This window comes from Micrasema longulum, unplaced genomic scaffold (genome assembly GCF_059751315.1).
Source record: "Micrasema longulum isolate JH-2025_06_02 unplaced genomic scaffold, ASM5975131v1 h1tg000307l, whole genome shotgun sequence".
Taxonomy (NCBI): Eukaryota; Metazoa; Arthropoda; class Insecta; order Trichoptera; family Brachycentridae; genus Micrasema; species Micrasema longulum.
Window position 1 is genome coordinate 300,471 of NW_028277511.1, and position 144,179 is coordinate 444,649.

Below are 144,179 nucleotides of genomic sequence, written 5' to 3' on the forward strand. Positions count from 1 at the left end.
ATATTATTTTTTTAAAACATATCCTATATACTATGAACCAAGTCCTTATATACATAAATATTGCAAACTTATTAAGTTTTAAATACATTGCAAAAATAACAATCTATGTAACCATATTAAAACCAGATACTATTTTCATTCTTATGACAAGTGAATTCCATTAGAATATATTTTTAACAATCAACATTTATTACATGATCAGTACACTTTAGGCCAATTCAGGGTGATGTGAAATAATACTATGAAAAAATGACATAAAAATTAATATTTCATTTTTCACATTGTTAGGAATCGAACCTAAGACATCATACATGGTAGTCTAATATGCCCAACACTATGTAATCGACCCTCCAATACACTTTATTTGTACTTTATCTAGATAGTATATACTTCATTTAGACAATTAAATCCTCTTAGTCCAACTGTCCTGAACTCTAGCTGCTACTTTGAAGCATACAGCAGTTTAAATATATATATATATATATAAGTACATACATCAAAACTGTTCAGACTTAAACATTATTGTAGAAGGCACAATTCAGCTAGCTTAAATAAGAAGTCCAAATCAATTTAAAAATCGGAAAACACCATAACATATCAAATCAAAAATATGTTATACTAGTGAACATAACATTTAGAAAAATCTGCAAATTGTAGCACAATGTACAGCAAAGAACGCTGGAAAATTCCTTTTTAATATTATGAATAATACAGGCAGAACGCCTGAATATTTTAGGCTTAGAAGTCAATATGATGGAGAAAGTGAAAGGACTTTCACAAAAATCTATTTCTAAAATACAAAGTTCATAGAACAAATAATTACATATTGTGTACACACATAAAAAATAATCATCAATGTACAAGGTTTTATGTAGACAAAATTTAATTAATACGATATATACATTGGACAGGACTTTATTTTAACTTGATCACATTAATACGAATACAGACACTTGCTGCAATACATACAAAGTTTTTTTAAAGTCTATGTTGATTATACACAAAAAAATATATATCAACTTCAGTCTAATAGAAATAAGTTAGATTGTAAAAAAAAAAACTTATTATAAAATTTTTAATGTGTGAGGATGTTAATTAGCATTATAAAAAACTGGAAACAGTAGTAAAATAGATTTGGTGTCAGGAAGTTTTTTCCAACAATTCAACATGGAGCGCATGGTAATAAAAATTGAGATCAGAAGGCGAAATTTAAATACATACAAGGTTTAAGATAAAACTAGTTCATTTTAAAACCATAATTGATGAATGTATTAATTGCATAGAGTCGGAGATGTATTTGATTGTTTTTATTCCATACCATCTTTAATTTATATAACCAGAGGGTCGTAAAAATTATGTACAGGGTAAGCCATATTTTATTTCGGTGTGTGAATATTAAGTAATTTATAAAAAAAACCAACCGATTTGTGTATATGAGGTATTTTGATTTAATTTGGACCTTTTTCAATTTACTTGAACTAGTTTTTGAATACAACATCAATCAAGTGGCCGCCTTTATTGGCTAAAGCAAAATGTGCCCTTTTTGCTGCGTTTTCCATTACTTTTTGAGCATCTCGGGCGTTAAAGCGATGATTTCTACACAAATGTTTGCCTTGAGCTCATCAATGGTCTGAAATTTGCTGGCGTACACTTTGTTTTCAAATAACCCGACAAAAAGAAGTCCGGAGGGGTCAAATCTGGAGATCTGGGTGACCAATCAATGTCGCCTTTTTTTGACATCACACGTTCAGGGAATTTTTGTTGTAGAAACTGCATTGTTTAATTTGCAGTGTGGCATGGCGCACCGTCTTGTTGAAACCAGTAACCGTCTAGACCTTTTTCACACATTTGTGGGCAGGCATAATGAGCCAACATCCACCGATATCGATTGCCATCGACCGTTTTGCCTTCTCTGAAGAAAAACGGCCCAATGATGGTTTTGGCGCGAACGCCGGCCCAGTCACTTTTTGGCCATGCAATGGTGTTTCATGGATTTCGTGTGGATTCTTCCTTCCCCAAATGCAGCAATTTTTACTTTTTAACGGTGCCAGAGAATGCAAATCATCCTTCAAAATGCGCCACAAAGTGGTTCTACTGACGCCAAAATGCTGAGCGCGGTGATGATATGACACATGTGCGTTCTCGCAACACCTCTCTCTTACCACTCCAACCAGTTCATTGGACAGTTCCGAGCTTTAATTAACGGCATGTGGATGATCTCTCAATGTCCCGTGCTTAAGAAAACTCGACACCAAACGACGAATAGTGTTGTCAGACAGTGCTTGTTGGCCACGATATTTTTGACGATATGCATATTGAATCAACACAACTGAACGACTATTTTCAATGTACAGCGTCACTATTTTGGCGCGTTGTTTTGGTGTGAAGCGATTCATGGTTAAAGTTGTACTGAATTGACGTTTCAAAAACATGTTTTTACAACAAAGTTATTCAATGTTTACATACCGACATAAAAGATGGCGCACATATATATACTTAAATTTAGCCTCTTATTAATGTGAACATTATTTATTTACATGAAATATATATTAACACAGAACCACTGCTTTAAATATTACATAAATTGATTTATTTAACAACATCCGCTAAATCTAAAGGAAAAATAATATGCACTCGGTTTTCAATGTTACATAACCGTCTGCGAGCTGGATAGTATACAATATAGTTTATGTTTTAATTATCGTAATCTGTTCGAGTACCTTTATTTAAAACACAAAAATACATCACATAATTATAATGAAAATTGTTTCACTCAGCAACTGTATAATTTAAAATCTTGATTATATTATGATGACTGACATTATGTATTACTTTGGCGGAAAGTTTTTGAAGGTGTGGATGAGAAATTACAGTTAAATGAAACCATATCTTCGGCAAATATTTCAGAAATAGACATTGAATCATGAATGCGTTGCCCTGAATCAGCACCCTTGTGGTAATTGTGTAAATAAATATTTTCTTTGTTTTCTTCACTCTCAAAGATTGGGCTGTATTTCTTCGGTGGTTTAAAGTACTCATTACAGCTCAAGTGATTAGAGAAATCGGAAGAAGTTTCTTCATTGAAACCGCTATCAAATCGTTTCCAACTGACGCTAGAAGTCTCCGTATTACAGCTGAAGGACTTGGTAATATCCACTTGTCGTGTAGAGTTGCACACAGTTACTTCGCAAGATGGTAGTATGCTACTATTTCCTAGGTACAAGTCGTTAAACCCACTGTCTATTCGATTGAAGGGAGTTCCCTTATTTGTCAGATTTGTTAAGCAGAAAGGTTGTGCGTTTATTAGATTTGTATTTTCATAGGATATATAATTGCTATTACCAATTTGTGATTCAGAATCTCTATTTTGGTGGATTTTACCCACTTCTATGTTAAAACTACTATCGAGAGACATACGAGAAGGACTAGATTTAGAAACATTTATATAATTTCTTCCTGTACTCTCCATATTTTGATTGGAACACAGTTTGTTTTTAGTAGGAGTAAGATATTGAAAAACATCTTTCAGTCTGTCAGTTTTCTCGTCAATTGCACTTTCACAATCACAGAAATTTGGTTTAGGAAATAACTTAAAATTAGAGTTTAGTTTTGTTACATTAACATCACATTTCTCACAACTCGCTAAACTAGATGGTTGTGTGTTCAATATGAAATGATGCATTTCTTTATTCCAGTGACAGTCTTGTAATAATTTGGGGGAATTAGATTTGGAATCACCTGAAATTATTAACAATTGATGTAAAAACATTGCTAATAAATTACATTGAAATAAAAATAAAAATATGACTTACCTATAACAGAATGACAGCGTAGTGATTGATCACCAGAGTTCATGGAAATATCAGAATTCGCTTCCATACTGAAATCTAATTTCATAGCTGATTTTCTGCTGCCGAGACTAGCTACTGATCCCTCAGACTTTGACTTTCTAACCACAAAATCTTCCTCTCTTTGTTGAAAGGATTCAAATTTTAGAGTTGCAAATTCTTTACTGGAATCGATATTCATTTCAATGTCAGACCCATCAGTAAAAGATAAGCTAGATTTCACTGATGATTTAGAGGTACACTTCTCCGGAGTCGATTGGGAGAATGGGGACGCATTACAACTATGGTGAGAACTAAGATTTTCTTGTTTGTCGGGTGAAGTGGTTAGCGAATTCCTCGTGACTTTTTTCTAAAAAATATTCATTCAGATCTAAGTAATATGATTAAAAACAATTGTAAAATAATTTATTTTTGGTATAATAACCGAAAGGCTTGAATTACAACATTTTCATGGTAAAATTGTCACTTTAGCCAATAGTAAAACAGTGAAATGTTGTAAAACATATTTTCTAAAAGTATGAGCAGACAAAAACCATTTTTTTATTTCATCTAAAGAAATGTAGCGGTTCTAATATTTTTTCTTGTAACAATGGATTATCACAATGAAGAAGTTATACATAATTAGTGTGTTGAACAAACCTGGGGAGATTTCCCAATGGGAGACAGAGAAGGTGATCTCAAGGCATTATTTTCACCGCTGTATCTCTGTTTTAATTTACAGCTGGCCTCCATAATGGGGCTAAACTCCCCCAGCTTCGCATGCAGACCCTCGGCAGACAGGGTACCGAGTCCATTCTTATCCTGCTCACACCACTGTACATAATCCTGACGCAAAGGGGTATCGAATGTTCGTTTCAGTCCGTGCATAAAAGCATTCTAAAAGCAATTTCTTATTTTTTATATTTGATGTCAACAACAAACAAGCAATTTATAAATATGTATTATTTCAATTATTCTTAGAGGTGGGGGTCAGTGCTATGCAAGCTCCTGACATCACTGCGACCTGTGAAGATCTATTGTGTAGATTTCAATTATACACTAATTATTATTTAACATTGATAACAGATTTCCCTTTAAGAACAAAACATTTCGGGGGGACATATTGATAAGGTATTTAAGTAAAACATTTGGAATTAGACAGAAACAAAAAAAAAATTCTACTGACTACTATTATCGAAGGAATATGAAAATAACAGTGTGAAAGCACAATTTAATACCATCATATTGTATTAACAAAATATTATTACCACTCCAGGACTATTGAAAGTAGGACATGATGTATTGTGAAAAGTAGGAGGAAGACATTCCTCTTCTGCATCGGAAAACACTTCTTCAAAGCATAATTTGCGTCGGAGTGAAGCATTTGCAGATATATCAGCGTCTCCAATGCCCATTTGATCCTGTACGACAAATTAAGTGCTTATGCGAGTATGAACATAAAAAAATTATCATATCGTGGGGTTACTGCCAAAAGTCCACATTTTAGGTATATGGAGCTAGCGATGAATTGTGTGCATTTACGTGAATATCTATGTCTGGAAAAAGTTTCTAGCTCCTTCGATCTCCGTAAAGCAGTTTTATAGCTTATATTTTTTTAAAGAAAATATCGTAACCCTAGTTTTTTCTATTATCAAACAGGAAGAAGTTTGTAAAAATACTAACAATATTAACTTAGGCAATGAACAAGCCAAAATTAGCATGTATCTTTACTGCCAAAACATTGTAATATCACTAACCATTTTTTTCTGTCAGAATGTCAAACTTTAAAATTGCGATAACTCCATAACATGTTTTATGGACCTACCAACTTTTGGCAGTAACCCAACGATATTACGTAAGGAAAATATGAAATCAAACTAAATATAACACATAATTATAATTATATTATCATTGATCATGCAAATATCTAATAGTGAGAATTTGAGAATTAGAAAAGACTGTTGGTTTTTGTAAAAAATAACGAAGAGAGCATTATTTTTAGTGTCTTATTGTTATTGGCATCACAATAAAATGTACTATCAATTTATTTCGATAGATTTTTTTAGAGCAATAAATATAAATATGTATATTCTACGCGTACTCACCTTATTGAATGTATAAAACTGTTGGAGAGTGTTTTGTATTTCTGGAGGCAGTTCAGCAGGAAATGTTAACATAGTCTGGGTCCAAACTGAAAAGTTCATCATTTTATTGAAACGTTTTATATACATCTAGTTAAAAATGAAAAACCCTGGGGTGAAAATGTCATTTACCTTTCTTTGACCATCATTCCATATCCGTTACCTAGTTGGAGCATATCGAGCCATAATCGGCAGAACAACGTAAGCGACAAATAGTGAATTGTGCAGAAGGTTTTTTTTAAATTATGCTCCATATATATATGTATTAATAATAATTCTGTATAACTGCCCCAATACTGAAATGACAGCCAAATTGTTTAAATACCTTCCGCTTTTAAGATAGTGGCGGTAACGCTGTTTTGCCTATAATTCTGACAGTGGTGCGAGCTAGCGGAACAAACCACATTGTCGTCGGTTACGATGTTTTGCTTAGCTAAAAAATAATATGTCAACATATTTTTTTTATTTTTAAGAGTGGAATGATGGGGAGTAATACATAGAAAACTATAATTGGCCTATAATTTTGGATTATTTGTAAATATTGTATTTTTTTGTTTGGCATAATGGCTGTTGTTTTCTTTTAATAAATAAAAATAAAGATCCTTAAATGTGGCAGGTGAATTCTATAGAACTATGATGTTTTTAACACTTGTGGAGGGGGCGATAAGGAACACTTTTCCTTAAAAAAACACAATTTGACAATATCGCTTACGTTGTTCTGCTAATTATGGCATTTTTGTGGGCAGCCAGCTCCTGCACATCCTTCCATGTCATGTTCGCATTCCATAGTTCTGACATAAACTACCAACAAACAGTCAGCAGCGGACGTCCAGGACTTCAAGAACCTGAAGGCTCTCAGGAAGCATCTGCAGTATATGGCCCAGCCAACCGAATCGCTCTTTTTGAAAGCTGCAATTTTCCGTAACATACTCCCAGGTACTCAAAACTCTCGACCCTTTTGATGACTTGGTTTGACATGAGTCAGGGAATTTTGAGCATCAAGGCACGAAGTGTTACATAGTACATGGGTTTTTTCAATATTGATTTTTAAACCCATGCATTCTCCTTCTCTGTCGTTCCTCAGTTCTGAGGGCCGTGCTCGTTGCTACTTTCCCCCGCCATTCCATTGACAATGCGTCTCCACCCTTCACGGCTCTGCGCCTCATCCTCAGCTCCATGTAGGGATGTCTGTGACATTGTTTTCACCTGGTCGATCCATCAAGCTGCAGCTCTGCCTCTGCTTCTTTGTCCTGGCACACTGCCAGTGATTATTTTCTCCAGACTTCCTGGGTCACATCTGGCTATGTGTCTAAAGATCTACAGAATAATTTGGGAGCATATGGCCGATTGGCAAACCTTTACGTTGAGTTTCTCCAATATGGAGACGCATGTTCTTCTGGCTGTACATGGATTCTCAGCATTTAACGCCAACACCACATCTCGAAGGCATCTATTCTCTCCTACTCACGTGCTTAACTGTCCATGTTTCTGCGCCATATGAGAATATTGGAAATACAAGCATACGCACTATGTACATTTTAGTTTTCTTCGAAATGCCCCGATGTTGCCGACTTTTGGTCAGTAATTAAGTCAAATAAATAAAACCTTGCACTTTTTCAAGGCCTCGGAGTATATTTGATGGTTGTAGCATATTGGCTCTGTCAACAATCATGAGCTTCGATTTAGCTCTGTTTATTTTCAACCTAAATTTGCGACTTTCTTCTGCTAACCGAGCTAATACATCTGCAATTTCCTGCTCGTTTTGAAAATAGTGTAGTATCATCTGCAAATCTGAGGTTGGAAATAACCCATGCATGTGTAGTACCTATTTAGCATATCAACGGTGACGTGAAGACCCCTGACTGAATCTTCAATTATAACTGCATCATCGGCATACTCTAGGTTGCAAGATTTTTGGGAGGTGGGAATACTAACGAAATTAATATCCAAAGATATGAAACTAAAAAAATTATGACTTTAAACTGTGCAGAATCATAGCTAACTAATGCATTCTTAAGTTTTTGAAGATAGACTTTTTTAAGTATGGGAACTTGATTTTTTTAGATATTATAATGAAAGTAATTAGAATTAAAAAGTACCAGTTTAAACAGCCGTGACCCTTTGAAATACATAAAAAGTTAAAAATAAGTCACCTTCTCTCGATGAAGACTTTATTCCTTCAGGAGTGGCGTGCTCTACCGGAGGATCCATGGGGAGAATGTTGGTTTGTTTTGGCACTTCGTTTAAAGGACTTGGCACTATCATTTCTTGAGAAAAAAACCTAAAAAATGTGTAAATAGTATATAGTTTTAGCAAAGAACGAAATATCTCTAAAATTATGTTTAAATATATAAGTTTTTAAAATTCTCATACAAATTTATGTTGGTTTTCATTAAACAATAGTACTACTTAAACCTTCGTATAAATGAATTTTTTTTAGTTCTGCATAGTAACAATCTCTCTTTTCCAATGACTATGGCATAATTTTTCTCTAAACATTTCAGACAAGCGAACAAAACAATATGAAAATTATACTATAAAGGGTGCCTTAGAATTAGAAAATTAATATTTTTGAAACTTACTTTTCAATGGCTTCTTTTGCTTTCCTTTCTAAGATTGGATCCGGGGTAGGGTCAAACTGACTACAGCAGGGGACAATATCTGCCGGCTTCAGAATAGAGACATGCTCGATATCCCACTTAAATGAGCCGGAGGATTCACGAATTTTAAACATCCCAGGACTGAAATCAAATAGAAAAAAGCAATTAGCACATTTAAATAATACTAAGATTTTACGAACACCAAATAAAATATACCTCTATTTACTCAACTTACCTGCATATCGGAGTATGAAGATTATCAATAAGCGCTTTTTCAAACGGATTTCTTATTTTTAAAAATGGTTGAGGAGGAGTGCAATGATTAGACGTAAATCGCATCGAATTTTCTGATTTAAAATGACTAGAATTAGTGACAGAAGACATTTGAATATTTGCTAGAGGACTCCTGAAGCGAAGATGATTTAATTTTGTTAAAGGCGAATGACACGTATCGGCCGATTCTTTTTGAGGAGATTTAAAAATAGTGTGTTTGTTTGAATTTGAAGCCATGTTTATTTATTAGTAATACATTCTTCGATTCACAATGTTTACACTAAAATTAATAACAACATCTAAGCAAAACAATCAACGTCATCGCCCAGTTCAACTCAAATCACAGCTTCAAACTTCAAACTTCAAAATGATTCAAATTTAACGTATTTTGTAGTTTCTGACGTTTCAGATATGCAAAGATGGCGCTAGTATCGCAATGCGAATCAGCAGTTATTCAAGACCGGATGTCCATTGTGATGAAAAATCTTTGGTAGGTAGGTGCCTAAATATTATTTTTTTTAGGTAATTCAATGCATATTATTTATAATTTGAGAAATAGTTTACATCTTGCTGGTCGCAAATATTTTTCATTAATAATAGTTTGCGTTTAACCCAAATAAATAATACTATTTTTTTCTTGTTATTCATAAGAATATAATTAGAAAACATAAATTTACTCGATTATTAAAATTTTGTAAATTAAATTACCAAAAACTATCATCATCTTATGTTAATATTATCGAATATTATATAGTAATAATTAAAACAATATGAGCGCTTATAAAAATTGTTTCCTTACAATATTTCTGTACTATTTAAACAATAATTACGCATTTATTATTGTTTTTGTACTTTATACAAAGTAAAAATGAATAAAAAATCCTATCTATCCTTTTTATCCATAGCAGTAACGCACCCATTAATTTAAAGGACAATACACTTTTACGACAATAATTGTAACGTATCTCTATTTATACGCTTAAAATATAAATGCTACAGTTACACGTTTTAGACGTTAGTGACGTATAAGATTTATGTACTATACCTATACGCATAATTATTTTACGAAGTTCTATATTAAATCTTACGCACAGGGTATCTAACATTGTTTATTTTATTGGCGTCGACATTTGGAGCCTTTTTATAATATTAGGTATACTCAATGTAAAAATTATTACGTTTCAACATTGCTAAAATAGACTTGGCTTACTCCTTAGAGTTGTTTTTTTCTGTCAACTCGCTAGGTACTTGATTTGTTCTTGCCATATTAAATAAAGAAATAATTATTGGGTACACTTTAGCTTAGTACACCGCCTGCCCGATAGAGTGCTGCTGAAGCGGATTTAAATTTCTTGGCGGCCTTTTCATATGACATTTTATTTTGCTTTGCACTCTCGGGCGCTTTGTAAACGCACACGAGTAAACAATAAATTACTGCTTCATAAAACTCAAGTGTCACGGACGTATTATTGTATTCGGGCGTTAATTCATAATCATTAATAATTAGTCGAGTGAATTTATTAATAAAAAGCATTGTGGGTGAAAGATAAGATTTAATTTTTACAGCGATATCCGTGGTAAGTTTTTAAATATTTTTTTCGTGATTTAAATATATTATATAATGACAACTATTGACAAGACGTCCTGTAGTTTTTTAAAATTAGAATATTTAAAAAATATATATCCATATAATTTGATATAATTATCTTTAAGTGAGTTTACTCGTAATTATAATACATAATGTATGTGTTTAGAAATACTAAATTATGTATGTACGTAAATTGATATTATTTCGATTCTGATTTATTTGTTTTTGCATATTTCAATTAGTTAGAAAAAGTGGTAATATTCCTACAGCTAGCAATATTCCACTTTATCAAATTCTACAATATTACAAAAACTTTGATTTTCTTTTAAATAATATTACATGTATTATTTTAATATAATTTTATTTGATTATTTGTTTGCATTTTAAGATAACTAAATAACACGATTAAAATAACTTTAATGCATGCATGTACATAAAAGTGTCTGAAAGTTTTTAAGGGGTGCATTTAGTATGGCTTGCTGATCTAAACATTGTTGTAAAAGCTTTGGGCTATTTCAGGGGTCAGATAAGATATAAAAAGGTTAAGTTAAAATAAAAATGAAGTTCTTTGCCATTATTATTCTTGAACCGAATTCATTTTTTTGTAATTTCAATTGCCAGCAATTATTTAACGTATTTTTGCTCTACTTTATGCCAGCCTTTAAAGTATTAAGGTGTACACATGTAATAAAATATTTAACAACGTATATTGATGTAATTTAAAGTAGGTAAAACATTAGTACAGACCTCAGAGTGATGGCGCGCTACGCATTATTATTCTGAGGTTCAGAAAATAATAGTGTGTGCAATACAAGAGGAAGAAAACCGAATGATTTTATACGTTAGTGTATAATATACATTTTTACAAACTTCCTCATAGTTGAACATTGAACAATTTAAAAACAATTCACACTTTCCATTTCAGCACAATCACACATCAATAAATATTAAAATCGGGATTGTTTCATTTTTAGACAATTTCTTAATAGTTTCTTATTATTTTTATTACACATTTTATGTAGTTATTTACGTACATTTATCCGAAGTCCGTTGGGGTTCGAAACCGTCCAAAGTGCAATATTAACAAATAAAGTGAATTCGATTAAAATGTGTCACATTCCAAATCGTTTATTTTATACTTATACTCGTACTATTGATTTATTTATACGATCCTCAGCCCCTTTTAGCAAATTTCAAACAGGATAATTCAAACAAATAATCAATTTTTTAAATTTTATAAAAATATATCTTCACTTTCTCAACTAGTTTCAAATCTACCGATTCATCTTTCGAATGTAATAAACCATCACGATTTTCAAAAGGTGTAAATAACATTGTAATCGTTCGTTTTTTTACGGAAATACATAACATAATTAATTGTGTATGTTTAAATCAATAAAAAAATGTTCTGTAATTTTCAAATAAAACTGTTTTTAAATACCACACAAAAACCAAAAAATATAGCGCTGGGGTCGGGATTTTTTAGGTTGATAACGAATTCTTAAATTACAAAAATATTCCATCGTCTTATTTTGAAAAAAATATGGTATTTTCTACGGAAGAAGATGCTTATTCTTATATTTTCTCTTTCGTTTTTCGGCAGTAATTGCGCACTTAAATCTGCTCTACTTGAGAATATGTTGTTTTGTTGTTGTCCTCGACTCCTGCAAACAACTTCATCTTTAATTGTATACAAAAACTCATGCTCTGTTGTAAAACGAGTAGGCGTAATACTAAATGCATATTCTTGACTTATTTATTATTAATTATCCCCATTTTTAATAACGCCGAAGGGATTTCTGTAAAGGACGAATCTCAAGTTTGTCAAGAAAGGCGGCCTCCGCGGTGTAATGGCTAAGACACTTGACTCACACACAGAAGATTCCGGGTTAAATTCCCAGCAAGAACATACAATTTTGATGTGGTTTTTCTTAAGAATGGGTGTTGTAATTCACCACTGTAATTGGGCCTCAAAAAAACTAAATAAACCTTTCGAAATACGTGACAAAAGCTTTAGTATATTTAAAAAAAATCGGAATGTTAAAAATACTTATTCCCACGATTATTACAGTATCCTATATCTAATCAGAGTATTAAAAAAAGCCTAATGGGTGTAGGAATAAATACATGGGTAAATAAATCTGGGTAAATAAATCAATCAAACACTTGTTATGTTTATGTTCACGAATTGCTCCCACTTGTTTCTTTTATTGAACTTACCTAATAGATAAATAATAAGTAATTCCCTTTTATTGCTACATTTTTTCCTACTCCAGAATTAAAATCTTCAACTAAAAAATAATTAAGTAACAAGCTGAAAAAATGTACGTATTCGATGACATATTTTACGTTCTAAAAACTTTTTTTGTTATTGTTGAATGTGTTCTGTAAAGTAAGAGTGTTTTTTCGTTTGCTGGGATAGGGTGGGGTGTAGGTGCTTCCCCTTTTTCAAAAAAATACTGTTTTGCTGTATTTAATCAAAGATTTAACAGATTTAACATGGAAATAAAATATATGTTTGTTTATATCGCCATCGTCATCGTCATGCCGTTTCCGCGCCTAATGGTGCATAGAGCACTGCATGGGTACACAAATAGCAACGTATCATGATCATTTTTGTTACATTAAGGTAATGAAGGTATTTCAGGTGCCAGTCCAGGGACTATGAAGTATTCTAACGTAAAAACACCTTTTCAAATAAATATTTCATGTCAACCATGTCAGGAATCGAACCCGAGACCTCTTGCAAGGTAGGCAAACGCGCTGACCACTACGTTGATTGGAAATAAAGTTTTGAAGAGAATTCTAATTTCTAATTTGATTTTAAAACATCTCATCTATCGATCATATCATAAATGATTTTTCAATATTTTCTTAATTGTCTGTTAGTAGGAATACATACGTATTTACTCGCAAATATGATTACGATCGTCTTGTAACGTAAAGGCCGCCATCGACCTTCACTTATTAAAAAAATACGAATATATTATATACCATGCATAGACATGGTTTTAGCTTAATGTAGTTGATTTATTAATCATTTGTTTGTTTTTATAATTTTATTAAAACGGTGTGATAAATTAATTTTAAATGATTTTTTTACCTATCGTTATGTCCGAATTATTATTTTGATTACACTGAATGTTTAAATTGTTTATTCAGGCATTCCGTTTGTGAATTGTAAATGTTTCAAATCAATGCAGAAAAATAACTCGTTGAATTTATTAAAACAGTATTTTAAAAATCAAATTGTAAAATGACTTGTGCCAAACCGTCACTTGGGTGTAGAGTAGATTGAAATAAATTAGGTATGAGTACCTCAGCAAATTTCACTTGGTCTCCTTGATAAATGTGTGGCGATTTATCAACATTTATTTGACGGGTTTTAGTGTTTGTTTTTTATCAGTTTCTTGAACAAAAAGGGATTTGATTAAATTATATGCACAATGCACACGTATTTATAAAAAAAATCTGTAGTAGAATTGAATCGACTTTTGATATTTTTATACCTGTCCCATAAGAAAAACATTTTCATATTCTGCGGTTTTTTTATTACCTCTCAAACCATTCGCTTCTAAATAATACAACTAAAATCCAACAGACCGTATTATTTACAAGTGGAAATCAAATCAGAAAATCTTGTCCAAACTTTGAATAAATATGTAGGTATATATGTACACGAAAAGACTTTGCTCGGGATTTATTTTTAAATGGCCAACAAAACTTGTCGTCGTGTTTTAGTATGTGCAAAGAGTGATTATTTATATGTCTAAATCCGTCTGCGGTATGAATAAATATTGCCCAAAACAAGTAAATGCGTGTGTTGGTCAGTCAAATTATTCGAAGAAAAAGTACGGTCGAAAAAATCATTTAGGTTTATATATATGGTATTTTCTGTGTGTGAATTAGAACCGTTCGTTAATTGTCATTAATATGCTGATGATGCCGTACTTCTTGCTAGCAACAAAGAGGACCTGCAATTATTGGTAATAAAAGTTCACGATGTATGCAAAGGAAGCAATTTGCTGTTAAACGTCGATAAATCGAATGTGGTGGGTTTTGAAAGAAATGAACGCAGGACTAAATATGAAATCACTGTGAATTTGTTATACTGAATCAGGTAGAGGAATGTGTATATCTGGGAAGTAATAATAATAATAATAATATTTATATATATATGCTTATAATACAGGCATCGTGGCGCAGTTGGTTAGACGGCTAACCGTGAGACTGGCGTCGCGGGTTCGATTCCCGCCAGTTGCAAGAAAGAAATACAAGAAATATTTTTTTCTCAGTTGGTCTGGGTGTCGTGGTGTATTTTTTATAACCTCCTTTCATACTCCCTCTTTTCCACCTGCTGAAAAGCCTCTAAATAGAGGCTTAGCGGGTTAATTCTTCAAAATAAAAAAATATTGGGTATTAAGAAAAAAATCACGTTTACATGTTAAAAATAATATTAATACAATTTTCAATTATGTGAACTTTTAAATATTTAAAATTGTCAACTTTCTCAATCCACAATCCACTGTCCATTATTATAGAGAGGCTGTGAGATGAAAAGGCAGTTAATGTAAATTCAAAATTTATTTTATTTATTTATACTAAAATATTGAGTAAAAAATAACACGTTACTAGAAATAATAAAAACAGTAATAAAACAGAATATTATTAAGTTATTTAATTCGAATTCCCGTACACGAATGATACTTTTTTTCGTGTATAGATTGGTAATGGCATTTAAACTTGTATTCTTCTCACTCGTTGTATTTTTTTATCTTTCTCACATAGCTGTAGTTTGTAAACATTCTAAATACTGTGTCTTACCGTTGAGAAGAATAAATAAATAGTCAATCTCCCACCGTTCTCTAAATTTTTTTATTTTTTTAATTCAACATTTATTTTATTAGTAGAACTCATATTGAGGGAATGTTTTAATTAACGAATAAATATTAAATTTAATTAGACAAGACTTTTGGTGAACGTTCGGTCCACTTTTGATCTATCGGGCCGTCAAGGGACAACGTTCGGCAAAATGAATAAAACTGATTAGTCATATTTATTTATTTGTAACGCAAGATTTTAATTCTCATCAACAAATTTTTGTTTTTTTCAAGCTGGAATAATTACATGCCTTGGTGGGTCGGCTCTTGGGACCTTGGTTAATTAGGATTTCGGTTGCGCTATATTAATTATCCATAATACAAAATAAAATCAACATCCACTCATTTTTGCGCTATTTAAGTTATCCATAATAATGACAATAATAAAGACATGTTATGTTTATTAGTATACAATTTATTTATTTTCGTAACGTAAAAAATTGTTAATAATGTATTCTCGCAGTCATTTAAATTTTGACAGCAAATAAAATTATTCCTGATTGTAATCGAAAGTCTTATCAGAAATTAAAGTAAATAAAATGTATTCTCATAACTCATTAAAAAAATGATAGGTAAATATTGTGCCAATATGGGGAGAATTATTTTGATATTTATTGTAATTTATCTCTCTGCCGCATTGCATGTGCAATATAGGGGCAATAAGTAAAAAAGGTCAACACATCTTTCGAAATATTTCATTCAAGTTTTAAACTGTTTGATTCGAACGATTATTTAACCATCCGTTCTTACATTTTTCGTTTACAATAATTAAATGACTGGGATAGCAGTTCGCCCCGTATAAGCAGATAAAATTTGTACCGGAAGAAATCATACAAATAATGGACCTTTTGTTTTATAAATAATACAACACCAGGGCCTGTATTACAATGGGAAGTTAAAATTTATCTTCAAATTTATCCATAAAGTAAAATTATGTTTTCCGTATAAAAAAAATCTAAACATGATCGATTATAGGTTACTGACGAAGATTCCTTGAGTTTTCATGGAAATATATACATTTTCGTACAAAAATATCGATTTTACTTTATGCCATCTCGATATGTTTAAAGTAGGTTTGAGATCTTGGGTTAGCATGGAAGGAACTGGTAGACACATTCTTTAAAAAAATATAAAAAATAATTCAAATAAAAAATAAATGCATACTGCAAATAAATCATGTTTTCGTAATATCAGCATATGTTAATTTGGTTTTTCTTTTCTTTTTCTTTTCTTTTCTTTTCATGGTCATGCCATACTATATTAATATGCTACCAACTTCTTGATAATTAGAAAATAAGATACCAAATACCAACGGCACCATAAAGGCTCAACTGAAAATTCTTAGGACCCGCTTCGAAATGGCCCACGCTCAGAAGCTGAGGTCTTTGTGGGCATTTTTTCCAATTTACCTTATAGCTTAATTTTAAGATGTATTTTTCTAAAGTTCTATTTTAAAATTAGATTTCTATGTTTTTTTTTTTTTTTAATGTGCCGATGAAGACAGCGTTTGTAATCGAGGCCCCGGGCCTCTGAGCGTTATTAGCGTATTATTTGTTACTCTATTATTATTGTTGTTCGTTGTATAATCGGTTTTAATTGGATATTATCCTTAAATTTGTTAAATAAATAAACAAGTTACACGAGGTAAGTAATTAGTCATTCGAACCTCTCGGGGGTACTATGAGACTTTAAACAAAAACAATATTCGATAGTTCGATAAATTTAATTTAAAACACTATTTTACCTTAAGATTACTTTTTATGCAGTGCAAAGATCTATGCGTTTTATAACATATCATGTTTTAATTCTGCGAACTTTGTTCATATTATTTTGAAAATCTGCAAAGAAATGGTTCTTGGAAGAAACATTTAATTGAGCGTTACAGTTTTACGTTTAGTTGACTTGGTTACATAGTCGTCAGCAGTTCCATTTATTAACAAAGTGCTAATTAATCAGTTTCTTTTATCAAGTACATGATAAAAAGAGACAAATGTAAGCCACAAACGTCATAATTCAATGGGAAATTTTTTGCGAGATCATACAGTTTATATTATATGTACTCGTATTTATTTATTTATACTTTTACAATGTTTGCATTATTTTTTTAGACAGAATTCCCTCACTGGGGTGTCCCGTGCCGAGGGAAACATTTTACAATAAGTCAAACATGCCTTAAATTAGTTATTTAACATAGTTAAGATAATAACAAAAATAAAAACGTTATTAATCCAACTAACCGAATTATCATCTTAAACATACTAAGCAATATAAACTAAAATAATCATAAAAAACATAACAAATTCATGTAGGCTTGTAGACCAAATTTCACAAACAAAACACTAATTTTTACCTATTTGGCTTGATCCACTCATTGATCCGTGTATATTCTATAATAATATCATGGATACATAACTTATTTATTAATCAATGTTTGTATCTATTACATAGCCTCTTTTCAAATAACATCACCATCATCATTCCGTTTCCGCACCTAATGGTGCATAGGACACTGCATTGGTACACCAATCGCAGCGTATCTTGATCATTTTTTGATGAGGTACCAGTCTAGGGACTATGAAATATTCTAGAGTGCGAACACCGTTTTAAATAAATATTTCATACCAATCATGTCGGGAATCGATCCCGAGACCTCTTGCTTGGTAGACAAACGAGCTGACCATTACACCACGAGACCGGATCTTTTATTTCAAATATAAATAAATGAATATAATATTGAATATTTTTTTAAGTATGTCCAAATCTTTATAGACAATATTTTTTCCCTGTCGGAATTGAAACAATATTGAGATATTATCAACATAAATTAACCAGTTAAGCATATGAAGCTCTGAACATTTACAGAGCTTACGATTTGTCATCGGCTGAGTTGACTTTTATTGACCAACCGATTTTTCAGTTTCTGCCAAAAATTGGCCGAAACTTCGGTTCAGCCGGAACCTGCGGTTGGGATGTGTCAGATAACGTGTGGCTGTACTCGGGTGCATCTTATGGCTCGTGACTCGGCCCGTAACTTTTCATATTTGTATTTTTGTAATTCCTTTATAGTAAGTAATTGATTATTGTTATTTTGCTCACTTTATATAAATATGTTTTTAGTTAATGTTTACATGAAATTTATGAAAAATAAGTAGTGTCTATTTTTTTTTATTGTTTCAATATTTATGTGTATTATGTATTATTTTTTCATTGTTTGTAAACCAAAAAAAAAAACCTTAATTTTTTAATAGCGTACATTGAAAAACTTTATAACTTTCACCATTCTGGCTTTATGTAGTTGACTTCCACATTCGCTTAAGGCATTTAAATTTTTTGTGTAATGTGATTACACAGGCGGAACGAAGAATACAGTTCTATGTGTAAAATAACTAGAATACTGGCCGACTGTTGTCAACTCAATGGCTGCGCTCAGGTAAAAATTCTGAAAAGGGAAACCGAGTGAAGATTAGTCCACCTCGTACTAATGTGTATAACATTTCAGAGCCCCATGAACCACTAGGTACGAACAGTGGAAGCATTATGACGGTGGGTAATTATTATGATCAGTCTTGCGGTCCATATAGTCCATCAAACCTAGAGATAGAAAAAACTTTTTAAAGTTAAAACCACCCATGGTAGCCGAATATGCTATCCACTGTGCCACAAGGTGAACTATTGGAGTATTTTGACTATACTGTAACTTAAAGGAAAATGGCAACAAGTGATGTTATTTTTTCAATATTTTTAAAATTCACTGTTTTAGAATTTGATCATAGAATGTGCTAGTCTGCTAGCAAATGATAGCACAATCGAGCTTTTAAAAATCCTGCATAACGTACGAAACTGGCATACCTAAGGCAATAATGCCGTCATCCTTGAACCATTCCCGCGAGTATGGTACTCTTTTCGTTTATTGAAACATCATTAAATTGTGTGTTTACATCTTTGTATCCACAATGTATTTTGATTTTTCGTTGGGTCGGTGCTAATAACCTGATAAAGAAAATGCAGAGTTACATCATTCGTAATAATATATTTAATGCACACTACATCTCGGGTATTTTTCTGTACATGCAATACGAGTAGTTGAATACATGATTTTTCCTATTTATATCACAAGCCCTGCTGAATAACAACTGTTCAATTATTCAACAGGTTCTTATATTAATTTTCCTAATAAATAAATAACGGTACAAAATGTTAATCAGTATTAACATAAATAAATAAACACGTAAAATATAGAAATGTAGGATTGTGTGTTCATATATTTACATACATACACATAAGTTTTAGTACAAATGAAAAAAAAACCCAACGTTAAATCAAATCTTCTATGTTATCGCAGGCAGAATATAAAAGTTGGTAACCGTGTTTTGAAACGTGTTCGTGTAAAGTTTTTAATTTGATTTTTTAAAAGACTGTTCAATTAAATTTCATTTCAACTATTTTTTTTCCATCCAATTAATTTATTTTAGATAACATATACATTACAAACTAAAATTCAAGACGTTCATATCATGAAACGAAAAACATACATAAAGAGACTCTTGTCAAAATAGTAGGAGAATCCTGCTCCGAAAAACTCCTTCGGATACATGGAACAAATCAACATCCAGATCGATGTTGTTCAGCATGCTCCCATGCCCTATCCTGTATTTGTTATTTATCTCTCAACTGCCCCATAAAAGTAATATATTGGATTCAAACTTAAACACAAATTAATAATAATAATAACATACTATATATTAATTATAAGTTCACTGTAACTTCAGGGTAAAATTTCGTGACCCGCGAATTATTAAGGGCCGTTCACAAGTAAACAATGCAGTATTGTTTTGTCCCAGGACTTTGTCCACGTGTAAACAGCAATTTGTGGAACAAAACATTGATACGAGACATCGCCACCGAAATGGACGAGCAGGCTATCTCCGCGGAACAATGATTACCCCCACAAACGCGCGCGCATCGGCCGTATTGTCCTCGTGTGAATACGCACGGACAGGACAGCATTTTTTCTGCCGTTCGTTCATTAACAAATACATCTTAGAATAAAATAAATAGTATTTTTCAAGAACTCGCTCGTAGTAAACGCCACTGTGTATTCATTTCGCAGCGCTCATGTATGAACTGCGACTAAGGTTACCATTTCAAAATAAAGGAATGCATGTACGAGGTGCGAAAATGCCTGAAAAATCTGTTTAGACCTTAAAATGCCTGTCAAGTGGTAGCCCTAAAGCTAGGGTTTCCTAGGACAGCGGTGCCCGTATTTTAACGGCCGCAGTGAACGGTGATGCAGTAGACAGCCGTCGTAACGTCGACTAGAGAGTGGTTTCCTAGGAAAACGGTGTTAAATGGTGTTGATAACACCGTTTTCCTAGAAAACCACACTCTAGTCACCGTTACGACGGCTGTCCACTGCATCACCGTTCACTACGGCCGTTAAAATACGGGCACTGCTGTCCTAGGAAACCCTAGCTTAACTGCCACAAAATTTTCGTATCGTCCGAGATTTCTGTCCCGCGCGGTCGAGACTGTTAACGGACCTGGGACAAGACAACATTGTCATATCTATTGTATTGTCCACATGTGAACAGCCCTTTCTTCTGAGGCTGTAACAAATTGCCATTCCAGCCAGTTTTACAAAAAATACACATTTTGTCTGACTTTTTTAAACATTATAATTTGTTGTCCTTGAATTTCCGCTTCACCGTATCTTTATTAATTTTATGTCAAATCAAAAATTCGTAAATACAAAGATTTATTTATTTAAACAGTTTATATACATTTACAGTTAATATTTAACATACCTATACACAAGGGCGGGCATATCGCCTTAAGGGAATTTCTTCCTATCTACCCAAAACATTCAATTTGTTAAAATCAGTGGTATATGAACATATTGTAGGTTTATTATAATATTTTCATTACAAAAAAAACATTGAATATGTATTTTTAGAAATGAAAATTGACAAAATATCTACACTATACTATGAAGAGAGGAGAGGGTAAAGAGGGACGGAAAAAGAGAGGAGAAAGAAAAATCTCAAATATCATTCAGGTAGTGATATTTCATACGTGATTTGAATGTGAATAATGAAGGGGCCTGACATTTGGGGGTAGATTATTTAAAAATCAAGCAAGATTTACACATTTATGCGTTTCCTTAAAATTATTTTCACCATCCTTGGACTGGCACCTGAAATGTATGACTGATCACCTTGTCTTCGTCAAGCAGATGGTGATCTGAAAACTTTGTATTTAGTGTATCAATGCCTGTGCACCATCAGGCGCGGATAACGGTAGATAATATAATGATGTTTATTTTTTTAGTTTAACTCCAATAAAGTTCAACTAAGCAATCTTCGTTGGTAGAATTGAATCTAAGTTATGAACACAAGTATCAGAGTGTTCATTCCTTTGTAGTGGAAAAGAGATCGAAATATGATTTTCATAGTGAAATACGTGTAAGGGGTACGAACGAATTCACTAAACGAAGGTATTACATGCTAAGGGGTCTGGGCCCCGATTACAATAAGATGTCTTCAATTTTCTATAAAATAACATTGAATTATCTGTAATTAAACGTTTATATTTGTATGAAAAATTAAAGTACCTTCGTCAGTAACTTGTAATTGAATATGTTTATCTTTTTTAATATAAATTTTTCATGCATAACATTTGTTATAATAATAAAAATTCGTAAATAGTTTTATTACACTTTTATTTATACATTTTTACCAGTGACCGGATTTCGTCGTGACTGGCATCTCCAGACTGGTGGAAGACTAAACAAATTTCTGTGTTATATCCAAGTGAAAGCAGGGGTTGTAAATCATGATATTATATAATTATGAAAATAAAAGAGTTTCAATTAAAATAATTAAAGAATGTAAAATTTATAATTTACACCAGTTTTTATTATATGCAATCAAACGAAACTTAAATTCGTGCAATTGTCATTACCTTATAATAAAATTATTTTAATTCAAACTCTTTTGTTGCCATAATTATATAAAGTCATGATTTACGACCCCTGCTTGCACTTGTATATAACATAGAAATTTGTTTAGTCTACCACCAGTCTGACGATGTCGGTCACGACGAAACTTGGTCACTGGTAAAAATTTATAAATAAAAGTGGAATAAAACTATATACGTATTTTTATTATTACATTTAAAATACAGTTCCACCAAGAAATGTTAGTAGGAAAATTCAATCCATAACGTTTGTGCCTAAGGTCCGTATTACTATCGAAGGTAACTAGAGTTATCTTCAATTATCTATACAGGAAAATAGATTTTTCTCTATGTAAAATTTAATATATTTTTTTGAAACAGGCTAGTTCAATTATAGATTGCCCACAGATAGTTCACGTAAAACATATGATTGAATGGTATTAATGGATTTAACGGATTTAATGCATTTAACCTCAAGGAATAAATAAATAAGATAATTTAAGTTACTTACAATTTTTGGTTTATTACACACGAAAATACAGAGATTACACAAATAATATTTATGAGTAAATTTGAATACTGGTGAAGACAGAAAAGGGCAAGTGGCGTGTTACGCGCCCTTATATAGGTCCATTGGGCACTGCGGCCATAGACAACAACACATCCTCGTATCTCACTCTCTGATCCCCACATTAAAATTTTCATACAAATTTGTATATTTTTGTACAAAAACTCATTTTACTTTATGAATAATCGAAGATAATTGTGTTAACGTCCCATTGTCTAAAATCTCATTTAAAATGAAATATGCTGTAACACATAGGTGTGTTAGCCTTCCTTACGCATGTAGATGTTCATAGGATCACCAACATGGTATGGATTGCTAGCCGGCAAATATCAACCAAATAAAAAAATAAAAAATAAATACCAATTTAGTCCCAGACAATAGGAAAGTTGTCTTCTAGTGGACGATACAAAAATATAACTTCAAGAAATCCTAGGAAAGGGGAACTATAAGTAAATTTATAAATAAATACCAAGCTGGTAAGGCTGGAAGATTTTCAAAGGATTTTAAAATCCAATTTCATCCATAAACTATGATAAGTAAGTTGATAAGGTAAAAATATCATTCGATAAAGAAGTTCATAATCATAGGATTAAATAGTAAATTGGCTCCAAACAAAGGAAACATATTAGTAAATAGCACCATATAAATACATTAATTTTCATGAAATAAACTACCTTATTGAGAATGTCACAATTGATTTCTATTTTAGGTATAACAAAAAAAAAACAATGTTACGAGTATAAAAATAATGATTTGGCTATTATTAGTATTCGAACATTTAGATCGAAATTAGGTAAGACATAAAATTTATTCAAGTCATATTGTTGTTTGGTTGCAAAAAGGTAAAAAAGATCGCCGCATCAAGAATTTTGTTCAGATTTGTCCATCCAATAATTACATCTTGATTATATTGTATCCTGAGCGAATTAAAGTCTGATAATCTTTGTCAGAATCCCTGGATCCTCGTATGAGTAATTTTTCTGGCCAGCGTAACCACGCGGACAAACATAAAGATTTCTAACCTTCAGACGGCATCATTTCAGTCTTACAAATTTAGTCACACATGACAATTTTTAATGATAAATATATACATTATGCGGGCAGTCTTCCATAAATAAGATATATTCTTATTTTCAGAGGTGGGGGTCAGTGCTATGCTTTAAGCTCCTGACTTTACTGCGATCTGAGAAGATCTATTGGTGTGGGTCCCCGTGAATAGTTCTAGCCCTCCAAGTCCGGGACTCTTAAGAGCCTGGCTACTGTGTGGAAGGCAAGAATTCTTATTTTGCTAAATCTTTCCCTCCAAGCCTAGATCCGTGAAGTATCGGGCTATTAGGTAGGGGGCGAGCTCTTTAACATCCTCAGGTTTAACCAGTGGTTTCCCGAGGATGAAGCTTTTTTTATGATGTAAAGCATCACATTCACATATACTATGTATAAGTGTTTCTTCATCTAAAGAACCTACATCGAGAAGTTTCGGAAAGGTTCATTCTAGCAAGTTGTTTGTTCAATCTGCAGTTCCCTGGGCGGGCTCTAGCGATAACCCTCACTTGATTTCGGCTGAGCTTTATTAGGTCGAAGGCAAACCTTTGCGAGTAAATAATATATACTATGGTAAAATGATACTAAGAGATTATATGGAAGTTGGTCCTAAGACTATGGACCAGGCGCTGAAAATATTGTTTTCTTACATTAGAAGATTCTACTCTTGGAACTAACAATTTATTGTGCAAATAGATGTTTTGAAAACTTACGCGTAAAGCCACGTTGTCAAATATTCGAATTATGTTTTTAGCTCCGTTTACAACGAATTTTTTGAAAAGAAAAAAATTGGCACATTACTTTGTTTAACCTTAGCTCAGAACTAGTAGGTTTGGAAATATTGCAAGTGCACGAGGCAAAATAAAGGGGCTAATTGACGTACAGTACCTACCCGTATGAATTCATTCATTACAATTCGTCAATCTTGATAACTCCCTAGGGGTTGGAGTCCAGTCCTCGTCTACGAACATTTGGACATAATCAACATAGCATGCCTGACGATGCCAGACACAGCGAGTTGTAAATCGGGAACCAATGATCTCGCGACATAAATTTTAACATAATATTTTTAATCCGACAGGCGACAGCAGCATAAACAGCCGTGCATTGAACGATTTTGTCACCAATGTGTAGGTAATGTAATGATTGTACACACATAGATTCCAATTGACTTGAAAGGCCGTGGTTTTTATTCCCTTTCAATAAAATGCCGTTTAACCGCCCAACCATCTACTCCTAATTGGAGTGGAAACGAGTATTTCCCAACGAATCATAAGATTCCATTAAGTACCTTATTCATACACCAGAAATAATGAACATTCTGGTTTAAAGTAGATACCTAGGTATAAATTAAATCACCTGCTATTATCCTTTTGACTACATACATACGAGGGCCCAGCCAGGCTTTTCTTCAGGGGGGCATAACGATTTTTGGTAAGAGATGGTTTTATTTGAACATTTGAAAACTTTAAACGTAATTATTTGCAATGCCATTCAAACTTATATGAATCTTACTTGAACACTATCCTACGAAAGCTCTGGCTCAATCTTGACAAAACTTCTAATTTCTCTTCTTCAAAACCCCAATTTTCAGTCATTGTTGAACCTAACCAAGTTTTTACCCTACATAAGATCTTTCGATAGCGCACGTTGTGCAGGGCTGTGCAATTAAAATAAGTAGCAACAATATATTTAGCATGTCCAAATGTTTGTAGACAATGCTGGATTACACTCCAAACATTTCTGAAAAGATAATGTGAAAAAGTCTAGTCGTTTACCGGGCATTGACCTCTCATTGGCTTATTTAAGAAGTCGCTGTACTCATTGTGTACAATTCACCATTCTGTTATTTAGCCAGAATATTAAAAAATATGTTTTTATTACTGAATCTCCTTTATTTTTCGTTTGACTAAATGAGCCAGGGAGGGAGGCAAAGCCCACTCTGCCTCACCGTGGCTACGTCTATGCATACATACATACATATATATTTTTTACTATATATGTATGTACCATAGAAACGATTTAACAGCCATTTTACCAACTCCTTAAAACAGTTCTACCGTTCTTGATTTTTATTTTCTCACGCAATTTTTATTACTAGTTGGCGAATCGTAAAAACTTACTGTTTTTTTTCGATTAAAATACAAATAATTAAATTTGCGTCTAAAGGCATTGAAGCAAAATTATTTTAAAAAACGTATTTACATAAATTTGCTAATAATCAATTTTTGCATTGTGAACACTTCATAAGCCTCGCAAATGAGGCTTCCATATCGTCGGCGGAAATTTGAAATACTGTCAGGGACAAGGTGTAAATTATTAAATGGAATAAAAATAAACATGAAATCAAATCGTGTTTCATGTTTTTGTTAGTATTCTTATAAGTTAGAATATACGAGTACATAATAATGAATTTAACGATTTACATAAAAAAAAATTTTTGAACAATTTACACCTCGTCCCTTACAGCATTTCAGATTTTCTCCGACGCGACGATATAACCATCTCATTTTTAGTATAATCTCAAGTACGCAAGTAAGGCTTTCTCGCCACCGAATGAAACAAAGAATATAGGTTTATGTGTTTGAAATGGAACCAAAGTTTTCGACTCGATTACTACTCTCTGAAAGGGGAAATCGGGTTGGCGCGTTCTAATGCTCAAATATTAAAGATATTGTTTAATTCCTTAGGTTGACGTTGCGATATTCCTAAGGCGAGGAAGCTACAGAAATTGTTGTAAATGCTAGAGAAGAAAGCAAATCTAAGAAGAGAGACAATAATTTGAGTGTTAACTTCTCTTAGATGACTAGTAGTTGCATATGTAATTCGGATATCTAAAATTATAGAAATCGATTTATTTATATTGGTTGCTGATATCTTTTTACATAATCGGTTCTTAATATACCTACCGCAAGTAGACCAACCTGCCAAAAGTTATACTATAAAGCGGTGTCAGTTGGACTTCGTTGCTCAACGTTGGTTATAAGAGATCTATAATTTTATGACATTCAAAAGGTTATGTTATCATTTTGGCCAATTTGTCATGTCCAATCAACTAAAAGCATAATTTCTTCAAAATGAGCATACTTGATTTATTTCTGGATTAGCTTTTGTCTCAGAAAATATGCCAAGGCTACTAGATTACAGGGAGCTCCGTTGGGTAGTTTTTTTCTCATTTGGCAACGATAATTTTTTTCTCGTATCTAGACACTGCCGAAGAGAAGATGCGGTGTGCGGCATGTGGTGTGCCAGCTGTAATGTGTATATTTTAATATGCTTATTTCAATAAAATTCATCTGAGCTACAGAATAAAAAGTTCACACATCGATCCCTGCACCAAGTCATCAAATGTTAGTTTTATCCGAAAAAAAAAAACAATTATATCTATCAGCGTGTTATATCAAATTATGGATAGGTATAAATCAGAAGTATTGAATAAACAATCGATTTTCCTCATAAACATATTATATTTTTTACCTTCATAAAATCGGAATATTAATTTTGGTATTTTTTGCCAGAATCAAATATAACTCTCCATTTTCAGAAATATAATAAGTGTTTTTAAAAAAAAATAATCCAAGAGCAAAGAAGTTTTTCAATATTCAATTTATTAATTATTTCATGTTTTTTAAGCCGTCTAACTTTTGCCAGACTTTGTGATGAGTTTCAAAATTTGATCATCAATCAGATAACCATATTCGTCGTTTTATCAGCTCAGTTTATTTATTTAACAAAATTAACCAAGGTAAAATAAATTTCATTGTGATACCGTTCCACCACAATTTGGTTCCCATTTTCTAATAGTGAGTTATTTACAACTCGTTGAAAATGGCTTGAAATCTTCGAAATGGCCGATTTCCTGGGCCTGTTTACGAGGAGCCTTGGTTTACAAAATCTTAACTAACATGTTTTATACGTTTACGACTATTAAGCCTGACTATTGATAGATACCAGCAGGCCTTCCGTTTCACTCGAAGAGATCACGGCATTTTCTGCCCTGTTATCATTTATTGTCCTTATTACCTGTACTATCTTAATCGTGAAAGATAATACCTCTTGAGATAAGTCATTGTGACTTACTCCAGATTATGTCTTTCGACCCGGAAAAGGCTGCAATGCAGCAACAAGTGGGAAACATCTTCTAGGGTTTCATCATCGCATAGACAGCAGTTGATCTCGGATTGTTTAAAACGATGCAGGAAGCTCATAATCCCACCACGACCCGTGAGGATTTGTGTGAGTTCGAAGCTCATACCTTGCTTTTTCCTGTAATCGAAGGCATCAAAAATAGAAAGAAATAACATTTAAGTTATCTGTCCTGTGATTTCGTTCAAAAAGAGTTGCCAAGTTCTGCTTCTAATTTTTCTTTTAGCAAAATTAAGAGGAAACTCGGCTAAATCGGGAGCTGTCCTTTTAAGCGTAGATTCCGGAGCTTTATAACTGCTCTTTCGTTACCTAGAATTCCGTTATGTCCTCTTACCCATCTAATATATTCATTTTGAGATCTAATTCGTAATTTGTAGACTTCGGAATGGATGTCCATTACAGTAGTGTTAACCGAATTCCGATCAGTTACAACGTACAATATGTGAGGATAGTTATTTGTTTTCAACGATTAGATGGCTCCTTCGTGACATATATAAGTGCACTGACAGGGTATACAATGAAAGCATCCACCCCTTTCCCGAAACTGTTCATAAAGACTTGAGTCTTTCTTCAGTTTCGCATATCAATATCAATTTTTTTTTTTTTTTAAACTAATTAAGCGAAAATTTAATATTTCTTTACAATCAAACCGCGAAAATAACAAAACAAATAAACTTTAAAAACTTTCATTGTACCCCTCACTGCAGTTTTGTCAGTTTGTGATCAATGAAATACACATGGTCAGCACAATCACCCCTTTCTAATTTCCCAGTATTACAGTGGAGGAATACAGTGTTAGTTCCAAATTGAGACCGCGGCCGCACGCTCCAGATCCCGCATCGGAAAGGAAGAAGAACGTAGTAATACAAACAAATCAATCAAACGACACGAAACCCAAATACATATAGGAAACATTAGAATAATTTGCCCTATACAACATGCACTCAATCAACAGATCTATAACAAATCACAGTGGAACATCAAATCATCAAGACACTACCGGCAAAATCCTAACACAGATCCTAACACGATCCCTATCGAACTCAGGCGAAATTACTTTTCTTCATAGTACTGAATTCCTCGCAAAAACCATTTTCCTAATACCAACAGTAGAAACAATCCTATGCAAAGACCTTAATCGTCCTAACAATCTCACAGACCTTAAAGCAGACGAAACGGGTCCTAGAGCATGGTCGGCGCGTGGTTCTCTTGAGTTAGTTTACTATTTAGATTTGTAATTTACCATTTCCCTTCTATGGGACAAAAACAACACAGACGGACAAGAGTTCAGTTCAGACAACCAATGCTAGTACCCAAGTATGCATCCCTTTATCTTAAACTGATTTAGTACTCATGGTAGGCCTTTACCCAGTTTCTCCCATTTTTCTACCCATTCGCTCACAAAATGAAAAAATGCTTTGACGTTAGTTGGATTAGCCAATAAGCTTGGATTCCACATCGGCCTCGTCACCTCTGTCAAGCCGTTTAGCATGTTTTCCCTTTCAGTATCTAAAATCGGGCAATGCCATAGGATATGTTCAGCCGTCTGACGGGGCTCCCCGCAAGTACATTCAGGATCTCTTACTAGTGCGAGGTCATATAGTTTTGACCTAAACTCACCATGTCCAGACAACATCTGGACAACACAGTGATCCAAGTTAATTTTTTTAAGGCTTAGTCTTTTTCGTATGTCCGGAAAAAATGTATGCGTCCAGCGCCCCGTCAGAGATGCATCCCACCTAATTTGCCACTCGTCAATAGTTTTTTCTGTTATTCTTTTTGTCAATGGTTTTAATCTACTACCCTCTCGGTGTTGAACACTGATGTCAAAATATGTAACCAACTCACCTTTTTTTAGTAGTTTCACCGCAACAGATTCCATTACCTCTAAGTCTGCCGGAAGTTCTCCGGCCAGGACAGGTAAAGCGGCTGTGGACACAGTTCTATAAGCACCCGTGAGTGCAATAAGAGGGGCTCTTTGGCCACTCAGGAGGGTCCTGTAGACGCCACCAGAGGATGCACGATGAGCCCAAACTTTAGCAGCATATGTTAATTGTGCGACATAAGTTCCTCGGTATATTAGTCGGACCCCATTACTTTTTAATGGCAGGGTATAGTCTAAGCTTATAACCGAGTTGTGCAGTTCAAACCCGCGCTGCGAGACATCAGACCCTCCCAGTCGATTAGAAATTTGTCAACGGCCGTCGAAACATATTTAACTAGAATGTAACTGAAAATATTTTATTTTTTCCCCAAAAATTATATGATAAATACACACTACCTAGAAGTTGTTTAAAAATAGATGAATAATACTTAATCGATAAAAAGCTTTCACTCTTCATGAACTTATTGAATACTTTCAATTGTATTTTGTTGTTGTATTGATTGGTTTCGTTATTAATTGTTTTGTTTGAAATAATTACAATTTTTTAAATAACTCTATTTTCATTGATTTTAAAACAATATTGTCTTGTTATTTTAATTTTGTCCACATTAAAATAGTGTTTTTTTTTTATTAAACGTCGCCACAATTTCCCGTTAGTATGTGCTTAAAAACTATGTGGTTGATTGAAAATGATAAAAAATTCATTACTCGTATATGTTTCACTAACGTCAGAAACTTTTTTTTTCCAAAAAGTTATGTTTAACACCAAAAAGCCCGAAAAAAAAAATGGCTAGAAAACAGCGTTCTAGCAATGTCACCTTAAAAGTTGATTCTAAAGTTTTCTTAGCAACGACTTACCTCTGAAAATTTTGGTTTTATACCCAAGAATTTGTAATTTTTTCGCTAAAAAATTGCCTGGTTTAACGAAAAGTTGTAATTTACATGTTGATTTAAAATTTTCCTTTGCGTCGCTACGACTTACTGTTGAAAACATTGATTTTAAACAATGGAAGTCCTAGAAAAAGTTTGCCTAAAAACAACACGTTTGATTTAATAGAGTAATTTTATGTGTTTATTGTAAAGTTCACATCGTTGAAAAGTTCGATTTTATACCAGAAGCCAGAGAAAAATAGACCGGTTGATCCTGGGCCCCGATTACAATGGAATTTTAACAGAGTTATCTTTCAGACACATTTATATATATATAATACAGAGTTAAGTATTTTCGTTGGTACTCTATAATTGAACATGTTAAAAAGAAAAAGTTGTATGTATATTCTGCGTTTCATACAGAAAACTTAATTTTACTTTGTACATAAAATTTACGATAAATGTTAACTTTCCATTGTAATCGGGGCCCAGATATTGCATTTAACATTTTGATACTAAATTTCACATCGCTACAACTTGTAAGTCGTCAAAAATATTTGACATGTAAATGTTATACTCTTAAAGCAAATTCAAAATGTTTTGCTTGTAAACAGCAATGTTGATCTAGCAAAGGCATTTTAAATGTTGATTCTAAAAATAACTTTGCTACAACTTATCGAGGGAAATTTCGGTTTTAGTCGAAGAAGTTTGCAGAAATTGCAATTTACATGATGATTCTAAACTTCCTGTCGACTTACCGTTTAAAAAAAAAATTCAAGCCAAGAAAGTCCGTTGAAAAGTTAGAGTCTATATCGAGTAGAGGCTGAGTCAAATTCGACTAAAAAATATCACAGTCGTAGAATGACGTCCAAATTTCACGTCGCTATGACTTTCCGTTTCGAAGGAGATGCTGCGACAAACAAACAAACAAACACATGCATGTATTTTCAGTTTTATAGAAAAAAAAAGCTTTTCTAATACCCAATCACAAATTTTGGTGAACAGATACCTTGGTGCGACAATAAAGTTTCAATGAAGTTTAATTAAAAAAGAAAAATAAAGAAAAAAGAAAGAAAACAAGAAAGAAAAACTGAAGTATTTAAATTTCCAGACCATTTTCTAAAAGTCGTAAATAACTTGTGCTGGAAATAGTAATCGGTAGACTGGGGTTTAAACCTCTGACCTTTGGCTCGTGAGTCCAAAATACTTGCAAGGGATTACAACCCAGCTCGAAATTTAATAGTTATTGTAAAGCAAAAACATTTGATGTGTTTTTATTTAACTTTTTGTACATAATGTTTATTGTACATGGGCGAGCTTATTGCCAAAGGGTAATTTCTTCCAAAAAACAATATAATTAAAAAAAATATTTTTATAATTCAAGTTACAAAACACATGTAGTAATAGAGAATAAAAATAAAAATCTAAAGGTACATAATAATAGAAATAAATGTATTAGTGTATAAATTATCTTAAATCTACACCATTACTCAATGAGAAAAAGAAAAAAGGGGAAACAGGAAAGGAGGAGAGATTAAGGAAGAAAAGAGTGCCGTTTCTTCAGACGTGATTAAACAGATACTATGGTAATATGTTATATGTTGTTAATTCAAATACAAAACGATTGATCGCTATCATTATACTGTATACACCATAACATTACATCATTAAACTGGCCACTGGTCGCGCCAACCATCTTTTTTATTATCAAAAAATGTAACAATTAACCGGAAGTTGATACTTTTTCTTTTTGTCAATGTTAACATTGCAATCATCCACTTCAGCTGGACGTTTCTGCTATTGTCAAGTCAAATATTTAGGTACATAGGTTTCATATTACTTTCCCATTAAGTTTTCATATTAAATACAATACAAATAATGTTAATTTTCAAGGAAGTCGTTAATAACCATGACGAAAATGAGAAAAATGAGAAATCAAGTTAATAAGTGCAGAGCTAGATATTGTAATTTGATCCCGAATTCGAATACCTCACTAAGTACCTACTCAAATACTAGAACCCGTCTGGTTTTTTTAAAACCATCAACGGGCAAAAAATCCTTAGGGATTGGTATTAAAGGTAGCGTATAAAGGAATACAGGTTTTTTAGATCATAAACAACGTTTTTATGCATTTTGTTTTACTTTGATAGAACTTGACATTGGACAGAGGTCCCGGATGAAGCCCGGAACTTAATCTTTTAAAATTAGCTGTAAAAATATAAAATACATAAATCAATTCAAAAGATACTAAACGGTGACCGACCGAAACAAGAACATTTTTTCCCTTTTCTATTTAATAAATCTGATATGTATATTTTGCAATGTGTTGAGAATTAATTGGATACTCTGTAATGTTCTCAATGTAACTAAAAGTAAATAAATAAATGAAATAAATAATTTGAGTAGATTTGCTTATTTTTCAGCTTTTTGATTTGTTGTTATGTTATATATATAACTTATATGTAACAGTTTTTTAATATACGCTATTAACTTTATTATTATTATTGTGGATTCTTTATAAAGTAACGTTTTTGTGAAAATCACGTGACACGTCTTGCAGCTACATACCGCATGGACGGTTGGGATTCTAATTCCTCGTTTTCAATTAGTAAAAGATAAGAGCTAGTTTACAGTACGTCTTGCAGTTACAGGGTGCATGGACGGTGTGAATCCTTTCCTTCATTGTTTGAACATTGAATTTTGGTGTTTCTATTTTTTTCTATATTATTAAAAAAATTGAGCTGGATTACAACCTATCCAGCAGCTAGAAAGCGCATAGATGGTTAAACTTCTAGATCCTACATAGGAATTTTATTTTTTAAAATAATTTCATAGTTTATGACACTTTCACACGGAAGTTAATTTAACGAACGTCTTGCAGCTGCAAAACGCATTGACGAATGGCATTTTAGAACCTTACAACAATTTAAAGAATAAATGTAATGAGGAAGTTCAGTGTTTTTTAAATTTTTTATTTGTTAATAGACAATCAAAGTAGGCCAAAAATATTTTTTTAAATTTTTGTACATCGTATTATCACCGCTCCCATTTTTTAATGTTTTGTATTCCTAAAATAATCCGCGTTTTACGTCAAAGGTTCTCTTCCGGGTATTCTCGATCAGTTCTGCCCATTAGTCCATTCACGGCTAGCAAATCGGGAATCTTCCATAACTCTCTTATCATAGGTTGATTCATATGTGCCAGTGACGTCGTTCAAAGTAGTTCGTTTTTATAAGGTATTTTTTTCATAAATTTACGGGAAACTTTGCTGTACAATTTAATGCTCCAATTTTGACCGCGCGCAATAAATATTTTTTGTATCCAATTTCCCGTAAGGCTGAAGTTCCTCATTATTAACTGCAAAGGAATTACATAAATATAAAAATGAAAGGTTAAAGAACTTTAATATAGAAATCACAACATCAGTGTAGTTTTTATTTTTTTATGATATAACAATGGCAAAATACAATAACTAATTATTTTAATTGTTAATGTAGGTTAAGTGTAAATAATCGATGTAATTTATAAGAACCTGCTGACGATTGTATGTAGGCAACTCAGCAGGACTTTAATTTAAGACTATTTTGTAAATATTTTTTGAAAAATAAAAAAATGAAAAAATAAAAAAATGGACAAAATGCAATATCTCTAGTACGGTGTTTTTAAAAGTCAGGAATAACGTCAAAAATACCATGTAAATTCAATGCGGATATTTACGATTCTAATGGTATAACACAGTGTTTCCCAGCCTTCTTTATGCCATGCCCCACCGTAGTCTTTTCAAAAGTCAGATGCCCCACCGGCATCTTTTTAAAGTAAACAGCAGGTAAATTTTCAAATCATATTGTAATATGTTTGTAAATATATAAACCCTAAATGAAATGAAATAAAACCAATTCTAATACATATATTATAACTGAAGTGATTACAAAACACAAATTGAAAATGTAATGAAGTAGAATAAAATAAAAATAAAAACAATAATAAAACACAAGTGACAATTGAAATTGGGTACAAACACACACATATCTTGACGCCCAATTCATGATTAAATTCAGTTACGCTTGCTACAAAGAAATTCGATGTCCGAATCTAACTTAGTTAATTTCAGTCTTAAGTCCCCTCTGTACCTTTATCAGTTTTTTTTATTTTTTATATATATATTTGGACCCCTGTATTTAGTAGCCCTACGTGTCATGTACAAGGCTAAGGTACTCGGAAAAAAAAGAAGTTTTTGTTTGTCTTGGAAATGGGATGTTCGATCGCTGATTTTGGTTTATTACCTTTATGAGTCCAATCACCATTGTTGCAAAGTTCAAGAACAATGGCGTGTGATAACTTCTTTTAACTACAGTGTGGATATCTGTTAAGGATATTCCATCTTTCCTGCATTCTGCTTCAAGATGATGGCGTTGCAAACTGAAAAATGGACACTGAAATAACAGATGTTCTATACTCCTTTATCAGTTATATCCAATCGATTTAGTTTTTTAATGAGTTATGGCTTATGGCGCTAAAACCACATTCCACCAAATAAGATGAGGGAAAGGGTTATAATAATTTTCTGGCATGCAAAGTAATATTAGATATTTTGTGTTAGTTTCTTCGCAAATCCATGCCATTATTCCTACATCCTGCACAGTTTTCTGTGTTTTCAGATAATTATTGAAATTGTAACGGGTTTCATTGTAAGTGACCGATGAGTATTCCCTTTTATATGTGAAATGCCGACGTGCCTCATCTCTGAAGCGCGATGCCCCACCTCTAAAGCGTTAAGCCCCACCGGTGAGGCGTACGCCCCACCGTGGGAAACACTGGTATAACATGTATTATAATTTTTGGTTTAAAAATGAGCGCACACAAACCGGTTCGCAGTAACCACCGACTGCGCTTCTAATAAACAGTTCGTGCAAGTTTGGCACTAAAACCGTGCAGTTTTTCCCACATGGCGCAAAGCGTCTCGTTTTTGGGCGATTCAAAATATGCATATTTTACACCCTCGTAGAAAATTTATTCGACGTCGCACGAAAAAATATTGATACCGCTACCGTAAATATTTTTAAAAAATAATTTTTATTTGCTTAATAAAAAAAAAGGTCGGTCAGTCGTTACTTATTTACAAAACACGGTCTGAACGGAAATTGTTTATTACAAATAAATTGACAAAACATTTTAATCTGATTCTGTAATTAATACCTACAAAATATTTTTGTTTTTTAAAAATATTATTTTGTAAACTTGTCAAACATAAGAGCCAGACTGTTTTTTGGCACGTTCGACCTTAAGTGTTCCATTTTTTTTTGTTGTATGTATTGTTTTTATGCTAATAAAGGTTTTTAAATAAAAAAGTAGATAATATGTATTTCTTAAAGTTTATGTTATGTTTAAAGTTTACGTTAAACTATGTTTTCTAGGTTATTTTAAACTTTGAGTGAGAAAGCCTTCGTATGACTTATTTATGTACTCGTATTATATTATCCACATATCTATAAAATTATGATTATTATCATTCGCACCTATGGTCAGTTTTTTTTTACAAGATCTTCCACGTAAACAAACAAAATACCTGAAAATCATGTGGTCAAATGCTGCTCAGTTTTCAATCCAAATTCTTGATGTTTCCTTAAAAAAACCCGTGCATTAAATGTTAATAAGCATTAATATTCAATAACTTATAGATTATATTAAGTTACTAGGTACACCCGCAATGCGTAAGTTTATTCATACCACAGAAGAGTTGATATATTGCAAGACAACTAGTTTCAGGCATTCTGAAATTCCCATCATCAGGTGTAAATATAAACTCAACTAAAATATATACACAGATTAGTACTTAGGTACTGAAAGGGTCGGGAGGAAGGGGCAAGGCAATGTGTGGTAGAGGGGGTGTTGTTTTTCTAATTATGGGAAATAGTGATAATAGGGGTGAAGAATTTAAGAATGTATGCAATGCAAAAGGTTGTAAACAATAAAATATAACATACCAAAACCAAGATTCAATAAATCCTTGTGAATGAATTGATATTATTGTGATGTTGGCCTCGAGGTGTAGTGGTCGGCGCGTTTGTCTCCCATGGTCCCATGCAAGAGTTCTCGGGTTTGATTACCGACACGGATGACACAAAATATTTATTAAAAAAAAATAAAATACACTAGAATATTTCAAAGTCCCTGAATGATGTTAAAGTTAATTGTTAAAATTAATGTTAAAATGGCCACTTAAACCAGCCAGTGACAGATCATAAGCCCTGTAGATGTCTAGACTTCTATATTTCCTTCTGTAAAATGTATTTCATGTCTGTTGTAATATTTAAATATTAACAGCTCCCTAGGGGGTTGTATCCAGTCTTTGTCTACAGAAATTAGGACAAATTCAAAATATTGTTAATGAATCCACCTGGTCCAAGAAGTATAAAAATTGAAAAATATTTTCAGGCGTTGCCTAGTATGTAGGTGAAATAATTCAATCAGATGAATCTCATCCGCAACAATAAAGGTTTGAGCTCTTTAACTACAAAAACGTCAACAGATAGAAGAGTCGAAGGCATATAGATGTTCAAATATAGGCAGAATAATTAATGTTACACAGTATGTAAAGTGGGCATTTGAACCAGCCAAAGACAGGTCTTAGTATCTCAGTATCTCAATTCCCGTAGGGCTGAACTTCTCGATTTGTATTAAGATAATAAGAGTACTGATTTTTTCATTATATAAACATATTCCAGTATTTTCTCCCTGGATTATGGTCCTCATCATCATCATCATTCCATGTCAGCTCCCTAGTTGTAGCATATGGTATACACAAAGAGCCTCCCATGCATCTCTAGCCGCTGCCAACTCATTTGCGTCCTCCCAAGTCAGGTTCTCGTCCCGAAGTTCTGGCACAAAATGCCTCAATAGTCAGCAGTGGACATCCAGGACGTCGAGAACCTGATGCCTTGTAAAGTAGGCGAGCATAGTTAAGGCTCCCGGGAGCCATCCGCAGTAAATGACCCAGCCAACCGTATCGCCTCAACTTGACTTCAGTTGTCACCGGAGTTTGCTGCGTCCGTTCTATTATTACTTAATTTTCAACAAAATGAAACCACCGCACACCCAAGATTATTCTGAGACACCTATTCTCAAAACTCAGAATTTTGCTGTTTCGGGCTCTAGTGCGGTGCCACCATTGGTATACATAGAGGAGAATAGGTGGGATGCAGGCGTTATATAGGCAGCATCTGGTTTTCACTGAGTACATATCCGATCTCCGGACAGCCTTTATACTGTTGAATGTGGCACCTGCTACTCCTAACCGCACTCCCAGTTTTTTTTTTGAAGCTGCCATTTTTAAATATTTTTTTAAAGTCAATCAACAGGCTTAAGTAAGCCCGAAAAGCTTGGCATTAATAAGTAATGCTTAATCTAAACATTCTTAAAATCTACTTAAATTAACAACGTGTATAATTAACGGAAATGGCAAGTGTGACATCGCGAGTCAGATACAATGAATAACCTAACTGGATTATGGTAGATATTAGAGCGATATTTTTTTCACTTATTATAAATATCTGCTAATGCATTAACGTGTTTTGTATAAATAGTCGATTATAGGAGCTGGGTCCATCCAAAAACCCTAAAATGCTTCTAATTTAATCCACCGTCTTCAAACGTACATTGTACCATTTTAAATAAAAACTAGACTTGCAGACACAAAAATTCATTTCTGTTACTCTATTTTTTTACATATTAAAAAACGTTCAGTTTCGGGGTGCGAAAAACAGTAACAGCAGTTGTTTTTGTCACATAGTGGTCGGGAGATCGGGTGGCATCTGCGAGAGAGTGGCAGGAAAAATAGATTCATCACACCGCTTTGTCGTCGCATACAACTCAAGCATTCATTTTAATTGCTGGTTTACTGTTTTAATTTTAATCGGTTTACCGTGCGAAACTATATTGCATTAGAAACATTAAAAAGCGCTAGTCAAAATGTTTTCATTTGCGTATATTATTTTCATGAATAAAACGCCTTGCTTCTTGCGCCGTGACGCGTATCAATTTATTCAAGAAGCGTTAGTTGAACGAAATTGCATATTATAACAATTATTAGCAGGATTTAAAGATTCTACTTTTTTTTAATGATGCAGAAGTGCTAATATTATCTTAGTAGTTTTTTCATAATTTATTTTAAAGAAATTCGTTTCCGAAAACTATATTTAATTCCTTTGTAATACAAGACAAAATTATCATGGCAAATACAAAATCACATTCCACGTCTAATAATAAATGCAATATGTTACTAGTACGCAAATACTTATTTAAAAAAACATAACAAACAAAAAAATTATTTAAATAAACAAATTAATAAAATAAACTACCTACATAGATTTTTTACATTCCTTTTAGCATATTTTTTTTAAACGTATAGGCATATACATATTTTTAATTTTTTCACATAAAGATGTTGTTTCGTTTTTATTTGAACTTTTTACTTAGCTGCACTTTTTGTTGATAATATTGTAATTTAATTATACTACCGTGATTATATTTATTGTAATTGAGTTTTCTGAAAGGTTCATTAAACCGTAAATATATCAATAAAACAATTTTTTTTAATAATTTTATGTGATTTTTCTTTTATTCCATTTTTTAAAGTAAGTTGACTACATTAATTTTTTTATCTGAATAAGTCTATAAGTTTCTCAAAAGTGGGTAAGAGTTTTAACTAAAATAATTTATTTTTATTAATTACTTTTTAATTCTAACAGATAAATTTTAAGTTTTTGTTAATATTACAACGGTCGGTCACTTCTGCCCGGGACAATCGTATAATTGAACTTATTTACCGAGCTGTCCTTTCCGTGGATTGAGTTTTTCTACTTATATTACTTAATAGAGCTGCCTTCTAATGATCTAATGGCTTTCCGACGACGATAGGGTATGTTAATTCATTAGCTTCTTAGCAAACCGGAAGAAACGGGAGAACCAGAACAATTACCACCCCTCGACCGGCAACAATTCAAACCTTAATAGCCCAAAAGAAAGTCATTGTTCATTATTCGTTCTATTTCTAGCACCCCCCTATTCAATCTCGGGCCAAGGTGGGGTTACAAATCTCCCATCTCTCATTCTCTTCCTCTGTTTCTTTTCTTCCATTTGTTCTTGCTTTTTTCGTTCTCTCTTTTTCCTTACCTCCTACCTTATCTATCTTCCTTTCTCTTCCTTTTTCTGTTTCTTGCTCTCATTTTCGTTCTGTTTCTTGCTCTCGTTCTTTTCCTCATTTACTCCCTCTCTCTTTTTTCAACTCTTTTCTTTCCTTTTGACTCTCTCTTAGCTTCCTTCCTGTTAAGAGAGAGGGATGAAGTATCCAATTCTCGTCGTCTTGTATTATCTGGCCAAAGGAGTCTATAGTATCACTGTCTACAATAGGCTCCCTTCCAAACCGACCTGATTGGTTTGGCTCCGGCAAGTTCCTTTTCGATCGGAGATCTCTTCAGAGATATTCTCGGCCTCGAGGTGTTTTCTTTCCTCTTGGTAGGCCTTCCTTCAGTTTATCCTCAGAAGAGGATAAAACCATGACAGCAAACAATTAGCGAAATAAATATTATAATTTTTAATTTAAAAGGAAACAGAAGTAAATATAGAAAACCGAGAAAACATAAAGATAATTTTAGAATTATAACACGAAGAAAGATTTTTTTTTAAAAACGTGTAAACGTATAGCGTATTTAAAAAATAAATAAAAAATTTTTTTTTTTCAATTATGCAATTATTTACAAGCAGAAAAAATGTAATTAAAATTACTAGTATAAGTAAACCTGTAACATATTTTGAGAAAAAAATAAGTATTAGTCTGATCAGTTATCAATGATATTTACTAAATTTGTTTAAATTATTCGACCGAATCAGGGAATCAGTCCAAGTCTTAATTTCATGGACTAATAATAATGAATTTTTAAATTACTGTTTTTGACGTCTGATCTTGATTTTTCTGTGCATAATTCTTAATGTTAATATAATTGGATAAGTTATTTTTGATGTGTAATGGGTATTTAATAATAAGACCCGAGAGATGTGAAATTATTCATGGAGATTAGCCTAATTTTACTTCTTTTCCTACCTTTTGAAAAAATATGTATTTTAAAAACGAGATAATAGCAGACATTTAAATTTTAAAAGGTTTTCCGAGTTGGCATTCATTAGGTTTATCAACAGATATGAGTTTACTTTTAAAAAAGCTACTTCATTATTTCGCAAACCCAAATAATAATAATAACTTGATATTTGTTACCTGTATGTCCCTCTAAATGGCAAATAAATAAATTAAGAAGTTTGCACGTAATAAATTTAAATTTAACTAGTAAAGTAATCTAGATGACTTTATTTTTATAAACTCAATGAGGAAAACAATTTATTGAACAGTTTCCAAATATTAATACTAAAGATTATTTTTTCCTAGTTACTGTTTATCAAAATAATCATTTTCTACCATAAAAATATTGTCTTTAACTTAGAATCGTAAATAACTATTCCAAGGTTGACATTTTTAAAAGATACAGCATTTTCATACATTAATATTTCAAAATACCTACATATAATATATTAATACTAGCGGACCCGACAGACGTTGTTCTGCCCGAACGTTGGCAAAAGACTTTTCATTGATAAGTAAGTACCTAGATACTTGTTTGTGATTAAATTCCAAAATTAAAAATTGTCACTATTAAAAAATATTGAACTTAAGTAGGTACTTGTTTATAGTTGAATTCCAAAACATAATGTTTTTTCAAATATGGCATTCTTTCTGGAAATGTCAAACTCTGGTCATCTCACCAACAAAGGGATGTACTTATGTAGAAATACGATTTTTTAAAATGCATTAAATTTAATATTTTTTTAGTGTTACCAAAAATCCAATAAAAAGAAATAAATAGGTAGAAATTATAACAGATTTAAGGAAAGAATCTGATTGAGATCCACAAAAAACAAATGCTTTTTGTAAACATTCAAAAACAAACTTTTTTTATACCCAAAAAACAATATCTTTCCTTTTTTTGCAAATGCATTCTCCTCTAATGCAACCCTGGTAGATCGATGAATAAAACAGTTTTGCGCCTAACTTATTTTTTACATATTCGATTGAAGATTTTAATATCTACGAACACGCACAGCGCAAAGATCTATATTTCTCTGAAAACCGCACGTAAATCGATTAAGCCGTTTAGGAGTACTACGGCGACATCACACGTACAGAGGAATTATATATATAAAGATTGTCGGAAACCAAACCCAGAAATTCATGCAGGGTAGCCAAACGTGCTAAAAACCATGATATCATAATCATCAATGATTATGATTTGTACTTCAGGGCTAGTACTGTAAAGGAAAGTTAAGCCAAATTGAATTATCTTAACATGTTTAATTACTCAACAATGTTTGATTATGTCCAAATGCTTGCAGACTGGCTGATTTCCTCCCTAGGAAAACTTTTTCCATCTCTGTTGAAATAAATTTAAATATGAACAACTCCCTAGGGAGGAAATCCAGCCAGTCTGCAAGCATTTGGACATAATCAAACATTGTTGAATTACTACCAGGTAAAAGAAGAAGTATAAAAATTGGAAAATTGTTTCCAGGCGTTGCCTAGTAGGTGATTTGGTTCAGCCGGATGAATCTCACCCACGTGATAAAGGTTTCAGCTCTTTCACTTCACAAAAGTCAACAGATGGAAGAGTTGAGGAAATGTGGATGTTCAAACATGGGCAGAATGGTGAATGTTACACAGTGTGTAAAGTGGCCACTTAAACCAGCCAATGACAGGTCATAAGCCCTGTAAATGCCTAGACTTCCAAATTTCTTCTCGAAAACTTTTTCCCTCTCTGTTGAAATAAATTTAAATGTTTAATTACTGCTTACCGACGAAGACAATATTAAACTCGCACATTTTCCTACTGAAAATTTGATTTAACTTCCATTATTTTAGTTTCATCACATTCTTTTATTGCCCTTGTTTGTGTTTGCTACATGGTTTTACGGTATAATAGTTCAGTTTCTTGAACAAATGTAACTTCGTCTAATTGGCTAAAGCCGTATATACAATAAATTAATTAATTAATAAATACACAATTTAAAGTATCCTTGATAACTTCCCATTTTAATCGGAGCTTGGATACTATTAATTCTTTTGACACAGAAATATAATGACATATATTGTCACTATAATATTAATGTAATTAATAAACAAATAATGATATGCACATTTAAATGAGAATGCCACAATCTGTCATCGTTAAATCTCATTTATTGATTGCACCTGGGTTGCACCTTCTGAAGCTTCGTTTCACTATTTACCGGTATTTCTTGTCATGTCATATTTATTTATTTTATTTTTATAAATTTATTGCAAAAAAATAATATACACACAATAACAGGGAATCTATATAAACCAATTAATGTAAAATGAAAACGGAGTGTTCTCTGTTTATGATAAGCCAACGTTCGTGCAGGACAACGTCTATCGGGTCCGCTTGTACAAAAAAAATAAGGAAATACCCATGATAAATGATAGGTATTTAAATGAAATATTTAATTGAATTTATTTATTTTATAAATTTATTGCAAAAAATTAGTATACATACTTAATGACAGGGAATAAAACTAATTTATGTAAAATGAAAACAGAGTGTTCTCTGTTTATGATAGTCTCCATCTAACATGGCACAGCCTGTTCTAAGATGGAGATTTTCTATCTTTAGAGCATAAGTAGTCTAATACTAATAAAACAATAACATAAAAAAGAAAAACTAAAACCACTTAATTATAAATGCCTAGCTAATCAAATGTAAGAAATTAAAAACCGTTATTATACAAATATAAAGTATATATATGTGCCAAGAATACATGTTACTTAAACATAAATAATATAGTATAATATATAATAAAACAAATATAAAGCAATGAAATACATGAAAATATAAATAATATGTGTACAAATTATATAAAGTACTACGTTTTTCGATTGACATGTATTTTTCAAAAAAATCTCTCGCTACACTATTTATATGTGCAGTTATTTTTATTTTAAAATTTGTTTTACATTTTGAGTCTTTTATATTTGGCAATAAATCATTAAATATTTTTAGAGCAATTACATTGTACATGCTAGAGTACTCACGTTAAGAAACTTTAGTATTTATAATATATGTAAGACCTGTCATTGGCTGGTTTAAGTGGCCACTTTACACACTGTGTAACATTAACCATTCTGCCCATATTTGAACATCTTTACCCCTTTAATTCTTTCATCTGTTGATGTTCGTGAAGTTAAAGAGCTGAAACCTTTATTTATGCGGGTGAGGTGACAGGTCATAAGCTGGTTTGGCAAGATGGCCTGTAGATTGGCCTGTAGATGCCTAGACTTTCATATTACCTTCTCTAAAATGTTCTTTATCTCTGTTGTAATACGTAAATATTACCAGCTCCTCAGGAAGTTGAATCCAGTCCTTGTCTACGAAAAATTGGACCAACTCAAAATATTGTCGATATATTATATAAACCAGTTACCGGTTACTACGTAGTATATTTTTTTTAATGAAAAACAAATTACTATTATTATTATAAGTGACGTATTAAGTATTCGGACGACTTTAAGACATGAATGATTGACCTGCAAACTAATAATTATTAAAATCGATCCTTTTGATTAACTTCAAATAGGTTTTGCACCTTTTTCAAAACAAAAACTGTTCACTCTAAACAATTTGACTAATCGGTTTTATGATTGGACCGACATAATACTATATTACGAAAGTAAAGCTCAACTGAGTTTTTTTATTATTATTTTTAAACAGGGGACAAGAAGATCAATCGCAGCGGTAAATTGCAGATTATTTGCACAAAACACCCGGTCTGGGGATAAAATCATATTTAATGATTGTCTCTTACCTGGAATCGAACGCAAAACCTCCGTGCGTGAGGCACGCGTCTTATCCGTTACTTTTATTTATTTTTTTTATTAATAATATATTTCATACATTTAAACGAAACAGACACAGTTTATAGTGACACAATCAGGAACGACACATGCCTGTGAACATTAACAGATAACTGTTTCAAATAAAAGTGATAGCAGTTAGAGTAGCAAAATCGAAAAATAACAGAGAGCAGAAAGGATTTCGTGAGCTTAAATAATGATGGATGGACAAAAAAATAAAGGTCGTCAACTTTTTTTTAGCGTTAACTCGGACAAAAAACCCGCAATAGCATTTCGCTTCGTAAATAATATATACCGCCGACTGTTACATGCTAGGAGACTCGGCCCTTCGGGCTTCAGTTGATTGATTAGAATCTCGGGCACTGTGAAATTTAAATTTTTTGAGCCTCTTAATTTATTTTTTGCTGTTAGGAGCAATCTAAATATAATAATGAACCGTGGTCCCGTGGCTAGTGTCGCAGACCCAGGGATCAGAGGTCCAAACTTCGCACACCCCTGTACCACAACTTTATTCTCATTTTCTAATAAATAAATAGTTTGAGTAAATCATAAGAACACACATGTTTTTTAAAAACATAAATAAAAAAAAATGTTACTCAAAATAATACTTTTAAAACCACACAGTTATAATAATTGTCATGCCGTTTTTGGTCAATAACAGCTTTACCGAGAGAGCGGTGTGGGCCAGCGCGTTGTCATGATGGAAGAACCAGTCGCTTGTGCGCCAAAGATCTTCCCTTTTCTTCCGGATACTTTCCCTCAATCTTTTTAAAACCTCCGAGTAGAACCGATTGTTCACCCCCCCCCTACTCACCGGATCTAGTCCCCTATGATTTCTTTTGATCCCTAGACTAAAAAGAGGCATGAGAGGAAAGGGTTTTGCCACCGTGGAGGAGGTAAAACAAAAATCACTGGAAGGCCTAAAGAACATCCCGATAAGTGTATTAAAAAAAAGTTTTGAACAATAGAAGGATCGTTTGCAGAGGTGCGTTGTGGTCAATAGAGAATACTTTGAAGGTGATTAAAATTTGGTGTAAAAATATTTAGGAATAAAGAAGTTATGACAAAATTCCCGTTTTTTTTGCGTCCCCCCTCGTTTATTACGGAAAATGGCAGCTTTAAAAAAGCTGAGAGTGCAAATAGGAATTGCAGGTGTCGCATCAAACAGTATAAAGGCTATCTGGAGTTCGGATATTTACTCAGTGAAAAGCAAACGCCGCCTATATAACGCCTGCATACCGCCTATTCATCTACACGGGTGCGAATCGTGGCACCTTACTAGGGTCCAAAACAGCAAAATATAGAGCTTTGATAGTAGGCGTCCCAGAAGAATCTCGGGTGTGCATTGCTTGGACTTCGTGCGGAATGAGGAATGCAGAAATAAGAGTAATCAAGCAGAAGCGACATGGATGCCTCTCGAGAGCCTTAACCACGCTTGCTTACTTTACACTTGCGAGCTTAGAACGGATAATGAAACACTGTTCTTCGGTCTTCGCAGGACCAACATTATGACATCCAGTCACTTTTACCCAAAATGATCTAGCCGGTGAATACTTTTCACCATCTTGATTATTTGGGTCTAAATTCAACGTTATTTTTTCAGGCAACTAAAAAAGCTTTCGTGCTAATATACATTATATTATTAATTTGTCATACATCCATGTGCTTGCTGTTTATTTTTTGTTCTTGTGTACGTTTTTCTACTGTATTGTTTTTTGTGTCAACGAGCATAAAATGAAATATGCTCGTTGATAAATAAATATAAGTACATAAAAATATTCCAATGACATTGCACCTTTGCTAATAACCGAAAAATACTTTCAGGCGTTACGTTGTATGTAAATTAAATAATTCAATCAGATGAATCGCACCCGCATCAATAAAGGTTTCCTCTTCCTAATGTCTCAATAATCAGCAGATTAAAGAATTTAAGAAATTTATATTTATTTATTTATTTATTAACGGACATTGTCCATGTATACAATTTATAAGGTTTAAATATTACAATAAAAGAATAGTTTAAAACATTTAAAGAAAAAAGAAAGAAGCATTGACAAACATAAGGGACATCGAGACAAGATCTGGACTATTTATGTAGTGCTCGTTTAAATCGTTGTAAACTTAAACCAAAAAAGTCCAGATCCTGTCTTGAGTTAACAATACGACAAAGGCGGGTCATTGGAGAATTTAGGCCATAGTTTGTTCTATGCTGATCGATGAACAGTACTTCATTGTTTCTCAATCTACGAGTCGGGATATTGAATTTTACTTGTCCCAGTAATGATGGAACATCGATTATACCATTTAGTATGCCGAACATATATATGGAGTCAATATTAGTTCTACGTTTTTGTAGACTAGAAATATTTAACATTGACTCTATTTCAGCATAAGAATAATTATCTCTCTCTAGTCCAAGCATCCACGCTATTTTTCGAAGCAAGCGATGTTGGACTGATTCAATGTGATTAATGCGATTGACATAGAATGGAGACCAGACCACTGAGGCATATTCAAGAAGAGGGCGAACAGTTGAGCAATACAGAGTTTTGATTGTACGGACATTAGTAAAATCAGAGGATATTCTGTTAATGAAGCCAAGTAATTTCAGTGATTTATTTACTGTATTATCTATATGTTCAAACACAGGCATATAATGGTAAATGTGTATAGTGGCATCTTCAACCAAGTTTAAACAGGTCATAAGCCTTGTCAATGCCCAGAATTCCATATTCCTTTCTCGAAAATACTCTCGATCTAATTTGTAATATGTTAAGATTCAATAGTATAATTTATCATCTATTTTACTGTAATCAGTAGTTTCTTTATTGGGTATATAGTAAAATCAAAATTGAGATAAATTAATTACGCATTTTTCGTATGCTTTTTTACGTTATGGTATCAATTATACACTCGTATATAACTAGGCAGTATCAAAACATTCCGCAAAAGAATGGAATGCAAAAAATATTTTAATACGCCGGTGCTTATATAACATAAAGTAATATAATATATCATATGAACGCATGGCTCGTAACATGCATACTTAAATGAAAATAAAAACTTTGTTTCTCTATGGTAATAGACAGTAGGCGGCATATTCTACTGTTTTTGTCATTTTTCGTATATTTATTGGGGAGCGTAATAAATGATATTTTTTTATTCACATACGCCACTTTAATGATACAAAAATGAATAAGTAAAATAGGTACAAACTAAAGAATGTCAAATACGTAAAAAAAAGCATTCAAAACAATATTAAGACCAAAATAAAGTTATCATATTTGACTATTGTCTTATCTTCTTATTTTTAAAATACGAGTAAAGCATTTCATTAAAAGTATTAATTAAAATATTAATTATAAACCTATCAAATGTTATCTCATTCTTTAATAAAATATGAAAATTAAAAAAAAGGGATTAATTACGAATTTCACATTTATGTTGATACAAAAGAAGAAAAAAAAATACGAAAGCGAAAAGACATCTCAACACTTCTCTCCGTCTGTTTCCATGTATATTTTTACATAGTAGGGTAAATGTTACCATAGTGTTTTTTTTTTCTATTTCAAAATATTTTTTTTATTGTATAATTTCTATATAAATGAATTTATTGGGAAAACAGACCTAGGTTAAACCTGTTTTAAATGTAAAGCGGCAACTTAAACCAGCCAATGACAGGTCGAAAGCTCTGTAGATACCTTGACTTCTATATTCCCTTCTGTAAAATGTTGACTCGACCTCTTTGGTCGAGTCCGGCGGATGCGTAATCGTTTTTATTTTTGAATATAGAAAGAAACCCACATGTGCAGAATTTTTATTTGAGTATTTAATTATTTTTTTTGTAAATCCAATAACTATATTATAGAGTTGATATTTCATTTATCACTAGTCTCCGATGCAATTAAACGCTTTATTATGAATTCAGTGAGTCAGTACTAATATACACAATACGTTTACATATGAATAATTTGCATACTACAACAATAATTCACTATGATTTAAACGATTTACAGGTCCATGTACCCGTTGTAAAATAACAATACAACAAAAGCAACAATAATTTATTTAAATTTTTTAATATTATGAAAACTGTATAAGTTTGAATGATTTTCTAAATCGAGAAAGGTTATTTCTACTACAAATTGGTTCGTCAGCGGAAATATCAATAGTTTACTCAAGATACATGATTTCATACCATCGTGATCGTAGTGCGAAAAACACGACGTTGACTTTCTTCTATATTTGATCTTAAAAAGGTTTTACGAAGGCTATATATATAAGGCCATATATTTAAGAATATATTTTGTACTTATTTATTTATTTATTTTATTAACATAAACGGCAAATCTGCCTTTTACAAACATTTATAATACTACATATTTGGCTTAATATTTTTTTTTAAAACATAAATTTCCTTATACCCAAGATTAAAAAAAAAAAAAAAATCTAAAAATTAAAAATCTAAGATTTATATTTAAAAAATTAACCTTAAAATAATACAGCATATTCAGTAGAAAGTTTAAATAATAAAACATTCTACAGTAATACATCAAGAAAATACTGTTTTATACAGCTGGGCAAAGTGAACAAAAAACTGTGTATATTATGAAATGCATGAAAAAAAATATATAATTTTTTTTTTTTTTTTATTAAGTTTTATTCATTTTAACAAGTAAATAACATACAAAATTGTATTTTTGTTCCCGCAAAGCCGAAGCTTGTCTGCGGGTTACATTACATTTTTTTTTTAAATTTATAAGTAAGTACATAGTTTAATAATAATTAAAGAATAAGATATATTTATACACTGAAGTTTCACTTGCTGTTTAATAATTTTTACCATTACCATTCACCATCTTTGAAAAAGTTCAAAAGGTTTGTTTTAAAAGAATAATACCCTACACTAAATATATCAGATACGTGGGAATAACTATTGCCGAGTTCATGAAGTCTATTTAATACGGCATTACAAGTATACACTGTCCGTGAATTGTTGCTAAAAAACGGTGGCACGGTGGTTTAATGGAGTGTTAAAAAAAATTAAACCGCTCTCATGCAAAGTTCAAGAAAATCGCATGCGTCGTAGTTCTACGATGGCGACGATATATATTATGTACTTATTATTTTTTTCTGCTTTATTGTGTTAAGGATCTAAAACAAAATAAAAAAGGAAGTACCCATGACAAATGATAAGTATTTAAATTTAATATTTTATTTTATTTATTTATTTTATAAATTTATTGCAAAAACATAGTACATGTACATACTTAATAAAAGGGGAATAAAACTAATTCATGTAAAATGAAAACGATGTGTTCTCTTTTTATGATAGTCTCCATCTAACATGAATCAGCCTGTTCTAAGATGGAGATTTTTTATCTTTAAAGCATAAGTAGTACTATACTAATAAAACAATAACATAAATAAGAAAAACTAAAACTACTTAATTATAAATGCCTAGCTAATCAAATGTAAGAAATTAAAAATCGTTATTAAACAAATATAAAGTATATATATGTGCCAAGAATACATGTTACTTAAACATAAATAATATAGTATAATATACAATAAAAAACAATACAAAGCAATGAAATACAGAACAACATAAATAATATGTGTACCAATTATATAAAGTACTGCGTGCTTTGATTTACATATATTTTTCAAAAAAATCTTTCGCTATACTTTTTATATTTGCAGTTATTTTTATTTTAAAATTTGTTTTACATTTTGAGTCTTTTATATTGGCGATAAATCATTAAATATTTTTGGAGCAATTACCTTATAATGCTTTTTAACAAAGGCGGTTGATACAAATGGGACAATACAGTTAATTTGTGTTGCTGAACGAGTGTTTATATTTTGTTGGGTTCTTTTGACCTCAATTAATTTATCATAAAATTAAGTAGTAGGCACCTCACAAACAATTGTCTTACATCCAATATCTTTGACTCAGCGAATAGATCTTCCGTTGGATACCTCAAAGGTTTTTTGAGAATGATTTTCATGATCCATTTTTATGCTATTTTCACTGGTTCAAGGATTTAACGAGAGCAATTTCCCCACACTAAATTGCAATATGATAGTTTGCTTTGGCAAAAAGCAAAATAAATTTGTCTCATAAGTTGAGCGTTCAAAATATTTCTTGGGCTTTTATAAATGTATGCTGATTTCCGTATTTGCTTGGATATTTATATAATTTAAGGTCTGACTTTGTGATTTTTACGATAAAAAAATCATCTACATATTTATTTTTTATAAAACAATTGATAAGCCGCCGACAGGTTTCAAACATGACCATTCCTTTGTCAAGGCGTAAAAATAACTATTTCATTATTCCTTATCTGCACTGATCGGTACACTACCGCCACGTTAAGATACGTTACGGGTTACGGTATCATTTTCGTTACATGAAGGAAATATAATCAGTCTTACGCTTCATTCCTGAGGTTATGAAATAATCTATTATTGGTAGGCAAACGTACTGACCATTAGACCACGAGGAAAAAAAATTGAATCCATTTTCTGAATCTCATCAAAATACACCTATTGTGTTTGATGTTTCTCCTCCAGACTACAAATCCTTAAAAAATGAACACGGGGTAAGTATTGGATTAAAGGGCATTCTAATTTATTTTTTAAAATTGTTTTATGTTTCATTTTGTTATTTAAATAGTTTTAGTTAAATCAGTATTATTATTGACAGCTTTCGAAATTTCAAATTTTTCGTAATCATCTAATTTTAGACCTGTATTGACAAAATAATAAGATTCAAGAGTACTTTGAGCATGTGAAGAGAGGCAAAAAATATAACATTTTACAGGGAAGGATTGAAGGAAGACGCAGTGCAGGTAGAAGGCGCATCTCTCGGCTAAAGAACTTGCGTGACTGGTTCCATTGCAGCACTCGGTTCTTGTTCAGGGCAACTCCCAACTAAGTAAGAACTGCTGCGATGATTTCTAACCTCCATCGGGGAGAGAAAAGATAAGAAGAAGACAATAAAAAATAGTATTTTTTTTAAAACCAAGTTTTTATTTTCATTTTTTAAATTTTTTTTTAATAGTCTTAAATTAAAGTCCTGCTGAGTTGCATACATACAACTCGTCACCAGGCTCTTATAAATTGCACAAATTATTTACACTTAACCTACATTAACAATAATTTTACTTGAAAAACATTACATATTACATTATCAAAAATTTAAAACTATCACTAATACAAAAATCTTTTTTCCATTAACTATAACTCCCACTCCTGTATTTAACTCAGTATTTTTAATATTGTTTGGTAACATGTTAAATATTTTAGGTATACTGTATTGCAGTGTCCTTTTGCCATATTTATTGCAATATCTAGGATCAGCTAGCCCTTCCATACTAGTAAACCTGATGTTGTAATCATGTACCAACTTGTGTTTATACTCGGAGTGCGACGCATGCTGACAAATTAATTTGTACCAAAGTAGAGCCCCAATAGATAATTTATTTAAAGATTTATACATCAATGATATTGAAATATTGTGTCTCTGGCGGTGTACATCTTTCAGTTCCAAAAGTAATGTTAAAAATTAATGTAAAAAACAGTGATGTTCGGGTTATTCCAAATAACGCGAGCAAAAAGATACGCGTGCTAAAGCACGAGAAAATTAACTGGACCAAGTATAAAGAATTAAAGTAAAAGACAGTTAAAACATGAAAGGACAAGTTCCTAAGTCAAAAATGATTAAAAAACTGACTTCAGACAAACCTCCGAGTGGCAAATTAGGTGGGATGCATCTCTGACGAGGCGCTGGACGCATACATTTTTTCCGGACATACGAAAAAGACCAAGCCTTAAGAAAATTAACTTGGATCACTGTGTTGTCCAAATGTTGTCTGGACATGGTGAGTTTAGGTCAAAATTATATGACCTCGCACTAGTAAGAGATCCTGAATGTACTTGCGGGGAGCCCCGTCAGACGGCTGAACATATCCTATGGCATTTCCCGATTTTAGATACTGAAAGGGAAAACATGCTAAACGGCTTGACAGAGGTGACGAGGCCGATGTGGAATCCAAGCTTATTGGCTAATCCAACTAACGTTAAAGCATTTTTTCATTTTGTGAGCGAATGGGTAGAAAAATGGGAGGAACTGGGTAAAGGCCTACCATTAGTACTAAATCAGTTTAAGATAAAAGGATGCATACTTGGGTACTAGCATTGGTTGTCTGAACTGAACTCTTGTCCGTCTGTGTTGTTCTTGTCCCATAGAAGGGAAATGGTAAATTACAAATCTAAATAGTAGACTAACTCAAGAGAACCACGCGCCGACCATGCTCTAGGACCCGTTTCGTCTGCTTTAAGGTCTGTGAGATTGTTAGGACGATTAAGGCATAGGATTGTTTCTACTGTTAGTATTAGGAAAATGGTTTTTGCGAGGAATTCAGTACTACGACGAAAAGTAATTTCGCCTGAGTTCGATAGGGATCATGTTAGGATCTGTGTTAGGATTGTCTTGATAATTTGATGTTCCACTGTGATTTGTTATAGATACGTATTGTTTTTCTTCTGTTGATTGAGTGCATGTTGTATAGGGCAAATTATTCTAATGTTTCCCATATGTATTTGGGTTTCGTGTCGTTTGATTGATTTGTTTGTATTACTGCGTTCTTCTTCCTTTCCGAGGCGGGATCTGGAGCGTGCGGCCGCGGTCTCAATTTGGAACTAACACTGTATTCCTCCACTGTCATACTGGGAAATTAGAAAAAGGTGATTGTGCTGACCATGGGTATTTGATTGATCACAAACTGACAATACTGCAGTGAGGGGTACAATTAAAGTTTTTAAAGTTTATTTGTTTTGTTATTTTCGCGGTTTGATTGTAAAGAAATATTAAATTTTCGCTTAATTAGTTTAAAAAAAAAAAAATTGATATTGATATGCGAAACTGAAGAAAGACTCGAGTCTTTATGAACAGTTTCGGGAAAGGGGTGGATGCTTTCATTGTAAACCTCCAAAGAATTTACCCATGTGAGGTAAAAATTCAAAATCTGTAAATATTTGTGAAATAAATACATGCTACATTTCAATAATGTGGCCGTACGCTATCTAACCGAGTATTTTTTTTCCCTTTCGTTGGTGGCGGTACATAGAGAAATTTAAATGAATGTATCTACTACCTATACGACCTGTATAAGTGATTACTTATAGTCTATAAGTAATTAATCGGGCACAAACTTAGCATCTGCATTTCATATTGGCTAATTGCTATTTGCGTTCGTTGCCTTCGATAATCTGAAACTTGCATGCATATTACACGTAGCATCCCCATGCTTATTTCTTGCTTTGCTGCATTTTTGCATATAAATATACTGGATCATTACTTGCATCCTTGCCTTGATGAAAACAGGCTCTGGTGTCTTACCTCCTTCCTCGCTGGTGGGTACACTCAGTCACACCTTGTGTCTCCTTGCCTTGATACATGGCTTTGGAAACGGAAAATACAGGTTTGTAATTACGACAATGTACACGGTTGTGATTCATAATTTCCATATTGAAATAATCCATTATATGCTCCTGTTCATAGATTTTTATAACTTTTCACAGCTGCATTGAGGTGCCTCAGATGCTCGATTTTTCGGATCATTGATTACTTTTTTCAAAATGTTTCCATCCATATTAACACTTTGAGCACCGGCTAAATACACATTGAATTTACCCCGTGCCCAGCCCATTTTTGTGAAATTTCATGCTCTGTGAAGGGTTTCTTAAAAGTATCATAATTATGAAAATACTGGGTTAAATCAACTGATACTTCTCAGATTTATTTGAAATAATTAAATAAGTCATTTTTGTATGATAGTTTTGCCAACATTGGCCTTTATGGAGAGCCACATTGCGCACTGCAATGTTCGCACATTTACAGGGCCTCACTCCTTTTTTTGTGCTTTATTTATATTTATTTATTTATAGTTGAATAATTTATATAGCGCCATTATATAAAGTTTACCAGCAGCAAAAAAGCACTAATAAAAGTTACTAGATGTCAATCAAATACGCTTTCCTAGACAGCTGGCAAACCACGTGAAAACACGGGACCGGGACACAACGCATGCTTATATAATCACGTGTTTACACGGCTCCAGGATACGAAGTGTTAAAAGGAACATTAACAAATATAAAAAAATAACGTTCCGATGAGAATGTCAAAAATAGACAGCGGGGCTACCGCATAATATCCTGCTGAAGCGAAATTTATCCATCAAAGTCAACCTACATTAATGTTCAACTTTTGTTTAATTCTACGAGAGATCTTATCTCAAACAATACACGCTAGTTGCTTTTCTATATCAACGACATGTTTCTCCCAAAAATAGAAGGTTTTATTTTTCAACCATCTTGAATCATGTTATCTAGCATGAATCCTTAAAAAACCGATTAATTTAATAAACTAGTATTTTCTGTACAAAAATCGCAATTTTTATCAATTGATTTCAATTTATCATCATGTTCACATGTGTAAACATTTCAATTTACATACGAACATTTTGAATTGATATAAACCAATGGGAAATAAATTGATCAGCTAGTCCTAGGTGCGGTGGTGCCCACACACAAGGAACAATTGTTTGTCGCCGGACGAAAAAAAACTGCTTGGAAACGTTCCCTACAATATGGTATTCAGAAATTAATAATCCTTAAAAGTACATAGGTATCTACTGATCTTCATTGAATTGATAAAAATATAATAGTTCGTAAACTGATTAAATGGTCGGAGCAGCGCAGGGTTCCCAAAATGGGCTTACGTAAGACATCACTTTTCCATAATTTTGCATTCCATATATTATACGAGGGTAGGCTGAAAACTAATGCACACATGCTTGTAGAACACGAACACGAACAAATAGGAATAGCAATATAGGGTAGAAAATACATTAATGTAAAATTATTAAGCTTTAAAACCACATATTTATTTTTCAACACGGTCACTGTTAAGACTAACACATTTTTCCCAATGCCAACGTGTAACAAGTTTTTCCATTCCGTCACTGAAAAATTCTTTCGATATTTCTTGAATCCAGGACTTGATAGTTGCCTTCATCTGATTGTCCGGGGTGTATTGATTACCTTCGGGGTCTCTCTTGAGTAAAAGAAACAAGTATAAATCGCCAGGCTTAAGACTGGGAAAGTAGTCTTCTTCGTCACGGTAGCGCTGCAAAAGTTGCTGGCAGCATTCCAATCGACGCTGTTTGTTCTCGGCTGTGAGACGGCGTGGCGCCCATCGTGCACAGATTTTGCGGTATCTCAATCGTCCAATATTGAAACCGACACTTTACTTGGGTATTCCAATATGGTTTGCGATACTGTTTTGAGTGATTCACCGGTCATTTTTAAATCAATCGTCGACTAGTTTGCTAAATTTATCGTCCGTGGCAGTGATCAGACATCCGCAGCGTGTTTAATCAACAATTATGACTTTTCCATGCTCATAACCACAAAATTTTACTACCCGTCTATTTACCGTAGACCTATCAACAGCATCGTCCACTACAAACAGCCTATAAACGACGATGAATCTCAGTAGAAGTCACTTTTTCAGCAGTTTAAAATTCGATAACAGCACGCTGTTTAACTCGCTTTGACATAGTACTAGAACACGTCTATATACTTCCGCTTCACATTGGATGAACGCAACGCCTTCAAACCTGCATATGCGTATAGAGGGGGAATGTTACTTCCACATGCCATTTGGCGCGCTTCTGAAGCTCATTTCGTTTGCGTTCTACAAGAATGTGTGAATTAGTTTTCAGCCTACCCTCGTACTTTGGGATTACTTGGTGTTTTTAAAAAATACACTATGCCGTCTGTCTCAATTAAACAAAATACAGAAAGGTAAAAAAAAGTTTTTCCATTTATATTTTTATGGTAATCGCATATTTCCGTAATAACGTAGCTAAACAGTTTAACATGTCACACTATCATGACACAAGATAGAAAATAAGATTACCCGTATTAACATAATATTATAATATTATACTATTATTTATTGTGGTAGGCCTATTTGATAACAGAAAATCATACTATATTATTTTATAATTGAATGACATATTTAGATAATCTGCATATACGTGCTTAGTAATATAGTAACTATATTTGCTTTGCTATACTTTTTTCTCTTTTTTACTAAAATTATAAATAAAGAACTATTCAAATTATTCAGAGGAACAGGTTGTTAAATAACATAAATATTAACATTTCATTTTTCGTTTATTTATTTTTTAGTTACATTAAGAACATTACAAAGTATCCAATTGATTTTCAACACATTACAAAACATACATATCAGATTTATGAAATAAAAAAGAATGTAAATTGTCATGTAAAATGGACATATGTATTACAATTTGGAAATTGCCCTCCTAAGAATAATCCCACTGTCATGAAATACATCGACATCCGAGGCGAAACGATTAAATAACACGATTGCTCTACCTACCGGCATAACCATTGTTGGCCAGGTTGGTTCTGCATCGGGCAGGTAGAACAACCTGTATTGTCTTTGTCAAAGATCTCGGACAAATAGACCGAATTCATTCAGAATATCGGAATCATGTATGCGACCACCAATGAGTTGAAAAAAGTGAGCACCCAAATGAATATCCCTCCTCCCCAACAATGATTGGTAACCCAGCATTCCTAGTAAGAAGTCAGTCGGGAAAAGTCACGGGTAAAATCCATACTCCCTGAGATCTCTCTATCATTAAGGAGTATGTGGTTTCATTTGGCGACCAAACGATGGAACTAAATTCCAAGCGACTTCTTACAAAGGAATTATTCAATGTTTTCAGACATTTCTAAGTACAAATCCAAGCATTTGAAGGGAGTTACTGCATAATGGTATTATATCTATTTATTTTAAAGAAACAAACACTCGACAATGATATAATAACATTTTTTTTTTAAATACAGTTTAAAGACCGACCAGCAAAGTTTCTTAATAAAAATCATACATATTATTAAATGGTGTTACTAAAAGGATGTGTTTATGTGGATTTGTATGAGAGTAAGTGTAGATGTGTGTTTATGTGTATTTGTGTGGGAGTAACTGTTTAGGAGTGTGCATCATTAAATAGTAAGTGGGATCGTATTGCAGCCAGAAATAATAAGTCTTAATTTATTTTTAAATAAATTAAGGGTTATGTAAAATATATCAATAGATGAAAAAAAAACATTATGGTTAGAGCAAAAACGATAGAGGAAAGAGTGTAGTGCATAGTTAGTGCTACAGACTGGCAGATGGAATAAATACTTATTTCTTGTCACGCGAAAGGGGACACTAAGATTAGTTTTGGAGAGTAGGTTAAAAGAATCTACTTTATTATTTAATAATTTATGTAAATAGCATAATTCAGATACTGTGCGTATATTTTCAAGGGTTAAAAATCCATTTTGTTTGGCAGATTGGCTGTAAGCACAAAGCGTTTTATTGTTTTATAATCTAGGTATTTAAAAATTTTTTGTTGAACATTTTCAATTATAAGTAGATTAAATGATAATTTAGCGTCAAACAGCACCCCGAGATCCCTGGACGTCGACGCTCGTTCAATCTTTACTCCATCCATGATTTTTGGGTGTTTTTCTGAGTCAGCATTGTACAGTGCTAATTTTTACTGCTCTTTCCCGCCCCGCGGTTCCACGCGTTTCAGACCGTATTGCATCTTAAACCGTCATAATTTGTACTATTTATTTATTTTCTTTTATTTAGGAAATTAACAGTTCTACATACATATTTATAGTAAACAAACAGATATAGTGTATAATTTCAGAACTAATAACAGATTTCCACAAAGTATACAAAGTTAGTAAAGAAAATATATTTCATATTTATTTATTTATAATATATTAAATAAATACATATAAGTTTATACAAATGTTATTTTCATGTACTCGTAAATATTTTTAAATAATCAAAGATTTTTTTTTAAGAACAGGAAGTGATTGTAAATTGGGCGGGATTAGGACAAGGATGCTTGAAGAGAGGATAGGGAGGGGAAGGGAGATGTACATATTTATTATTATAATGTCTACCAAGTTACAACATGCATTTTTAGTGTAAATTTTAAATAGATTAAGGCTAGTTTAGCAACAAACTTACATGAACAAATACCGTGAATAACTCTGTCATAAAGAAAAATTTTGAATGAACAGACCAATAACATAATATTTTATACACATACCTAAAGCATTTATGATTTAAACTACATACATAAAATATACCTGTATTCATTTCAGAAATAAAAAATACCATTAAGAAGAATTAGTAACAGGGGGAAAACAATAGTAGAAATTATAGCTTCAGAAAAGAATTGTTATTGTCATAAAAATAGCTTTTTAATCGTTTGCTTTGCCTAACTATAGACACGATTTTGTGGTCGTAAGTCTTAACCTCAAAATAATTATTACAATATGAGTTTTCAGCAATGAAAAAATATTTTATATTTTCAACCACACAATTTAATATTCTTCATCTCGACTGCACGGTTCAATCATCTACCTTAATAATAATTATTATTATTTTTAATTAGATTTCACTGTCACCTTCATTATTTAAGCGTATATTTTAATTCAACAATATGATTAACTGCAAGCTAAAGTTTGCAAAAATATTACGGTTTTGCACAAATTAATTCAAGTAATTACAGACCTTTGTCAACGCAATCAGGTATAATAATAATTTACTTACCTCTATGCATATTATATTGCAAGCAGGTATCAGTTATACAATATTTCAACTTGTTTTGATTTTGTGTAAAGGAATGTAGACTTAACTACCTCGCATATTATGGTAATAAGTCAAATTGATAGATAGAGACCTTGTCCTTAAAATGTGAATTGAAATGGTAAATGTGATTACGTGGAATAACTTAATTATCTTGTCCTTGACTTAAGCCCTTGATGTGATTTTTCACAAAAATTGCGCTATGTAAATCAGTCAAATATTGTCATTATTGTTATTCTCATTCCGAACTCATCAAGAATAAGACATTTTTTATTATTTATTTTATTATTTATTTAATTTAGTTCTATGATTAACATAGTCAAATATATATTTACAACACAATATTTACATCTATACTTATTCTAACATTATTTATCACTATTACACACTTAATATCCTAATTTATAATATTCACTGTTTCACATGTACATTTTCATTAATTATATTCACTATTTACACTATGTATATATTTATTTATTATATATATACGGCCTAAGCCAATTACAAAAGTTACATGAAGAAACATAAATGCAAGAAACTGAACAAAAAGAACATAAAACTATTTAGCAAAGACAAACAAGGGCAAAACAATAATAGTATACAATATATTAAAAAAAACGAAAGACCAAAAACTTTGAGCTAAACCATGCCAATCCAACTTCATCCCACACTGTTTAGTCGCGAAGAGATCTACGAAAAGCCGGAAATTCTATCCCAAAAAATTCCAAGTCGTGTGATGAATTGACTAATCTACACATTCTGGACATTGGGGCATAAAAACCAAAGTTGCTCTTAGAAGATTTTATAAATAGCAGATTTTGACTTTTGGTGACACGGTTGGGAACATATTACCTAGTATTTTTCACATATATACTTTTTACATTTAATTTTAAATATATTTACATTTATTTAGTTTTTTATGCTTTCTGGCATTTCCTCAAATAATTGTATTCCCTTGTACATAAGGCAGTTCTGGGACATTGCTTTTGATTTCTTTTCCAGTCTTATATTTTTAGATCCTCTTGTTACATAGTTATGAAAGACATCATTATTTTTTAGTTTATTTTGAAAATATCTCGGAACTATTCTTTTAATAATTTTGTTTTTTTCATTAGCCCCATTGAATTAGATTTTTTGATCAATTGTCATGATCTCTGGAAGTTGAATCATTTTCTTAACTTTTGTTTGTCTCCCACATATTAATATTATCCTCATCGCTTTGTTTTGTATTATTTGGAGTCTCTTTAGATCTCTTTCATTACTTGAGCATTACTTGAACATTACATTGAGAAAAGGGGAAAACATATTAAATCTTTCTTTCTTGCTCAGTGTCCATGTTCCACTCCAAATATTGAAATGGAAAATACCACATTGCAAATATTGTCTCCGTTTTTTGTTTCAGGTTGATTATCCAGTACCGGAGAGCTTAAAGGGCTGAGATAAATTAGTTCACTGAGTGGATTGGAAAAATTAAATTAAAATGTACGCGGTGACGTCATTTCTTGAGTCATACCATGACTTGATGGACAACAAAAGTGACCCGCGTGTCAATGATTGGTTAATGATGCGGTCTCCTTTACCCACACTTGCTATTTGTTTATGCTATGCTTATTTTTCAAAGGTGTGTATTGCATAATATGTATATTTGTACTACTTTGTGAGAAAATGTAAATACAAATGAAAGGGTTTTATAAATATTTTTCGAAATACGTCTATTCATTTTTGTGAAATTAAAATAATAGAAAAAATGTTTTCCATCTCTGTTAAAGTATCTATTTTATCTAGACATTATGTTTAATATAAATTTTGATGGTTCGATTAATATTTAATCAAATTTAATATTATTTTTCAGGTCTTAGGCCCAAAGCTGATGGAAAATAGAAAAGCTTTCGAATTAAAACGCGCTCTCATAGTATACAATTTTTTTCAAGTGTGTTTTAGCATTTGGCTCTTCCGAGAAGTAAGTAAACACAGCGAGCATTGTTAACATATTTTATTTATTTAATTTTTGAATGACTGCGCCAAAAAATCCCTCTTGAAGCGGTGCTGTAACATTAGTAAGAATGACAACATTTAATTAAATAAAATGTCAACAATGTTTAAGTATATCCAAATGCTTGCAGACTGGCTGGATTATCTCCCTAGGCAGTTATTCATATTTAAATTTATTGCAACAGAGATGGAAACACTTATGAGAAAAGAATATGGAAGCCTAGGCATTTACAGAACTTATGACCTGTCATTGGCTGGTTTAAGTGGCCACTTTATAAACTGTGTTACATTCACCTTTCTGCTCATGTTTAAACATTCACATTTCTTCAACTCTTCCATCTGTTGACGTGTTACACAGTGTGTAAAGTGGCCACTTAAATCAGCCAATGACAGGTCATAAGTCCTGTAAATGCCTAGACTTCCATATTCTCTTCTCAAAAGTGTTTTCCCTCTCTGTTGTAATAAATTTGAAAATAAGATGTCGTTCATATCTACTCTCCTCCTATTGTATTTTCTTTACACACGCACATACATGTGTACCTATATGTACAATCAAATTTTTAAATATGGTGGCATCTAATTCGGTATTTCTTATTTATTTTGTTATACGTTATGTTCAAATCTGACCTGAATTTGTAAAAAAAAAATAACTTTAACTCAAAAATACATCAGTGTTTATTTGTTCCCCTTGTAGTAATTACCATAAGAGGCAATACACATATTCCAACGTATTTACCAATCTTCATAGCACTTCTCGTAGGCCAATTTCGGAATGGCTTTCAGCTCCCTTCGCGAATATTCTTTTATCACCTCAATCAAGTTGAAATGCTTTCCGCAAAGTAGTAATTTGAGTTCAAGGAAAAGCAAAAAGTCACAGGGAGCCAAACTGCATGAATGCGATACAAAAGGAACGACTTTTACGTTGTTTATGGTCAAATAATCGCATACAAGGAGATGTGAGAGACGGCGCATTATCGTGATGTAAAAACTAAGATTAGTATATTACAACAGAGATAAAGAATATTATAAACGGGAATATAGAAGCTTAGGCTTATGACCTGTCATTGGCTGGATTATGTAGCTACTTTACACTCTGTGTAACATTCACCATGTTTGAGTTTGGACAAACTCAAAATATTATTAAAAACTCAGGGTAATATTTCCATAAATCTGACCTTTTCCAGCTTCAACACACCTAAATAGTATTCCTTTTTAACCGCCTGTCCTGTTGGAAGAAATTTCAAGCGCACAACACCATGATAACCGGAAAAAAAAACAGTCAACAACCATGAGTTTTGAGCAACTTTGGCTTGATTTCTTTGAGTTTTGGCTCAATTGAATAGCTCTTCTCCGAAAATTGTCGCCATGTTTCCACATCATCTTCGTAAACCCACGTTTCATCATGTAACGGTGTGCTGAACGGCGTGGAGGGCGGTATTTTCTATAGAAATCATCTGTTCAGCAACACATTTGGGTTGATATTTTTGAAGAAAATCAAGCAAAATATTTAAAATTCGCAGAACCCACCAAGGATCATTTTTTTCACACAGCTGTCACTAGCAAACTTATTAAAATTATATACATATTTTTTTATGTTTTTTGCAATTCTTGGTAAGTCTGAAACATACAATATTTACAAATACCAAATTGGAGCAAAACAAGACAGAAAAATCGGATAAACCTTAAACAACTTTTAAATACATAGAACATAATAGATCTTAAAATTAAAATAACAAAAATTGGAAATAAAACAAAATTCAGAACAATAATATGCATTATAGGAATAACACAAAAAACCTTGATAATGCATATTTTATAGTAAAAATATATGTTATGAAAACTTATTTGAGAGGTATAATCGGTATACTATTCTAGAGATGAAGATAATTTATGAGAACTTATTTCTTTCAACATATTTGGATCTTCAAATATTTAGAGACAATAGATTACATTCCAAAAAATGTTATAGCGTTATGCAGCAATTAATCAATGTTTACAATTTTAAAAGGTGCTACCGACGAAGAAATTATTGAAAATCATTAAGGCCTATATTCATACTGTTATTAGATACATATTTACATGTCGGAGAAATCATACCCCAGTTTCTTGTACATAAGACTAACATTTGGATGTTAATCGGTTAAGTTATAAAGTCAATTAGGATTTCCTTAATCAATTTGTCTATGTTTTCCGTTAAAGAACAATTAAAAATTAAGTGGTTCAGATCACCAATATTCTTACCACAATCACAGATTCGAGAGTTCCTTCAGTTAATTTTTAATAAATGTGATAGAAAACAGCCGTGACCTGATCTTAACATGCATATTGTTACTAATTTAGACCTCGAGAGAGATGTTCTCACATACGACTTTTTTTTCAAATATCTCACTGTATCTATTAAAGCATTAAATGACCCCTTTGCCGATTTAGATTCATTCCACTGCATACACCATACATCTCGACTATGTATTCCTTTTTTATTGTTTGGTACACATTAGTTGCTGTTACAAAATCATACTTAACATTTCCACTGACACAAGCCTGTTTTCCGATTAAATCTACATTTTCAATGCCTTTTATGCCTACATGACTAGGGATCCATGTCACAATTTTTAAATTTTGTTGACTTTAAGACAGAATTTTATTTTGCAAAATAGTGTGGAAAACTTTGGTTTAAAGGGTGAGGATTCAAGTTTTAAAGTGAGGATAGAGAGTCAGAAAATACAACGAAATTTTTTATGATTTTCCGAAGAATAAATTCCAACGCTTCAAGAAAAGAAACAGCCTCTGCCTCGAAACTGGAACAATAGAGTCGAAGTTTAAAAGAACACGAAGAAGATGGATTTGTGCATATAAATGCAGCTTCAGCAGAGGAACTCAAAACAGATTTGGAGCCATCTATATAAAAACAACAGATATGAAATTTGGCCACTTTCGTTGAATCGTTTGCAGGAATTTACAAACTTCAAAATAGATGGCGTTAAAAATTGACACGTATGTCCTATGCCAGTTTTATCAACCTTCAGAATAAAAATATTATATCTTGAGCGCGGTTCTTTCAAATGAAATATTCCGGGTCATATTTGAACATAACAGTGGGTATTTAATTAACTGCGATTTTTCAATTGGCGTTCTACGAATTTTTTTTCATTATAAACCTCGAGATGTTCCTTACAAATACCCAATCAAAATGTTTTCAGGCTTATTTGTCGGGATGGGGGATAAACTATAGCATTACATGTCAACCCGTTGATTATTCTCAAGACCCTATGGCAGTGCGGGTAAGTGTCATTAACATAATAATTTAATATTATACTGCCTTAAGTAGTAAAAAACTCATTGTTAATTTTAGTTATCTTAATACTGAGATTTAATATCCTTTTTGAACTGGATTACCTAAAAAAAAACTAAAAAAGATTTTAGAAGAACATTTTGCCTCATAGGGGCGTAGCTTAGGCGACAGGATGCAAGGCGATTTATTTTTAAAACTGATAGACGGGTAAAAGCAAACTTCGAAATCTCCAACAAAAACGGAAAATTTGCTATTGATGCCAAAATTAACTTTACATAAAAACCTACCCACCTAAATAATAGCGTAATTCAAATCCGTTTCTAAATCTTCCAAAAACATATTGCAATTATACTACTTGAACTTATAATATTAGAAATCAAACACTGATTTGAGTCTACTGAACACTTTATTTTATTTTTACAAATATAAAAACAAAAATTTCGTGACAATTGTTTCACCTTGTTAGGGTATTTTCAAACGAATGTGAAGATTAGATGGATCGAATGTCCTTATATAGTTATGTAATTCAAAGTACTTAAGTACTACTTGACACCGCGAACTTGGCATTCTCCATTGAGTAAGTAAAGCATAATTAGAAATCTCACAATAATTTTTTCAAAGTTTTTCGCAAATATCTCAGTAACTCCTTCAATGGAGATTTCTAAGTTTGCTTCTAATAGCCTCAATTGTTTACACCATAGTAAGAGCAAGTTACATCACAAAAAGATTAGCAAAATAAATGTTGCCGTTTTGTCAAAATGTTTTTTTATGTGTTGTTATTTTTAATCTTACGCTTTTCATACGACTCATTTTGTTCATTCTAAAGAAAACGCAATGATTATTTTACTACGCATCCTTACAATGATCAAAACTCAGCTTATTTTGTGGATGGAATTATAACTAATGGGTTTTTCAATAAGGGCGAGCAATGAAATAAAACATGTTGTTTGTGAGGTGTTAACAATTTTTTTTTTTATTTGAAAGGCCCATATGTGTCATTAAGTGTGAAACTTGACATTGTTTAAATGCCCGCCTAGGCTTTTTACGGGTATGGATCCTAGTCATCCGATTTTTAATGACTCTTCTGCATAGATCCGGCTGAATTTGAGCGATGGCCTGTGTTATGTTATGATTTTGGTTTGTTTACATTGACCTGTGACTTCAAAAAACTCTACAAGAAAAAGTCTAGCGGGGTCAAATCGCATGACCTTGGTGGCCAATTCAGATCACCTCTGCGAGAGATAACCTTACCCTTAAATCGTTCATGCAAAATGTCAATCGTGGCGTCCGCTGTGTGGCACGTAGCGCCACCCTGCTGGAACCACATGTCGTTTAAGTCCATATGGTTCAATTTGGGCCATAATAAATTGGTTATTATTGTTCTGTAGCGCTCGCCGTTGATGGTCACCGCCTCACCAATGTCGTTTTCGATAAAGTACTGACCAATGACGCCGCCGGCCCGAAAGCCATACCAAAGGATAACTTTTTGAGGATGCATTATCACCTAATGAACTTCGCGTGGGTTAGTGTCGTCCCATATACGGCGATTTTATTTGTTCACAGCCATTCATCCAAAAATGCGCCTCGTTGCTGATAATGATTTTTCGGCAAAAATTGGGGTCGTCTTCCAAACGATTCGAAGCCCAGTCAGCGAACAAACGGCGTTGTCTATGGTCATGAACCTTAAACTCCTGGGTCAGTTGAATCTTGTACGGGTGTAGACTTAAGTCTCGGTGCAATATTCGCCAATTTGAAGTCTGCGAAAGGCCGACTTCTTGTGCGCGCCGAGGAATCGACTGCCTCGGGTTCTGCTGTACACTTTCACGGACAGTGGCGATGTTCTCGGCCGATCTTGCGTTCCTTGAACGTACGGGCGTCGGCTGATTGATTGCTAAACCGGTCGTCTCAAATTTGGCCACCACACGTTGAAGAGTTTACTGTGAAGTAAAATGGGCGCAATGCGCGCAACGTTTGCACTAACGAACACTCATTTTGTTAATAAAATTATATCATTTTAACGTGGTGTTCAATTGTGTAACTTGCCATAAAGATTTGGCATAAGTAACTTAAAAATAAAATATATATTTGATAGATATCATCGAAACAAAATGGCCGCCACGGGCCGTCAAAATCTTCCCCCGCCAATTGAAAAACCCTTTATATGAAGTTAGATATTTTCTTATTTTTGTGAATTACTTATAATCTTTTTATTTTCAGATGGCTCAAGGCTGCTGGTGGTATTATATATCTAAGTTCACCGAATTATTCGACACGGTAGGTACAAAGTATTTATTTTATATTTATACTTAATACAAGCGTAAAAAATATTAATAACACGCAATTGAATAAACGTAATTCGCAAAAACGGCTACATTGACAACAGGAAAGACTTACATATGTAAATATTACGGGAAAAAAGCTTATTATTTTTATTTCGAAATGTTTTATTTTAAAGCGTTTGCCTAAACTTTTATTTTAATGTTTTTTTATGAATTTTAAATAAGCATTTTCAAATAAGCGATTTCTATAAATCGCATGAACCATAAATATATTTTATTCTGGAGTTGACCTCAATGAAATTATTAAAAATATCATACAAATATATTGTAGGCTATAAATGTGTACGACGCGCGACGGTCAAATCATTTTCACTAGAACGTCATAAATGTAACCCGATGTTTTTTAAATTGCTCCATAATAAAATCGTATTATCCCTTGCTAACAAAAAATAAATTTAATGTGAAATCTTAAAATAATTTAATAACTGTAAATATACCCACCAGGTTCAATTTTAATACAACAATTTCTCATTTTCAGTCTATGTTTATGTAACAAAGGTAAATGACATCTTAATTTTAAATTATTTGACCATCTGACTTGAATTTTTTGGTTTTGTTAAGCAATATTTAATTGTGTAATGATATAAAAATAGTATCGATTGATAAATAATCATCAAAATCATTTTTGATTCATATAACTTACGAAGTTATTGACTTAGTTATTTATTTCCTTTTTAAACAAACTTAAGGATTATTATTTTACTTAACAACTTTGTAGAGTGTGTAGCTTCTACATTTTCTTGTGTTTAAAGTATTTTTAGTAAACAAAAAAAAATTGAAATTTATTTACACAATTTGTAACAGGTTGTAATTTATTAAAAAAATAACATGGACATAACAAACTAAAATTGAAGGCGTACATATTGTAACAAGAAAAAAAAACATTAAAGAGACTTTTGTCAAAGTAGTAGGAGAATCCTGCTCCAGAAAACCCCTTCGTATACATGGAACAGATCAACATCCAGAGCGATGTTGTTCAGCATAGCTGAAGCGCTTCCAACAGGCATAACCATCGGCGGGTTGGTCCTGTATATCGGAATATGAAATAAGCCATGGCACAGTTGGTTAGACGGTCAGCTGTGAAACTAGCGTCGCGGGTTCGATTCCTGATTTAAAAATATTTGTTTCTCAATTGGTCTTGATGTAGTGATATATTTTTCAAAATCTCTTTCCATATTTTCTCTTACCCATCTGCTGACAAGCCTCTGTATAACAGCCTCTATAGTGGCTTATCGGGTTATTCCTTTATTAGAAAAAAAATCAAATGCATTAGAGTTATTCAGGCTGCGAAAAAGTTTTTTTTGTCTTGTGTTATGTTTCATAGTTAATTGAATTATTTAAATAATTGAAGGACATTATGGAAACCATTATTTGTTATTTTATTCAGAGCAATTCGATCAATTCCTTTTTTTAACATATATATATATATATATATATATATATTTAAAAGTGTTTCAGAATTTACATTTACATGCATTGTGATTTTATATTATATAAATTAAAATCTCAAGGTTTTGGTAGAAAAAGTGGTGAGAACGAATAAGAGCATGATGATTTTAATTTTTTTATTTTTTAATTCACACAAAATTTGAAAATGCATACCATTCGAAAAAACAATCTCGGTTTACATTTTTAAATAATGTTTGTAGAACATTCAAAATAATAAATAATACTTTTTACATATTGTTTTGGATGTTTACGAAACCTTGTTGGATCAGTGGAATCTTTATGATTCTCAATTCTACCTGAACAAAAAAAAAGTGATTTCAGACTAGAAAAATACTCTAAGCATTTAATGTTTATTTCACTCAACAACTTTTAACGCCGCACGGGTGCATAGTCTTCTCAACACATTCTTCTCTCTTAGTAAGAAATAATGCTTATATTTTTTTTCCAATATGTAAGTAGCTGTTATAAATGCAATTATTTATAAAAGCAATAAAACATGTTACAAAATGGTAAATGGTTCTGGTTTGAAAAAGCGCGAAGTCCATGTAACTATTTGGAATCTTCAAAATTTCTACTTTACGTGAGATAAAAAAATAATGATTGTGCATTACGTAATATGGATGTACCAGCTGATGGATCTGATCTACCTAAATAGAAAATTCACATAATAAATAAGTTAGCATTGGAAATAAATTCAAGATTTTGCCACGATGTGCGTTCCCATATTTTGATATTCATAAAAATCAATTTTTTACCCGAACATTCAATTTAAAAAAAAACAATAGTCACTTTTATTTTAATTACTTTGTAGATATTAATAAAAAATATTTTTAAATAGCCTTTGTCATTTTGTTTTTCAGATATTTTTTGTATTGCGTAAGAAGAATGAGCAAGTATCTACACTGCACGTGATTCACCACGGCGTCATGCCCATGTCTGTTTGGCTTGGAGTCAAGTTCACGCCAGGTCGGTATTATTGGGTGTCTCATAACCTACTTAAATTTTGAATAATTTTGGTTGTGTCAAACATGGAACCCGGATATTTTTTAGTTGTCATCAACAAAGTTTGAGGTTAAGTCGTGCAGAAATTTTCTGTCGAGCAAGGCATAGAAATTGTGAAAATTCACAATCGAAATGGTGAGAACTTTACAGAGATGGTTCGAGAATGTCGCACAATTTTCGATCATCTTTATGCACCATCTCGAGACGCTGTGGAGAATAAAATTAATAAATTTTAAACTGTTAGCTCCGCTTAGAATGTTAAAGCAGGTGGCCGTCCTCGCACGGGTCGATTGCTTGAAAGCATTGCGGTGGTTAGAGAAAGCGTCATCGCTGTCAGCAATGCAACGTGTCCAGAAGCTTTTTAAATCGAATTTTAACTAAAGACCTGCACACGCACGATCTTAAGATTTAAAAAATACAACACCTAAAGCCAACAGACCATGTGCAGCGTCGAACATTTGTCAATTTGATAATGGAGCATCAACGAATCGATGGTAATTTTTCCAAAAATATCATCTTTAGCAATAAGGCACACTAAACATAACTGTTCGATTTAAGGGTCCGAATACCCACGAGAGATCCATCAGCAGCCCATGCACCCACCGTGTGACCGTGTGGTATGGATTTTGGAATGGCGGAGTCATTGGCCCGTATTTTTTTGAGAATGCAACTGGCAATGCAGTTACCGTCAATGGGCTTCCTTATTGCGACACGTTGACTAACTTTTATTGGCCTGCGTTGGATGTAATTGATGTAAACGACATCTGGTTTCAACAAATTAGTGCAACCGGCCACACTGCAGCAGAAACAGTGCAACAGAAACAGTGCAGTTGTTGCAGTTGAAATTTCTAGGACGAGTTATCTTGCGGTGGGGAGAAGTTAACCGGCCCCCAAGATCGTGTGACCTGACACCTCTGGACTTTTTTCTTTGGGAATTTCTAAAAGGAAAAGTGTATGAAAATATTTCACAGACAATTCTGAAGCTCAAAACGGAAAATCGACGAGTTATTCACGAAATTCATTCATAATTTTGTCAAAAATTTCGCGAAAAGAGTGAACGTTTGCCAACAAAGCCAAGGTGGGCATTTGTCGAATATTGTGTTTAATGGTGGGAATAATCGAATTAAAATAATCGAAATATTCGATTATAAAAAAGATCGAGACATTTCGAAATACTTACAATTAATCAAGTTCACTCGTACTAATCGGAAAAATAATCGAGATATCTCGAGTGAATTCATTCGAAATGTTTTTCCGAGACAATCGATTCATGAATTCGGACTTGACATTTCGAGACAATCGAAACATGATTTCGGACTTGACATTTCGAGACAGTCGAAATATGATTTTGGACTTGAAATGTCAAGTTCAATGTCAAATGTCAAATGTCTCAAAATGTCGAGACAATCGAAACATCAATTCGGAATGGATTTCGAGACAATCGAGATATGAATTCTGACTTTATATTTCGAAATATGATTTCGGACTTAACATTTCGAGACAATCGAAGTATGATTTCGGACTTGACATTTCGAGACAATCGAGATATGAATTCGGAAATGACATTTCAAAAGTAATGGTAATTAATTTTAATGATTTTTCGGAAGTGTAAAATGTCATTCGTGTTTAATAAAATTCAAGTATGAAATGTTAAATAAATTGTTGCTATTGGTTCATATTTATAATATAAAGGGACTGAACCTGGGGTGATGAAGATGCGGGTAAACATTTTTGTGAGTCGTATTATTAGCGCTATGATTTTAATTTTTATTTTATTTTGAAATCACTCTACGTGCGACGTATTAAGTTCACGTCTGTTTGTTTCCCGGAAATAGGATAACTATCATCATCATTCCCTTTCGCACCTAATGGTGCATAGGGCACTGCATTGGTAAACCAATCGCAGCGTATCTTGATCATTTTGTGTTACAATGAAGGTAAGATGATAAGTCTTACGCTTCAGGTATCAGTCCAGGGACTTTTTTTTATTCGAAATATTTTAGTGTGAAAACACCCTTTTAAATAAATATTTCAAATCAACCATGTCAGGAATCAAACCCGAGACCTCTTGCATGGTAGGCAAACACGCTGACCATTACACCACGAGACCGACATATAACTATCACAACGTCATTCAAATTAGTTCGTTTTTATTAAAATAATTTCTTTCATACATTTTCAAGAAATTTACAATTTACTCTAATTTTTACCGTGCGTAATAAAACATGTTTTATAATTGATTCCCCGTAGGGCTAAACTTCCTCATTATTATTTTGAAGTACTTTGTTGTTACACATGTATTTGTTTACCCCCCCCCCCCTAACAGTCAGCAATGCTTTTTTTGGCCGTTTTCTGACATTTCACGGTAAAAATAAAACGATTTATTCGATGTTTGAATTCGATATGCACATTCATCAAATGCAGCCCTGGTAACAATGAATTAAACATTTACGCTCTCAAATTTTATTTATACTTAACAGATTGAAGATTTTAAAAGCTATAAATATGCTTATCATTTTGCCAAAAACCGCACGTAAATCGTTCAAGTAGTTTTTCAGTCTATCAAGGACACACATACGAATATTGCCTTTTATATATATATATATTTAATATTGGCCACAATATTGTGGGATTATCTTTGAAAACGGACAACTTACATCGCAGCCTTTTTGCATTGCCAAGTATTGCAAAGTAACTACAATGCACGTGATCCACTACGGTGTCATTCCCATGACTGTTTAATTTGTGGTTAAGTTCCCGCCAGTTCGGTATTATATAAATATTTTTCCCCACAATATTATGGGATTATCTTGCAAAATGGACCACTTGCATCGCAGCCGTTTTTAAAAAAGGACAAAGATTAATAAAACAATCATGAACAACTGACTATAAATACTAGTTTAAAAAAAAATCACAAACATTGAAACTAATTTTTGTATGGCAATTTTGTTTTTTAATCCCACTCAGACTTTTTTATTGGTAAATAAAAATACAAGTATGATTGTCACAACATCATCAATACGTTTTGAACAATTATTAAATATGTACTCGTATATACAGGTGTTCTTAAAACTCTGTCACATCCGAAACCACGATGATCAGTATAGGCAAGAAGACATATTAGCATATTAAAAAAAATATTTAGAACAAATAAAAATTTTAAATATAAAATATTTTAAAAAACCAAATGGTTGCTTACTTCTGCAGGGGAGAAGCAAGGGGGGAGGGGCCGTGCGGTTGACGGTGAATCAGTCTCCCTCCTCCCCCTCCTCGTTTCTCTCCTGCAGAAGTAAGCAACCATTTGTTTTTTTTCTATATTTTATTTTTTTAAATTTTAGTCGTACTAAAAATTTATTTTAATGTGCCAAAATGTCTTTTTGCTCATACTGATCATCGTGGTTTCGGATACAACAGGGTTTAAAGAACACCCTGTATATTGTATGAATGTGCCTTAAGGAGTCTTGTATAATATCTATATTATGCTTTAAATTTTGTCGATTTCTCTCAAAAATAATTCATTATTAATAATAACATAACAACATCGAATAGTAAAATATTATTAAAATAGAGATTTCGGCTTCGATTCTCTGCTGTCAATACGTTTTCAAAATGTTGGTAAGGTATCCAAAATAAAACGCTTTTTTTAGATTTAACTCTACTTTTATTTTTAAAAAATACATGTAACGCGTTTTGTCTTGTTAGGGCATTATCAAACTAACTTAAATATTTTCAAAATTCCCTTACATACTAACAATAAAATTGAGAATTACTTGGTCTATGTAAAAATTTTAAATACTTACTAAATACCCCTATAAACTATTAACACCATTATGCACCTATATCATTAAATAGCTATTATTGTTAGTATATAAGGAAACTTTGTAAATATTTCAATTAGTTTGATAATGCCCCAACAAGACAAAACGCGTCACGTATCCCTTTTCAAAATAAAAGTAGAATTAAATTCAATAAAAGTGTTTTATTTTGAATACCTTACCAAATTTTAAAATAGAATTCTACCAATTATCTGCATATACAATAAATAAGTTTTATAAAGTCCAATAAATTCATTTTATGGGGTACCCTAAACAGACCTAATAAAATAAGTACCTGCTAATCTAATTACCTTTTAACTCATTTAGTTAAGCTACAAGTATAATTATTCTGTACCTATCCAATAAAAATACGCAAAAGAAAAATGAAAAGGGGAAAAATATAATCTGTTAAGTGTGCGTAGTTAAATCGCATATGTCGCTTAAGACCAAATTATATTTAAAATCGGAAAATCAGTTCTCCATTTAAATTAACATAATGAAGCGATATTTTGTTTGTTATGAACGCAGATAATATGATTATGCATAAATTCATGGTAGACACATCTCGCTATGTCTGTTTTTCACAGTTTCACTAAACATAACTATACATAAATATATGCACAAATTAGTTAAAAGGAGAAAAAATGTTTTATTCAATCATAAGAGAGGTGGTTCAACTTATTATAGAGTCAAGAGGTGTTGGACTTTATTTTTAACTAATTTTATCGCTAATTTTGGGGGCATGAATATGGATGAATGAACGCCAAATAAATAATGCTTTGTAATTTGTTTGCCAGTACAGAGGTCAACGGGTAAAACACGTTGCAGAAATCTAACATAGTTAAAAAAATCCACGAATTATGAGTATTGTGTTCATTTACCTACAGCCACATGAATTGTAGAAATTATGAAACTTGTCAAGTTTTCGTTAAATAAAAATTTTCTTTATCATCTTAAGTGGATATTTATTAATAAAAACAATATAAAATGGATGTACCTAAAAATAAAAACTGACCTAAGTAGTTATTAACTGAACAAAAAATCTCGTACAACTATTAGGATTTATAATATCGGCGGCCCCTGTGGGGTAATAGCTACGAGGATTGCATAATGCCCGGAGGGTTCCGGGTACGATTCCCGGTGAATTCAAATTCAAATGTGTTTTTTCTCAAGCCTCATAATTCCGCTCTGTAATTCACCACTGTAATTGGGCCTCCTGGCTCAGTTTTTAAAGCCTCTAAAGTTTTTTGAAGAAAATAAAGTACTTGCATTCGAATGATTTACTTGAATCTCGGGAATATTTTCTTTTAGTCCTAGATAACCGCGTCCGAAAAGAAAGTGGTACATCGAGAAAATTTCGCTACACAACCCGCAGGACCACAAACCGTTTCAAGATTAATCAGAAGCTTCGAACTATTGTAGCATAGGATAATTTGATAAGATTTATAGCATCCCTTGCGAATAGTCTGTTTTTGGAATCTATAAAGTGCATTTTTGTACCTTCGTGAGAATGGAAAAAGGTTTAAATCTCATCTCTAGTTTTTTGAGCTAATAAATACAAGCGTTTTTATGGTGGAATATCAAATATTCTCACAAACTTTTATCTGTTCCTTACAACCGTTTAATCTAGATATATATTTGGATAGTACTTTTGTGAGAGTAGAAAACAGTTCGAATATTTTATCTGTTTTTTTCATTATTTTATCATTTTAATTTATATAATTTCATGAGAATGGAAAAATAATAAAATTTCGTGTGCACATAGTTCTTTGAGCTAATAAATATAAGCATTTTTATGCTGAAATGTGGAATATTCTTAAAACCTTTTATCTGTTCCTTACAACCATTTAATCTATTAAATAAGGGTGATCCATTCCCAGGGATATACAGTAAATTACTATGCGAATTAATGGAATAAAATTATTAGAGTTACAGGTGACGTACAATCATAAAATATTTTTTATTTAATAGAATGTATGTCTTCCTTTTGCTTTTATAACAGCCTGAACACGTTTTGGCATGGAATCAACTCAATTTCGGCAATTTTCTTTTATTCTGTCATCTCGAAACCACATCTGAATAACAGCGTCTATCATCTTTATCTTGGTGGTGCAGTCCAATTTTTGAATCCTAGATTTACAAATCACCCACACATTTTCTATAGGGTTAAGGTCAGGTAAATTTCCAGGCCAGTCTAAAAGAATTATAATATATAAATACTTAAGCATTAACTTAGATACGTGACAAAGAGCTGAGTCCTGTTGAAATACAGCACCACCATTAGGACAACATTTACTCAGTTCTGTACTCTAATGCTACTTTAGGTTATTCATCATTCCTTCTATTGGTATCAAAGATCTGGTCCTCATATACGAAAAGCAGCCCCAAAACATCTGCTTCACAGGATATTTCACCGTTTGGTCAAGATGAGCCACAGTAAGTTTTTCATCCCCACTTTTTTTTTAAAAAATTGTGCAATATCCCTGCACGAGAAAGTGGGTCTCATCTGAAAACAGCACCTTCTTCCAGTCTTCTACAGTCCATTTGGTATATTTTATAGCCTAAATGAGCCTTTGCTTCATCATACGTGCCGTAAGGAGTTGTTTCTTCTGTGGTCGAATTGTTTTTCTTCCAGATTTAATGAGTCTTCTTCGTACCGTTGAGCTATGTATCATCACCCTAGTGGCTGCCAAATCTCGTTGAAGTTCATAACTAGTTTTTCTGAGGTTTAATTAACTATGTTTGATTAAAGATATTTCATCTCGGACACTAGTTTTCCGGTTTCTTCCACATTTCCCAATTTTCTTTGCTTCAACATACCCTGTTTCTTTTTTCTGCTTAATAATCTTGCTGACTGCTCCCTGACTCACAAATCATTCACTTTGCAATCTTTTTATGAGTCATTGATGTATGGAGGGGCCATGTGGCCATGCGAAGCGGTGCCGTGAGAGGAATTAAGGAGGGCTTGGATCCCAGCAGAAAGTTATAAGAATTTCCTACGATCCGGATATATCTTGCGGTTTGACTGGTGGCTGGAGATGGCTCTGGGACACTTCACTTCCCGCTTAATTCGATGGTTTTTTTTATATAAAGAGTTATGAGAGCGGTAAGAAATATACGAGGTGTGGCAGAAAAGTAAAGAGACTGGAAACACTGCAAGCGATCTGGCAACACTGCGTTGTTGCCCTTTATAGAGCACGTGTATCAGTAACCTCCTATAGTCCAGTGCGAGTTTGAACTCCTTACGGTAACCACGTAGTTTTTGTGGCTGCTATTAGTGAAGTTGTGTTTTGGTTGTGTGTCACGCAAAATGGAACAGCGGAATTCGGAGCAACGTTGTGCCATTGAATTTTGTGTTAAGCTTGGAGAATCGGCAAGTGTGACGTTTGAAAAGTTAAAACAGGTTTATGGGGATCATTCTTTATCCCAAACACAGGTTTTTCAGTGGCACAAATCATTTTTGGAAAGCAGAGAATACGTTGAAGACGAACATCGTTCAGGGAGGCCTTTAACTTCGAAAACCGACGAAAACATCGAACGTGTGAACACTCTTATGAGATCAGACCGTCGGTTAACATTAAGAATGGTGAGTGAACAATTAAATTTAAACCGTTTTGCCGTTCATCAAATGTTGACTGAATATTTGCACATGAGAAAAATCTGTGCCAAGATGGTGCCGAAAAACCTCACAATTGAGCAGAAGGAGATTCGAAAAAACAAGTGTCTTGATCTTCTTGACAGAATCGCTAATGAGCAAGATTTCTTTAGTCATGTGATCACAGGTGATGAATCATGGATTTTTTAATACGATCCTGAAACCAAGAAACAAAGTGAGGAATGGCACACTGTAAACCTCTCTCCTCCACTAAAGAACGCTCGAATGAGCAAATCGAAAATCAAATCGATGCTGATTTGTTTTTTTAACAGAAGGGGAATCGTCTTTGAATAATTTGTTCCTCCAGGACAAACTGTAAACCAAGTTTTTTATAAAGACGTCCTTGTATGCTTCATCATGACAACGCCCCATGTCACACTGCCCTCTCCATAACATAATTTTTGACCTCTAAAGGTATTTCTTTGGTTCCCCAGCCCCCCCTCGTCCCTGTGATTTCTTCCTTTTCCCTACACTGAAAAATGTCCTCAAAGGACGTCATTTCGGGACTTTGGAAAATATTCAAAAGAATGTAACAGACATGCTAAAGACCATACCGGTTGAAGACTTCCATCGCTGCTATCAACAGTGGGAACAACGTCTCCATCAGTGTGTAGTTGCCCAAGGGAACTACTTTGAATAAGAACAACGTCAACGGGGCGAGCAAGGGGGTGAGGTAGTGAGCGGGGCGCATTCAAGAAGTACGTACTAATAGTCTTATGTTTGTATATTATATTTTATAATAAGTATGTATTTTATTATTATTAGAATTAAGTTGAAGTTTCTGCGCTAAAATTGAACGAATATACACATAGTGGACAATGTAAAATGCGGGTTTTGTGCGGAGAACGCGTTTATTATTGTTTTTTTTTTTGTAAACTGAAGCAAGAATTATTTTTCCGATCTTGAACCAATGAGTTCAAAATCAGAATCCTTATCGAATGGAGTCATCCGTGTGACGAAAGAGAATTAAAATCAATCGAAATCGATTTACGAGTGAATTGCGAATGTTATTTTTTAAATTTTGTTTTTAGTTTGGAGATTAGGGGTAAAATATAATATTTTTTAACAGCGAGCTTCAAATCAAAGTATCAATTGAGAATATTCTTTACAGTAACGAGTTTTCTGAGAGATATTATGAGCTATACGAGTGGATGGGTTCAAAGGAATTTTATTAGAAAACCCTTTGCCAACATTATTTTTTATTGTTGATTTATTCTCCAAAGGCAGGTCGGGTACTGGATAATTTTTATTTGTTCTAGCGAAAAACTATTGTAAGTTGTTTTTATGTAAATTATTAATTTTTGAATAAGTTTGACCCATGATAAGGTATCCTAAGGTCCATTTTAAAGCTACGATATTCGAATTCGGAGGTATTATTTTATGCGAAAGTAATAGATGTGGGAAGAGGTCTGCACCTGCACCAACACACAATCTATTTCACCGGAAATGTCAAACGTATCGTCTGCAAGTGGAATGTTGGATAGATGTTTCAAATCTTGAGAGTTAACGCGCGTTATGGGTAAATCGCTTGTAATAGTTTTTAGAACTGCCGCTCGTACAGTATAAACATTTCGCGAATTAAAACGTGAGGCCATAATGAATGAAGTATATCCTATGACAGGTTTTTCCGAACACCCTATACCTTGAACAACTGAGTGATCTTTTGTTATGTTTAAACCTAGGCGAGTACAACAGAATTCAGTGACAAAATTTGAACTTGAGCCCGTGTCAAGTAATACTCGAATTATTTTTTGTTTATTTAAATTATTTGATGCCAAAACGCGTGCGGTAGGAATTATATCGTGCGAGTTTATATTCGTCGTATAATTATTATAACTTCGCTTTGTCAAAGGCGTAACGAGTAAAGGTTGTTGCACCTTGTTTTGACTGTCGTCAATAGAGTTTTGCGATGATATATTTTCGGTATGATGCGCGATGAGTCAATAAATTCGTACAGTTACTAGCGGGACCGGGTTTGGTCTGTAAATTTTGAGAATCAATGTCCAAGTGGATCATTGTGGGGGTTTTTTTATCGCACTTAAAACAACGTTTATCCTATTTACATATGTTGGTTTCGTGAAAACCTAAACAATTTTTGCAAACGAGTTATTATTTACAAAATCGAATCTTTCAGAACGGCTAGCATCCCTAAATGCCGGACAGACACATAGCGGATGTCTGTCGCTTTTACAAACGACGCAACGTATTATGTTGCGAGCGACAAAGGAGTTTTTGGGGTGGTGGCGAGGAATCAAGTTTGTGATTATCTGTTTGCATATAATTGAGAGCGGGAAAGTATTTTACTTTGTTCTTTAACAAACTTTTCTAGTTAGGTATTTTCTCCGATCGAGAATATTGTTCAAATAAATTGACCGTCTTTTCGTCTAATTTATTGAGAGTGATATAAGTCATTATAAAATCAGCTAAATCATCGATATTTAACAATTTTAAAGCGGAAACAGAAACACAATATTGTTCAATAAATGAATCTAAATTTTGTGATGATGCTTAAATAAGCGGTTTAAATTTAAAAATCGTTTCTAAATATTGATATTCCAAAACACGAGCATCTTGATATCTCTCTACGAGCATATTCCACAATGGGTTGTAATTTTCAGCGATTGCTGGTACCCCTGCGGTGACAGATAAAGCAGACCCTGAAATTTTTGTTACCAGGTACTGAATTAGTTCAGCATTAGTCAAGTTTACATTTTCGTGGATCATTTCCTTAAGGTTTTGATAAAATTAAGGCCAACGGCAATGATCCCCGTTAAAAGCAACTAACTCAAGAACCGGTAGCTTATGCTTAGGTTTGGTAATTGCAATTTGTGACTCATATTCTGTCTTTATACTCGTATCACCTTTTTTTAAGAGGGCTTGCTGTGTTCTTTTGCAGTGGCAGAATATTTCATCGAAAGCCTCGATAGGCTTAAACGAGGGTCGGAAATGTGGATTGATCAATATATTTGTTTCATTTATTTAAATGACACAATCTTTGAATACGTTTTGTTTAGGATGTGCTTCTCAAAAAAGAGGTATTTATTATGTTTATAGTACGAACATTTCTTTTCTATATATTTTCTAGTTGATATGATTGTAGTGTCCATTAACAAAAACTGATTCATATAGTTTAACGTATGGTTGTATTCATTTCAGGTGGTAACAGCACGTTTTTTGGATTATTAAACACTTTCGTTCACATCATAATGTACTCCTATTACCTCCTGAGTGCCCTCGGTCCTCGGGTACAGAAGTACCTCTGGTGGAAGAAATACCTCACCGCTCTACAAATGGTATGCAATATAAAGATAGCCCTTTACTTCCCAACACTTACACTCACTAACAAGCCAAGATTGTTTGTAACTCATAACTACATACAGAGGTCGGCACTTGAAATGTTACCAATTAAAAACTCTGTAATTTAGTCGAATGTGGGCTGATGGTATTTTGTCCCATTATCGGCGAAGAGCAATATTTAAGGCGTCGACCGTCTCAAATTCTTTAGCTGATACTTTGGCCTCTAGAATAGACCATATGGAAAAGTCTATTGGGTATAAGTCCGGGGAATATGGAGGCCACTGTTGTGATGAAATGAAGCTATGAACTTTTTCTTGTAAAAAATGTTGGGTTTCATGGGCTTTATGGGATGGTGCCGAGTCTTGTTGGTTTCTACCGATTTTTTTAGGTGCCCAAGGGGATTTAGATTTGCTGATTTACCTTTACACCCTGTTTCATGAAAACGAGTGGTGAGTGTCCTGTGGCAGTTACCGCGGCCCAAACCATCACTGATGCAGGCGCTTGCTTTCGCAGAGCAATTCGCTGGTCTAAACTGTCTTTTAATTTGCACTGTAACCATACACGATCGTTTTATTTGTTTACATATTTATTTACTTATTTATTTATTTATTTATTTATTTACGGACAAAGTCCATTATAAACATTACAATTAAAAGAAATTTTTACAAAGGAATAAAAAAATATAAGGAACAGAAATAAGCAGCAAAGACAGATGATAGATTTTTTAGATTAAGTAAAAAGCATAGGCTAACTATACAGATTCTTTAGCTGATTTGTAAAGAAAGACATCCTTACACCATAATAATCAAGATCTTGATGATCGTTCACCCGCCTGATCATTCTGGGCAAAGGCGACTGTGCACCATAATTGGTCCTGTAGTGACCGAGGAAAAGCATTTCATTATTTCTTAGTCTACGGGTGGGAACGTTAAAAAGAATCTTTTGCAAAATTTCAGGGGCATCAATGAGACAGTTCATAATTTTATACATGCAGATTATATCTGCAATGCATCTGCGTTTTTCAAGACTTGATATGCTTAAAAACCTCTCCATATCAGAATATGAATAGTCTCCTCTTTCCAATCCCATCTTCCATGCAATTTTTCTTATAAAACGATGTTGAACTGATTCAAGGCGCTTGATATGAACAGCATAATGAGGGGACCAGATTACAGATGCATATTCAAGAATAGGGCGAACTAAAGAGCAATAAAGTGTTTTAAGTGTAAGCATACTTTGGAAATCAGACGTAGTTCTATTAATAAAGCCTAAAATTTTTAAGGATCTGTTTACTATATTATCAAAGTGTTCCAGAAAAGTTAGTTTATTATCTAGGATCACTCCAAGATCTCTTATAGAGGTGACAATCGAAAGAACTTGGCCATTAAGTTTATAATCAAAAATAAAAGGATGTTTACATTTATGGTATGAAATAATTTTGCATTTATCGATGTTAAGTTCCATGTTATTAGTTTTGCACCAAGTATGAAATGCATTTATGTCTTCTTGGAGTCTGACACAGTCATCAATATTTTTAATTAGCTTAAGTATCTTCTGAACCGTAAAAAAATTTTCATGAGAAAATACCAAATTTTCTAGTTAGCCACTAACGTACAAGTGTTTAAACACAATTTCTCTTGATTGGCGAACTGCCTTTTGTGCAGGCGTTAAATATTGCACTTTTTGTATTTTGTAGGGCTTCAATCGTTGTTCATTTTTTAAATAATAGTTTTTTCTTTAAAGGTGTAAAAAATTATGATAATAATACTCGTATACTCAAAATTATATAAACTCTTATAAATAAACAACTATAACAGTGTAAGTCACTCTCTAAGCACAAGAGTTAGTCTCTTTTTTTTGGAGAGTTACAGTGATAACATTTACTAGATGTATAAAAGTAGATCTGTATAGAATTTTTTCAAAACATGTACTTTTTATGAAATTTATAGATAATTTTTTTTTTTAAATGCGCCCTATGCTACGAGCAGACACATTGAGATTTTTTGACAATTGAACTGCGCTTTGTCGGGGATTACGTTGAATTATGGCCTTCATCTTTCTAACCATTTCAGTTGTGTTGCTGTTTGTTTTTTTATGCTTCTGGTATCATTGTAACGTGAATAGTCATATACACAAACATTTTGTTCACATGTAAATGTCGTAGCACATATATAATGGCTGGTTGCGATTTTCCAGCCAAATACATAGCAATAACACTGCTGAGTTTGAATTCCATTTCGATTACTTTTTTTAACTGTGACGTAAAACAATATGCTTCGATAGAATTATTAACAATATAATAGACTGACACGTGTCAAAACATGAGCGCACTGTCATTAGCAGTTTGGTTGCTACAGCAGCGTAGAGTTGGTAACACTCCGTGCGCCTACCCCTGTATGTGTGAAAAATGGAAATATGCGGACGAAACAAATACTCGCTAAGTATTCTTGAGTATGAGAGAAAAGGTACAAATACGAGGGGCTAGTGTTCAAGGTAGAGAGCTAAAACGTTTCTTTTAGCGTTTTAAAAAAGGATGTTGCAAAAACGACATTCATGACAGCTGAAACAGATGATTTCAATGCTAAAACAAAGCTAAATTTTCTAATAAAAATAAATAAAATAAATAAAATAAATAAAATAAATTAAATAAATTAAATAAATAAAATAAATAAAATAAATAAAATAGATAAAATAAATAAAATAAATAAAATTAATAAAATAAATAAAATAAATAAAATAAATAAAATAAATAAAATAAATAAAATAAATAAAATAAATTAAAAAAAAAAAAAAAAAAATAAATAAAATAAATAAAATAAATAAAATAAATAAAATGAATAAAATGAATAAAATGAATAAAATGAATAAAATGAATAAAATGAATAAAATGAATAAAATGAATAAAATATATAAAATATATAAAATAAATAAAATAAATAAAATAAATAAAATAAATAAAATAAATAAAATAAATAAAATAAATAAAATAAATTTAAAAAATAAAATAAATAAAATAAACAAAATAAATAAAATAAATAAAGTAAATAAAAATAAAAATAAAGATATTAAAAAAAATATCTCCATCATAATTTGTGACACGAGTATATTTATTTCTCATTCAGAGTGATAGTATTTTGAACTCAAATCCTAATATTTTTGATGTGTTTCTTTTTTTGGTGATACCGTGTGTGTAACGTAACACACACGGTATCACCCAAAAAAGAAACATTTTGATAACAGTGACCGTGAAAACCTTCGCACCTATTTCCCTAATATTTTTATTAGTTCAGTAAAAACTGTCCATAACATGTTTACTACATTCCTGAACTGTTGAAGCATATAGAATAATATATTTATCAATAATATTTTGAATTTATTCAAATGTTTGCTGACAAGAACTGGATTCTACCTTTTGGGAGTTATTAATATATTACAACAGTGGTAAAGAACACTAAAGAAAGTAGTATAGAAGTTTAGGTATTATAAGCCCAGTAAATGTCTAGACTTTTATAATCCCTTCTATAAAATGTTCTTCAACTCTATTGTAATATATTTATGATTAAAAATATTTTCACTTGTTTGTTTGTGTTAGATTTTTGCTTTGTTTACGTCAGTCTTTTATATTTAGAATAATATAAAGGAAATGTGTATTTTGTGTTATGTCGTCACTCTATTTTTTGAATTCGTAAGTCCACAAATGGTCTGATGGTTTTTTATTTTCTTAATAGACTAACGATGCACCATTTTGTGTTTGTACAGTAAAAGAAAAATGTTTCAAAGCTTGTTCAATCACATTTTAATATAAAAATATTTCATAAAAAACTCACACGAGAGGTAGTACCATACACGGTTAAGCTAGTGCAGGACATAGGTAAAATAAACCAAAGTAGGGCACAAAATGCCGAACACTCTTTTTTTCTGCAACGACAGGCCTACTGTCAACAGCCATTTTCAACGAGTTGTTAAAAATAGGAATCACGTTGGGGTAGAGTGGGATTCGAACCACGGACCTTTGAGCCGTGAGTCCGAGACACTAGCCACGGGACCACAACCCGATTCAAAAATTTTCAGCGTGAAATGAGAAGTAAAGCTTATTGCCTATCTGCAGGCGTTATAATTTTGATAATTCAGTAGAACTCCGTTTATCCGAACCTCAGTCATCCGGAATGCCAAATATCCGGATTGATATCAGGTAATAAAAATAACGAAGATGTTATAATAACTTTGCTGGGCATGTTTGAGTAAGTTTTTATGTGATAACGTCTGGCACTCGTTGTTCCGAATAATACGAATTTGATTGTATGTACGTTTTTACTGCTTGAGTCAATGATACTTACGTCTTTATACCAAATACCTATACGTTATGAAGAAAATGAAAAAAAAAACATTTATTTATCAAACATTTTTTTCCTTAAATATTCCCTTTCTGCAAGTAATGGTGCATAGGGCACTGCATCGATAAAAAATATTAGAATATATAAGCAATAATTATAATATATACATGTGTGCATATGTATTCATTGATAATTATTACAAAACTAATAATAACGTTGAAAAATATGTATTAATTAAAAAATATTTAACAAACACTAATTATTATTATTGCCGTCATGAGAAAGAAAGATGCATCTAACATTTTTTTCGAAAATGAGTGAAATACACATTCAGAATTTTAAAAAAAACGCATCTACTGGTACTTGAATTATCTTCCTAAAATAACCACAACCCTATTATTTTCACTAATAAATGAGACTTAACGGCCAAAAGTCTTGGAGATTACTTAATATAAAAGGCTATTCTGACTTATATAATTATAAAAGACTGATTAAAATACTTGGTTTAGTAAAAGATAGGTAATTGACTTTATTTTTTCTTCATTTCATTTTTAAAAACATCTGAAATGAATGTACCTACTCGTATTCAATTAAATTTAAGATGGGCGGATCTGCTGGTGATTTCGAAGTCATTGATTATTAGGTCGGCATTACTAGTTTGAAAAACAGTAAATGGCCAGGAACGTCTATTTTATTTAGTTGAGTAGAATCTTTTGGCATATGAACATTAAGAAAGAAAAACAATTACCTTACTTACTAAATAAAAAGGGCGTTTGTAGCCAGAAACGTCTTTTCATTGTTTTTTTTTTACTAAAAAGAAAATGTTATTTTTAAATATTTAACGCAAAATTTATTAAAATGAATATATATATTCCATTAGGGCAAACCATAATACATACTGTCGCAAATTAATATACTTATTTTTTGCAGTATTCTTCACACAGTGAATTTTTCAATTTCGAAATTACAAAATATTTATTTTCTCCGTTTTTTATTTTATGTAGAAAAAACTTTCTCTATTATGACGGCAGATTACCACAAACAGAGTTATCGTACCAACCGTTTCAACCAGTGAAAGACAGGTCATATGAGCTCTGTAAATGTCAAGGCTTTTTTATATGCGTGTATTAAATCTTCTCTGCCCGTGTTGAAATATTTATTTATAAAATTAACTTTAGATTTTTTTTAAAATACTTATTTATAATAAATAAATTCATATCTGATTCAAAGTTAAAGTTGACGTATGATAAAATATATTTTTCAAATTTATATATTAGACGTAGGTACCTGTAGAAATTATAATGGACTCAGTATTGATGTAGATATACATTTTTAACTGCACGTTGCATTTATACAGAAAATTTCTTCATGATGTCGATTATTTGGAATAGTTGCTGAATGTGCATCTTGAGTGATTTATGCTTTGTATATGTGCCGCATGTAATGTATATGTTTGTGTATGTTTTATATGTGCGTTTATGTGTGCGTGCGTGGTTTGGAGTGTGCATTCGGTATTTTATTTATTTTAATTTATTACCAACGATAACCTTCACGGAAAACGCAAATGTTCACAATTATTTTTTTATTTTGGTAATGTATCCAAAATAAAATAAGTTTATTGGATTGTAATTCTACTTTATTTTTTATAAAATATACAAAGGGTATATTGTGACGCGTTTCGTCTTGTTAGGACATTTTCAAACAAACTAATACGTATATTTAAAAAAAAATAAAGTAGAATTACAATCCAATAAACTTGTTTTATTTTGGATACATTACCAAATTAAATATGGAATTCTACCAATTATCTGCATACACAATAAATAAATTATTATTTTCTCACTTGAATTTCTTATTTTTTTGGACATATTTAATGTTTACCTTTTGCATAATTTATGAAAATTTAATTGGTCTTTTTATGTTAAAAAATGTTGCTTTTAATACTTATTATGTAAGACTGTATGTTTTCCAAATAAAAAAATATATTGGTATAACACGTAGTTCATAAAATAAATAAATGTTTATTGTTATCATTAAAGCACACATACGAATATTATTATGTGTGCCCTATTTCAAGTTTCAAAATAAATAATTATCGTTGACTTCTAACTTAAGCCATGTACCAATTTCAAAGTATTAACAATTGTTCATTCCCTTGTCACTCGCAAAATAAATCCTAGAATTTTCATGATTTATTGTCTATGCGGTTTATGTGATTGACGAAATCCAACTTTTGATCAAAATGACACCTTGGTCTCACACTTCATACATACTATACAGTCGATATTTTCATTTATATCTTAGACCTTCAGTCTGCCAAATGATCGAGACATAGAAATACTCCCAATACATGCAGGAAGTCAAAAATACACTAATACATGGAAATGCAATTAACCTAGAAATTATATTCACCTTATAATTTAAGCTCTATCACAACACGGACTATATCTTCGTTCTAGTAACGAGAGAACCCTTTTAATACATTTTCATCGCTTTAAATTTCTTTCCTCCTCTTTCACAGCAGTAGCTGCTCGATTGTGGAATATTCTACCCACTAATGTTAGAGACGCCCCTTCTTTATTTACATTTGAATCAAGATTGATATGTCACTATCTAAATATTCAAGTTGTTCCTTTATCCTTCTTCTTTCCTTTCCATTCCTTCTCCTCTCCTCTTCACAGTTGAGTGTTTTTTTTTTCGCTAATCTTTGTTTTTAATTTTGTAGAAAATTGTAAGATTCAATATGTTTATGTACTTGTAGTTTTCTCAAACTGAACAGTTCGGTTAGGTAGGAAAAAATTGCCTCAAGGCAATATATCCGCCCTTATATGTATATAAATTGTATATGTACATAAAGTGTAAAATAAATAAGCTACCTTTGCTTTGTTAAAATTTATAACAATACGTTTAAATTTAAAACCAATTGTTTTTGAATATTTATGTAAACGGTCTATTCTAAAACTTTGTGTAAAAAAATAAATCAATCAAACTCAATTATTGTGTAAAAAAATAAATCAATCAAACTCAATTAAAAGTGTAAACATCTTCCTCGGCACGGATTTTCCCAGGGTTAATTCAGTTACATACTATTTGACCGGCGCCGTGGCGCAGTTGGTTGAACGGCCAACTGTGAAACTGGCGTCATGGGTTCGGTTTTCGCCAGCTGCATGAAAAAATCCTAGAATATATTTTTTTTCAATTAGTCTGGGTGTTGAGGTGTATTTTTCATTACCTCCTTTCATATCCCCTCTACTCCATCTGCTGACAAGCCTGTAAATGAAGGCTTAACGGGGTATTCCTTTTTTAAAAAATTTATTACATATGTTTTCTTGTGAATTATTCAACAAATAAAATGAATATTGAAAAGTTTATCAGAGTCATGGTTTTTAATATGATTATTCGTTGAGGCAAAAATGGTTTTCGGTACCTACTACCATCAACGCAATTAAAAACAAAACGAGAAAATGACTGAAGGTGTGTACACAAAAAAATGCTTTATTTAAAACTTACATAATTAAAAGTATTTTAGCCATAACGCTCATTTAAAACTTCAAGGATCTGAAATTACTGGTTTATATTGCCTGCCGGTTCAACAAACCCGCAAACCCGCTAAGTATAAAAATGTTTACAATATGACTTAAACTAGTTTGTTTTATTTATTGACAATATTGTAAGTACTATGTAATTGATCATAAATAAAAGATAAATAATAGGTAAATTCTTATACTTGTTTGTACACCAGCTAGTTTAATAGTAGGTAAATTAATTCGACCCGATTGAGTTAAACAGTCGAGGAAACGTGGATATTTAAATAGGGATGGTGAATGTTTTTTTATTTGTTTATTTTTATTTGACACTTAATATACATATACAACATAAGGGCGGGCATATTGGCTTAAGGCAATTTCTTCCTACCTACCCAAACCGTTCAGTTTGAGAAAATTATATTTACATAAACATATTTAATCTTACAATTTTATATAAAAATTAAAAGCAAAGATTAACAAAAATAAATATATGTAAAAAAAATAACACTATTCTATGAATAGTGGAGAGGGGATGGGAAGGAAAGAAGAAGGAAAAAGGAACAATTTAAATATTTAGATAGTGACATTTCAATCTTGACTTAAATGAAAATAAAGAAGGGACGTCTCTAACATTCGTGGGTAGATTATTCCATAATCGAGCGGCTACTACTGTGAAAGAGGAGGCAAGAAAATTAGAGCAATGTTACACAGCATGTAAAGTGGCCACTTAAACCAGCCAATAACAAGTCATAAGCCCTGTAAATATCTAGATTTTGATGTTCTCTTTTTTTAAATGTTTCTGTTGTAATATATCTTGACAGCCCTCTAGGGTTGGACTCCAATCCTTGTCTGCAAGCAGTTGTACAAGCTGAAGTTATTTTATTCACAAAACGCGGTCGTACAAAAGCATTTGCTAGTTTATCGATCAACTTGTACACGTTATTAACAAGTTAAAGGCGTGTAGCACTATGTCGTATGCCTACAAGTGTAATTTATTCGCACACAACGTGATCTCAAGGTGTTATACGTTATACCTTGTTTGCTGCAAACCTGCAAATCAAGTGCTATCCCGGTCTCAGTTCCTACAAAATTACCTTCTTATGTAAGTACCAACAGGGGTGGCTAAAGGTGTTAAAAATACAAACAAAGAAAATATAAAATATAGGTAATATAAGCAAATCTGAATGTAAGTAATTTTTAGATCTGCTTATCTATATCAAATCGACGCTTTACAAACACAACGCATTAAGTCGTCAAAACAAGTTGTAAGATAATCGCATTTAAAGAATTTTATTTTTTCAATGAATTATTACTCCCATTTTTTTATTCGTATTTTTAAAATAATAATCAACGTGTTTTACTAATATTTACAAATATTTGTACTTAATATTTTTATTTTTAAAAGTAATATGCATTTTTGTTTGTGAAAGAGAACCATAACCCAGGAGGAGTGTTTTCGACTTGATAGCTTCTCTCAGGTAAAATCCCTGGGAATGGTATTCGAGTAGGATAAGTTGGCCTCGTACTGAAGTAGTTGGCATATTCGCCAACAATGCTTGAGGTCCGGGCTCGATTCCTGGCAGCATTGACGTGAAATATTTCGTAACGCGGTCTCTAAAGCGTTCGACTGATCACCTTAGTTTCATATTCCTTAAACCGACCCCTTATAACTTTGGATTCTAAGCGTTGCTAAAATTTCATTTCTTTTTGACACCCCTGTACACACTACACGCTACACGGCTACACTGTCTCAAGGCAACGAAGTTCGAATACCCGCGCCAACGCACAAAAACACTAGTTATTGTACTATTCACGAGGTGTGTTCAGAAAATAGCGGCAATTTTTAAATTTCGCGGGTTTGGAGAGTCCGATTGTCAATAATTTTTTTAATGATACATACCCCTTAAGTATGCTAAAATTTTCCGCTGTATTTATTGTTTACTTTGTCTATGGCAGCCGCTAAGCTTCTCTCCAATCCCGCGAAATTAAAAATTTCCCGCTTTTTTCTAAACACACCTCGTATATACTTTTAAAAATATTTTTTAGACGGGACTTGCTTTATTATTTACCTTGCTTATAATACACAATGTTTATATTTCAAAAGTGGATTTTTCTGCAATTAAATTTCTTTAAATTTATCTAATCTGTTGGGATCAGGAGGGATATACTAATGTGGGCAAATCAAGAACTTCTCAGCATTTGCTCATTTGGAGAGGAAACCACTCAAAACTCTTTAGGAAAAGCCGGCCTGTTGGCAGTAGTCAACAGGCCTTCCGTTTCACTAAAGGAGTGTTCGGCATTTTATTCCCTACTTTGGTTTATTTTACCAATTGCCTGCACTATATTGACCATGTATGATACTACCTCTCGTGTGAGTTCTTTATTACCTATCGCTGATGGGATGTCGCATAGATCTTCACCCAAGCTTCTGCATCGCGCCTCCAAGGTACATACTTGTATTGAGTTGCCTACAAAATTTTGTTTTAAAATTAATTTTCTCATCGAACGATGATAAAGTAATTATTAAAGAAGACAAGCCTTGCGTGAAATTGACGAATGTATAATTTTTTAATGTTAATTTCTTCTTTATTTATTTTTTTAACCTCAATAGGCCAGGAAGCCAAATTACGGAGTTAGATAACATCACAGGACACCCAGGCTTGAGTTTTCTAACCGGGAATCGATCCCGGAACCTTTCGTGCATTAGTCTTGTTTTACAGCCATTACACCACGAGGCCGCCTCAGATTAGAGAAGAGGATGGCTAATATTAATCAACTGGCCTAACATATGACGGAAAAACCATTACCAATTGCTTAACGAATTTTACAGTAACATTACAAACAGCTTTAAATCTTGTTTTTTTGGCGTTTAATGAGAAAACTCAGTGCTGTTTTTTTATTCTTGATAATTTCTTAAAATACTATTCAACAAAGTAATTTATTTTTTATTTTTTATGTATTGTATTATCAGCGCTTTGATTTTTCAAAAGTTTTGTATTTCTGAAATTAATCGGCGAGTGACGTTTTAAATTCTCTTCTGATTCTTTTCGGTTGATTCTACCGATTGGGCCGTCGAAGACAAGTAAGATGGAAATCTTCCACAACTCACTTTTCATAGGTTGATTGTAGTTAGTTTTTATTAAAATATTTATTTCGTATATTTTCAAAAAGCTTTACCATATAATTGAATGCTCTGATTTTTATCGCGCGTCAGAAATATTTTTTTGCATCTAACTTTCTGTGGGGCTGAAGTTCCTCATAGTAAAGAAATTTTCTTTTAATAAATTGTTGCATACAAAAATTGCAATTGAAAGCGAATTTGCGAAAGCAAACGAAGATAATACTAACCCTTATAGCTGTAGTCTGGTAAAACGCATGCAAAATGAGGAAATCATACGATTTTTCCATTTTTAAACGAACGTTTTCTTTTAATCGTGCAATAATAAAAAAAACACATAAATTAGATAAAAACAATCATTTTTGAAGGTATTTCTATTTAAAAATATACTTAAAAGTTTTATGTAACTAAAATATAATTACTTTTAGACCGGCAGATTACGCCATTTAAATTTAGACTAAACTTAGGTAGCTGGGTTCTATTTTTAATAGAAATACTTTTAAAAAATATTGTTTTTGTTTTATTTTATAATTTTTTTATTTATTTATTATTGCGCGATTAAGAAAAATTCGTTTTAATGACAAAATCGAATGATTTCTTCATTTTGCGTGCGTTTTATCAGACTACAGCCTTATTTATGACACTTGCGTAAAAGGGCGGGGCACATTCATTATACGATGACAGTGTATGAACACATACGAGTATTTATTTATATATTTATATGTTTTCTCTTACAAACTATAATTAATAATAAAAATAATGTGACCTCACTAGGGGGGGTTACTTGTGCCGAGGACACTTAACAATATACTTTTTGTTTTTAATATTTTTTACATGTGAGAATAAACAAAGAAGACCAACTTAATAAACGGAAATAATTAACAAAATGTTTAGACAGTTAAAAATACTACGTATTTATATTTATAAATAATTTATGTACATCTATATTACTTATATTACAAAACGCACAATGAAAGAACAACAACCTAACATACTCGTAAGCCATACACTTATAGAGCAGTTGATTTAATATTGGTTTGGGCGAATGAGACAATCCATTTTACATCTACTTAGCTCCACTATACATTTTTTTATAGCCCTTTTGAACATTATCTCGTTACTAATTGTTTCAATAGATAGTGAAAGTAAGTTATAGATTTTAATTAAATAAATTGTACAAATTATGTATGTAAGTGGCCTTTTTATACCATAACCCTTTTCAAGGTTTTCAGTTTGTCCAAATGTTTGTAGACAATTAAACCAACTGGTCCAAGAAGAAGTTTAAAAATTAGAAAATCGTTTGTGAAATAATTCGATCAGATGAATCTCTTTTACAGCAACAAAGGTTTCAGCTCTTTTACTTCACTAAAATCAACAGAGGAAGAATTGAAATTGAAATTGAAAAAGAAATATGGATGTTCAAACATAGGAAAAATGGTGAATGTTACACAGTGTGTAAAGTGGCCACTTAAACCAGCCAATGACAGGTCATAAGTCCTGTAAATGCCTTGACTTCCATATTCCCTTCTCCGAAATGTTCTCCATCTCTGTTATTATTTGTTAATCAACGACTCCTTAGGGGATGAAATCCAGTTTTTTTGTCTACAAACATTTGGACAAACTCAAGTAATTAATAATTTTTTTTTTTTTACCGATAATGTAATATTTATTACATTTATTTTTAATGTTTTTTCATTATTTAATTTTGCATTATTTAATTTAGTACTCATTCTTACTTGGCATTTTATTTATTACTCTTATTTCTAACTATAGTATGGAGTGAGTTTCTAGAAAACATATCTCAATTATCATTTTAATTATGTTTTTATATATTTATTATTTTTCTATTATCTCAATGATACTATCATTTTGTTTTTTCAATACTACTGTATTTTACTATTATACTTTTATTTCTTTGATTTTAAAGATACTATTAATTATTTTGCTTATTTGAATATGTATGCATCTTGATTTGTGTAATTTATATTTTAATATTTATATATGTTTATCTTTTTTACATTTTAGTCTTTGGAATTTTATTATTTCTAACGTATACCTTGTTTTTCTGGATTGTTATTCTATTGCATCACATGTCATTATAATTTAATCTAATAAATTTTACTATGTATTTTTTATTGTTAATTATTATAGGTTGACATGGGCACGACCTAAAAAGCCTTAATAATTTCATAAATATTTGAACGAGGGTAATTTTGAATGAATAAATAAATCTTTCAGGTCCAATTCGTGCTGGTCCTGCTCCACGCATTCCTACTTCTCTTCATTGACTGCGACTATCCTCGGGGCTTCGTGTGGTTTATTGGCGGTCACGCTGTCATGTTTTACTTCCTCTTTTCCGACTTCTACAAACAATCCTACATCAAGAAGAAATCTGCCCATGCAAAAAGGGTAACGGCATTTCAATAATATTCTAAATTGACAGTTGTTTTCTTACAAACCTTCAAAATAATATCATAATAACCTTTAAAAAAATCAAAAGACCGTAAAAAAATATTTACATACAGTACATAACTTCTAAAGTGCCTACCTATCTAAACATTTTAGATATCAAATCATTTATGAAAATGGGGAAGTTCCAGTGACTTTAAAGAAAAAATGAGTGCGTTTTTATTAGTTTTTTCGTACATTTTCAAGAAACTTTGCTGTACAATTTATTGCTCTAATTTTTACCGCGCGCAAGAAAACATTTTTTGTATCCAATTTCCCGTAGGGCTAAAGTTCTTTGTTGTACGTTTGACAGATTATTATTTTTAAAGACGTTTATTTCATTTGCCGTCAAGGAGTTCTTTTTTATAAACAATCATACATGTAGATACTATATACATATAAAATATATTTATGCACATCGTAGATATACATTTTTGAATCAGGCTCTATAGCCTATGTTAAATTGAATCCGAAAATTCAATGTAAACATTTATTATGTGATATTAAAAGATAACCCATGCACAAAAAGGCATACCTGATTTTACCACCACGATTTGTTCTCGAGTTTAGCGTTCCATAATTTTCAAAACCGGGTTGTGGTCCTTTGATTTGTGTTGCGGACGTACGGATCAGAGGTTCGAGGTTCGAATCCCACTCTACCCTAACTTGATTTCCATTTTTAACAGTGAGTTATTTACAACTCTTTGAACATTTTCAAAAAGGGCCATTGCCACCAAAATTCAAATACTTGAGTAAATTATGAAAACACTTTTATTTAATAATATATATATGTATTTAATCTAATTTGACCTCAGTAGAATTAATTTTATTTTTTTACATATGAAATCAACCCGACCTTTTGTATTTATGGTATAAATATATTTTTTGTATATAAACATAATTAGTTATTATTTCAGCTGTAATCAACTTACAAACATATAATTTACTGATTAAATTCATTTCACGTGTTCCCATTCAATTTTTAGGCGTCGAATGACAATTATTGGACGACATATTATAAGCAATAATATAAAATTCTATTCCTTTCAGGAACAAGATGTCCTTGACAAAAATACCGCGATGTCAGAATTCCAAAGTGGAATGAAGAAGCTAGCGCCACACCTCGACAACAGTACGAACACACTCGGTGATAGTTATACGTCTGCTCACCAGAGGGTGTTACTCGAGCACGCACAATAACATAATATCGTTATTTCATTAAGAAATATTGTGTAGGTACCTTTATTGTTATAATGTCTTGCCACTATATAAAGAATGCGTGTTATTAATATTAAGCAAACTAAATAAATAATAGTCCTAACATGCGCATTCCCTTGCTACTAGAAATGTAGTTATTATTTATGTTTTATATTAAAGTTTTGGAAAATTATTATAGATGTCGTTGTCAGTATGTTTTTATGTTAACCTAAATCGAATTATAATAATGCATTATCTGTTTTTGCTAGAAAGTACTCTGGCTTGTATTGGGATAAATTTAATTTAAATAAAATGAATTTGATCAACAATGCTTTGAGTATGTCCAAACCAAAAAGGGAACTCCCTAGGAAGGAAATCCAGCCTGTCTACAAACATTTGAACATATTTAATATCTGTTGATACTAACTGGTAAAAGAAGAAGTATAAAAATTGAAAGAAGTATAAACATTCTGCCTGTTCTCAAAAATGTGTTCCCTCTCTGTTGCAACAAATTTAAATATGAACAACCCCTAAGTGAAAGAATCCAGCCAGTTTGCAAGCATTTGGACATGTTCAAAACATTGTTGAATTAACTAGGTGCATGGTAAAAGAAGAACTATAAAAAATTGGACAATTGTTTTTAGGCGTTGCCCAGTAGGTAAAATGGTTCAGCAAAATAAATCTCACCCATATGATAAAAGTTTCAGCTCTTTTGCTTCACAGAAGTCAACAGATAAAAGAGTTTAGGAAATATGGATGCTTAAACATAGGCAGAATGGTGAATGTTACACAGTGCGTAAAGTGGCCACTCAAACCAGCCAATGACAGGTCATAAATACCTAGACTTCCATATTCCCTTCTCAATAAAAATTAATTTGAATTTAATGTCAAGTAGGTAATACATTTTACTTCGAAAACAAGAACGACGTTATTATTACAAAATATTATATAGTTTTATTAAGTCTCGTGTAGATACTAAGTTATATGTATGTATTTCCTATTAGTGCTTATGAGTTTTATTTTATTTTGTATAACTAAACATAATATTAATAAATGCCACTTGGTTTTCGAAGTTTTGGGTATTAAATTCTGATATTTTTAAAAGAAATAGTAAACTTCAAGAAATATAAAATAGTTGATTTCAGCTCATATTCATAGGAAATCGTAATTTCAAACATTTAATTTGTTTCAGTTTATATAAGTTTTTTCATACAAAATAGTTATTGAAATATTGTATACATTTTAAATGTTGAGGTCTATCAAAAGAACACATTAGTTTTTGGGGATAAAGTATTATTAATATTAGTCGAGAGGTTATTGTTTTATAAATGGCTTATTAGGATGCAACATTGTGTAATACTTTGAATAGCTCATACCAAAAATGAACATATTTCCGAAATGATTCATAACGATTTCCTTAAACTATGTTTCTTATGACCTTCGCTACTCCGCAAGACATTGATTATTTATTTTATGGTGCTGTTTTGAGAGACACTCGACAGTTTGCCAATTTTCAGTCATTTTTAAAAAAATGAGATAGGCCGATCAAAATTACATTATATTGAAAATATTTTTTCTAAGAAATTCGTAGATTTTTGTACAATATTAGTCATACCTCTGTGTGATATTAAAATCCTAATAAATGATGAATAACATGATTCAATAAAATTCTGGCCTTTCAATAAAATACCCCTCACAATGCGTTCAAATGTTTAATAGTCTATAATATGTTGATGATGTGAATTACGTTTGAATCTTTTATTTGGAAACTTTTTGCTACGCACACAAAATTTAATTATGAAACAAATTATTCATAGATGGCGCTTTTACCGTTTTTTTATTTTAAAATGACATTTTTACATTTATTTGCATTGGAAATTTTACAAAACCTATAATTGAACATGTTAAGAAGAATGTATGCATATTCTGCTTTTCAAACAGAAAACTTAATTTTACTTTGAGGATAAAATTGAAGATACATGTTAACTTTCCACTGTAATCGGGGTTCTGGGAATTTAAAGCGTAACTAACTCAGAAACGTACCCGGGCACGGAAATTTTACTACTGGGAATTTTTGATTTTAAACTTAATGCCTTTTTTATATATATTGTTTTAATGTGTGCTAAAATCTATCGTTCTGGCTCGGGAATCTTCGGCAGATGTTTGGAATACCAGAAGCAGCAATGCTCATCAAAACGTTCCAGGGTCGAGAGTAGCTTCAAGTAATCATTGTCAACCTCCGACAGAAGCGTAAGGAGGAGGAATTTAGTAATCTGAGTAGAATTTACTTTAGATCAGAACTATCAGAATGGGGTTGTGCTGGTACTAGGAGTATTAATCAAATAAACGATAAATAGACCTAATTTTAATTCAAAATAAAAACAACGCACTATTTTTAATGACCTGATAAACTTGATTTCCATTATATTTGTATTTAAATTGTGACGAAAATAATTTTCAAGGGCGTAAATATAATTATTCCTATTGAAAAGAAATAGGTAACCTATTCTAGATCGAATAATTAGATTCGGTTTTTGTTGAAACTATGCAAGAATGGCGCTAATATGATGAATACATAATGTGTTTATTTATTACTTATTTTTTCATTCGGTACTTTTTTTAAATTAGCTATTTTATGGGAATACAAATTTGTTTTTATACCAAATGACCAAAATAATTGGCTGCAATTAGAGTTCCAATGCAGTGCCTTATGAACCATACAGTGCGGATGAGGGAATGAAAATTATGAAGATAAAAATCAATGAAATTAAAATAGTCGAGGGTTTGATTTTTTAAGTGAATTTTTAAAAAAAGTACTTTTTAAATAATATGTCAATAAAAACATAGATAAGTACATGTTATGTGGGTACAAATTTACTGTCCGATCAAATGGTCAGCGCGTTTGCCTATCAAGCAAGAGGTCTCGGGTTCGATTCTCGGCATGGCCACACACAATATATATATATTTGAAAGGGAGTTTTTACGCTGGAATGTTTAAAAGTACCTGGACAGCGACAGACTGATCTTTTTTTTATTATTACATTTTTATTTTTTTGCACCACAACAGGCCAGGAGGCCTAATTACAGTGGTGAATTACTGATCTCTGAACTGTGATCAGAGCACCCAGGCTTAAGAAAAATCACATTTTATTTTTTGTGTTCTCACCGGGAATCGAACCCGGAACCTTCCGTGCGTGAGTCAAGCCTCTTGACCACTACACCACGGAGGCCGCCAATTTTTAATTAATGTAACAAAAATAATCAAGATACGCTGCAATTGCAAAAATATGTAGGTACAAAACCGTAATAATAATTCACATATAGGTACAGTAATAACGTAAAAGAGTTGGTTATAAAAGATTTACCATGACAAGTATACAATTTACGTTATAGGGGAGTGGAGGGTAATACCGTACGGCGGTCAATTTCGTACGGCGGTCAATTCCGTACGGCGGTCAATTCTGTACGGCGGTCAATTCCGTACAGCAGTTTTAAGTCGAAAATAAAGCAAGTTACGTGTGTTTGTATCTGTCACACTCGCTCGTTTAGTTTAGTCTCGCACCCTTACAAGTTATTACATCAGTCAGCCAAACGCTTGCGGTGCCATCGGATGTGACGTATCACACTCGCTGTAACAACATTTTAATATCAGAAAATAAGTCGTTAGTACATATCATTATGAATTATTTTTTTTAATGGAAAAACAAATATTTGCGTTCTTGTGATTTACCCAAACATTTAATTTTGACGACCATTTTCAACAAGTTGTAAATAACTCACTATTAGAAAATGGGAATCAAGTTGGGGTAGAGTGGGATTCGAACCACGGACCTTTGGTCCGTGAGTTCGAGATACTAGCCACAGGACTACAACCCGATTAATTGGGTATGTTTGTAAATAACTACTGGCAGTTGAGAAGAAGAATACGTTTTCCTTACACTGTACGGTATTAACCGCAGCAATTATTTATATTACACCAAGCTAATGCAACGTGTCCTCACTCCTGTTTTTACTAAAGTTTACCTCAGAATTGCAAATGTGGAGAAAACTGTGAGTAGGTATAGAACTGAGGGTATCCGGTTTTTAGATTTAAGGGTTTTTAATCAACTGGCTATGGAAGAAAATTATGTGCCACTAAACGAATTTGTTTCTGCAGAAGAAACAATCAATGCAGATTCAAAGACTTGGGTTGTACCAATGGATGACAATCCAGACAACTTACAGCTTAGTACATTAAGCACAAATAGCACTATTCAACAAAGATTTTGATAACTAAATTCAATATGAGCAAAAAGAAACAAATCGTATGCAAAAATGGAAAAAAATACTAAAAAACCAATCGAAAAGACGCCGAAAAATACACGATGACGATGATAATCACCTTATGTTTGTGAATGCTTCTTTTCTTTTTTTTAATGTTTTAAACTATTCTTTTATTGTAATATTTAAACCCTATAAATTGTATACATGGACAATGTCCGTTAATAAATAAATAAATAAATAACTAATGAGAAGTGTTATGATTTAGGACCATCTCAAAAATAAAGAAAAAAAGAGTTAAGATAAAATGGTGTGCGTAATATGCGAAGAATTTGGTAAGAACCGAAAATTATGGCTCAAATGTGTCATGCGTAAAGTGGGCACATGCTTGATGCAGTGGTGAGACTTTTGTGGATGGTATTATTTACGCAACTTTTTTAAATCAATGTACCTACGTACAAAATGTATAATAGAGGTTTAATTGATTAACAATTTTTGTAAAAACCCTTTTATTCATGCTTTTTTGAGCCTTTAAAGAATCTACGAAATGAGACAAACGATGTACGGAATTCCGTACTTCCTACTTTTTCAAATAAGTATTTGTTCTCATAAGTTATGAGGGTTCCAAAATGCTTCGGTACCAATGACCGTCAGTTTACAGAATTGCTTATTAAAACACAACCGTCGGTAACTGTTATCTTTACTAACGGTTAATGCCGAAGCATAGCTACGAATAGCGCTGCCCTAAAGGAAATTTGATTAATTGTTTATAAGACCGGCCCTTATTAATCAAAGTTAAAAAAACCCGTTTTCATTATATTTCCAATACATCGTGTTATTAATCTTAGACGCGATATTTGGTGTTTGAATAATACCTTTTCGATATGAAACTTGGAAACTAGTTTAATTATTACCTACGGCGGATACAAGTTATTTTCGTAATTACTCTAAATCGGTCGTTTTACAATGTTTTACCATGATTCCTAATTTCTGCGTTGTCTTTATAAGAAGAAAGGGTAACCTGAAACACGACAATTAACGGGAAAAAAAAATAAATCGAATAAAATAAAATGGAAGGTTTGCTAAAAATCTTAAACGGCAGAACAGACGTAATGACAAACCATACCATGAATAGAGTTTGTGCATTTTTAAACAGTTATCTGGGTGGTTTAATGGTTACCGCGTTTGCCTACCATGCCAAGCATTATTTCCAGAAGGTCGAGGCGAAATATTTATGTATTAGGTGGTTTTTCACCGCTATATTTTAAAATCTCAGAACTGGCATGAGCACTTAAAGTGATCGCTTATCAGGGACGAAGGAGCATATAAAGCAAGTGAGGCTGAGACTCACTAAGAAATCATTGATATTCACCCGTACCTAATATGTATTTTAATTCGCATTATATCAACACATTATAAAGATAAAAAACTAGCAACCAATATAAAAATGCTCAAAGATGCCTACAAACATGGTCCGTACTGTGTTATTTACTATAGGTACCTACTTAACATTTACGTATATTATATTTATCCTTAAAATCTGAGCTTCACTAGAAATTTGGTATCAAAGACGCCACTGTCGCTTATATGCTCCAGTTAGAGTAATATAGACTTATATACCATCAATTGCGAATTGGATGATGATAATTGACATATTTTAAAAAGGTTTAGAATTCCTTTTTTACTTTTAAGACTTTCAAATGCAAAATGTAAAGGGGTTGATAAACCTGATTGTCATTATAAATATTAGATAAACTATAAATGATAAGGTACGTTAATACGCAGGCGCATTTCTTTCGTATCTATTTCATTATCAACAAAATTCTTAATACGAAAAAAAGCTACAAATTTTCCTATAACTCCCGTAGAAATTATTTTCGGTTAATATTATATTACATTCGTTGGATACGCCGGATACTGCCCTTAAAAATAAGTCCAATTCTATCATAGCAAATGTTCGAATAAACAAGATCATCCAATTTGAGTCATGTGGAGAAAAAACGTATCTAATAACGTATAGCTTTGTAAGACTAGCGCCACACTCGGACGAAATTCCGCCGCGGAAAATCCGCAAACGAACTATAACTACATACCGCTGACACGACGCTAGGTATTCTATGTACTTGCTCGTACACGGTCCCATATCTCGACTTTTATTTTTTTATATTCAAACCGACACGTGTCCTCAAAGTATTTATCTGAGCAGTCTCAACTGACTGACGCCGGCCGTGTCAATATATAAATTTACATGGAGATAGGCGACTCTAAAGTTTTGAAATATTTCCAAAGTGTCATTGGATTACAGTAAAAATATAATAGCTTCGAAGTGGTTTTAATGCATTTAAAGTAATATTTTAATTATTGTAAAATGATTTCAGTCTATAACAGCCGCACGGAGCATGACAGAAAAGGCACTATCCCGTGTTTTTAAAATAAGTTAAATTATTTTTTTCTCGTGGGATTTAAAAATAATAATAATTTGTGATTTCAATCACTATCAATATACCTTTGATATTTACCTATCCGTATAGAATTAACATAAATACATATTGCTTTTGTTGGAATGATGAATTGAAGTGATGTTTCTAACATCTGACCCTTTCCTGTCTTCGCAAAGTTTAAAAAAATACAATGCTTATATACTGACAAATACATAACTGAATTAATGTGTAAATTTAGAGAAATAACATACCCAACTTACCTACATCCATCTACTATCTACCTATGTAAAACCTGCTAAAAAGAAACAACATTCTTTTTTTTTGTCAGCATCCCTGCTGATCACACGCACCAAAGACTTTTCGCACGCACCAAAGACTAGTAGGACCATAAAATTAAGAATAGTTCAGATGAAGCGTAGAATCATATTTGAATACATCGTACTGTGTCCAATAGTTACCCCACTATGCCTCACTTTCGCCGCGCGCATCCGCGAAGTCACCGCGTAATGTTGCACGATGGAAAAAAAAATCATAACACAAATGTAAGGTAAAAAAAAAAGCAATTTGTTTATTTCTCTAAAATTTTATTGAGCACCCGGAAATATTGATTGACACAACAGAGTAGATAAGTAAAGGGTAATTTTATAAGAGTAATTGAATTAATGAAATTTAAACTTAAAATATATAACGAATTTTATTTTACATAAAACTGATATTTTTATATCATGTTAAATAATATTTGATATTTTAAAGATAATGTCGTTCAAGTGTCCCCCATGGCGTTGTTTAATCCGAGATCGTATTTTCATTAGTTCTCTGATTAGATGAGCAAAGTAGAATAAAAGATTTTACTACCCTGGAAACACTAACGAAATGTTAATTTCGTTTCTTCGACAATCTGACGGATGGAAAAATAATTCACTTTTAAGTAATGCATTTGTTACATACACATTCATTTGCTAATTACACATGAAATGTGATTGCATCCTGTTTCTTTAAGATCCTAGCAGTATTTCTACACTTTGAAAGGACACAACACGGCATAGTTGAATTCAAATCAGGAGTTGCGTACTGAGCGACGTCTACAAAGAAACTAATTGGTCGAAACGTAAACCTACTCATTTAGTTTAGTCGCCTTCTGTTTGATGTGCGTATGCATGCGGTTTCTGGACTATTCTCAATTCTATGAGTATGACACTTGAAGAATATGAAAATACTTTTGCCGGAGAGGTTCTGCCCTTGAAAATATTACTAAGATTATAATTCAAGTCCTTTCATGTGTTCAATACAATATTCAACGAATAAAATCATATTGACTTAACCATTCAATTTATTGAAAGCATTTCACGTGAATAATATGTTCTATGAACATTGATCTTGCAAATACGTAGTTCGCTTGCCGTTGAAAGACGAGTTTAGTGTTTCATTCTCGGAAAACCAGAAACAATATTTTCAGTAAAATGAGGAACTTCAGCCTTAAGGAAAAATTGATACGATAATTTTTTTCTTGCGTGCGGTAAAAATTAGAGCAATAAATTTTACGGCGAAGTTTCTTGAAAATGTACGAAAAAACAAATAAAAAATATTTCAATAATAACGCACAACTTTGAACGACGTCACTGGTTCGAATGAATCAACCAATGATAAGAGATGCGAAGGTTTTCACGGTCACTGTTATCATTATGTTTCTTTTTTGGGTGATACCGTGTGTGTTGTAACATAAACAACACGACGGGCTTAAATTAAACTCAACATGGTTCCCAGCAGTACATACTACAAAAATGAATAGAAATGTGCCTACTGCCGAATGCGACACGGTACAAATTACTAGTACTTAAACACACACTTTTTTCTACAAAACACTCAGTCAACCCTGAAGTCCTGCAATTTACTCCTGCAATGGTAGCCGACACGTCGGAACAAATCCAACACACACGGTATCACCCAAAAAAGAAACATATTAATGATAAGATAGTTTGGGAAGATTTCCGGTTTGTTTGCCGTGAATGGACCAATGGGCAGAACTGATCGAGAATAAGCGAAAGAAACATTCTGGTCATCCGCGAAGTTTTTTCAGAAATAATAAAACCCAGCTTCGTAAATAGCAACCATTGACACTAACGCCTAGTGTGCTGGACCATTGTCCTGGTGAATTAGCACCTTGAACCATTTAGCAGCGATCAGCGGCCTGTTGTAACTCAACCGTTGCAGGTTTCAACTTGTCGCTTGGTACGTTACACGTATGCATATTAGGCTACATAGTGCGTATACATCAACTCTGTCAACTGGTCAACTCAAATAAGGTCTGGGCCATCAGGGGTAGAACATATCAATAAACCCTAGTATTGTTTATTTTACCTAGAGTGCAAACAAAAAGTTATAAAAAAAATTACTTTGTTATCAAACGGAAGGAAGGTGTTACAAATTCATTTTTGTACTCGTAACTTAAAATGTGATATAACTTATCAATGTTGATTAAAATGCGACTTTTTAAATTTTACAAGGCAGGCAACCCTTCTAAAAATATATTGTATTTTTAATTTCACCACAACAGCAGACTAGGAAGCCAAATTACAGTGGTAGAGCACGTTAAAAAAATAAAATAAGATATTTCACTGAGAGTTGAACCCGAAACCCCCCGGGCGTGAGGCAAGCGTCTCAGCCATTACACCACGGGAGCAGTCTTGATTATTTTATTACTCGTTAATTAGTAGAAGTCAATTTTGAATTAAAGGGTACAAAATAGAACGCGGGAAATGAATCCTACTTTACATTTTTCACGAAAATATACTTCTCTCCGTTTTTACTCACTATGACATTATAAAATGAAAAGCATTGAATACACGATATTAATTTTGTGTAAAATTACATTTTGGATATAATTAAACGTGCACATATTTTAATTCAAACCAAGACAGAAAGAATTAAACAAAAAAAAGTACGGACAAATTTTTACCTTTTGTTTTTAATGAAGAAAATAGTAAATAAGTAGGTAGGTAAATTAACACAACACTTTGTATCCCGGAGCCGCGTAAACACGTGATTATATAACCACGCGTTGTGTCCCGGTCCCGTGTTTTCACGTGGTTTACCAGCTGTCTAAAAGGGTGAATTTTATTGACATCTAGTGACTTTTATTAGTACTTTTTAGCTGCTGGTAAACCACGTGAAAACGCGGGACCGGGACACAACACGTGGTTATTATAATTACGTGTTTACAAGGCTCCGGGATACAAAGCACAAAAAAGGAGTGAGACCCTGAATACAGTTGCAACGTGGCTCTTCATAAAGGCCTGAAATAAATATGAAAAGTTTCAATTGATTTAACCCATTATTTTCATACTTATGGCACTTTAAGGAACCCTTCACAAAGCATAAAATTTCGCAAAAATGGGCCGGGCACAGGGTAAATTCTGTGTATTCGGCCGGTACTCATAGTGTTCATATATATTTGCATAAAATTATGAAAATTTTCCGTGCAACTATTCAAGAAAATACTGTCATTGTAAGGTTTTTGTTATAAAATATACTCGAGTCCACTTATATTCAGAGACTAACATTGAAATGTGAATGAGTACAAAAAATGGCTCGCAAAAGGATTCATTTTGATTTTCGACAAGTACATTTTTTACTATTTTGAAATATTCGCGGAAACGACGCTTTTTGCTTGCCTACTTAATATTCGTATATCTTGACCGTGAAGATTTTATGTGTGACGATTACATATTTAAATAAAAAATAATATGTGACATTGGTCACAGTGATCTAAGAAGTTCGCGATATGTCATAAATGGCCATTGGTTTATTTAATAGATTCTGATAAACCACGAGGATATCTTCAAGGGGAAACGCGGTCTGACATTTCTACACACAAACGTATTCCCGTATTTTCTACCTAAATAATGGCGCTAGAGCAGTGATTTTTTTTGCACAATATAGATATTTACCATTTAATTGTTTCTAATGGTCCTAGGACCATCCAAAAGCTCAAAAGAGCACCAAGTTTTATCTGCCGTCCTCAGACGGCGGATAAACCGACGAGGGTGGTATTCGGATCTTTTGCCTCTGACCACCCATGGAATCCTTCTTTATTCAAGGCCGTTCTCCCATTGTAAATATACGTGTTTTTAATTATGTTTGTTGTTTTAAGTCATAGTTTTTGTATATTTGACAGAGTATTATAGAAAATGATTTCATGTATCTTATATCTTTATCCTTATATATTTTAGCTTTATCCTTTTGCCACATCAAAGAATATACTAGTTGGGAATTTTTTTTAGCACAAACTTGAAAAATTGACAAAATCAGCATCTGTAACCATTTGCCATCACAGTACCGACTTTAGGAAAACTGAAAAGGTACCCAACTGAAAATATAATTCTGATTCTCTTTAAAAAAAAAACGAAATCGGTTTACTTTTGAAGAACGGGAAACGGAACAACGAAACCTCTTTTTTGTCCATTTTAGTTAGGCATAATTAGTTCGACGTGCAGTTGTCTTTTTTGCGCAATATCGGGGTGACAACTGCGAGAGAGTGACAGAAAAACTATGTTCAAATACTTATTTACATTTTTTTAAATTAAGTCAAACGACTTCGCCATTTTAAAACGCCGTTTTTTAAAATCGCTAAATTACAAAAAAAAAACATTTAATAAAAACAATATTTATCTAAGGTTAAACTTCTTAGATTTTCACGGCCGTTCATGTGCACAATAAGTTTTTCAGGGTTTTTATGCCGTGTGTCATTCTTACTATTTACCGACGTATCGGATTTGATCAAAATTTATGTTCATGTGGGCGATTCGTTGGCATTAAAATTTTGCTAAACACACTGTACGAATAAAATATTTGCAACCAAAATACATTTCTTTTAAATGGAATAATAACACAATTCCATTAATGAGGACAGGTAATGTTTATTTTCGTCACCAGGAACCGGACATATCTACAGCAATAGGAAAAATCATTTTACCTGTTCGCAACAAATTTCATCATCGTCTTTGTCGTAATCATAAGCTCGACAGCCCCGGGTGGGCCTCGCCTGGGTCCGAGAGTCTCTTCCACTCTTGTAAGTCTGCTGTCCTTCCTCTCCAGTTGCCCACTTGCAACGTTGCCGTATCCACTCTTATACAGTCCATCCATCGCGTTTTCGGCCTTCCTGTTCTTCGTCGTCCTCGTGGCTCTGAGAGATTTTGGCGTTTTATGGGGCTGTCGTCGTCTATTCTAATTATATCCAAAGACCGTCAACGAATAAAGTAGGTGTACAGCTTCATAGGCCTAAAGTGGAGGACTGTAATCTGCGAAACTAACTACATCGACCCCCTAATGTCATCCACTTGTGAATCACGATGTGTTGCTAAGCAAATAAAATAAAATAGGTTTTACTAATAATCTATTAATATTTTTTGCAAATTATTTTAAAAACAGGTTTAAATTTGTCACTTATAGACTTTTTACTTCTAAACCCTTTCTTACATTTTCAGGAGCTCCACAGGGCTCTAATTTGGGTCCACTTTTATTTTCCATTTTTATAAATGACATTACTAGCGTTGTATCGCATTCACGAGTTTTGTTGTTTGCAAATGATCTAGAATTGTTTCAGGAGATTTCCACCTTGAATGATTGCCACCCTCTCCAGTCTTATGTAAATAATATATTTGATTGGGTAACTCAGTACCAACTAAATTTTAATGTTTCTAAATGTTATGTTTTGTCATATACGAGGGCATTAAAAACTATTTTTATACGGTACTGTATGGGAGTGTGTTCACTTAAGCGAACTGCCACTGTCAAAGATCTGGGAGTTGTATTTGATGCTAGACTGAAATTTCAAACTCAGATAGGCACTATCTGTGACAATGCGCGCAAAATGTTGGGATTTTTTCTCAGAACAGCTAAGGTGTTCTCGAATACTCGTGTTCTAAGGCTTTTTTTATAACTCATTGGTGCGACTTGAGTGTGGATCTCTGATCTGGGCGCCCCACGAATTGAAGTACTCTCTTATGCTGGAGATGGTTCAGAAGAAATATCTGAGGCATCTTTACTTAAAGAAGTGCGGATAGAATCCGTGGTTGTACCTGTCTGACTTCATACTGGGAATGCTTGGCTACAATAGTTTGGAGAAAAGAAGAAATGCATACTTGCTTATGTATTTTTTCCGACTTATCGGCCCGGCTGGTCACAGTAGTGTGAAGCTCCTACAAGTTATTTAATTTAATAGTGAATAAACAAAATAAATCAGTCAATTTTGCATGGAAACGATGAAAAATGTCAAGTGATCTATATGTAATATAATAATAGTGATAATATGTTTTAATATGTGAGAGTAGAAGACGATTGAGGCTTCTTCGAGTTAAATAAGTTAAGAGTGAATGAACAAACAAACTAAACAGTGTTGAATGGAACAGTAAAAAATGTCAAGTCACCTGTGTTTATCGTTTAATAATATGTTTTAATATGTGAGATTGGAAGACAATTTGTAAAAAATTGAGATGCGATTGAGATGTGAATAATGCACAAAATGTTGTGTCCATTTTGGCGGGAACGTAAAGCAACAGCGCGGGAAGAGTCACAATACCGGGCCGGGCGCCTGTGCACCCACACATGTCAGAGGCCGTAGTTTTCGGAAGCCGGTCACGCCGCACCATGTGCAGGCGGGCGAGGGCCGCACCGGACGGATTCTACAGCTACAGTGGAGCATCTGCAAATTGTGCCAGCGAAGACCGGCCACCGCAGACGGAAGCACGGAAGGCGACAGGGGAAGAAATAGGGACGCAATAAGTGTTTAATTTATGACTATTGTAGTACTAAGTGACTTTTATGAAAATAAGTGTTAGATATTTGTGTGTATTTTAGTGTTAAGTAATATATTTGTATTTCCTTTGTATTGTAAGAGCGAAAGGTAATATTTTAATCATAAGTGTAGGTAGTATGTAAGTAGTTATGCGAAATATTAAAATTAAGTAGGAGGGCAGGAAGACGAGAGAATGCCTGTAGGCAGCGATAAGGCTCACCACCCATCATGCCGCGTCTCTCGGGGGGGTGCAAAGAGGAGAATGGAGTGCCGTATTGGCGTATGGAATATAAGAGGAGGAATGGATAAGAAGATGAATGAACTGTGTGATAGTATGAAGGATAAGGGTTTAGATGTTCTTTATATAAGTGAGAGCATGAAAAAGGAGAGTGGATCGCTGGAGCACAATGACACGCTCGTGCTGTGGTCTGGTGTTCCAGAATCAGAAAGGGCAAGTCGGGGAGTTGCGGCGATGCTCTCTCTCAGAATGATAGAGTGCTTGAGTGAGTATGAATTTGTTAGCGCCAGACTCATGTGGATCACCTTTAAGATTGGAATAACGAGCATTATGTTCATTATCGAATATGCCCCAGTCGATTCGGCAGGTGAAGATGTGAAGCGTGAGTTCTGGGAAAATGTAAGGGAAGTATGTGCGAGGAAAAAACCGAATGAAAGAATAATTCTAGCCGGTGATCTGAATGGATGGGTGGGTACCCGTCGAGATGGCCTAGAAACAGCCCTTGGAATGTATGGCGATTCTAGGATAAATGCAAATGGAAAAAGTTTGCTTGAAGTGTGTCTTGAGTGGAACCTTTTTGTTTCGAATACCTTTTTTAATCATAAAGGTATTCACTAATACACCTGAGAAAGAGGGAATGAAAGAACGATAATTGATTACGTGGTTGTTGACTCTAGATTAAGAACAAACACAACCGACACCCGCGTTTTTCGGGGCGCTGAAATGGAATCAGATCATTTTCTAGTTGTAACACGAGTGATTCTATTTCGTGGATGGCGCTCACGAACGAAAACTGTGACATCTTCGTCTAGAGTCAAGGTTGAAAAGTTGCAAGTCGAGAATGTAAGAGTGATGTATGAACGGGATTTAAACGAAAGTTTAGGAAATAATAAAATAGAAGTCAATATCGACCAAATGTGGGAACGATTTAAATCGTGCTTGTGTGAATCAGCAAAGAGTATATGCGGAATGGCGTCCCGAAGAGAAAAAAAAGGAGATGCATGGTGGGATGATAGTATTAAAGACCTTGTAAAGGAAAAAAAAGGATGCATGGATGAAGCTTATAACAATTAGTGACATCAATAGCAGCGAGTATGAAAGAGCGAAAAATAGTTATAAAGCATGCAAGAGGTTAGTTAAGAATGGAGTGAAAGAACGCAAAAAACGACTAAACGAAGAGGAAGGTATAAAATTGTCCACTCATTTTCATGAAAATATAAAACCGTTTTGGAAAGAGGTGAAAAAGACAAAGAACTCCTCCGAAAGTGGAAACATAAAAGCGATAAAATCAAAAGATGGCCGAATGCTAACGAATGACGAAGGAGTGAAAGAGAGATGGATGGAATACTTTATGGAAGTAAAATAAAGTACTGAAAGTGTCCCTGAGCAACAGCTTGGTTGTGCAGAGGAAGATACGAGTGATAATAGGTCATGTGAGATAAGCATGGTAGAAATAAAGAGTGCGCTGAAAAGTATGAAAAACGGAAAATCCGTTGGGTCATACATAAGGTCATACATACGCCTTTGGATCGGAGGAGGGCAGTTGTCATGCCTTTTTATAAAGGAAAGGGATCTCGTGCGGAATGTGGAAACTATAGGGCCATCAGTCTTCTGAGTTCTGTCGGTAAACTGTATAGGAAAATTATAATCGAGAAAGTAAGAAAAGTGACGAAAGACAAAGTGTGGAACGTGCAAGGAGCCTTTATGAGTGGACGTGGAAGCACGGATCAAATTTTTGCGCTGCTAATGCTAACGAAGAAGTTTTTGGCAAAAAGTCAAAAACTATTCTGCGCATTTGTCGATTTGCAAAAAGCGTATGATAAAGTAGATAGAATGAAATTGTGGGGCGTGTTGGAAAAGTATGGAGTAAACAATAAACTTATGCGTGGAGTATCGTCTCTCTATGAGGAGAGTTCAGCGTGTATAAGAGTTAATGGGGGATTTACATCTTGGTTTGCGATCTCAAAAGGCGTGAAACAGGGATGTGTAATGTCACCATGGTTGTTTAATCTATACATGGACAACTGTATGAAAGAGATAGAATGTATGGGTATTGGAGCAAAAATGGATAATTTTTTAGTAAGCTGCTTGTTGTATGCTGACGATGCAGTTCTGTTAGCAAGCAGCAAGGCTGATTTTCAGCAAATAGTCTCTAGAATGTATGATTTATGCCTGGAGAGCTAATTGGGGATGAACGAAAGTAAGACAAAAAGTGATGGTATTTGAAAGGGATAGTGAGGTTACTGACTGCATAATAAATGTAAACAACGAATGTCTCGAGCAAGTAGAAGAATTTGTGTATCGGAAAAGCATGTTTTCAAGAGATGGAAGAGTAGAAAAAGATGTTGAAAGAAGAGTGAATGCGGGCAACAAAATGAACGGAGCACTAAGCACAGTAATTTCTAATAAAAATATGTCAATCGAAGCTAAACTGGCAGTGCACAACGAAGTTTTAGTCCCAACACTTATGTATGGAAGTGAAACATGGAACTGGCAGAGGAAGGATGAAAGCCGAGTGAACGCGATTGAAATGCAATCTCTTGCAAGACGAATGTGTGGGACGAATGTGTGGGAAATCAATGTATGACAGGGTTACGAATGATGAAATCAGGCAAGAGTGTAAATCTGAGACAAGTATAATTGATAAGATTGAGAAAGGGTCTCTGAGATGGTTTGGTCACGTAGAACGAATGGACGACGAAAGAATGTTAAAACAAGTATATATGGCGAAAATGAACGGAAACGTTAGACGAGGACGACCAAGGAAGACGTGGCATGATCAGATAAACCAAAACCTTAAGTCTGGTCATGTCAAAAGCAGACAGAACCGAAGGGCATGTATGACAAGATGTATGAACGTGGAAGAGGCTAGGATTGTATGCCAGGATAGACGTGTGTGGCGGTCCATTCTCTCTGCCTACCCCTACGGGGAAATGGCGTGATGGTAGTAGTAGTAGTAGTAGTAGTATGACTGCTGTTTTATCTTCCTGCTTGCAGAACCAACCTGCCGATGGTAATGCTAGTAGGAAGAGCAACAAACTCAACCGTATCTCTTCGGATATTTACATCTTTCATGTTAGTGAAAAAAAGTTCAGAAAGGATAGCATTCTTTTTCTATAATTGCTGGGTATTTTTATTTTGTATATTTAAATTTTAGAATGATTTTTTTCGTGTTATGTATACATTGAAATATTTTGTAATGTACATAAACAATTATAAAATAAATCAATTGAAAATTGAATCCCTTATATCTTTAATATAGCGTCAAATTTAGACTGGAAGTTTTAATTATAAATAGGTAGGTATACATAAACTCGTGTAAACGGGTTCTATGAACAGATGTGTATTTATAAATGGAAATTTACATAGACGACAGATTTCAATAATTTATATTAATTAAACATCCCGCTTATAAAGACGAAAGAGCGTAGGTATTATTATAGATTGGTGAATGATTCAAATATATTTATATGACCTAGGTAGTGGTACCTGTATATTTTTTTTATTTATGTATGCATGAAGAGGTGATAACTATATAATACTTTAATATTATAATATTTGAGATCACTCAGATAGTCTTGCAGAAGAAGCCGGCTTGAGGTCGTTTTCACGGTCACCACGCTACTAGGCTACTAGAACGTATTTAAATTGTCGTGTTTTCTTTCTATTTTAATATTATGTCCGATTAAACTTCCAGGAAGGTAAGAATACGAAATATTTTTCACGAAAAGCATCCTTGGCATTTTAATGTTTATAATTAAATAAAGAAATTCAAAACATAAATAGTAAACCGCCAGAGAAATCAAGCCTCCCAATAAAATAGGCAAAGGTACAAAACACGTTTAGTCAAACAAATAAATATATATGCACTCGCAAAATATGCAGTGCCGGAACCTTTTTTTTTGCAAACTATGTAGTGAGGTTATGTCGGCCAGCCTGGATGTGGATATAATATAATAATATAAATATGGGCTCAAATTGACATTTTCTGCCAGATGTGAGGGTTTCGAAAAAAAACATTTCAATGAGGAAGTTCAGTGGGTTTAAAAAAAAAAAATATTTGTTGATAGACTATTAAACAAAGTCAAAATTTTTTTTTTCAATTTTTATATATCGTATTATCAGCGCTACGATTTTTTAAAGTTTTGTTTTTCTGAAATAACTCCGCGTGTAACGTCAGAGGTTCATTTCCGCTTATTCTCATTCAGTTCTTCCCATTGGTCCAGAAGCGACAAGCAGACCGGAAATCTTCCATAGCTCTCAGATCATAGGTTGATTCACATGAACCAATGACGTCATTCAAAGTAGTGCATTTTTATCAAAATATTTTTTATCATTTTTTCCGTACATTTTCAAGAAAGTTTGTAGTACAATTTAATGCTCTAATTTTTACCCCGCACAAGAAAATATTTTTTATATCCAATTTCCCGTAGGACTGAAATTTCTCATTGTATGAACCTATTATATTGTAATTTATTTAAAATAATTACTTAAATCATTCTACTATACTGTATCTAATAAAGCCAAGCACTTAAAACTCTCGCTACAAGTTTTTTCTCCCTTGAGAAAAAAATTTGAAGATATATTTTATGTTTTTTTCCTAATATGCACCCCAGTTGATACATAAATATTTATAGCTTCCAAAGGGGTTGAATCCAGTTCTTGTCTTCAGAAATTTGGATTAACTCAAAATATTGTCGATAAAACCAGCTGGTCCAAGAAGTATCAAAATTCGAAAATATTTTCAGGCGTTGCCTAGTATGTGAAATAATTCAGTCAGATGAATATCTTCACAACAATAAAGGTTTCAGCTCTTTAACTTCACTCTAATCAACAAATGGAAGAATTGAACAAATATGGATTGTTCAAACATAGGCAAAATGGTGAATGTTACACAGTGTGTAAAGTGGCCACTTAAACCAGCCAATGACAGGTCATAAGCCCTGTAAATGCCTAGACTTTCATACTGCTTTGATTAAGGTATTCTCCATCCCTGTTGTAATTTGTTAATGTTAATAAGTGTCATCAGTTTTTTGGGCTCAGGGCATGTCTATGTGTATTAATATGTCAATGTATGGTGTATGTTTACATTGTACTCTATATATAACAATCAATGTTTTAAATTGGTAATGATTTTAATGTATATTTGTGTTATATAATATAACCTACAATAAAGATTGGGGGATGTTGGGCAAGATGGGGCCTTCAAGGTAAGACGTCAATAAAACACATGTCTTTCTATGAACTCTTTGAAAAAAAAGTTTGTTAACATAAACTTATGTCCTTTATCTCAAAACGGGAAACCTATCTAGCGTTGTTATTTTTTATTACTATTTTTTTACACTGTGCCTACATTGTAGAGCGTATCCCCGTGTAAAAAGACGTTCCAGTGTATTAAATATGTTATTTAAAAAAAAAATATACGTTGATTTGTAAATAATATGTAACCTGCAAATTCTGTTAAACTCATACCTGTTGCCTATATAACCGTAATTTACTTAAAGGCATCAATCAAAAATTAGTTTAATGCTGATATTTCAAAATAAAATTCAAAGAGAATGATGTGTTAATGTTTGTCCTATTGTTTATGATACTCTCTCAGCTTTTGCGAAAAATCTCTTAGGAATAAATCTTATTTAATAAGTACACAAGTACAACTTATTTTTTATTGCATTGTATCCTGTATAAAATAATATTCATTACATCTATATGTATTACATCTTAATATATAAATCTATTTTGTGTAATTCTTTAATTGAATATATATATGAATGTAAAATTGTATCGAGGAATGCTTTCAAATTGTAGGTTTTCTAGTATGTATCTTTGTTGAATTACCTAATAAAATAATAAAAATAATAATAAAAACCTAACCTAACCTAATCAAACCTAATCTAACCTTACCTAGGACTAACAGAAAAAGAAACAGTTTTGTGTATAAAAAAAGTTCTATAATTCACTCTCTAAAACTCTAATGACTTAAAAAATATTCAAAACATATACTCGTACGTACTTCAAAAACACTTTTTAAAAAAGGTCTTACAGCCCATGTGACGATTGATATGTGATATTTGATGTTATTTTATCGACTTTATTGAAACTATTTTGTCATAATATATTTTATCCCCTCATACCAGCAGTTTTGCTGATTGAGAATATTTCGTACAAATAAAATGTGTATTGTAATGCAATAATATATGTGTAATATTACAACAGAGATGAAGAACATTTAAGAGAAGGTAATATAGAAGGCCAGCCAGCCATTGACATAAACCAACCATTAAACCAGCCACTGACAGGTCATAAGCCCCGTAGATGCCTAGACATCTATATTACCTTCTCTTAAATGTTCTTCATCTCTGTTCTGTTGTAATATGTTAATATAAGCAGCTCCCCAAGGAGTCGAATCCAGTACTTGTCTGCAAAAATTTGGACAAACTCAAAATATTGTTGATATATGTAATATGTAGTTTTTAAAATATTAAATTAATAAAACCTAACAAAAATGTTTTGCATACACATACATATTATACATACTGACATTGAAAATAACCTACGTAACATTTTTTCGGTGTCCAAGCGGATGAAGAATACAGTTCTGTGTGTGAAATAGGACCAGAATCCTGAAATGGTAGGATGAGATGATTAAATAATTTTTAATATAACAGGTATGTTATTGTGATTGGTATGCACTATTTTACCTATGTAAAATAAGCTATAAAGCTAATAAAAATACCATCATATTAGTACTTTGTAATACTGACGACAACGTTTCATATCACCAACTGTAAAAATGCACAGTTTTATTTTTAACTTATTTACTGGCGTCACAGTAATACAAAACGGAAAACAGAACGGTGGTTTTGACAGAACTAAATACGCAGGTACCTGATGCTCCTCAAACTAAAGTTGTTAGGGGAACAGGGATACCAACTACGCCACACTAACCGCCCAGTCGCCCCAGTCGGCGGCGACCTAACCTATAAGCTGATTGGCGTCCTCTTAGGTTCGCTGTCAGTTATTCGTTTTTTTAACCATTTCTTATTAGTTTTATGTGTATTTCATTTTAAATTCGCAAGTTCTGTGCACAAATAGTTTAATCTTACTGACCTGCGTGTGTATTAAAGTATTTATGTAAAGTAAATGGGCGGCCTTCATGTAGCTTTTCTAACCTTAAAAAACTGTCATTTGACACTTGATTTTTGTAGCATTATTCAGTATTTATAAACCTGTTTATTAACATTGTTTAAGTTTCAATAAAAAAACTGCAATGTGGTTTATCCGAATAAGTACTGTTACTAGATGTTTTTCCTCCGTATAAAAAAAGGTGTAACCCCGTACTTAAGTTCGTCGAGTGAATCATCAGTGCAATAAGTACCATTTGAAAAACATTTGGTGATGTTATTTTTCAAATGTTCACAGGATTTAAGAGTTAAAACCAGCAATCTACCAAAATAATCTTCAAAGGTAATATAATTTTTTTTTCGTGCTATTAAAACATACTTTAAATATGTAGTTGGGTAGGTATGTAGTTCAACAACTACTATGAAAAAAATAATGAAATTGTGATTCGTGTAATCAAAATAGGTAATCTTTGTATTTCTCGTTTTATTTTCGTCATATTTTCTAATGTATTATTTCTCCTTTTGTATACCTTTATCACGTTGAATGACATTATTTTGAATTGAGTAACCAGGCTTTAGGATTTTACTTGATTGTGGTATTTGACAACCTTATTAATTAACTTTATTTGACCCATTCCGAGCACTTGTACGATTTTTAAGTGTACACAATGAGTATTATTTCTAAGACTAGGTTAGTAATCTATTGATCTAAATCCATTTCTAAAATGGTACATGTACCTAAGTATGCGTGTATTTTATAAAGGTCCATGTTGCAAACCAATTAAGTCGAGACTAAGGCAACCGGATGGGTTTGATAGTAGGTATGCCATTATAGGTCTAGAATGTTGATCTTCCCAGAGTCCCAGACTGCACAGCTGCTGTAAGGGTTTCTATTTTTGTAATCAGATTCAAGGTGCAACTTTTCTAGAAACGGGAACAGTATTGCTCACATAATATGATTTCCTTCCCTATACAACAAATATTTTATATTTATTTCATCATTATCATCATCATTCCCTTTCCGCACCTAATGGTGCATAGGGCACTGTATTGATACACCGATCGCAGCGTATTTTAATAATTTTTGTTACGCTTCAGGCACCACTCCGGGGACTACGAAATATTCTGGTGTGAAAACCCCCTTTTAAATAAACATTTCGTATCGACCGTGTCGAGAATCGAACCAGAGACCTCTTGCATGTTACGCAAACGCGCTGACCATTACAACACGAGGCCGAAATTTACTTCATAATAATTCATATTTACTGAGTAAAATTATTTTAGTACTACTCAGCTGCTGAAAATATTTAAGTAGTTATATAAATATGTACTTAACTTAATAATATAAAAATAAATGTAACAAGTGTTAACATAAGCTGTGTCCGTTTATTTCCAAATTAAAAAAAATAGGAACCAAAAGTCAATCAACATGGTAAAACTTACGTCATTCGAATGAAAATTTTCTACTCTACAAAATATTTTGTTTGCTTTTACGTTACATGTATTATTTTATTTGATTACAATTCTTTAAAATGGAATGTGAAATAGACGGAAATTAGCATTTTCGACACCTTCTGTTCGCGTTTAATCGAGAAAATAAAGCTGCTAAAGCTGCTCGTGATATTTATGCAATGTACAGTGGATGCTACGAATTGTTGATGGATTTGCTATAAAATAATGAAGGTGTATACATACATCAATGACTATTTTTATGGTGTAAACATAAGTAGTGTTTAAATTAAGAGAACACAACAAAAAAAGTATATCATGCGTTCTCTTTCATTTTTGTGCAACAAATTAGTTAATAATGTATTGTTGTTATAATAGAAAAAATAATATGCGTAACTTTTCATTATGAGGTAGAAACGCGGGGCGCATTTTTTATAGGAATAACCCGCTAAGCCTCTATTTTGAGGCTTGTCAGCAAGTGGGATAGAGGGGATATGGAAGAAGGTAATGAAAAATACACCACAACACCCAGACCAATTGAGCAAAAAATCTTTCTTGGATTTTTTTCTTGCAACTGGCGGGAATCGAACCCGCGCCTGTTACATTTTGACACATTATTGACACATTTTCCATCTACGCAATTATAACGTTATAAAATATTTTTTAAATGTACCAGCAAAGATTTACAGACAAAGAAGGGATAAATTTCTCCTGTACGAAGCACTTACTGTCAGTTCAAGGATTACTGTGGTTTTGCATCATTTTAGAACAATTCAATAGTAATAATTTCAAAATTTCTCCTAAACATGACCATAATACACGCTTCACGTATAATAAAGGTTTAGAATTAACAAAAAATGTAATAAGTATGGTAATAGAACTCTTAATTATTTAGTACCTTGCATTTTCAATTAATTGCCAAAAGAACTTAAATTTAACTCGCAATGTAACAAGAGCAAAATTATAGAGTGGCTACTCGATTTAAAGTTTATATGTCATATAAATAGTTATTTAACTAGCTTATGTGGAAACATGTTCATTTTTGATACGTACATTTAGGTAATATTATATTATTTAATATTAATATAAATCTCTACCAACAAGCCACATAAGGGTGGCTTTGTGGGTTAATTACAGTTCATTGTAAAAATACTCGTATTATAATAACAATTGAAAATTATATTAATAGAAAAAAAAAAAAAAGGTGCAATGAATATGGATATTAAATATATGTATTTTTCGCATCAGAATAAATAGATGCAAGTAAATAGTGCATATAAATCTGCAATTTCTATTTTTATTTTACTGTGGAAAAATACCCTATCTTCGTTTCTTTATGATCCTAGGTAAATTTTACTCAAGTCCATGGAAATACCACTAAACAATATACCTACTACTGTTTTTTGTGTGAGTGCTATAAATTAATGTTTTTCATGGTTTCTTATAAACTTAAGAGTAATAATACGCCACTGACTAATAGAGTCGCCCATACGGACAAAACCTATTCTATAATATTATCAATCACGAAGTGAGTTACAATTTACAGCAATACTCGTGTAACTGTTGTAATTGACTTAGGCCGTATATATAATAAATACAACGACCCGTAGGTACTCAGGTCGAGAATTGCAAACACAAAGCGAAACCGCCCGTTACACGTTTGTTGTTAACATTTATCACCAATTTTATCTACAAAGTAAAATTAAGTATTATGTTTGGAAAACAGAATATGTATACTTTTTTTCTAAACATGCTCAGTTACAGGTTACCGACGAAGGTACTTTCACAAATATCAGTTTTACTTTATACCGTCTCGATATGTACCGATAAAAATAGCTTTGTAATCGCGGCCCAGGGGGGTAGCTTACCCACTACATACCGCACAACGCATCTGAGGTCATAAGTCTCCTTGGCGGTGCCCACATACACTGAAAAATTGCTCGTTGCCGAATAAGAAAAGCTGTCAGAAGGAGCTCTCTGAAATCGGGTAGCCTTAGCATCTTTGTGCTGAAAGAAGATTATCCAGACCCAGATGTACATAATATGCACTTAATTGGATTGAAAAAACAACATTATATTTAACCGAGAATTTTTTGTTTCGTTGAAAATTTTAAGTTGGTTACTTTTAATCTCTATTGTTCTATTGAAGATCTATTGAAATAACGAAAGAAAAATAAGGAAATTTTTATATATCATTGACGGAAAATTAAATTTCGACAGTTACAGCACCATCTAGCGATTGAAGTTTGAAAATTCGGGATAATTACAGCGCATGCATAAGATCACGTGCCGTTTGAGTAGTAGATTGTTTTGAGGTGGATACTTTTCGTCATAGGAGCTTATTTAAAATACGAAAGAGAAATACTTAAATTTAAACTTAGCATTGAATGCTGAGTAAATTTTCTCAGCTAAGGCAGCAGTGGCAGTGCCATCTATTCTATTTGAAACCTCGAGATAGTAACTCCGAATGTGTTGGATCGTATCGTGGGTAAAATTAACTAATGTATCTTCAGAATCAGGATTTTTACTATTAAAACACATCTTTGTATCTCCCTCCATCAATGCATAAAATAAACGAGTCGTGATACATTTCAATAATAGTATGATAATTTGAATGCACGACTTATTTATTTATAGCATTCATGGAGGATACAAAAATGTGTTTTAGTGGTCCGTTCGAAAATGCTGATTTGGAAGATACCCAGTTGTACCCCACGACATGACGTTTCAGATTACGTAATACGCATGCCCCCCATGATGCGATGGCAACACTTCGAAAGAAATGTTGCCACTATTAAATTTCAGCATTTCTTTTTTTTTTTCATCGTTGGTCTTATCTTCCTGAAAACACGCATCGACATGTCAGTAGATCAGAATTCGTCATATCGAGGTAGATCGATATCGTAGAAAATTTAAGTGTAGTGTCTCGATATGTACCTATGAAGATTGCGTTTGTAATCGCGACTCGCGACCCAGATCGACTATTCGAGCTATTAGGATAAAGTAATAACGCTATTTATTTTTTAATCTTAGAGTAGCTAAACCTGGTCTTTTCCTTTAATCGTTTCACTATTGCACCAAAACGTACATAAAATGCCATAGCTAAATCTTACTCCAATTCGTATTGCAGTAACCTGAAATAGTACTAGTGTCTTTACCGCGCTTTAAAAAAAAAACATTTCTCAACTCGTCCTGTTAACCTTCGTTATCATTTTCTACCCGTTGACAATAAATTTAACCATATTTTAAATTTTACGTCCTTTCTGTCGACATCTCTGTAAGTTATTTACTTTTATTTTGTCTTATTATGCAAGCTACAGGTTTTTAAAACTTGTGTGATTTTTATTTTTCACAGCCTGCCGCCACTTTATTTCTACAGTAAGCAAAACATAAAAATCTAACCGGATCTGTCAAGATGTTATTCATTTGCAGCTATCAGTCATCTTTTTTTTAGTATTAAAAGAAGCCTATTACTGCGTCATGCTGAAATAGTCGAGGCTTGGAATTGGAACAGTAGCCTATGGGAACGAAAGTCGACCAAGTCTTTATAAAAATACTAGCTTTTACCGCGGCTTCGTTCACGTAATATAAGGGAGAAATTATTCATATAATTAATTAGTTGTATCGTTTATCGATATGAGTTTTTGTTTATCAATAAGCATTTTCACGGTGAAAGATGTATTTTATTGGGATTGAAAGTAGCTGGGTCTTCGCCATGAAAGAATATGATGATCCGTTAGTCAATGGAGATGTAACATCGTTATTCACAAAATTCACAAATCCAAAATCCTACTACAAAACCTAAATGAAAAGCGAACCAAACTAACCATAGATAAAGCAAGACGCTGAAGTCTTTGTGGGCATTTTTTTCCAATTTATGTCATAGCTTAATTTTAAGATGTATTTTTCCAAAGTGTATTTTTGTAATTATATTTCTATGTAAATAATATATGTATGGAAAAATAAACAAATAAAAAAATTTATTTTAGAAATTTAAAGAATTAATTCCAAATTTATTATTTTTACCCACCTTACCACCTACTCATTTTTAATTAATGTTGCTCATTGTTGACGCTATATTTATTTTTTTATTCGTATTTTTTTTAAATTCGAGATGAATAAGTAACCTATTTTACTACTCACCTCTCCGGCTATACTATGCAAACAATATGTCGATCGGTCGCTCCGTTGAGATGTGACGAAAACACAAACAAACAAACAAACATACTTTCGCATTTATAATATTAGTATGCATATACTAACCTAATGGCGCTCACGTATGTAAAATAAATTATTGAATTTCTATCATTGAGGATTTTTTCGTACATTTTTTTTGTACGAAAAACTAGGAACTTCAGCCCTGCGGGAAATTGGATACAAAAATTTGTTTCTTGCGCGCTGTAAAAATTAGAGCATTAACTTGTGCGCAAAATTTCTTAAAAATGTACGAAAAAAATAAAAACGCACTACTTTTAAGGACGTCACTGGTTCTTATGAACCAACCAATGATATGAGAACTGTAAAGGCTATCCGGTTTGCTTTACGTAAACGATCCAATCGGAAGAACTGACAGGGAAGAATCTCTGACGTCAGACGCGGAGTAATTTCAGAAATACATACTTTAAAAAAATCATAGCACTGATAATACGATACATAATTAATTTTGTTTTGCTTAGTTTAATAGTTTTTTAACTTTTTTTTTTAAAGACACTGAACTTATTTATTTTAAGTTCTGCAGGTTCACTCTTTCATTATTTCGTTTCGTAAGTTCGTTCGTTCGTCATATCTCTAACGCAATCAATATCGTATTTCGCCTCTCGTTCCCTCTCGTATTCGAATGAATTAACGAAACGAATTAATTACAGAATAAGGCCACTGCTAACAGAACGATCGAAAATAAGACATTTATAATAAAGCGACTATCTTTTAAAACCCAATCTTGCACCAATCGCAATCAATCGAAAACACTTGGTATTTTTTCGCCACTCACCGGTTTAATATGAATAAGAACAAAACAAGTTTCGGGTATTGAGAATTACCCTCATCAAACGAAACTTGTGTTCTTAATATTCAAATCGTGTGTGGCGTAATAACGTTTTTTTGTTATTTTTTAAATTTTATTCCGCAAAGCAAATGCTAAAATAATAAATAATAGACATAAAAATTGACTATATTAACTGAATTTAATACAATAACAAGGTTTTAAAAACCACTCGTGATTGCAATATGTTCATAAGGAAGAAAGATAATATTTTATTTTTTTTGTTTTGCCCCACAAAAGGCCAAAAGACCCGATTACAGTGATTATTACACCACAAAACATCCAGGCTTGAGAAAAATCATATTTAATTTTTGTGTTTTCACCGGCCTCCTGTTGTGGTGAAAAAAAATGTAAAATGTAAAAAAGCGTCTTGACCACTACGCCACGAAGGCCGCCGGCACAAATCCTTCCTTACGATTTACCAAACTCACAGTGAAAGGGCCAATGAAAGCAGTAGAGTAACATTAAATAAAATCGCGGTTGATAAAATTGTATTTTTTAAAAATAAATAGCACCGAACTTGTTTGTTGGCAAAAAAACACAGCTTTTTAGTATGAGTGAAAACGATACGAAGACCCACGGTCTTTTAAGCCATTTTTCGGGTATGTGGAAAGAGTACTTTTACTGTTATTCATCGTTAAATTCTTCACAAATTACAAAAATAGTATTTTCGTATTAATACCAAAATAACCTAAGTTTATTTCAGATTTTTCTTTGTTTTTATTTATTTTAGAGTAATAACGCGCTACAGCTATAGATATGGCATTTCGCTCTATTGCATAAAACAAAAGCGTCGCAAATTTTCGGTTTGATTTAACAATAAACGTGTAACGGACGGTTTCGTCACTGTGCTTGAAATTCTCGACCTGAGTACCCTCCGTGGCCTATTATTTTGCTGTAAACTATATCTAACTTCGTGATTGATAATCCTAGAATGATTTTTGTCGGTGTAAGTAGCTCTATGGCGGTAGGGCGTTATTACTCTGAGTAATTTATATTAAGTATGTACTTATATAATATATTCTTATGTAATATCATATTATTAAATTTATTCTGCATGCATGGTGAATTTACATACTAAATAGATCGGTGCCATAGGTCAAGACCATGTGATTCGATACTATACTACAGTAGAACTCCAATTATCCAAACTCCGACTATTTGAATCGCTTTCAGAATTTCAGAAAATAAAATACGGAAACGTACTGCGATTCACAACTTGGCTGCCCGAAAATAGATGATGACAGTCAAACGGCTTACTTTGACGGAGATATTCAGCAAGCAATGACTTTTATTTACAGTACGGTACGTACTTACTGTACTAATGTACAACACTTATAACTTCGCTTAACATGTAAAAGTGTTGCCTTTTCATTTAATTAATTAAAAGCTCTTTTTTCTTTAAGAATAGTTTTTTCTCCCGTTTTTAACGTGCATTAAAATGTACAATTTTTTCGAATAAAATCCATTTATCCGAATGGGGTCCGGTCCCAATTGATTCGGATAATTGGAGTTCTACTGTATTTTAGTTTACCTACGCCATAAGTTCATGTCATTATTTTTGTTCGCGGTAGATTCTGATGCGCATCTAAAAATATTCATTTTTCTAATTTTAGTATTAAAATGATAGTTTTTTTCTGTTACTCTCTCACAAATGCCTCCCCCATACTGTGCGAAAAAGGCAACTCCACGTTGGACTGAATTAGCCTAACTAAAATCGACAAAATCATCGTTTGGCTGTCCCGTTTTACGCGCCCCAAAACTAAACCGATCTGTTTGGTTTTTTTAAAGAAAGAGTATCAGAATGCAATTTTCTGTGTCTGTACCTTTGGGTTTAGATGGTCTTAGCTCTGAGAAACAATTTATCCAAAAAGCAAAACGATAGTGACGCGCCAATGATAAATATCTATAGTGTACAAAAAAATTACTGCTCTGGTGCCTATAAGGGAAATATGGGAATGGGAAAAATACGGGAATACGTTTGCATGAAGAAATGTCAGACCGCCTTTCTTTTTTAATAAAAAAGAAAAAAACATGCTTGTTTAAAAATAAATACTTGTAAATATACGACATTTTCTTAAGTTTTTTTTTTTTTTTAGCTCTAATCCAAAAGAGATTTTTAAAAATATTTAATATAACAACATATAACATCAGCATTTAAAAATCAGTATTCTGTACATTAAAAATGTTTTTGTGTAAGTTTTGCGAAAGCGCCATCACTACATAATCGACCTATTTATGATTTGATTCAATGAAAGTACCAACATATTTATAAACTAGTGTTTTTAATTCATGACTTAATACTCATACATATTATTATGTTTTTACTATTAAGAATCGCAGCGAAATTCAGACGAACGCAGAAGCATCCTGTGTATATTGTATTACAATATCATTAGCAACTAATAAAGCAATAGTTGTCTGTGTCACGCTCATAAGTGCGTCTAAGCGCGAGAGAGGCGGAGATATTTTTCATAATGCGTATGCCGTGCGATGTCATATCATGGACTTATTCACTGATACTACACAATGCGTATGTGTAAGTACAGCGCACGCGCCAGCTTATAAAAATCTACCAGTAGGATGTTAGTGACTATTTCAGAAGCGTATTATTTTTACCTTACTCCGAATTTAAACTTTTCGTTGATTTTGTCACTGAACAAATAACAGATACCACAAGTCATGATGTAATTCGGTGTGCGTACACATTTTTTTATTCGACTTTTGAATGTTCAAGAGTAAATCATATTTCAGTCGCTGTTGCGTTCTAAATAGTGGGCGTCACTTGAAGGGCTCAACGCTACGCAAGCGATCAAGTTAGTTCTACCTACTAGTTTATATGTAGGTATGTTTGATTTAATTTATTGGGCAATTAACCAAACAATTTTTTTTCTTTGGACCGATATTTTCCAAGATACACGTTTGAACATCAAAAACATTTTATCAAAATAGCGAAAAAGCGGTATTTACATTTTTTTTTACTAATTACCGCGAATTTTGGTAAAATTACGTAATTTTACATCTATAATTGGTACTAAGAAATGTTGATTATTGACTGCACCTAGCCGTAAGCCAAGAATGATAACTGGCTGCCCCCGAAAATCTAACTATTCGCAATAGGCCAATTACACGTTAATCTGTAAGCCCCTTTCACGCCTTGGTAAAAATCCACACGGTACGATATATGGATTGATGTTTATTGTATTATATTTCTTCTGCAGGATTTTTATCTGAGAGTAGCCGCTGAATAAATTTTAATTAAATGAAGGAGTTAAATGCAAAACCGCCACTGTGCATGTTCTCTATTTATGGGAAGATCAACAAAACCAGTAGCCAAATGACTTTTTCCTCAAAGTTCAATGTGCACATTCAACTTAAAATAAATAGTCTTTTCGCTACCTGTTATACCCTGCACAAGTTGCACATTTAACTTAAAAGAAATAGTATTTTTGCTGCTGGTTTAGTTGGTCTTCCCAAATACAGTGATCGTGCACAGTAGCGGATTTGCATTTAACCCCCCTCAAATACAAAATAGTATATTAAATCTCAATCCACCCTAATTTTACCATGCCGTGTGGATTGGGCCGTACACACAGGAAGACGAATACAGCAGCTGTCAAAAAAACTTTTTCACAAACTAAGAATCTTTTTTTAACGTTTTCGCTGTTAAAAGCAATCGTCACTTATTATGTAAAACCATAAAAAAGTATATGAATCCATTGAAACTGTTTTAAGAATGTATCAATTTGTGACGCGAATGTACCAAGATTTAACTATCTGGAACACTACCCCCCACTATAAATTACAACAGTGCTACTAAAAGCGAACTTATTGATTAATACATAATATATTAAGATTTTTTTTTAATAACATACACATGATATGTCAGTCCTTAAACCATTCTCATACACACGTTTGTCTAATATTAATGAGTCTTTTGTCCGAACATTTGAATAAACTCAAATATTGTCATGAAACCAACTGGTCCAAGAAGAAGTTTAAAAATTGAAAAAAAAATTTCAGGCGTTGCCTAGTATGTGAAATAATTGAGTCAGATAAATCTCTTCACAACAATAAAGGTTTCAGCTCTTTAATTTCACTAAAATCAACAAATGGAAGAATTGAAGAAATATGGATGTTCAAACATAGGCAAAATGGCGAATGTTACACAGTGTGTAAAGTGGCCACTTAAACCAGCCAATGACAGGTCATAAGCCCTGTAAATGCCTTGACTTCCATATTCCCTTATTTAAGGTATTCTCCATCCCTGTTGTAATTTGTTTAAAAAAATTATTTTAACCGAAATTTTACGTACCCATTATAAAACGAAATAATACTGACCATAATGGATACAAAGTCATTGGAGCAATAGGCGTCATTCCTCCCTTCGGTAACTACACATGGGCATCAACCATATTCCGGGAATTAGCAAGCACCCTTAAGCCACACGTGTGACAGTAGCTACCTAAAATCTTTGAAAGCTACCCTTCGTATATTTTTATTTGTTTTATTATCCATAGTGTTGAAACGGTGCTTTATCTGTTTAGTTTTTTTATTGTTTACTTTTTACCATGACTACTTGACAAATTTACTATTCTGCTCAATGCTTATGTTTGTAAATTTATTGATAATTTTAAGTTACTAGAATTTCACTTGTCCATGCGCTTTGTAGCTGCACGACTTGTTATAATCTAACTCCTGTTTTTATAAATATGTTATTTTATGTTGTTTTTTAAAATATTGCTAAAACTCTAAACTTCATTGTCAAATTAATAAAAAAAAAAATGTAATTAGGGGCTAGATTTGTTACTGTCCGTGCGCTCTGTAGCTGCAAGACGTGCTAGGATATTTATTTATTTATTGTACAGCGCCTTTGAGGTGGTTTTCACCAAAATGGCGCTATTTAAACTATCAAATTATAATAATAATAATAAAAAATTTCAATTTTTTTTCAACAGAGAGGGAAAACATTTTTGAGAGGGCAATATGTAAGTCTAGGCATTTACAGGGGTTATGACCTGTCATTGGCTGGTTTAAGTGGCCACTTTACACTCTGAATAACTCCCTAGGGAGGAAATCCAGCCAGTCTGCAAGCATTTGGACATACTCAAACATTGTCGAATTAACTACCTGGTAATATAAGAAGTATAAAAATTGGAAAATTGTTTTCAAGCGTTGCGTAGGTGATTTGGTTCAGCCGGATGAATCTCACCCACATGATAAAGGTTTCAGCTCTTTCCTTCACAAAAGTCAACAGATGGAAGAGTTGAGGAAGTGTGGATGTTCAAACATGGGCAGAATGGTGAATGTTACACAGTGTGTAAAGTGGCTACTTAAACCAGCCAATGACCGGTCATAAGCTCTGTGAATGCCTAGACTTCCATATTCCCTTCTCAAAAATGTTTTCCTTCTCTGTTGAAATAAATTTAAATATGAATAACTCCCTAGGGAGGAAATCCAGCCAGTCTGCAGGCATTCGGACATGCTCAAACATTGTTGGATAAAAATTTTCGTTTGCTCTTTTGGAATTTACGAATGGAAATAATTGTATTGGTGAAGCGCTCATTTTGTTATAATTTGCACGATATTGTTTTAAAAGTAGCTTGCTCGCGCACTTTTACAAGAAAAATAATTTATTCAAATGTCAGAGTAATAAAGGTTTAACTATCTCTACTACTCAAAGATTTGAATGCATATCATCGTTCTTTTAGGATTCAGGGTTCCAAGTGATATTTTACTATCTTATATGATCGATCTTTCGAGTTTGCAATTGACACGGTAACATGCATATGAAGAACACTGCTGGCTATTTCCAAACCATTCGCGCAATATTGAATTCACGCAGATGGCACATAACCGCAAAGTCACCTTATCGTCCAGGTGAAACTATCCTCACCCGCGAGATCTCAGGCACTTGTCTCATTCCGGTGTAATAATTGGTTCAGCTCTTTGTCAACCGGTTTCACCAGCGCGATCAGTGTCCGTGGTCGGTTGTAATCAGTCGTCCATCGTCGTATCGGTGTTAATTATTGTGGTGACTTGCCTCCATCACAATAGGAAAGCAAACAGTGGCTTGTCGGCCTTGGCTCGACCCCAGCGTGCCCAGCCTTTTGTGGGACGATGATTGAGATGCTACCGTAAAACGCCATAAATATTATATTACTTTAACAAATTACAAAAGAGATGGAGAACTTTTGAGAGAAGGAAATAATAAATGAAGTCTAGACGTTTACCATCAGCTGTTTATTTATAAATATCGTTTAATTGTACATATATCTATGTAACATTGCTTACCGTCGGGTTCTGGTTTTGGTAACTCTATTTTACTAGTTATGAGATATTGTACTTTTAAAGTTAAACGCTTATCCCAAATCAACAATTCAAATAAAACAACATGCTGAATATTATAAAATATTATTTTTTGTTGATTGATTTGGTGTTTATTTTGTAGAACTCCATATTTAAACTTATAATATTGAAATCAAACACTGATTTGAGTCTACTGAACACTTTATTTTATGTTTACAAATATAAAAAATATAATAACAAAAACTTCGTGACAATTGTTTCGCCTTGTTAGGGCATTTTCAAACGAATGTGAAGATTAGATGGATTGAATGTCCTTATATAGTTATATAATTTAAGGTACTTAAGTAGAAAATAAAAATAATCTTATGAACTACAGCATGTACTTTAATCATAATTGAGGGAAAAACCAATGGTTAAGGGCAAGGCTAAGTGTTTAATAGGTAATGAGGAATTTAGGTATTTATATTTGAATTTCGGAAAAAATATAACAAAGTATTTATTGCCAGGTTAATTCGGAATGTAGGGCTTTAAATTTTTGTTTTTATATTTTTTATATTTGTAAAAATAAAATAAAGTGTTCAGTAGACTCCAATCAGTGTTTGATTTCTAATATTATTAGTTTAAATAATTTTTTGTATTTTTAAAACAAGGAATATTTACATTTGATTTTTAAATAAATATTATTTAATGCCATTTATGAGATATCTCATTAAAAAAATTATTAGTTACCAACTTCTGCCAGAAACCCGACTATACATTGTACACTTATAACATGTCGATTTTAGAAAAAACTAATATCCTGTCACGCCACTTTCTGTGGCTTTATGTTTGGTTTAAGAGGCTTCTGTACAAACTGTTCAACATTCACCATTTTTAAACATTTATGTTTCTTCCATCTATTTACTATAATGAAGTTAAAAAGCTGAAACCTTTATTGTTGCGAAGAGATTTATATGATTGAATTTATTCACATACTAGGCAATTCCTGAAAATAATTTTGTTCTAATTCTTGAACCAGTTCGTTTAATATTACAATGTTGTGAGTTTGTCTAAATGTTTGTTGACAAAATATTAAATTTCACCCCTTAGTTAAGAAGTCATTAAGATGAACGAATTACAACAAATATGGAGAACATTTGAACGTAGTTATGCAGAAAGCAGCCAGTCCACGATTTTGAAAAAATGAGATATTGATGTTATCGGGTGCAGTAAGGTCAATTCTATGTTTTGCTAAACACAGCCAGACCGCTTTCATACAAAAAACTGTATTGATCACCTTCTGAAAAGGGTGTCGATTACAAAAACGGAATTTTATATTTTGCAGAAAACACCCACAGCACATGAAAAATCTTACGGTTCTTTAAAAATCATTAAAACTGGTCAAATACATAATTAGATTATTGTTTGTCATCTAAAAAAACGAATGTTTTCATTGTTTGTCATTTGTTAAAGTCAAAAACATTCCAACTGTTGTGTAGATTTGATTATTCACTATTTTCACAATCCGCTATTATTTCAGCTTCACCTTACTATGGCTGGCTGCTTTCTGTATAACTACGTTCATTTAAAACAAATAAATATGGTAGTCTAGGCATTTACAGGGCATTTAAGTAGATAAACTAAATGGCCACTTTACACACTGACTTCCTAAGGGGTGAAATCCAGTTTTTGTCTGCAAACATTTGGACAAACTTAAAATGTTGCAATATATTACTTTGCCGTTTTATCATATTTAATTTAACGGAAAAGATTTTATCACAATAGAGAAATACCATAATATTTTGTTTTGACAATTTTAAATTAATAAGGGTTTATGAAATACTGTGTAGCATAAAAAAATGTTTTTAACTTTATCATAAAACGGAACATTGCATTGGCCACGCCCCTAATACGTCACGATTCAGATAAATGTTGAAATTTGTTTATGACCGTTTAAAATTAAATATAACGTCGTCGCGAATCTTGACACCACAACTGTCAAGGCCGAACATGTCGCGTTTTGGTATTTTAAACAATTTGATTTTAAAAGTTATGTATGAAAACATTTTTCCACAAAATCCATATCAATTTTGAAAATACAGCTTGCCCACCACATACCGCATCTGAGGACACAAGTCTCCTTGGCGGTGCCCACATACACGGAAAATTTGCTCGTTGTCAAACGAGAAAAGCTGCCCGAAGGAGCTCTCTAAAATCTGGTAGCCTTAGCATCTTTGTGCTGAAAGAAAGTAATCCAGACGTACATAATATGTTCTTCATTGGATTGAAAAAAGAGGGAAGTGAATTCTTCCCTGACTGGGATTAAATTGATCGGACATGATCATTTCGCCGAAATGATTACAAAACTTTTAAAAAGCCTTGAAATTCTTTTTGGAAGCCACCAGATCTGTATATCCGACAGTACCTATAACGGGGCCACGGATAGTAGCGAGAAGCTCCATTCGGCAATCATAGAGAAGGTTTCTTATAAATTTTGAAAATACAGTTAATTTTTCTAATTCCGTTTCACATATTTTTATTTGTATTCGTAGTATACGAGTATGATATTTCCCAATTATTATAAAAGACCCGCAAACCTTCGATAGAAATCAAAAGCAAATGCTATAAAAATCGCGTTCTCACTCTTTGAATTTTCATAACTGGCGAGTATTGCACCCGGATTCCCAGTTTCACAAGCGCTTAATTCTTATCGAGAATCAATATTTTAAAAGGGCTTTTTTACCATTATGGCACCTTGTGGCGTCGACAGACGCGGCGGCGCCTTTCGACAAACACATTATGGTAAGTACAATACATGTGCAATTTGATTAACAACACAATTCATAAATCATTAATATATCGCAATCGTAATTAGATCTCGTTATTCTTCAGTTTACTCGATTAAAGTGTTTTATTAATTAGTAAGTACTTCTGGAAAGCTCACAATTTTTTCCAACTTACTGCTGATATTTCTTTATTACGTTATTTACTATGCATTGTGGTTTGTATCTCAATATACTTACTAGGTACAATAGAGTAACTATTATACTATGCAAATAGCACGGCCGGCGACATAGGATGGCAAAGGATTCAAATGCCCAAAAAAACACTGTTTTTTTAATAAAAGAATATGTAAACGTATGTTTTGTTTTTTATTTTTATTTATCTACTAGTGGACCCGACAGACGTTGTCCTGCCTGAACGTTGGCTTGCCTGCTAAGCTGCTTCAGCAAATGCTATTTTTTTTATATTCCTTTTAATGCTTTTTTTTATTATTTTTATTCCTTATAATGACTTTTTATTTTTTTACACAATGTGTTAGCATGTTCATTGAATGAAACCATTGTGATATAATATGTACATATAAACTTTTTATGCATTTTTTTCCCTCTTTTATCTACTGTATTGAAGTGTTTATTTCTACACAATATGTATTTTTTGTAATGTAAAACGCACTACGTGCCGTGTATATTAATAAATAAAAATTGTTTTAATTTATTTATATGATTTTTTTTCTTAGTTTTTTTTTAAGGTTCTAATTATTTATGTTACCATTTTATTTTTTAAACTGTTAATATAATTTTTATACTGTTTATCTTTTCAGACTTCTTAATGTGTAAATAACTGTTTTGTGATAATTTGTTTTAAATGCTATATTTTACTCATAATTCTATTTACATGTATGTATATTAGTGTATTTACAACTAATATGTAAAATGCACCAACTGCTATTTATTTCAATTAAAAAACATAATACGACTAAGTTAAATCCACCCTATGTTATTTTATCAGACCGGGTGGATTTTTGCTGTGGTGTATAAACGGCCTATAAGTTCTTACAGACTATGAGTACCTGCTTACCCAGGTACTCGACATCCTATGTTCTGTGGATCATTCCTTTGTATGCAGAGACCTTAACGATTTACCTGTACATGTAACACCTGCATTATATTATTTATAATTTAAATATAAGAATTCTTAAAGATTATATAACGTGTTACGTATTAGGCATTACGTGACTTGTGTTAAGTGCAATATAGGTATAATGCTTTTTGTCCGATTATTTTCATCCTGTCGACTAAATAAAACGTATTCGAATGTTTTTTTGTGTACTATTTCATTTAAGAGCGAAGCACATAAAATCGATCCATCGATAACCGATATTTTTCGTTCCTATAGTATTTAAAATCAAAACAGTATATTATATGCCCACAAGACTACAGGAGCGAGCGGTGTTTTTTTCGTGTGATAAAATAAAATGTATAAGTACTTAATATTTATCGACAATGTTTAAAGTATCCAAGTGTTTGTTGACAAGTTCTGGAAGTACTACATCAATCTTAATATTTATGTTTCAATTTTTATTTGTTTAAGATATTTTTAAAAAAATCATGGATTACTAGAAAGGTCAACAACTACGTTATATTCAGCTTTTAAAATAAAATAACGCACTTAAATGATAAATTCATTGTACTGTACAAGTAACAGTTTGGACTGTATTCCACAATCCTGTAGCAAGGGGTAGGTGTTGGCCGTGTCTCGCTGCCGTCGTCGCTCTCGGGGTCGTAAATCCCGAAAGTTATGTAGTCTCGAAATTCCTCTCAAGTCCGGTGTCACTGCGTAGGTCGGTGGAAGATACTGGTTCGTAGTCCTGGGGTGAAGCGATGGTCAAGTCCAAGGTGTAGATCCAGTAGTAGAGCGGGAGGTCGGGCGGGGTGACGAAATGAAACGATCAGACTAACTTGATGTCTCGAGGCGAACTCAATATTTATTCTTTTAAATGTACACATTATATAGGGCGTGTTGCGGGCTCCCGCTACCTGCGTCCGAACCGGCGTTAGGCCAATACGGGAGTGGGGGGGGAAATACCGCTCCCACTATACCCGGCCGGCGCGCCTCCCCCAAAGTGCATATAGGGAGGTGCCGGCGCTCGGCCCGGTCACTTCGCTGGGAGCCGCCGCACGCGCCACATCAATTACAAAATGCCTTTTTTAAGGCAGTCCTTAGTCTTTATACAAATACAAATATGCATGTTAGGGCAATAACGCGTCAAACGTCTAGATTCAGGCCCTTTTTAGGGCCTGTAACACAAATTCCTGCTCTATAGTACCCCGGTATCGCTAAAGTCAGACCCGAAAGTGGAATATTCATCCTTTATTGTGGGTCCAACATTTAGCCTACAGATACCGGGGGCCCTGACTATATTATTGCATTTCATTCACATATTTAACCGTCCGTTACATTCATGAATAAATATTTTGCTATTTTAGTTTTTTTTTTTCATTTTTTATTATTAAGTCGGGTCTTACGAGGCAGATCATAATAACGCCCCTTTTAATTGAGAGGTCTGGGGTTCGATCATAAATAAATATACCGTTGACGGTAGCTACTCTGTCGTCTTCCTTCCCTCATTAAACTGCATAGCGCTTAGCACTAGATTTCCATAGAAATCAATTAGTCTAATTTTCTTTGTGCTTAGCTGACAGATTTTCCTTTCGGGACTCTGGAGTAATAGGCGGGTTTGTAATTATACATTTTTAAAATTTTGTTTTATGTCATAGATAAATCCAATCTAAATTTTATATTTATTTATTTATATTATTATAATATTACAATTTTATATCATAATTTTCCAATAAAATATTTCAAGGTTTTCTGTTCCTTTTATTTCTTCAGGCAACTCATTGTACAGTTTTAATTTCTTGTACATTGAGTTTTGAGACACTGTTTTTCTCCTCATTGCTTATCTTATATATTTTTTATCCCTTGTTTGGAAACTTCCATATAATTTTGCGATGTTCACACTTACAAAACTTTCTGTGTTACTAACGGACGTGCAATTTATTATTTTATTTATTTCCTAATAACTACGAGAATTTTCCATTGCATTTTTTATTTCTACTCTCCGTTTGGTATCCTAATTAATCCTGTGATAACGTCGAGTTCACGGTGTACATACATTCCAAGATGACTTGCTTAAAACACACGAGTAAGTTCGTCATTTTCCATCAACACATATTTACTGTTGACTCAATCACGTCACCGAAAGCCAGTTTTCAATATACTGAATTTCCTCCTATAAACTACAATACCTATTCTTTTATTTACCTAATATAGGAGAACTCGCGCGTATTTCTATGTAATTCGAGTGCCCTAAAATACACAGAATTTCGGTAAAATTATAACAAAACAAAAAAACGTAAGTAATTAACTTTAGATATATTTTATGTACGTTTTAAAAAAAAAAATACAACGATTACTATCTGATTCTACAAAAAATGTTGTGGCAATTTTGTTTGATTTTGTTTGTTTACTAACTTTAACCCATTAATTACATGTTTATTTATGGCATTTTTACTGATTTGTTTTTAAAAACATTTCAGGCTCTCGATTATTTTTTTTAAATATTTTTTTTTATTGCACCACAACGGGCAGGAGGCCCAATTACACTGGTGAATTACATCACAGAACACCCAGGCTTGAGAAAAATCATATTTTTAATTTTTGTGTTTTCACCGGGAATCGAACCCGGAACCTTCCGTGTGTGAGTCAAGCGTCTTGACCACTCCACCACGGAGGCCGCCAATATAATGAGGCGGTAAGAGATTTACTGATGATTGTCGAAGTCAAATAAAATTTTACTATTTAAAAATTTATACTGGTAATTCAACTTGATTTCTATTTGCCTTTGTCGAATTGTATACATACATACGTAATACATACCAAAATTTAAAATTATTAAAATTTAAGTAATGTACTAAATGCCGTTTATATAAAAAGTTTATGATGCTTTTTAAGTTCCTTATTTTTATAATGTCACTCCGCGGTATAGGTATCCATTACCACGTCAATTTTGTCCGCTGCCGCTCCAAATAAAGATTTAAAGCTGTTAATGTACAATGGAACCACTCTCTTGACTTTATTGTGAACGTTTTCTTGCTACACTGTTTTTCATCAACTTTTGTATTACGATTCGGACTATTTCTTTCGCCCCTACATAAAATCTCAAAAATACTTTTTTTAATGTTAATTTCACATTCTGACCTCGCAGATGCTCCCCTTAAATTAGAAGAATTAATTACAAAATACGACCTTACTGGTATAAAGACGCACATTTTCATTGTTTTTCATTTTCAATTCATATCTTCAATGTCTCTAAATGTTTTTTCAAGTCGTACACAAGAGCGTCCAAAACAATTTGTTTCCGTTGTATCATATAAGGAGTCAAGATCGAAAGAGCATCGACGTCCAGTGATCTCGGAGTGCTGTTCAACGCTAAGTTATCATTCAATCTACATATAATATCATTATGCGGTTACTCCCTTTTCAGATATTAAGGTTCTGAAAACATGGTATAATTCCTTGGTAAGAAGTCGCTTGGAATTTAGTTCCCCGTTAAGGATAGAGGGTGCAGAAAAAAAATCTGCGTTATCTGTATCTCAGGGAGTATGGATATTACCCGTGGCTTTTACCGACCGACTTCTTACTAGGAATGATGGGCTACCAATATTGTTGAGGAGAAGGAATATTCATTTGGTTGTTCATTTTTTTTAAACTGATTGGTGGTCGAATACATAATTCAGATATTCTGAAATAATTCGGTCTATTTGTCCCGGATCGTATACAAAGGCAACACAGGTTGTTATACGAGTACCTTCCACGATGCAGAAACAACCCGTCGATGGTTATGATAATAATAATACATTTTATGATTATATATAAATGTGTATCAAAAGTTTTTTATTATTTTTTTTATTCCAGCAAAATGGCTACATAGTGCTGAACCAATTCTATCATATAAAAATAAACCGGTAGATAGAGCAATTGTGTTGTTCAGTCGTATCGCATTGAATATCCATATATTTCTTTACCGTGGGATTTCTCCAGGAAGGCAATCTCCAAATTGTAATTTGGATTTGAATTTTTTTCTTCTTTTTTCTTTTTTTTTCTGTATAATAAATCTGTTACGTATATTTTGTAACGTATTGAGAGTGAATTAAATACTCTGTGTTAATGTTTAATTAAATTGTCAATGTTAATAAAATTAAATAAATAAATGTTAAGTACAAAAGGAAAAAATATTTGAGTGGCAAGTAAATAAAAATGTTTTTTGTGCCAAAATTTAATTAAATAAAAAAAAACATGATAAATTCACAATCAGCAACTCAAATGTCTAAAGAAAATATTCATGTTTTTAGAATTCGTACTTCTGAGAAAAAAACTTTTTCCCCTCCATGAAATCTAGCGATTTAAAAAATTGTGATAGAAAATATGAACATTTTAAATCATTGAAAATTAAATAGTCAATAAATGAAAAGTTACGTACTGATGACAAGAATCTTAGCACAATATATATATATATATATATATATATACATGGTGTTCTTTAAACCCTATCACATTCGAAACCACGATGATCAGTATGAGCAAGAAGACATTCCTGCACATTTAAATAATTTTTTAGAACGAATAATATTTACAAAAATAAAATATTAAAAAAAACAAATGGTTGCTTACTTCTGCAGGGGAGAAACGAGGGGGAGGGGTAGTGTGATACACCATCAACATCGCGGCCGCGCCCCCCTCGCTTCTCCCCTGCAGAAATGAGCCACCATTAATTTTTAAAAATATTTTATTTAAAAAAAAATTATTTGTTCTAAATATTTTTTTTTTAAATGCTTATATGTCTTTTTGCCCATACTGATCATAATGGTTTCGGATGTGACAGGGTTTAAAGAACGCCCTGTACAACTTTTTATATATCAATCAAAGAACGCCTAATTCAGCAAACCTTGAAAAAACGGCATTGGATAACCCACGAACTGTCAGTTGTTGTGATGAGCACAGAGCACATAGCACGGTGCAAGTGTCAGCCCAGGAATGCGGTCAGCGGGTCGTTGCCGGACGTAATGTTATACAAAACGACTCCACAGCGCTGTCGCCGCCGGCACCGCGCCGTTTAACGTACCAAGTAAAAGGGGGACTGTTTATTAGTGCATCGGGTAAAGCATTTTCGTAATCCTCCAACACTTTCAGGCGGGTTCATGTGGCGTGTGACCATCCTCAGTATCGGACGTACCGCCTACCGCCTGCCAACTCGAGACTTGTAATGCATGCGAAATAAACAAATCGCCCAGAAGCATTGTCACTGTCCTTATCTTCTGATTTTTGTAAGATCGGTGATATCCTTTATTCCAGATTGTACCACTCTTTGGTAATACCACCATCGTCAGATTGAAAGTTAAGAAAAGTGGTGTTTATACACATATATGTTTATAATATATATTCCAACGTGTCAAAAGTTGGAATAATCGGCGCTCGTGCATGAGACGATGTGTGAATGTAGAGGACGCGAGATCTGTATGCAGAGACAGAGTGATATGGCGTTCTATCTTTTCTGCCCATCCTTACGGGGATACGGCGGGATGGTATTTTATTTCGAAATAGGTTTGCCTAGAGTTAAAGGCGACATTTATAAAAAAACAAAAAAAAAATTAAAATTATTTTGTCGTTCTTTCATATTAAATATTTCTTTTTTGGAGCAATTGTGTTTTAGTTAGAAAAAAAGTGTTAGTAAATGAGAAACAAGACACTGCCCGCGGACAACCCTGTCTCTAAAAAATCCTATTAAAAAGGAAAGTTGTAAATATGAGACAAAATAAGGATGTATGGGAATTAAAGGCCGTTTTCACATAAACAGTACAATATAATACAATAAGTTTTGTTCCAGGACTCTTTCTCAATTTGACGAGAACAAGACGTGAACGTGTCGTTCCCAAAAATAAAATTCTGCCGAAAATGGCGCGGATTTTTTTTATTTTTTATTAATTTGATCGTCCTTTGGCAATTTCAATCTTAGAAAAACTAATAATATTTCTCGTCAATTCGGTCGTAACAAACGCCGTCGTGTATTTATTTTTGCAGCGCTTACGTATGATACTATTTTTCTGTTACACCAGCGAGCATGGAAATATTTTAACCTCTAAAAAAATTATTTATTTGAAATTTATTTCTAATATTATTTATTGTTTTCTATGACATATTATAAAGTGATAGGGTTTTAATAAGGTAAACTAAAATAAAATCAATTTATAACTTTTAAAAAAATTCCGTCGATTTTAATAGAAATGTGTTTTTTTGTGAAAAAAACTTAGTTTTTTCTTTTTAATTTTCTTAATTTCATATAATTTTATCTACTTGTAATGAAAAATATCAATTATTAATATTTATTTGACTCTCCGTTGTTTTTTATCACCTCTTCAATGCGCAGCAGCAAGGAAATTATTGAATTTTTGAGATTTATTTTTTAATTTTTACATAAACGTCATAAATTCTCTCAAACATAATAATGATGTGATAACTTATATTTACATATACTAAACACATATACTTGGTACACTTCCACTTATTTATTTGACCAATTAGCGCTTTCACCCTCTAATGGGCATTTTCAGACTGGTGTACCAAGTATTTTTAAATTAATAACTTAAACAATGCAATTTTAATTGACAAGAATAAATTCTTCTAAATATAAAAATAAATTGTAGAATTTATATTTCTATTGATGAATTCTTAGTGTTTCAATCCGTAAAAAGAAAAACATCCGCGGTTCATCTGTCCGGCAAGATATTTCACTGTTAGTCGAAGGTGCTTAGCGCTTTATCGTACTCCAGATCTCTGTCTCACGTACTGATTTCCACCCAACCAAAGAATTCAATTTTTCTTTCATCGTAGTAAATAAAACGTGGTCGATATACTTGAGTCCAATTTTTTATTAATTTTAAGCAATTAGTACGCATTTTTTTATTGCAAAAGTTATGTTTCTCCGAGCCTCCTTGCTTAAAAGCCACATTCCCGGAGTCTACAACGCATGGTATGAACGCTATCTGGAGCTCCACCAGCCTTAATACACTCGGTTCTTACATCTCCTGCACTAAATTGATTCTGCGGGCATAATCGCTCCAGCATTCGATCATCAGCCAAAGGTCTTCTCTGAATTTTTGTTCGCTCTAAGCTACAGCGCCTTTATATTTTTTTTACACAATTTAATACTGTAGTTCGACATATCCAGTTAAACGTCCTGTAGCTCTAGAAGCTCTGTGAATATAACTAGTTGATATATTCACAATGCAACTTAATTATTTGTAAAGAAAACCCAAACAGGTATGCAAAAATATCAAGAAACCTATAAAAATAACAGTAAATAATTTTTTGAATTCCCTTATTCCCGTTATTACCATTTTAAATAAATGAAAACATTTCAATGCTCTCTACTGTATGTAACAATAAAACGATAAAGAAAAGATTGGACGATTAAACGAGTTGACCATTTCGCGCAACATGCTAAAGGCCGCGATCACGACCGTGACGTCGCGTGCATATCTGTTTGTATCTTCTTGGTGTCTGTTGTTTGGCTGTCGGCGTTGGCGTCGCGTCGTGCCCGCCAAAAAGCCTTCCAGTAAATTTCGCACTGGTGAACTATTTATTTACTATTTTCCCGGATACGCCGATTATGTATCCCGGAACACAGATCTGCAACTTATTTAATTACGTCGGATTAGATTTTAGCGGATTCTCACCTCTCGTGTCAAAGGTCGCGTTTCTTCTCGGCTTGAAACGTGGGCGCGGGCGTGACGTGACGCTCCGCAAACGTCAGGAAGAGCAGGTGGTTTTATAAAGCATAGTGGCTGAAAGCTGTCAGTTCAGTTGTTCAGTATACCGGCTGGCTTGCTCAGGACGACCGCGTCGCTAGAGCTCGCCTACATTCCGTACATCGCACTATTCACGCTGAATACTTAAATTGCGAGAAAATATCTAACGTAATTGCGCTGTGATAAATAAACATTTAGAGCGAAGGGAATCTCGTACGATTTTTACGAATTTCGTGTGCTATTTGTCTTTGATCTTAAAGTAGGTGAGTTTTATATTTTTTAAATGTTTTTTTTGAAAAAAATTTAAGGTGTGTACTTAACAATTTTAGTAGCTTTACAATGGAAAATAGATAAATGCTTTTATAAAATATTTGTAAAGCATGAAAGCGTCTAGATTTAATAACATTGTTTTGTTTTTGAAATTATTTTTGTATATACACAGCTATAATATAAAAAAATTATAAAAGTAGATTGTGTAGAAAAAAAAACATTTATTAATTATTTAATTATATTAATCAATAGAAAAAATAGTTATTACATTGTTTATAAATTTGTATCTTTTTTTCAATTTTAAAATACGTTACATATTTGTTTATTTAATTAATTCAATTTCAAACATTCATCCTCAAATCGAAGTCAATTTAACTTGATATTTAATAAAAATATGCACACTACTAAATACTTTTCTTAACTTCCCGCTGTCATTGACTCTCACTGACACATAATTCATGCGATCTATTAACTTTCGCATCGTTAGCTTTTGTGCCAAACACGTGTTTTTTATGAGATAAAAATTCGTACATGTTACTTTAACTATAAAATAAATTAAAACTATTACTTACCTTTTATTTGAATGAATTATGCAATTTCACAGTATGTATGCATGTATTTAAACAATATTCCTATAATATATTCCATTTGGGTTTGAAGGCCAGGGGTAATAGCTAGAAAATCGAGTCTTCGCATAGTGCGGAAGTATTGATAATAATTATAAACACAACATGTGTTGATTCTTCCCACGTGTTATGCAAATTTTTTCATTTACTTTTCGTCTCGTTATTTTTTTTTGTAGTTATTGTGTCAATAGTCTCTGGGAAATCGTCCAATGCAAATACATCATTATTATCCAATTTTGCTATGGATTAGGTACTTGTTTTTATTTCCTTATTTTTATACTTTTCAAATTTATTTTAGAACTATTTTTATAGGACATCCAAAAACATGTTGGTGCAGTTGCAATACCGCGAAATAATTACCTACTTAAATATATTGACAAATAAAAAATACGTGCCATGAAATCTTCTCGCACTCCTTTGTAAGCACTGTCTCGCGGTTCTAATGTTGTCAGTTGCCACAGTTAAAAATATCGAACCATATTGACAATCAGGTAGGTAGTCAGTAGGTACTATCGCTAACTCGAAAGCAATGAACGGACCGGAATTCGCTTTTGCGAATTACCTATATCTCATATGGCATTTGGCCTATCGTCGACAACACGATAACAATATAAAAAATCGCTGCAGTGCCATTTTCACATTTGTAATTTGATTTGCATCGCATTCCATAAGTGCTACTCATATTCAGTAAAAATACATTTCGCTGATAAGCAATATCTAATGGGGTTCTCTCTGTGACATGGTTTTGTCTAAATTTGGTGGCGTAATTTAATTTGTGATATTCCTGCAAATAATGGCCCCGTGTGAAAATAGAGTGCACAAATAAAAGGCGCGCACATTTTCTGCGGTCACTGTAATTGAATGTTACCATCAAAGTTGAATCATCTATCAGCGACGAATATTAGGTACCGCCGATATCGAAAAAACCACAATAAAACTTTCTATATCGGCCGAAACAAAAAAATATAAAACCGGGTTGATGCTTTATTGTACCAAATAATACCACTCTCTCCAAATGCTTAATGAGGACAACATTAATTAATAACTTGAATTCGTAACAAATGATATATATAGCTTGTTTATCCCCTGACCGCATACAGAGCCATATCTGACTTGAAATATAAAATATGTTTATGAATTATTTGGATATATTTTAAATCTTACTGCATGCAATCCCATATTTAACGATGGTATGTGTGTCTATTGGTGACATATAATGGCAAATAACTCAACTACCCGCTCGGTATGAGGGCTTGCGACTGTGACAGTAGCATCATGCAAATATTGTCTTATTCAAATGCGTGTAATTAAATAAAACTTAATAGTTCAACTAAAATAAAAATTCTGCATGAAAACAGAATATAGGTGAATACATTTGATAATATTAAATAAAAATCGGGCTCTGGTCCTGTGGCTAGTGTCTCGGACTCACGGACCAATGGCCTGTGGTTCGAATCCCTCTCTACTCCAACTTTATTTCCATTTTCTAATAATAAACCAAACCACAAATATCATCACAATTATGTAGTTTCTTTCTACGGCCATGTCTTTGATGTCCTTGCATGCATTTTTAAATAAAAGATACAAAGACAATTAAAAAATAAAATAACTAACATACGACTCGTGTCTACCTGACCCCTGCGACTGAACTGTACGAAAAACATACCAGGGCTGCTATTCTAAACGCTTTTGCTACCGTAGAAAACGCTTTTATAACGCGTATTTACGTAATAAATACGCGCTGTTCTTCAGCCGCAAGAGCGTTCGGAATAACAGCGCAGTTTGACATAAAAAACTTGACGAAAATTACGACGGTAAAAATTATACACAGAATTGTGCTCAAAAACATACAAGTCGATGACATAACATTAACTAAAAATGCTTTCATGTACAAATATAATACCGGACAACAACAACACTATCACATTAAAAAAGCAAAGACAAACGTAGGACAGTCAGAAATACTGTACAATGGACTTTAACACTACAGAGGCTTATTTACCTTACCACTTAACAAATTACACCGGAGACTAATTTAAAATCAACAGGGAAAAAGCACACTAACCAGACTAGACCTTATAATATTTATTATATAACCCTAACAGATTAAAAAAAATAATTAACCAATCAAAAAAGTTAACATTTATTTTACCGTATCTGGCTTTCTATGCATTTCATGTTTAATTCATATGGCCATATCTTGCATTCCACGCATAAATATTTATATTCATATTTCACAAATGATTCTATGCTGTACCTATATTGGATCCAACTGCATTCATTACTCGCATGCCGATTAAAATTTTTGGGATGGAAAACACTAGCAATGAAAATGAAGAAAAAACAATTTAAACCACGAAAACATAAAGAGGTTCCTCGGGAGAGTGTCATCTTCCGGAATGGACCAGCCTTAAATTAAAACGCGTATAAGAAAATTGTAAAGAATACTCCCAAATCAAACGTATGAAACGTGAAGCATATTTATGCGTTAAGAAAAGTGGGTAGTTGTAGGTACCCATATCATATTTTATGTTTGAAAATAAATAGAGAAAGATATTATTTTTTGCTTTTATATTATTTGATGCTGTCGTCAAACTTGCTGTCATTATCTAGAATTTTTATTGTGAAAACTTATAAAATATTCACATATATGTAAGTTATTATACTTCTAATCGAACTCCGATTTTGTTGAAAGAGGAAACGATTTTCAACAATGCTTTCGTCAGTAAATGTATTTACCATTTTATTGCATAATTCATTTGATCAGTTTTATGACAGATTTTAACGATACATTAAAACAATGCGAACCAATAATAAATGTGTAGAAATCGATCAGAACATATTAAGTGGGCAATTATTTATTTTAAAAAAAGTGATTTGATTATTATTTATATTATTTTAGTACAATAAGTACAAACCATAGTTTTATCATTATACTGGCATGTGTTTTTTGGCCTTCATTATAATATCCATGCAACAATATGTACATAATATTTATTTTAATATATAATAAATACTAATTTGCTG

At 32.7% G+C, this 144,179-nt stretch overlaps 2 protein-coding genes across 2 annotated transcripts; one reads left to right on the forward strand and one right to left on the reverse strand.

The window, feature by feature from the left end:
- Positions 1-1,482: 1,482 nt before the first annotated feature.
- Positions 1,483-9,213, reverse strand: bora (aurora kinase A activator-like protein bora). The gene is made up of 8 exons (XM_088224759.1): positions 8,804-9,213; positions 8,551-8,709; positions 8,122-8,249; positions 5,933-6,018; positions 5,096-5,248; positions 4,488-4,724; positions 3,813-4,197; positions 1,483-3,738 (listed from the first exon to the last, which is right to left on the reverse strand). The coding sequence occupies exons 1-8, from the start codon at positions 9,076-9,078 to the stop codon at positions 2,822-2,824; spliced, it is 2,340 nt and encodes a 779-aa protein (XP_088080885.1). The 5' UTR covers positions 9,079-9,213; the 3' UTR covers positions 1,483-2,821.
- A 1,041-nt stretch (positions 9,214-10,254) lies between these two features.
- LOC148282649 (very long chain fatty acid elongase 7-like) lies at positions 10,255-95,406 on the forward strand. The gene is made up of 9 exons (XM_088224752.1): positions 10,255-10,418; positions 60,909-61,127; positions 61,359-61,466; positions 64,699-64,779; positions 67,008-67,064; positions 69,439-69,544; positions 80,207-80,343; positions 93,565-93,735; positions 94,825-95,406. The coding sequence occupies exons 2-9, from the start codon at positions 60,987-60,989 to the stop codon at positions 94,972-94,974; spliced, it is 951 nt and encodes a 316-aa protein (XP_088080878.1). The 5' UTR covers positions 10,255-10,418; positions 60,909-60,986; the 3' UTR covers positions 94,975-95,406.
- Positions 95,407-144,179: the final 48,773 nt, after the last annotated feature.

Bases quoted from the DNA above. Each gene is read 5' to 3' on its own strand.
- bora (XM_088224759.1), bottom strand. From the start codon at position 9,078: ATGGCTTCAAATTCAAACAAACACACTATTTTTAAATCTCCTCAAAAA. The intron at 8,710-8,803 runs GTAAGTTGAGTA...ATTTGATTTCAG, and splicing joins CTTCATACTCCGATATGCAG to TCCTGGGATGTTTAAAATTC. The intron at 4,198-4,487 runs GTTTGTTCAACA...AATATTTTTTAG, and splicing joins CCATTGGGAAATCTCCCCAG to AAAAAAGTCACGAGGAATTC.
- LOC148282649 (XM_088224752.1), top strand. From the start codon at position 60,987: ATGTACGCGGTGACGTCATTTCTTGAGTCATACCATGACTTGATGGAC. The intron at 61,128-61,358 runs GTGTGTATTGCA...ATTATTTTTCAG, and splicing joins GCTATGCTTATTTTTCAAAG to GTCTTAGGCCCAAAGCTGAT. The intron at 64,780-67,007 runs GTAAGTGTCATT...TTTTATTTTCAG, and splicing joins AAGACCCTATGGCAGTGCGG to ATGGCTCAAGGCTGCTGGTG.